General features: G+C 35.1%; 1 protein-coding gene across 1 annotated transcript; it reads right to left on the bottom strand.

Annotated features, from left to right (window-relative positions):
• Positions 1-74,511: 74,511 nt before the first annotated feature.
• Positions 74,512-130,026, bottom strand: LOC149570392 (uncharacterized). Its single transcript, XM_089823038.1, has 2 exons — positions 129,216-130,026; positions 74,512-75,756 (listed from the first exon to the last, which is right to left on the bottom strand). Exons 1-2 carry the CDS (start codon positions 129,798-129,800, stop codon positions 74,857-74,859), a joined length of 1,485 nt encoding a protein of 494 aa, XP_089679164.1. The 5' UTR covers positions 129,801-130,026; the 3' UTR covers positions 74,512-74,856.
• Positions 130,027-144,179: the final 14,153 nt, after the last annotated feature.

The raw sequence follows: 144,179 nt of genomic DNA, 5'->3' as shown, positions 1-144,179 counted from the left end.
GCTTCCTAAGTCCATCAATGGCATGCTGGAACCTGCAAAACTGATCGAAAACTCCAAATATGCAAGTTGGTTGTCATATTTGAGATTGAAACCCCAGAGTAAAATCATTTTTGTCAAAACTTTTCTGATTCTCAAGATCATCCAAAGATGCAAGAGAAGAGCATACTTCATTTTTCAAAAAACTACAATAAAGCTTATTTCCCTCCCCCCCCCCCCCCCGAATCTCTCAAATAAGGAAACTAAAATCTACTCTTGCACATAGAAAAGCTCTGATACCATGTTAGAATTTGATAAGATTAATAACCCAGAAAACTAGTGCAAAGAGTAAATATCTAAACTATGAATGCAAATGATACAAAATCAAAATAGCTTCATAGAGTTAGTCTCCAAGAGAGTAATGCAAATGCTGGAAGCAAAATAGCATTAAGAGGATGCAAAAACAAGAGATACAAATACAAGCCAGGTAGCATGCTTATGTAGGCTAGGAAGAGGGAGGAGGTGGCAACACCAACCAATGAGGAGCAACCATCTATTGGACTAAAGATAGCAAGGTATCTTCCCAAGATAGCTAATGGATGCTCACATGTAGGAAGGTGACACCTCACAACCATTCACCTAATAAGACATGCTTTATTAACCTAAGCGAGATTATTAAAACTGTAGTAAAAACCTAGCAAAATAGGAAAAATAAAAAACTACACTAACACCACCTAAGGTAGTTATGGTTCAAGATGTTAGAAGATGTTACAATTGCAAGATTGGAGCCATAGGAAACATGGAGATGAGTGAACCCTATGAGAGATTTTGTGATAAAGGAGTTTTGAAAGAAGAGTATTAGATTGTTGAAAAGAAGGGTTTGATGTGTGCCCTAGAATTCCCTAAAGTTTTCAAAACTGAATAGATCATGATAGTACTTAGCAAGATACATGATGGAAGTTAATGGTTGGAGGATGGTCCAGTAAAAATCACAAAGAGAATTGTACATAGAGTGACAGGGTCCCCAACCCTAGATTGGCCAAAGACCCTTAGGAATGATTCTAAGGAAGCAATTAAAAAGAACACTGGTGCTAAGTGGAATAAGAGAGGAATGACAATAGAAACCATTCAAGACCCTCTTGTTAACTTTGATGTTAGAGTCATTGCACATAAGTTCTACCAATTCAATAGACTTAACAGTGTGCCTTGCATTACAGTAGATGTGGGTTACAAATTAGTGAAAAAGGATCATACTTATGATCTTGTAGAACTACAATTGTAGCAAATTAATGAGAACTTAGAAGCAATAAGGAGAACCAAGGGAGCCCAATGCAAGTTTGGTGCAATTTTGATTTGCATTTTCTTCTATGTATAGAATGAGTTTCCATCTTTTAGTAAAGTAATCTGGAAAGCAAATAGGTCTATCATAGCTCAAGTTAATGAATATATTGAACAAATGGGAGCTAATTTTGAGACCCTAATGACTAGCTATTTTGAAGATTTCAAGAAAACCATGAAGCAAAGGCTAAGAATACCAGTTTCATTAGTAGAGAAGCATGTAAATAATGTATATTTTCTTGTAGATATCGATTATTCTTATATACAAGCTGCCACACCAAGAGTTAGATGGCTAAGACCTCTTGGCTAATAAATAAATATAGATGAGACATCAATAGCTATAACTGCACTACTAGTTAAGGAAGTGGAAAAAAGTGCACCACATTTTAGAACCTATGATGTTGTGAGGTCAAAGGTGGATATGGAGATGAAGATTGCCTCAACACTAAAGAAGAAAGACAAACTTGTAAAGAAACTTAAAGACGAATTTAGTGAGGGCACTACAGAAGGAGAAGAAGAAGAAGGTGAAGAAGTAGAAGATGAAGAAGAAGAACAAGTTCAAGAAACACTTTCTTTGACCCAAGGCATGGGGGAGGATGCAGAGGAAGAGGAAGGTGTCGATCAAGAATCACCCAAGGCTGAACCAAAGAAAAGAAAGGCAAAGAAACAACCAATTGCATAACCAAAGGAAAAGAAGAAAGCAACAAAGCCAAGCCCAACCAAGCCAACTACAAGAGCTGACACCAGAGCAACAACACAAGTGGAAAATGAACAAGGGAAGCAAAAGGTCATAGAGAAAGGAGGGCCTATGGAACAAAATAAAAGAAGAAAATATGTTGCACCCCCAAAGTCAGGTGAAGAAAAGACAGAATTTGACAATGATCAATACAGATTGGTAAGACATTCTACCAAGTCTAAATTGGAAAATGTTTGTAATAACATTAGAGATAATGAAGACTTGACAAGTTTAAAAGCCATTTATTTTAATAAATTGTCAAGAGAAGAATAGAACATAGTGGAAGAGTCTATCTATACTATGATGGCTAAGTTCAAGACCACCCCACTTAAACTTGACAATTCTATGCCCAAGGAGCTAAGCTCCATTGTAGAGAATAAATGGCACTACTGCCTCAATATGGAAAAAGAAATAAGGGAGTCTACATTAGCTCATGTGATGCCAAATATTACTAAATGTCAAATAACTAAGGCTAGCAAGAAACATGGGAGTAAATTTGCACCCAAATACAGAGCCTTTAGTATTCTACAAAATCAAATTGAGGATGTTGTGTAGAAATCCACACAAATGTGGAAATTAATTTATGGGTTGACAATAGTACAAGAAGGGTAGGAAGATCCCTTTGAGGGAAGAAATGATGAGGAAGAATAGGAAAATTAAAAAGATGAACAAGAGGAGAAAGAAAAAGAAGAGGAAATAATGGAGGAGACACAGAAAGGTGAAGAGGCAATAGCTGAAGAGCAATAGCCAGAATAGAGTGTCCAAGACACCCAAATGCCACCAATAATTCATCCACATATAGAACCTATAGATACTATAATTGTAAAGGATGTTTGTAACACCTCATGTCAGAACATCAATCCATTAACTGTAGAGGATCTCAAAAATATTTTTCACCAAACCACATTGCAATCACAACTATGCACAAATCTTGTTTTGGTGCGTGTGGAAGAGTTGAAAAAAGTTGTAGTAGATATTAATAGGGAGAAGGTGAACACACAAGAACCATCTTCACAACCTCCCATAGCCAAAGAAGATCAACCAAAAGAGCAAGCAGAACAAGACACAACTTCTAAGGTTGATCCCATAGTAATAACAATAGTAACCGTTGAGGAGCCAGCAAAGGAACAAATAGGACAAGATGTTCCTATTGCACAAAGCCAAGGTGCACCTCCTCAAATCATCATCATTCATCAGGGCAGTAGAGAAGAAGATAAGGAAGAGGAGAAAATCCCTAAAGAAAAGGAGCAAGAGGCATATAGAAATTGGTAAACTTGCCTACTATGGGGACTCCTACCAAACAGTCGAGCACTGATGTAGTACCACTACAAATCTCAACACTAAGCTCAAGCTCCACCAAGGTAGCAAGGGTAATTCACTATGGAGACCTTGCACTTAGTGATGAGTAAATATTCATACCAAGTTATGACTCCAAGACAATGAACCTAGTGCAGATAAATGAAGTGCAAGAGGCACTAGAGAGAAGAAAGAAGCAAGACATACTCAAAAATGAGTATAGATAGAAGCAAGCATTAGTAGAAATTAAAGATATATTCCTAGATGCATTTAGCTTGCTTGTACCTAATGAAACAAAACCCATCATGAAGCAATTGTCCAATATAGTGGACTAGGTACAAAATGAAGACCTTGATACAAATGTTAAGTTATTAGAGTGGTCTGAAAAGAAATTTCAAATGAAAGTCAATGAGAAGATATCTAGTGAGATAGCACTTTCACAAGTGGAATTGGCCAAGAAGATTGAAAAATTGAAAACAATTTTTGAGAATATATTCTCATTGTACTCCAAATTGTGTGACTCATCATACTTCAAACAAGAAACTAGCCAAAGAATACTAAGCTTGGAAAAAAATCTTAAGATTTCTAGCAAAAAGCTACCCAAAGATCTAGCTCAAAGTGAGAAGCATTTTACAACAATGCTTCACACTCAGAAGGAGTTAGTTGTATTGACAGTAGAAGAGGGCAATATTAAGGCCAAATTGATACAGATTCAATCTGCTATTACCCCACATCTGGAAGTACTACATAAGGAAGTGACTTATGCAAAAAATGTTCTAAAGAACAATCCTAATCTTTCTACACTAGAAGGTCTAGTACATCTAGCAACAAAGACAGCCATCCAGCTCAAATCACTAGAAATTGCCTTAGACAATTGGAAAACTTCTCTGAAGATGATAATGGAGGTAAATAAAACATTTTAGGCTAAATATTCTATTCATTCTTAGACCCTTTGACATAAGTGTCAAAAAAGGGGGAGATAAACATTATGCATATAATAAGAATGAGGGAGATAATATATTCTTTGATGGAGGTAATAAAGTATACCCAAAGGGGAGATATAAAATTTTGAATTTTTGAGGAGAAATAAGGAGATACGGACAAAAAGATAAACTACAAGGGGATGTGTGAAAGGGGGAGCAAACACAGAGCATGAAAAAAAGGGGAAGTACAACCAAACTAGAAATAGGGTATACAAAGACAAGGCAAAGAGTATCAGACATATCAGCATGAGACAAATTTAGTACAAGAGATTTTGGATACATAAATGGCACAACAGCTCAGGGGGAGTTACAAACTTTTGAGGTATATAGTTTTCTACAAAATATTGAACAAGTTTTTGAAGTTTTGTACATATGTTGAATAGAATATGTATTATACTCATAGAGATAAGATCCATAATTTTTAGTCAAGTGTTTTTACCATCATGTCAAAGGGGAAGATTTTTGGTCTCAAATTGGTTTTGATAATTGAGTGTCAACACACTTAACCAATGCTCAAGATGATGCCAAGTATAATACAGATGTCGAGCCATAGTATGTGCCGAGCTAGAAATTCAACAGGTGTTGAATGAACTTCAAGTGTCGAGCAAATTTCAAGTGTTGAGTGATAAGTGAAATAGAGTCACTATAGGTGCCAAGAAAAGTATAGATGCCAAGAAAAATAGAATTACTATAGGACCTTAGTGAAATAGAATTCCTATATGTGCCAAGCATCAGCAACTAGCAAGTGTTGAGTAACACAGAATCAGCATAAGAGTTTGTGCCTTTACAAACTTAGATGTACACCATTTTTGAAGCTAACATAGGATGAATCTTGAAGGATCTTGAAGATAAGATTGAATATTTTGCATTACTTATGTAATTAGGATGCAGCCAATTAGAAAAATGGAGAAGGCATGCAACCAATAGGAAAAGTGAATGAATTGAGCAAGAAATGAAGAGTGAATATTGATCATAGATTCATACCTAACCTTAAGTTTTTGAAGCCTTTAAAAGGAGGATGAAACCCCATTATGTGTGCATGTATGAGAAGTGTATGGGTGAATTATAGTGAAGTTCAGAGGGGTGTAAAGACTTAGAGAAAGTAGAACAACATTGTAGCATTCAATTAATCAGAATAGAGTATCAAAATTTCAAAAAAAGACATATTAGGTCAAGCAAGGATCAGAATAGACAGAGCTGAACAAAGATTTGAAATTAGCAATTAAGGATTGCAAGTCATCAGGACAAGACTTTCTAATACTCTCTAGCCATTGTATTAGGAATGAAAATCCTATGAGAATAGGTTCGTTTAATAGCCATGTTGTAAGCCTTTAAACAATGTGTTAAGTCCTTTAATAGGGTAACATTCCAAGTGAGTGTTTGTAAATCCTTTAACTAGGTGACTTTTAACAGGGTGTAAAGTCTTTAACAGGATAGGCTTTTCACAGGGTAGATCATTGGAAGTGGTCAAACTTTGTAACCTTAAATAGTTACATATTGTTGCAGCGGTACATTGTGGGTGTCATCCCCACCCCATTTTTACCTTCTCATTTTGAAGGGTTTCTGGGTTACCAAATTCTTGTGTTATCTTTTTTCATGCATGTCTTTACTTTCATGTTTATTAGATAAATTAGATGCATGTGAATGATTTCAGCTAAAAGGTTTTAAAAGGTTAATGTTAGTTACTTCTAATTCACACCCCCCCCCCCCCCCCCTCGCTCTTAGAAGTAAATCTTCCCACTTGTAAATTCCAAGAAGTTTCTAATTTAAAAAGCTCATTTTAATTTATATAAATGATATGACTTCCTTCTCAAAGGAATAATTAGTTTCCTTTAATTAAAATCATTTAATGCTATTTCATGGACAACAAAATATGGTTGTCATATCACAAAGGAATAGTTCTAAGTTATAAAGAATTGTATTAAAATCCCTTTATGGAGGTTGATGAACATCTATGTATTTAGTGTCAATGTGTTACAAGCTAGAGTTTTCATTGCACCAAAATATTAACCTATTAATGCTTGATACAACCACTAGACTTATAGAATATAGGAGGAAATTAAGCCATGTCATGAATCCCAAAGAGGAAAGCTAGTGGTTAGTCCAACAATGTCCCCCTCAATGTTACCCAAGGAGATTCAAACATGTGACCAAGCTCTGATACCACTTGTTACAAGCTAGAGTTGTCATAGCACCAAATTATTGACTTGTTAATGCTTGATACAACCACTAGACCTATAGAACATAGAAGGTGGTTAAGCCATGACACAAATCTCAAAGGGGAAGGCTAGCGGTTAGTCCAACACAAAGTAGATTTGAAAATTTAAAATTTTACCAATTTAAATTGGAAGCACCCTAATTTAATGATGGTTTAGCACTCATTTAATGTGACTTCATGATTCATTTGCATTTCTCCCCTTTCCTCTTCTTTCTCTTAGGCAGACTAGGTAGGACCTAATAAATAATCTTTAAAGCTCCTAATTTATTGCATAAATTTTGAGGTAGGATATAACCACCTACATCCTCCCTTTCCTTCATCCAATCACTTAGAAATTATTTTCCACACTACAATGACTATATCTTGAGTTCTACACCTAATTTTTGGGATATAGGACCTAATCTCAAGGGTTTTGGGCCCTGGTTGGAAGGGATTCAATGTATTCCTACCCATTTATGGATGTATTACATTCCTTTTGTTCTAATAAATGATGTGATGCATCCCTTCCTAGGCCCTATATTAGGTCCACTTTCCTGGTCTTGTGTCTAGATTATTCTAGAGTACTAACTTCTAGGTGGGTTGGCCTCTAGGAGAAAGTAAATTTTGGACCCTTTATAAACCCATCTATTTTCTTTATTTTTTATAACATTTTCTTACAAGATCAATAATTCTCTCAACCTCTCAAGTTCTCAATCATTCTTCAAAAATTCAAGGCATTCAAGAAATCTCTCCATTGAAGATCAAGGATTCATGCATTCAAGCCATTGAAGTCCAGTTTATGCAAGATCTAGCATTCTCAACATTCAAAATCTCCCTTCATAAACTCAAGAATTTTGTTACATCTTAAAGTTTTATCCTTCCATCCATATCTTCAAGATCTAAATTAATTCGTAAGATGGATTTCAACTACATTCATTCATCAAGGCTTTGGTTTCTTTTTTAATTTCTTTCCTAAGGTTTTTGAAGTTGAGTCAAGGCTATTTCCTCTATGTACTTGATTACATTATGAATTAAAGAGTATATTCATATATTTACATTGATCCATGTTAGATATATTTCTACTACTTTCTAGCATTCTCTATTTTCTATCTCAATTCAAGGTTAATTCCTAAACTAGGGTTTTACTAAGGCACACCCCCACCCCCACCCCCCCCCCCCCCTACCCCCATAAAAAAAAAAAAAAAAAAAACCAAAAACCAAAAATCTTTTATTGTGTAAGTTTTGGATGTTGTGAAGGTGAGAAGGCTACAAATTTGGATACCCTCTTTTCATTTGTCTAAACTATGAAATTAAAATCAATTTTGGGTATAGTTGATCAAGGATGCAATGTTCCCCTACTTTAGGAGAAAGTCACCCCTATTAGATCATTGAACAACTTTTGGGTTTTTTTAGCTTAGAATAAGGGATTCATCCCTCTTAGGGATTATTTGATAGCCAAATTTTAGGTTTTTTTCTTGCAAGGTATAATATCTTCATTTTATCATCTTTTTTTCTTATATTTTAGTATAACATTGCATATCTACTTGCGTAAACCCTCTCAAGGTGGAGGTGAAAGGAAAGTAAATCCAATTAATTCATCATTTTGCATTAGGTTACGCATTGACACTTCCTTGTGTGTTAATCGAACCTATCTTAAGAGATGGATCTTGCTTTTCCCCCTTCCTTAGGTGTCAGGGTGGATTTATTCCATTCTCCCCCTATACATATTAGTGAACCCAATACAGTTACATCTTTTATTTCATTTTAAGTTCATATTGTGTGTTCATCTTTATTAAGTGATCCCTCCTTTTGAGTTTGATTGTTCTCTCTTTGTTACCTTACATCTTGCATTATGAAAAAACTTTGGTGTGTTTCTATATTTCTCAATATTCTTTTTCTTGTGTTTCTTTATAGTACTTATGATGTATATGATACTTCCATGCATTCCATTTTGTTTATGTCGCTTCATACTATCCTTTCTTATGTTATTATAAGATTAATAAATATATGTTTTTCTTCTTCCAAATTTATGGTTAAGTCTTTGTCTGGTTGGATTATTTCTTCTTATTATGTGAGAACCTTAGTTGATGATCCTCATAATCATCCTCCTAACCCTCCTAATCTTTTTGCTGTTAGATTGTGGTGACTGATCAGGAAAGTATTGTACATACTTCATAATTAGTTGGGTTCAGGGCATCGTCCCAAAAAAAAAAATTGGTACTATTCGCCAATCATTTTGGTACTATTCACCATTCGTAGATTTGCCACCAAAGTTATGGCTAATTATGGCCGACATGTTATAACCCTAAAGCAGTTCAATACTTGTATAAAAGGGTTTAGGGTTGGGTATTTTTCATTATGTTGTGATGTGAAATTGGTTCTTGTGACAGTATTGAATTGTAAGGGATTACGGATTGTAATTAGGTTGTAATCACTGGATTTTAATAAGATCAGACTTGTTGTTTGGTGGACGTAGCCCAGGGATTGGGTGAACCACATTAAATCTTGGTGCCTTGTGATCATTTCTGTGTGATCTATTATTTTCTGTTATTGGTTATATTTGCATTTTTATTTTTATTTTCCATGGTTTATCCTAACAAGTGGTATCAGAGCGAGGTTGTCTTTCAATTATCCTCTGTAGGAAAGTCTCACGGTTAAGTGGGAGTCTCACGGTTGAGTGGCAGCAATGGCAGATGAGGGTAAGCTGAGGGTTGATAGGTTTAAAGGTCAAAACTTCTAGTTATGGAAGATGCAAATGGAAGACTATCTATATCAGAAGGATTTATGGAAGCCGTTGGAAGGCAAAGCCAAGAATTAGGGAACTATGTTAGAGGTTGAATGGGATCATTTGGACAAAAAGGCACTCAGAAGCATTCGATTATGCTTGGCACCATCAGTGGCATTTAATATTACAAAAGCAAAGATGATAGAAGATTTGATGAAAACCCTAGCAACACTATATGAAAAGCCCTCCACTTCAAACAAGGTATTTCTCATGAAGCATTTATTTAATATGAAAATGGCAGAAGGTGGATATGTTGCAGATCATTTAAATGAGTTTAATACTTTTACTAGTCAGTTATCTTTTGTGGGTATCAATTTTGATGAAGAAATTAGGGCTCTCTTGATTTTGTGTTCTTTTCCTGAAAGCTGGAATGGCTTGGTAATGGCGGTGAGTAATTCTGTTCCTGGATCTAGTACCCTAAAATATGATGATATGATCGGTGTTGTTTTGAGTGAGGAAACTCATAGGAAATCCTTAGGTCGATCTACATCAGGAAGTTCTTTGAATGCACAAGGTAGGGGCAAAACAACTGAAAGAGGAAGTAACTCTAGAAATCATGGGAAATCAAGAGGAAAATCAAAGGGGAGGAGGTCTGAATCGAGAGGACCAAATGATTGTTGGTACTATAGGAAACTAGGGCACAAAAAGAAAGATTGCTGGAAATGAAAGAAAAATGGAGATAAATTAGATGGAGACAAGGAGGCAAATGTGGTAAGTAACAAATCTAAAGAGGATGCTTTGCTTCTGTCTTTAGAGAGTGTTGATGATTCATGGGTTTTAGATTTTGGTGCTTCATTTCATGCTACACCTCATAGAGGTTATTTCATTGATTATGTCCAAGGGGATTTTGGGCTTGTTTATTTGGGGGATAATGAACCCTGTCAAATTGTTGGAAAGGGAAAAATTAAGATTAAGTTGTAGAATGGGAATCATTGGCTACTACATGAGGTAAGACATGTTTCAAGGCTTAGTAGAAATTTAATTTCAGCTGGGCAACTCAGTGATGAGGGTTGTGTAGTCACTTTTAATGATAAAAATTGGAAGGTTTCAAAAGGTTCCCTTGTAGTAGCAAAAGGTGTGAAAGTAGGCACCTTATATCTTTGTATAGCTCATATTGTTCCTAGTACTTTGATTATTTCAGAGAAAAATGAATGTTTAGGAAAAATTGATGCAATTGAGTAGGGAGAACAAATAGCTATTGTAAATTTTGATACAGCGTTGTGGCACAACAGACTTGGGCACATGAGTGAGAAAGGTATGAAAGCACTTCATTCAAAGAAAGTTTTACCAAGTCTAAAATGTGTTAATATGGATTTCTGTGAAAGTTGTGTGTATGGAAAACAAAAGAGAGTGAGTTTTGTAAAGACTGGGAAGGAAAACAAAAAGGAGAAATTAGAGCTTGTGCATACAGATGTATGGGGACCAGCTCAGGTATCTTCCCTTGGTGGCTCTCATTATTATGTTACATTTATTGATGACACAACTAGAAAAGTATGGGTTTATTTCCTTAGATAGAAATCTGATGTATTTCAAACTTTTTAAAAATGGAAATGCTTGGTTGAAAATGAGACTGTTAAGAAATTAAAATGTCTTAGATCTGATAATGGTGGTGAGTATTTCAGTCATGAATTTGAAGATTATTGCTCCACTAATGATATTCATAGACAAAAAATTGTTCCAAGGACTCCACATGAAATTGGAGTGGCTGAACGCATGAACAAGACTATAATGGAGCGCGCAAGGAGCATGAGGTTGCATGTTGGGCTGCCCTTACACATGTGGGTGTAGGCTATCAATAATATAGTATATTTGATTAATAGAAGTCCCTCTACTCCTTTGGGTTGTGGTATTCTAGAGGAAGCATGGACTAGTAAGAAGGTGAGTTATTCTTTTCTCAAAACCTTCGGTTGTGAAGCTTTTGCTCATATAGACTCTGAAAATAGAACCAAGCTAGAAGCTAAATCAAAAAAATTTGTCTTTGTTGGATATGGCATTAATGAATTTGGTTATAGGCTTTGGGATTTTGAAAATCTTAAAATTGTTAGAAGTCAGGATGGCATATTCAATGAGAAAGTGTTGTACAAAGATCTATTGCAGCAACATGAAAAGAAAGAAGATGATTATGTAGTGATGGATGATACTCCAAAAGATGATGTTCCAGCCATTCCTCATGATGTTCAACAACTGCAACAACAAATACCACACACACCAGTGAATGTTAGATGGTCAATGAGGCAAATTAGACCTCCATAAAGATTTTCTCCCTCTTTGTATTCTATTTTACTTACTGATGCTGGTGAACCTAAAATTTATGATGAAGCTATGCAAGTGGATACTAAGATTCAGTGGGAGTCTACAATGAAAGATGAAATGGACTCTTTGTTATAGAATAAGACATGGGATCTATGCAAGTTGCCTGCAGGTAAAAAGGCTTTACAGAATAAGTGGGTTTACAGGTTGAAAGAAGAGGAAGGAGGTAAGAAAATATTTAAGGCTAGGTTATTTGTAAAAGGATTTGCACAAAAAAAGGGAATTGATTTTGATCAAATATTTTCTCCTGTTGTTAAAATGACTTCTATCCATACTATTTTAAGTCTTGTGGCTACTAAAGATTTGCATTTAGAGCAGTTGGATGTTAAAATAGCCTTTCTTCATGGTGATTTGGATGAAGAAATATATATGGCCTAGCCATGGGGATTTGAGGTGAAAGGTAAGGAGAACTTAGTGTGCAAATTGAAGAAAAGTTTATATGGCTTGAAGCAAGCACCTCGACAATGGTATCTAAAATTTGATAGGTTTATGCATGAGCATGGCCATAGTAGGTGTCATTTAGATTATTATGGTTATTTTAAGAGGTTGGATGATGATAGCTACATTATTTTATGTCTATATGTTGATGATATGCTTGTAGCTGGGTCTAACATGGATCATATTAAGGGGTTGAAATGCCATTTAGCACATGCATTTGCTATGAAGGATTTGGGGGTAGAAAAACAAATCCTTGGTATGAAGATTTGTAGAGATAGGGAGAACAGAACATTGACGCTATCTCAAGCTGATTATGTTGAGAAGGTGTTGTAACGTTTTTCTATGGAGAATGCTAAAGTTGTCAGCACACCTTTACCTGGTCATTTGAAATTGACTAAAGAGATGTGTCCCAAGACACAGGAAGAGGAGGATAAGATGTCCAAGGTACCCTATGCTTCAACTATAGGAAGCTTGATGTATGCTATGGTATGCACTAGGCCAGATATTGCACATGCAGTGGGAGTCATTAGCAGGTATATGAGTCATCCAGGATTTGAGCATTGGAATGCTATCAAGTGGATTCTCTGATATTTGAGAGGCACATCCAATAAGTGTTTACACTTTGGGGGCTCTATTACTGATTTACAGGGCTATGTTGACTCGGATTTTGTAGGGGATATTGATACCAGGCGGAGTACTACAGGTTATGTCTTTACTATTGGTGGAGCAGCTGTGAGCTGGGTTTCTAGGTTACAAAAGATTAATGCTCTATCCACTATAGAGGTAGAGTATGTTGTTGCTATAGAGGCAGCCAAGGAGATGATATGGCTTCAGTTCTTCTTGGAAGAATTGGAACATCCTCAGAAGGATAATTATTTGTTCATAGATAGTCAGAGTGCCATTCATCTTGCTAAGAATTTAGCTCTGCATTCTAAGACCAAACACATACAGTTGCGATACCATTTCATTCAGTCAGTTTTGGAGGATGGATAGCTAGAGCTAGAGAAGATACATACCAATGATAATCTAGCAGATATGTTGACAAAGGTTGTAACAAGGGAGAAGTTGAACTCCTCTTCAGCTTCGGTTGGTCTTTTAGACTGAACATAAATAAAAGAACAGTAGAGTCCAAGGTGGTTTGATCCAGTGGGAGCCCCATGTGGTTGTAGTATTGCTACAGGATCAGTCTCCAAGTGGGAGATTGTTGTTTAGTGTGGAGCCTGATCAGTCTCCAAGTGGGAGATTGTTAGATTGTGGTAACTGATTAGGAAAGTACTGTATATACTTCATAATTAGTGGGGTTTGAGGCATCGCCTCGAAAAAAAAAATTGGTACTATTTGCCAATCATTTTGGTACTATTCACTATTCGTAGATTTGCCACTAAAGTTATGGCTAATTATGGCCGACATGTTATAACCCTAAAGCAGTTTAATACTTGTATAAAAGGGTTTCGGGTTGGGTATTTTTCATTATGTTGTGATGCAAAATTGGATCTTGTGGCGGTATTGAGTTGTAAGGGATTACGAATTGTAATTAGGTTGTAATCACTAGATTGTAATAAGATTGAACTTGTTGTTTGGTGGATGTAGCCCAGGGATTGGGTGAACCACGTTAAATCTTGGTGCCTTGTGTTCATTTCTATGTGATCTATTATTTTATATTATTGGTTATATTTGCATGTAGTTTTTATTTATGTTCGTGGTCTATCCTAAAATTTCCTAACCTACTTAACCCTCCTTCTCCTTCTTCATCTCCTAGCACTTCTCAAATAGATCTTTTTGTTTTCTTTAACCCTTAAATTGTCTTTGACAAATCAAGCTCATAATCAATGGGAATGAATTGTTGCTTCAATTTAGCTATCATCCTATCACATTTAGTGATTTTATCCTTTCCTCTTTCATTCTACTCCAATTAAATATCCTACCACCAAATCTTTACATGACCCTTCAGTTTAGCCTTTGCAAATTTGACCATATATGAATCTTCAATATTTTCATACTTAAAGTATTCTTCTAATTCATTGATCCAATCAATCAATTCGTCTAGGTTAAGATTTTCCAAAAAAGTGGAAACCTCAAATTTAGATCTTTTTCCCATGTTGGAAATGAGCCTAAAAATAATTTCTTCTTATGGGTTAAGAACAACCTCTTATTCTTTCCAATTAGCTTCTCATCTTTAATCATTAGTCATCTCTTGTGGTAAGATTGATCCCTCTATACACTTTTTCTTCCAATGCTTGCATCTATCTTTGGAGGGGTATAAAACCCTTAGGACTAACACCTCTAGCTCTTCTACCACAATCTCTTTATGGTGGCATTTTTGTGCTTCTCTTGAAATCCCAATAAAAATTGTCTCACATTTGACGATTTGTCTACACAAGCAAGCCAAACCATGGCCATGGTACAAGTTGTTTCACATTCAATGATCTATCTACATACTTGGGAATTTCTTCTCTGATAAAACTTGATGAAGGGTGCTCCCCTTAACACCAAAAACACATAATAGAAACAAATAAGCAATTGTTGTCTAGTGTGGAGTTTGATCAGTCCCTAAGTGGGAGATTTTTAGTTTGGGGTGATTGATTAGGGAAGTACTATACATACTTCATAAATTCTTTGGGGTTCAGGGCATCACCCCAAAAAAATTGGCTACTATTCGCCAATTTATGGCTAATTATTTGCCAATTTGTGGCCAACAAGTTGTAACTAATTTAAACCCTAAAGCAGAAAAAATACTCATATAAAAGGGCTTAGGGTTAGGGATTTTTGAATAAGGTGTGATGTGAAAATTGCTTCTTGTGGTGGTATTGAGTTATTAGGGATTATAGATTGTAATGAGGTTGTAAGTAATGGATCATAATAATATTGGGATTGATGTTTGGTGGACGTAGCCCAGGGATTAGGTGAACCACATTAAATCTTGATTTCTTGTGTTCTCTTTTGTGCGATCTATTATTATTTTTATTGGTTATATTTACATGTAATTATTATTTATATATGTGGTTTTATCCTAACAAGTGGTATCAGAGCGAGGTTTTTTTTTAGTCATCCTCTATAGGAAAGTCTCACAGTTGAGCCAGATCTCACGATTGAGTGGAAGCAATGGTAGATGAGGGTAAGCTAAGGGTTGACAACTTTAATGGGAAAAAATTTTAGTTATGAAAAATGAAAATGGAGGACTATCTTTATCAGAAGGATTTATGAAAGTTGTTGGAAGGAAAAACTAAGAACTAGAGAACTATGATAGAGGAGGATTGAAATATTCTAGATAGAAAGGCACTTGGAAGAATTCAATTATGTTTGGCACCATCGATGATATTTAACATTACAAAAGTGAAGACTACAGAAGAGTTGATGAAAACCCTAGCAACATTGTATGAAAAGCCCTTCGCTTCAAATAAGGCATTTCTCATGAAGCATTTATTTAATATGAAGATGGAAGAAGGTGGATCTATTGTAGATCATTTAAATGAGTTTAATACTATTACTAGTCAGTTACCTATTGTGAGTATTAAATTTTATGAAGAAATTATGGCTCTCTTGATTTTGTATTCTTTGTCTAAAAGTTGGAATGGCTTGGTAATGGTTGTGAGTAATTCCATTTCTTGATCTAATACTTTTTGGTTTTTATTCACCAAATGGTTATTATTCACCAATTTATGGCTGATTATTCACCAATTTGTGGTTGACATGTTGTAACTAATTTTAACCCTAAAGTGGAAAAAATACTTGTATAAAAGGGCTTAAGGTTGGAGATTGTGTGATGTGAAAATTGCTTCTTGCAGTGGTATTGAGTTGTAAAGGATATGGATTGTAATTAGGTTTTAATTACTAGATCATATTAATATTAGACATGTTGTTTAGTGGACATAGCCTAGGGATTTGGTGAACCACATCAAATCTTGGTGTCTTTTTTTCTCTTCTATGTGATCTATTATTTTTTGTTATTGGTTATATTTGCATATAATTGTTATTTATGTCTGTGGTTTTATCCTAACAACAAAAATTTGCAAGAACAAAATATGGGCTTCTTAATATCTCCACAAATGTTGAACAACAAAATTCATAATTGTTACAATATGCAAACCCACTTGGGTGCCTTCCTTAAAATAATCTACAAGACAGAGCTGCAAATATCACCTAGAATTTCCCTAGACAACCTACAGGCCTTCCTTATATAGGCATTTTCCACCACCCAGGAAGTTTCTAGACACTAAGCCCTAACTCTTGAGGCTGACCACACCCATATATAAATTAATCTTATTACATAAAATTGGCTCAAGTCAATTTACAAATTACATTTTCAGATGGCCCACTTCTAGAGAGCATAACTAGCAAGCCATTGAACCAATTGGCTATTATAACCCCTTTTCAAAAATGGCATCTTTTTTTAACAATTTTTGTTTATGCAATTGTCCATCAGTCAAGGTTTGATCTTGTTTTAGATCCATATAGGCCTTCATCATTGAGCCTAAAGTTTGGATAGTCAAAATCCTTACCAAAAATCTGAAATAACTGTACTAATACATATGATATGACAATGAACTTCATCTGGAAGACTGATATATCTAAGATGAACTTCCACATATTAAATTAGAACAATTTGACCTCATAAGAGCAACTTACTAAAATTAGCAATCTTCCTAAATAAAAACTCTCCCCAATTAACAACTCTATACTCAAATAGCCCTTATTGAAAATACAAAACTAGAAAAATAGAAATATTTGTCTCTTGCAAGATTTCCCTTACACCTGGGATGCTCCTAAATTAGACACATTGGGTAATTTGAGAATTAACCATCTCACATCTTAGGTAGTCAAAGGAAAACTAAGATGGCCAACCTCCTCCCTTGCCAACCACTAATTTCATCCACATTAGTTTCATAACCTAAGGGTCTCAACCATCTCACCCTTGATGTAGTAGCTTGTACAAATGTATAATCAGCATCCACAAGAAAACATACATCATCATAGTGTTTCTCAACTAAGGATACTGGTATTCTCAATCTTTCCTTCATTGATTTCTTAAAGTCTTTAAAATAACTTGTCATTATATATTCAAAATTCTCTCCCAATTGCTCAATGTACTCACCAATTTGCACTACTACTAATCTATTGTTTTTCATCCTACTGTACCAAATGAGGGAAATATGTTTTTGCACATACAAGAATATACAAATCAATATTGAACCAAATTTTTACTGTGCACTCTTTGTTTTTTTTATTGCTCCAAGGTTCTCCATCAATTGTTGCAATTATAGCTCTGCTAGATCATATGTTTGATCTTTCTTTACAATTTTGTATGCCACATCTACAATTATATAGGGCACACTGTTCAATCTACTAGATTGTTAAAATTTGTGTAAAATTACCCTTACAAAAAAATTTATCAGAGGATCAATAATTGTATCAATTTTCATGTCTCTCTTGTTCCAGATAGCTTCATTATTCTTCTTAATCACTTCCTTAGAATCACTTCTCAGTGTCTTAGGCTGATCTAGGGTTGGCTAACTAGTAATCCTATGAATTATTCTCTTAGTAATTTTGATAGGTCCATTTTCTAGCCATAATGAACTGTCATGAATTTGGCTAAGCACTATCTTTATCCACCCTATCTTGAATACATTCAAAAATTCTAGGGCTCGTGTTAATCCCTTTCTCTCAACAAATTTGAATTCCTCTTTTCAAACACCATTGTCATAGAGTTTTTTGTATGCTTCCCTAATCTCCAGATCACCAATGCTTCCTATCTTATATTTATAGCATTTTCTTACATCTTGTACCATTATCACATTTGGTGAAATCATTGACAGTGCACCAAAAGGGTCTTGGTTATACGCAATATCAGGAATAGCTTTGACAATAGGTTGCTTGACCTCATTACTTACTAACTAAACATTCAAAACTTCCTTCCCTTCAACATTCTCTGAACTAGCTGCCATAATGTAAAGCTAGGGTTTACAAAATTTTAATTGCATAGCTTAGCTCTTGATAAATACCTTACATGATCTAACAAAATGGTGAAGAATCTCTACTCAAATCTTCTACAACTACTTGGAATGAATTTCTAGATCACCTTCTACTCTGCTTGCTCTTTCTTGAATTTGAAATGATGACAAATGAGCTAAAATTGATCAAATACCCTTTGAAAACCTTGCAATAAATGTTGATTACTTACACAACTGTAAGCTCGGCATCAACTTATTTTAGGCTCATTCAGCATCCATTGGCATTTCAATCACTCAACAACCACTACCAACTCGACATCAACAAACCAATATGTAAGCTTGGCATCTTCTAGCATTTCACTCGGCACACATAGGAAATATATCATGCTCAGCAAGAACATGAAAAACTTAAAGATTTATTTTGGATTAATAACATCTTGCATCTTTATACATGCTAATGTAATCTTTTTAGTGCTAAGTCATTTTGGAACTGATGTATGATATAACCTTTAAATATCAGTCCCACGTACCTCTTGATTACCTTGTTTGATGAGGTATGATCACCTGACCCATTAGGTGAAGTGATCCCTTCTCCATTTGATGTACTCCAATCATCTTTCTTTTTCCATGTCTTATTAATCTCATTTATGATGTGTTCAACATCTTCCTTGCCTTTGCCTTTATCAAATTCACAACTTGGTGCCTTTGACCTAGTTGGACAGTACCTACCGATGTGTTCAATCTTCAAATAGCTAAAACATGTGGTTTGGCTTAACCACCTTTGGTAGTTCCCTCTGAAGTGTGTCCTAATACAATTCTCAGGAATGTGTCCATATTCTTGACAATAATGATAGCTATATCTTGTATTATAATCCCAGTTATAAGAGTTTCCATTCTTCCTTACATTTGCTTGCATGTTATATGACCACATGGGTTTGGATCTACATTCAAAAGATCTATGTCCATACTTCTTACAATTGTAGCAATATCCTTCAAATCTTTGTGTATGCATGATCCTAGTTCTGCATGCATGTGCCTAATGACCTTGCTTGTTTCACTTATGGTAGTGAACCATGTTCTTAGGCTTGACATTCTAATTTATAGTCTTGCTCCTGCACATATTAGTAGTATGTCCTTTCTTACCACAATTATGACAAGTAGGTTTGGATTTCTTACCCTTTTTTTTCCTTTCTTCTACACTTTTGGATGATTCTCCTACTTCAGTGCTTGTGTACCCAGTCCAAATGTATCATTTTTTGATCTAGGGGATCTCAATAGTTGCTCAAAGTATTTGATGGCTTCATTTGGCTTGTTGAAACATTCAAAAAATTCCTTTTCTCTCTTTAGGTCACTCTACAATTGTTCATTTTGTAACTTCAATGTAGTTATCTCAATGTCCTTGACATTCAATTTGTATTTGGCATTCATCATTTCACTTAGAGTATCTAATTGCATGTTGGAAATCTTGGTTGGTTCTATTGATTTCTTTTTCAATCTATTAGCCAAAATTCTTTTGTCTTCTTCAATTATGGCTTTGTCTTCTAAGGCTTTCTTCTTTTGTTCAGTCACCTTACATAGCAATATAGCTTGTGATTCTTGTTCTAACTTGAGATTTCTAATTTCCTCAGCTTGGACTCTATTATTTTCCATTAGATTTGCAACTGCTGCATCAAATTCATTGGAGTCTCTATCTATAAATAGTTTATTAGTGTCTATCTCTTTGTATTGTGTTTCATTCTCCGTAATAGCAATTTCCTTCCTTCTCTTCAAATATTTTTTTAGTTCTTCTCTTGCTTCATCCAGTTGATGTAGAATGAGTTTTATTTCAATTTCTTGATTCTCAATAGCCTTTCCCAACTTCTAGGCTTCCATTTCAAGATCTTTCCTCAAAGCTACAAAGCTTCTCTTTTATAGAACAAGGCTCTAATACCAATTGTTGGAATTACAATAAGAAAGGTAAACTTATGGGGGGGTGAATCAGTAGTTTAAACTTGGATCCATAAAATTTTCACCACACATCCATCTCATACATTCAATGAATAAATTGAAATAACATGTGAAGCATATACATCTAAATCATGTAAACACATAAGCAATCATACACATATGACACTAGATATGATTACTCAGAAACCTTCCAAGTGAGAAGGTAAAATTAGCATGGGGATGACACCCACAAATCTTCACTAATACAGTAATAAAGTGTATCCAATGAAGGTTACAATGTTTTGACCATCAAACATGATCTACCCTGTGAAATTTTTTCCCTGTTAAAGGCTTACAAAGACTATTAAGTCTCACCTTGTTAGAGGATTTCAACACCCTATTAGAAGTGTACCTTGCTAAAGGACTTTAACTCACAATTAAGTAAGCACTCTGTTAAAAGATTTCATACAGCCTGTTAGGACTATTCTATTAAGAGATTTTGACTAAAATCACTTGATAGAATATCTCAACATTGATCCTGCAGTTAGCACTTGATTGCTTGATAACAAATCACCTCTAAAAAATTTCTTCTTGATCCTTCTTGATCAAATGTCTCTTTGTTGTATCCTTTTCTCTTTCCTCTATTCTTCTTTAATTAATTCTATAATGTACTTTCACTTCATAACGTCTAATCCACCACAAATATTCTATTTGCACATGCAAACTTCTCTCTTCACTTCTTTGTTCAACATAGAGAGTTTAGGGTTTTTTCCTCCTTAAGAAGACTCAATGACTTAGGGTTAGTTATGAATCTATGGTTGAGATTCATTCATTTTTCCAATTAATCCTTCTCATTTTTTCTAATTGGTTGCATGTAATTTCATAGGGAATCCAACTTGAGATTTTTCCTTATCTCCAAATTATCAAAATTCAATCTTAAGTTAGCTCAAAAATGGTTTACATAGTTTTTTGTGCCTTTACAAACAAATATGTCAAAACTATGTCACTCAGTATCTAAAGTCTCTGATGCTTGGCATACACTATTCTTACTGCTCGAACTTGATACTTGTATTACTTGGCACTTGAGTGACTTGGCATATGAATGGCTTGGCACTCACTGTGACTCAGCATGATCTATATATACATGTTGTGCTTAGCGTGTACTACTAGTTCGGCATGAACTAAGTAAATAACTTAAGTGTGTTGACACTCACTTGTCAAAACTAATCTAAGATCAATAGGCCTACCCAAAAACATATGACATATGGACATAATATCACATAGTACCTCATCCTGGCAGCTTCCAATCTTGAACTTCATCAGGCATTATTCAATGACCATGACCTTGGGGTCATCCTACACCCAGGCAATACAATATAGATGTGGATATTTCTATCTCTTGAGCTTTAACTTTGTGACCATCTTTTCTAAAACCAAATTTTCAATGCTTCCACCCTAAATAATCACATCAAAACACTTATCTTCACACTTGCACATAGTGTAAAAAAGATCTAATATTGATTAGGTTCATTCTCACTACTCCACAAGACTCTTCTATTAACTAGGACTTCTCTTTTGACATCTTCAAAATATGATGATTTCACATCTTCATTCACATGTGAAACTCTAGCCTGGCCTTTACTTTTCCTATAATCCATTCCTTGATATTAGGGGCATTCAAATGCCTTGTGTCCTTCTAACCCATAGTGGAAATAGGTTCCACAAAAACCTACTCTACCAGATCCTTTCCCTCTTACTCTTTAATCTCTATTGTGATTATCATAAAAATGATTTTAATTATTTTCCCTCTATCTCTAGCTTCTTTTTTTGGCCTCATCCTTCTTCTCATTATCATTTTAGCCTCTATAAGATCATCCACCAGATCTTCCAACCAAGCCTCTTTTGCTTTGTTGGCTCTCAAACAACTTGTTCATCTTCTCTTCTATTCTTAGGGTAAACTAGTACACCTTCTCAAGACCATTCATTTGAACTAGACTTATCTCCTCATAAATGGTTAACCTCAACTCATTAAAGCAATAGGAAACTTTCTCCTTTCCAGCTTCTACGTGGCATGTTTTGATGAGAACTTGGTAGAACTCTTTTGTGTACTCTTGAACAAATCTTCCCACTTGCTTAAACCATTGCATTTTCTTCAACAAATCAAGCTCATAATCAACAATAATGAATTATCACTTCAATTTTTCTATCATCCAATTTCATCTAGTGATTTTATCCTTTCATCTTTTGTTCTTCTCTAATAGAATCTTATACCACCAAATCTCCACATGACCCTTCAATTTAGCCTTCACAAGTCTAACCATATCTAGATCTTTAATATCTTAATACTCAAAATATTCTTCTAATTCATTGATCCAACCAATCAATTCCTCTAGGTTAAGATTTCTTGAAAATGTCAAAATCTCAAACTTAAGTATTTTCACAATCTTGGAAACAATGGCCCTAAAATTTCTTTCTTCTTTTGGGTTAAGAACTGCCTCTTCTTCTTCTTGATCAACTTCTCTTTCTCTTTCATCATCATTGTCATCTCTTATAGAAATATTTATCCCTCTACGCATTTGTTCTTCCAATTTTTGCATCTCTCTTTAAAGGGCTCTAAAACCCTTAGTTGCAACACCTTCATCTCTTCCATCACATTCCCTTTGTGGAGTCATTCTTGGGCTCCTATCCCTAGTGTAAACTGCCTCATAATCAATGATTTGTCTACACATGCAACCCAATCTACACACTCTGGAACTCCTTTTTTGACACCACTTGTTGAAGAGTACTCTCCTTAATACCATAAACACATAATAGAAACAAATAAATAACAACAATTTGTGAGAACAAAATATGGGCTTCTTATTATCTCCACAAATGTGAAATTACAATATGCAAACCCACATGGGTGTCTTCCTTACAATGATGTGCAAGATAGAGTTGTTGTTGGAAACTTACAATTGCAATGATTTCTATTTTTTCATTGATGTTAAATCTATTGATAAGACATATTGTTTCCTAATCTAAATTTCATGTCTATTTGATTGATGAAGAGGATTTGAGAAATTACTCATTAAAATAGCACCTAGAGAAAAGGTTGAGTTATGAAAAGGAAGCTACAATATAAATTTGATTATTTGGACTTTGATAAGACAAAGTGATTATTTATATCAAGAAAGTTAAGCTAAGCTAATTAATAGAGTAAATGGTTAAGGAATTTTGAGTGATGCTAGTGTCAACAAAGCCACAGTAAGTGTTGAGCAAATCTAGTGTTGACCGAGCACTAGTATTGACCAATAAAGCTAGTTGATGTTGAGCCAGAAAGAGTTATAGTGACTGAGTGTTAAGTTATGTTTGAGTGTTAAGTGATGACCACGTGTTAGAACTTAGTGATTTTTGAGTAACATTGTTGAAGATGAATTTGATGAAATCGTGATTCCCAGTTGACTCAATTGATTTCTTGGAAGATGTAAATTGTATTGAAGATAAGATTGATTATTTGGATCATTAAATTTAAGGTTATTAAATCCTCTAACCAAGTCACATTTAACAATGTGTATTTTAACAAGGTTTGCTCCTAATAGAGCTCACTTTGAAAGAGTGAAAAAGCGGTGACATGTTGCTGATGGTTTTTCCCAAATTGGGTTTCCACATTAAATCCTAGTGTCAAACTTGTGTTGAATGATTTATGTATTTTATATTTTATAGCCAAAAAAGCATGTTATGTTTGAGATAGTAATTTTATCATTATATTAGAGACCAAGCAATAGCAGAATAAGCCAAACGGTAAGGTTTTATGTTTAATTGTTCAAATGGTACTTAAGGACCTTGAGTAACTAATTCACACCCCCCTCTCAGTTATTCTAAACATTTATAATAGTTGTGACTATCACCAAGAACTTCTCTAGACAACCTATGGACTTTCCTTATATAGGCATTTTCCACCACCCACGAAGGTTCTAGACACCAAGCCCTAGCTCTTGAGGAAGACCAACCATATATTATTTTGTTTTACTACACTATTGCATAGAATCAGCTCAAGACAATTTACAAACTATATTTTTGGATGGCCCACTTTTGGAGACCCCTTTTTCATAAATAGAAACTTTTATTCTATAGTGGTTGATCACACAAGTGTCCATCAACCAAGTTTTGACATCACTTTGGAGCCATGTTGGCCTTCATCATTGAGCCTTAAGTTTGGATAGCCACACTTCATATCAAAAAATCTACAATAACTGCACTAATACATATGATATGAAAATGAAACTCATATGGAAGGCTACTATATCTAAGATGAACCTTCACATATGAAATTAGAACAATTTGAGCTCATAAAACTAACTTACTAAAATTAGCAAGCATCATAAATAATAACTCTGTGCTAGGATAGTCCTTATTGAAAATACAAAACTAGAAAAATAGAAACATTTTTGGGTGATGCATGATGTACCTTACACCCAAGATGTTCCTAGATCAATAATTCTATTTTCTAACACCCAAATAAGATGATAAATGTATTCAAAGTTGAACTAATCTAGTAATAACTATCACTAACTAGTTCTCTCCTTATTTTAAAAAGGTGACAGCTATGTTCTTATGATTAATGCTAAAATAAACAACTTCCAAAGTTTCTTTTAGCCTAAAAGCAATAAGGTAGGATTCAACTTGAAATCTTATAAAGGTATTTAATGCATCCAAAGCAAAGACACTTAAAATTAAAGATTGTAGAACATTTAATCAAGCTAAATCTCCCACATATTATAGCTAAAATAAGAATAGCTTCAATGCATTCATCTATTTATATCTTCTTACACAAAATGAATACATGCCAGTTGATCCACTAATGAAACAAGTATAATTTCAATATGATAAATACACTCAAGTTTTCCATTCTCTAGTGAAGCATGGTTCACCCAAAAGATCCTAAACATACTTTCCAATCACATATTTAAACAATACCGAGTAACAATTTCAAGAACTATTACTAATAACTTGTCCTTTTAAAATTAATAGAAAATAATGTCTTTTAAAATAAAAATCATGAAACTCTTGAAGATTTTTGAGATCTCATATCCTCTAGGATTTTGATATCTTTCAACTTAGCTGCTACAATTCCCTTTGCCAATTCATCTTCCCTTACTCTTCAAAAATACTTTGAGTACCTGCTGACATAGAACTTGATGGCTTCTAGTCGGGGAAAGTAGTAAATTTTTTTTTGGTCCTCCATCTAGTCAATTCTTTTTCTACATCTCTAACTTTGTCTGCAAACTTGAAAACTTTGAGCACTAAATGCAAGTTGTTGATTCAATCTGGCACCTCTATGTCTCTTTCTTGTACCTTTTCAATATTTTCAGATGGTACTTTGGTGTATTGTTTCTTCACCTCTTTCATCTAAATAAAATTTTCTTTAAAACTCATCAGTAAAGTCTATATATAGAGAATTAAAGTTGTTCTTTGTGTCAACCAAATGAGGGTTTATTTATTAATGGTTTGGTCAAGGCAACTGATAGAACCATTATATAGGGAAAGCTTCCATTGAGTAGAGTATAGATGTGAATACTTGATTCAATGGAATTATCTACTATTTTATCAATAGCTAATACTCTGGGATTTGATTCCAATATGCTCCTAAGATTCCTAGTAAAAACATACAATTTTCTCTAGTATTCTCTTGTTTCCTACAACTTTGGGACTAGAGCTTGCCATTTACTTTTAATTTTTGTGCATAGGTTTTGAAGATAAGTGTGGTGTGTTATGCCCTGTTATTACATCTATTCTATCAACTATGCCAAAGATTGTATCTTACCAATTCCATCCACGAATTAGTTGAAGAATTTTGTGTCATGGATGACTAGGGAAGGGGTGAAGGTTTCTCCTTTGAGAGAGCTTCTAAAAGAATTTTTCAACTCTTTATAAGGTTGAACTTGTTATAAATAGATAATACTAAGAGGGGGGTGAATCAGTATTCTACAAACTTTTACCCACAATTGAATATTGTTAATTACTTTATAACTTGCATATGAAAGTAAACCTACAATGCTAAATAGTAAATATAACCATACACAAAGAGAACTCATAACACCATTATCTATTAACTAGGGAAACCTTAGCTAAGGGAAAACCCCAGTAGGGATGATACCCACTAGATGATTCAATAAACAAAACAATCTTGTTAAGGATATTGACCCTACTAGGAGTCTATGAAGTACATATAGTATCTCAAGTCCTTGTTAGAGGACTAGGCCTTGTTAGAAGTCTCAACCCTATTAGGAGTTGCCTCAACCCTATTAGGAGTTGCTTCAACCCTATTAGGAGTTTCTAGATCAAATACAATGTGTGCAAGAAGAGCTCACTTCCCTTACATGCAATAAGCAATAGAGTTCTTCACAAGTATAGGTATACATACAATACTTTCTCACTACTAAAACTCGTACTTTCTTTGATCATACATCAGATCTCACATCACATAAGGTTCTCATATCTGTCAAGCTATCTTCACAATAGTTCACATGTCACACATCTTTCACATATACTTTGCATTATTTGCGCAAGATAAGATCTCTACTTATACCTCGCAAATTAACAAATCTCTACTCAGTCAGCCTTCATGTCTTCACACAATTGACATAATATAAAATCACTTATGGATTAATATCCACAATGTTGGCTCTTCATGACTTGGTAATTATTTTTTCACCAAAATAATTCCTTAAGTCATACAACTCATATTTTTGATATGTTGTGTTATGTCTTGTTAAATACTCGAATTGGTATTTTAACTGTAACTTGTGTCAGACTATCTGTACACATCTGTATATTGACTTGCATCATCATGAAATTGTAATAAAGCTATCCTCAACTACACATGAGCTAACTCAAAGTTTGTCATTTGAACACATCACATATGTCTCTATATTGCTAAAAATTGTCTAACACTTAGATAATTATCTATCTATAAATGCATAAATGAAATGTTGAATACATGTTCCATAAATGACAACTCTCTAGACATCTAACTAACCATATTGCCAAAAAAACCTATGCAAGATGCTCATGTACCTCATATTTTTTCTTCTTCAATACTTGGCCTTTCTCAGTCATTTCTTTAACATGAAAATTGGCATGATAGGCCTCACTATCCATGTTGGAAGGCCCTATATCAACACGTGAAATATTATAGTCAACCTATGTGACATCATTCATATTTGTACCTTTGATGGTATCACTTATCTCTAGGAAATGGTGCCATGTATTAGCATCTACAACCACCCTACAATTCCTCTTATCCCTTTTATGTTTCTTCAAACTCATAAATAGCAGGGCAACAATGTATACTTCACCACTACTTGAGGTGACCTTTTTCCTTTTCTTCTCTACTTCTTGAGTTAACAAGATAGGGAAGGTAAGACTAGCTCTGGTACTACCTACTCATGATGAAGATGGAAGGGTCATGGGAGTAGTGGGTGTATGAGAGGAAGAGTTCTCCATTATAGATGTTGTGGTAGTATCCTACACAATGTCATATCCCCTATTTTTGGACCCTAATTATTCAAATTAATTAAATGACATATAATAATAATAATTACCATATATTAATATATTCAATAGCTTGCCCACTTTTGCCAAAAAAATTACCATATAATAATAAAAATTACTATAGAATAAATATATAAATAATTTTTTTTAAAAATAAATTAATAATATATTATTGATGAATTATAGAATAATAATACATTATAAGGAAGATTTAGTAAAATAAATAATATAGTATTATTATAACATAAGTAATAGTGTAATAAAAAATAAAAGAACATATTAATAATAATGTTAATAAGTACTAACCAGGTTTATTAATAACAAATTTATTATTATTATTATATATATCAATAGTGTAATGATATATAATCAATACTATATTATAATGAATGATTATATGTATGAAGTAATATATCTAAGTAGTCTATTCTACATATAATAATGTAATATAACTATTTTATATTATATATTTTAATTAAATTATGTATATTAATCAAATCAAATACCCAACTAACTAAATGAATAGTTGTAAGCTTTCACCCATACACATATATTAGAGGAAAATGATGATACCAAGAGGCATTATCATATATTTTTGGTTCTTATTGGAATAACCAGAAATGGGTCATTACAAATGATATCAGAACAACTTTCCTACCATCCTATGTTGATCAACTTGCATGAAAACATATTAAAAGATGGATAAAAATGAGATAGTAAATAGAAATATGACTCTCTTCTTTAGAGAGTGTTGATTGTCCTTAACACTCAAATTTGACTCTGATCAATGAAATATGTAGCAACAAATAGAGGTGTCTGGTTCTATATGGTTGAAACAACCTTTGAATGCTCACCACCAAATGCTTAAGTAGGAATTTGAAGAATATGACTGAGGTGGTGATATGATACAATGAACGTCTATTACTACCGACACTTGGAAAGATAGTAGAGGATAGGCTCCTAGGGTTGTAGCAATAATGGGATGATGAAAATGGCCAATGAAGAAAACTTTTAGTGAAGACATTTTGTCACTTTTTAATAGATGCCAACAAATTGGCATTTCTAACTTAGAGATGTATCTAGCATTGATTGTATGGTGTGTTGTATTCATAGAAACTTTCTAAAGGAGAGTACTGATACATAATATTGGAGAAATAATACAACCCTACATGAACCAATTTGTTATTAGAGGAAAGTCATTGTACAAACTCAAATCTAATTATTCAAAGATTTATAGTAATAATAAATAATCACTCCCCATAGCACTAATATTATTCAAAAACCTACTTGCATGTTACTTACAATCACATAAAATAACCTCATCAAAGCTTATTTTTCTCATCTTCTCACAAAGGTAATAATGCTATGGATATGGCTTACACTTCTTACGCCAAAAGTCATTTTTGGAAATTTCACCCATCAAAGGAAACTTGAATGAGATAAATCAACATAAATATCAATTGTAATGGTGTTGCACTTCTAAACATTGAGTATGGTATGCACTTTGTATTAAAGAAGATTGTATAGGCTCCAATTCTAGACATAATCTTTTCTAATTGGAAATCATTGGATCACAATAGACATTCAGTGACTCATAATGAGACTGTGAGAAAAAGAAATGAACTAGGAAAATAGATAAGGTGATACTTAGCAAACAAGTCCCCATGTAAATTTATAATATAATAGGTAGGAAATAAATAACAAAAAATCAAGAGGAATCCTTCCTCAGTGGGTTTCATATTCCATAAATGAATGGTGGATCTACCATGTGAGAAGAATATTGGGGAAATTTCCAAACAATCATATTAGGCATATAGAAAGGGGAACATGTTAAAAACATAGAAATACCTCCTTGGTCAATGTGAACACCACATAAAGAGATAGGGAAAAGGAAGTATGTTGCTTCCTATGACCCCTTAATAAAACTATAATAAAGGATAAGGGTAGTCTTTTTTTAAGAAAAATGCTAAGTTGATTAGGTAAGAAAGGAACATCATCATAAGTTTAATGATTAGACAAAGAAGCCTTATATGAGACATTAAATATAAGGTATTTTTTTATTACACTAACAAACATTTTGGTTTATTATTTAAAAAAATAGTAATGGAATAAACACACATTTTGATTTCCATATGTGTGTGTGTGTGTGTGTGTGGCTATATATATATAATTGAGTCAATATTAGGAATAAAGTTTGTTTTCCCATAATAAAGACTTGATATTATAATCTATATATTATCACTATTGTTTAATCATGATGTAATATAATAATAATTAATACTACTAATTATTTGTATATAATTCTATAAGATCTTTTTATTAGTATGGAGTGGATAGGGAGTGTGCATAATAGGAGGAGTAAATTTCTCACATTAGGTCAAAAGAATCATAATATTGGAACCCCACATAGATTGTGTCCAAAATTGAGCAGCAATAAATCTACCAGCCACAATAGAACCAAACACATGTCAAGTTGGTAGGGGTGTACACAAGGGGAGGAGTAAATGGCTTATGTTGGGGCAAGAGAATCCCAATAAGAAAACCCCACATAGATCATGTCCAAACTCAAGCAACAGTAAATCTACCATCCACTACAAAATTAATTGCATATTAAGTGGGCAAGGAATGTGTACAAGGGGAGGATTAAATCACTAATGTTTGAGCAAAAGAATCTCGATATGGGAACTCCATGTAGATCATGTCGAAACTTGAGGAGCGGTAAATCTACCATCCACTACTAAACTAAACACATGTTGAGTGAGTAGGGAGAGTGCACAAGGGAGGAGTAAATTGATCATGTTGGGGCAAGAGAATCCTAATATGGGAGCTCCATGTAGATTTTTCCAAACTTGAGCAGTAGTAAATCTACCATCCACTACAAAAATTAAGCACATACCAAATGGGTAAGGAGTGTGCACAGGGGGAAAAGTACATTGCTTACATTGAGGCAAGAGAATCTCAATATGGAAACCCCATGTAGATCATGTCCAAACTCAAAAAAAAGTAAATATACCATCCACTATAGGATTAAGCACATACCAAGTGGGTAGGGAATGTATACGAGGATGGGATTAAATCACTCATTTGGGGCAAGAGAATCCCAATAATGATAAAGATATGAAGGATCCCAAGTAAATCATGTCCAAAATTGAGCAAAAATAAATTTACTATCTAATATAGAATTATGCATGTGAGAAAAAGGATGCAATGAAGGGGAAACTACTAGGGCACCCTATTGTACAACTAGGTAATAAATCTTGCTAAAAGACATATCTTCAAGAACTTTTGATTTCTAGATGGGGAAATGAGTGCAACATTTAAGGTCAAAGTTGGAAAAATATTTTTCTTACCCTTTTCTTATTTCAAATTGTAACAATAATATAATAAATCTTTAACAGATATTATGTGTCTACATAATGTCTGCTTCATGTCTTTGGGCATTAACATATTTTCTTCATGTCTTCTTTGTGTCTTCATGCATTTGTGTGTCAACCTCATGTTTGCATTATGTCTTCATGCATTAATTATTGTTATGCAAAGTCTAATTAGACTCAAAGATTAATTTATTCCTACTTCATTTAGTGTGGTTTCCCCCAAAAAAAATTTATAAAGGTTTGGGGGTAGTGCCCCTTGTAGGGTTATGGGGTGAAGCCTTAGGTGTGCTCCTTATCGCAATACAGGGCAAGGTTGAGGGGCAGTTCCCCCTAAAGCTCAAATGACTTTATTATTGTAAAATGTGTTGACTATTGTTTTTCTATTGGACAACTTATTCTAGCACTAATTTTGTAAGAGGGAAAAAATATTGTATAAAATGGCTTAAGGTTAGGAATCTTTGTAATATATGATTTAATAACTTCTTGTAGTGGTATTGAACCATAAGAGATTTTAGATAGTAATTTGATTGTAATCACTGGATAATAAGAATGTTGGACTCATTTTTGGTGGGCATAGCTATTAGAATATATAGTCCACCAATATAATTGAGACGGGGGGTGAATTATTTATCCAACTATTATCAAAATTATCAACCTTATTAAATTTTAACCAGATGAGCAATATAATTAGAAACCACAACTAGATACTCATGCACAATAACACCAGATATGTTAACTAGGGAAACCCTTGATCAGAGGGAAAAGTCTAGTGGGAATGATACCCACAAGATGATGTACTAATATAAATATTCCTTGTTAGAGGATGGACCTTATTAGGAGTCTATAAAAACATTCAATACATATCAATCCTAGTTAGGAAACTTTGAATCCCTGTTATGATATTCCAACCCTATTAGGAGTTGTAGAAGGAAGATGAACCCACTATCTAAATAGCTTCAAGGGCAAGACCAATGAACCCATTTTCTAAATGATCTATGTATTATTCCTTACAGAATAATAGAATTTATTTGTATTGCTCCTTCTTCTTTCTTTATCTTGTCAACCTAACTTTTGGTTCTTCTAATCTCGACACCAAATCAAAAAATTTGCATCCAATAATCCCTTGGATAACTTACTTGCATTTACCAAATACTTTGCTCTTGTTTGCACCTCCTTAAATTCTTCACATCTCACACACTTTCCTTTATACCAAGTCCTCAAAAATATTCCTTGAGTTGTCCTTGAGGCTTTCCCAATTAATTATAATAGGACCACAATTAGATAATTAATTATTTTGTAATTACAATAGCACTATCAACTCATAGTCTACACAACTTCTCACATGTGTGACTTTAGAACTTGCACACTTACTAACGTCATCATCAGAGTGTCTTCTGTCACTGTATAACTTTGCATATCCAGATGTTAGAAGATATAATACAATCATCAAAAATTATTTCATGAGTACTTTATTTCTATAGTGCTCTCTATAAATCACTTATAACTATAACTATTGTATGTCTTCAACTTACATTATGAAAACTTAACCTCATCATCAAAAAATAATGTGGAACATGTCCTTAACTTCATGTCACCTTTGTAGAACAAGATTTAGTATGCAAAGAACATTAACAAATAAAGTAAAAATTCACAAACCAAAAACTAAATTCACATATATGCTTAGACAAAGAAAGCAAACAAGAAGTGCAAACCTCACAAGAGAAAACACTCCATGCTTTCTGGATTCTGTAGATGTGTCCTTTTGCTGTGGATGTATGCTCAAGATGCTCAAAAGCTACTTCAATGGAGATGGGTAATGGAAAATTGGTAGCTTTGTGAGCTCTCAATTTGGCATTATAAGGGTAAGATTGATGGCTTTGGTTCTCAAAATAGCATGGTAACTCTAGCTCAAAGATTGTTGATGAAATGGCTTGGGATGGGATTCAATTTATAGGCTAAGGGGTAGAGGGATGGAGGGCTTAGATGCAAGGATGGATGAAGGCTTAAGGAGGGATAGGATGCACTCAAAGGAGAGCACATAGATTGTGCTTGTTTAGCACCAATGGGAAGGTGACACTTGTCACAAGGAGGATGAGTGTGAGAGGGTAGGGTAAAGGGTTGGTTAAAGGCATGATGAGTGGGGTTGAGTATGTAAGAGGGATGTAAGAGGAATGAGTGTGGAAGAGGGAAGAGTGTGGAAGATGGGTGTAAGAGTCATGAGTGGGCTTGTAAGAGTCTTTTATGTTTTGTAAGAGCACTCATGACTTAGTGGTTGGGTTTTTTGAGGGGAGACTTTGGTTTGGATTAGGAAAGTCTTAAACTTGTTTAGGGAATGTGACAACATTAGGGGGTGGATTAGGCTTGGGTTTAGGATTAGATTAGGGATGTTAGAGATGTGCAAGTGGATGGCATTAATGAGGGTGGGTGAGTTAGTGGATAAGCTTGGTTAGTATGGGTGGATGGGGTGGATTAGGCTAAATGGAGGATTAGAGATAGGTTAGGGGTTTTTGAATTTGAGGATTTCATTTATCAAATAGATTTATTTAATAAATGGAGATTTTTGGAATTAGATAGAAGAATAGGATTTAATTGATAAATAATAGATTATTTGATTTATCAATTAGGACTATAGATGATTAATTAAATTAATCAACTAGGGGATGACAAAGGATTAATTAAATAGAAATTTAATTAATAATGCCTTTTTAGATAACTAAATAGGATTACTAAAATAGTGTAATCAAATTTAGGTGTCTACAACCTTATCATCAAAACTTTATCCATACGACCATGATCTATGTTTGCTATTATGCTAGTCTTCATAGAATTACTAATATGTTGACATCAATGACAAACACAATCATGAATGCAACATGTCAATACTGCCACATGCTCTCCAATGCTTAGAATACTCCCCCAAAGGAACACCATCAGCATTCATGCTAAAAGTCTCCCCCTTTGGCATTGATGGAGACATAGATGAAAAACATCTAGGTTCCACAAATACAAAACAATACTTTGTTGATGCTTTTGCTCTCATCTTTCCAAATCCTCTTCATCAATCAAATCTAAAATCATCTAGAACACAACTCTATTCTACATCTTCTTAAGGATTGGCATCATTTGTTCACATACTAAACAACTCTCAGATTCTCCCCCATACATCATAACTCTTCATGTTGTAGATCTCCATAGAGATATGAATCTTTCTAAATATCCCTAATAAAGAATAAACATGTGCTCATTCACCTAGAGGATGTTTTTCATGTACATTTCTCCCCCACTGACATCAATGACAAAGGCCTCATTATTTCAATCAATTATTTCAAGCCTTCAACTAGCTCAAGTGTCCAAAGACATTGTTTAAGACCAATTGCCAAGAGTCCTTAATGACTCTACTTATCAAAGATACTCCCCCATTCAGGAAGCATTAGCATTCAATCCAGTCAAAAAATAGTCCTTTGTACCATTGGACTAATGTGATCTACGTATTATCTACTCAAAATTAGGCAAGGGCATAACCCCAAGCATACCTCTCAAGTACTCAATGTATCTTTAGGTAAGAGCTTAGCAAAGATATCTACAATCTAATCTTTAGTACTACCATACTCTAATTTAATCTCTTTCTCTGTTACCTTCTCTCTCAAAACATGATACTTAATAGATATATGCTTAGTCTTAGAATACAATATAGGACTCTTAGACATATTGTACTTGTAATATCACAATAAATGATAACAAGTTCTAAAAATTCTATCCCAATATCTTTCAACATCTGCTTCATCCACATAACTTGATTACAGTTATTTGTCGCTGCTACATATTATGCCTTAGTTGTACTCTACAAACTACAATCTTTTTTCTTTCTTAGCCAACAAACCAATCTTCCTCCAAGACATAATGCCCCACCACTGTTGTTTTTTTTGTCCACCATATGTGCATTTTGTATTCTTTTTTCTTCAAAGTCTAAACTATTTGGGTGTTGATTCTTGTTGTCATTTATATTTCATGGTATGGTGTAGATGTTAGTGGAGCATCAAATCATCACTGAGATAATGTTAGCGTTCAAGCATAGTTCTTGATCATTTTTATTAGTGATTTATGTTAATTCATGAAAAATGTGAAGTTTTTTGGTGCATTTGACATCAATAGCTTTCTCTTTAACTTTTAAGTTTGAATATATTTTATTGAAAAATAAAATACACTCATTGTACAAGGGAATTTCCCCTCTCAAACATAGAGGAAGGTTGTAGTTTGATAATGATCATTTGTAATCTCTCCAACTATTGGCATAGTTCTCACTATTCACCAGGTGAACAAGTGTTGATCTCGGATTGGTTTTGACTATTAAGTGTCAACACACTTAAGTCATTTACTTAGTTCATGTTGAACTAGTAATGTATGTTGAGTATAATATGTAAATACAAGACCATGCTGAGCTACAATGAGTGTTGAGTCTCTCATGAACCAAGTCACTCAAGTGTCGAGCAAATAGATCATGCCGAGTGATTCAAGTGCTGAGTGAACAATAGATGTCGAGTAGTTCAGGTGTTGAGCTAGAAGTAGAACTATAGTGTATTTTGAGCATCAGTGACTACATATGTCAAGTAACATAGATTGGACATATTTGTTTTTTATGGCGCAAACAACTATGTAAACCATTTTTTAGCTAACATAAGGTTAAATTTTAATTCTTTAGAGATAAGGATGAATCTACATGCACATTCCCTATGCAATTACATGTAGCAATTAGAAAAAAGGGAAGGTTTAAGTGGTAAAATGGATGAATCTTAGCCTTAGATTCATACCTAATCCTAAGCCACCTCAGTCTTCTTAAGGAGGATGAAGCCCTAAACTTTTTATGAGAGAGAGAAGAGGGTTGAGAGAATTATGAATGGGTGAATGATTAAATTGAAGGTGTGAACAAGATAGTTTATAGAGCATTCAAGGTGACTTAGTAGTGAGAGTGAATTACAGAATTAGTTAAGTGAAGAATAGACGATAGAGGATATAGCATTGTTACATCAAATCGTGAAAGGATCCATTAGAGACTGAATAGAGGTGATCTATTATTAGGCAAGCAAGTACCAACCACAAGATCTATGCTGAGACATTTTGATAGGTGATTTCAATTAAATCTCCTTAGCAGAGTGGTCCTAATAGGCCTTATCAAATCCTTTAATAGGGTGACATTCCAAATGAGTGATCAAAATTCCTTTAACCAGGCACACTTCTAATAGGGTGTTGAAATCTTATAACAAAGTGGGACTTAACAGTCTTTGTAGGCCTTTAATAGGGTAGGCCTTTCACAAGGTAGATCATGTTTCATGGTCAAACTATTGTAACCTTAATTGTCTACACTTTATTTCTACATTAGTGAAGATTTTTGGGTGTCATCCCCACCCCAGTTTTACCTTCTCAATTGCAGGGTTCTAGGTAATCATATCTATTGTCAAGTGTGTGTGTTTAATTGCTTACATCTTTAGATGCATTTACTTTACATGTTATTTTAGTATGTTAATGATGTATGAATGCTGAAAGTTTTATTGGTCCAAGTTTAAACTCCTGATTAACCCCCCCATCCCCCCTTAGAAGTTTACCTTTCCCACTTTTAATTCCAACAATTGGTATCAGAGCCAAGTTCTCAAAAGGAGAAGCTTTGCAACTTAGAGGAAAGATATTGAAATGGAAGTCTATAAATTAGGAAATACCATTGAGAACCAGGAGATTGAGATACATCTTATACTACATCAATTGAATGAAGCCAAAGATGCCTTGAAGAGAAGGAAAGAGATTGTTATAGCAAAAAATGACACACAATACAAAGAGATCAACACCACAAAGCTATTTTTAGATGGTAACTCTAGTGAATTTGATGTAGCAATTGTAGATCTAATGGAGAAGAATAGAGCACAAGCTGAAGAAATCAGAAATCTCAAGTTGGAGCAAGAATCACAAGCTATACAGCTATGTGAAGTGACTGAACAAAAGAAGAAATCCATAGAAGACAAGGCCATGATTGAAGAAGATAAAAGAATGCTGGAAAATAGATTGGAAGAGAAGTCAACAGAGCTATCCAGGATCTCAAACATGTAATTGGATACCTTGAGTCAAATGATAAATGCTCATCATGAGTTGATTGTCAAGGACATTGAGATAACTGCATTGAAGTTGCAGAATGAACAACTGCAAAATGACTTGAAAAGAGAAAAGGAATTTACTGAAAGTTTCAACAAGCCAAATGAAGCCATCAAGTACTTTGAGAAATTACTAAAATTCCCTAGATCTAAGAAAGATACATTAGGATTGGGCTACACAAGCACTGAAGAAGGAGAATCATCCAAAGCTACTAAGGAAAGGAACAACAAAGGTAAGAATTCCAAACCTACTTGTCATAATTGTGGAAAGAAAGTGCATACTGCTAATGTCTGCAGGAGAAAGAATACAAATTAGAATGTTAAGCCTAGGAACATGGTCTATTGTCATAAGTGCAATAAACAAGGTCATTAGGCACATGAATGCAGAACCAAAACCATGCATACACCAAAATTTGAAGGATATTGCTACAACTATCAAAAGTATGGACATAGAGCCTTTGAATGCAGATCCAAGTCAACATGGTCATCAAAAAAGCTAGCAAAGCTGAGAAGCTATGGAAACTCTTATAATTGGGATTAAAATACAAGATATAGTTACCACTATTGTCAAGAATACGAACATGTACCTAAGAATTATATTAGGACTCACTTCAGTGGTAACTAAAAAAGATGGTTGAGTCAAACCACATGCTTTAGTTTTTTGAAGACCGGTCATATTAGCAAGCATTGTCCAACTAGGTCCAAGGCACCAATTTGTGGATTTGATAAAGGCAAAGGTGAGATAAAATTTGAACATGTTAGGAATGAAATGAATAAGACATGGAAGAAGAAAGATGGTTTCACTATATCAAATGAAGAAGGGATCACTTCACCTAATGGGTCAAGTGGTCACACCTCATCAAACTAAGCAAAGAAGAGGTATGTGGGACTGATATTCAAAGTATTACATCATACATCAGTTCCAAAAGAAGTTAGTATTGAAAAGACTACATTAGCATGTATAAAGATGAAAGATGTTGTTGACAATTCAAGATTAAAATTTTAAGTTTTCATATTTTTGCCGAGCATGAAAAGTTTTCAATGGATGTTGAGTGAGATACTAGTCAATGCCAAGCTATCAGGCTAGCTAGTTGATGTTGAGTTTGTAGTAGCTGCAGAGTGATGGTAATACCTATAGATGTCAAGTGAGTTCAAAATCATGTTGATATTGGGTTTACAGTTGTACAAGCACTAAGAATTAATTACAAAGGTTTTTGAAGGGTATATGATCATTTTTTTCTCATTTATCATCATTTTGAATTCAAACAAGAGCTAAAGATGCAGAAGGAAATTCAGAAGTATGTTTGAAGTGACTACAAAGATCTCAACAATGATTTCACTCCCGTTCTTCGAATCTCAAAGGTATTTATTCACAAGTCAAGCTACGCAGTTTATAATGGTAGAAACCCTAGTTTATCATAATGGAATCAAGCTCAAGAAATGTAGAAGGAAAAGAAGTATTGAATGTGAAATTAGTCAATAATGAGGTAAAATAACCAAATTTCAAAGTAATTCTAGATGTTTCTTATAAACAAGACCCATTAGGTGCATTATCCAGGATTCCTCTGAAAGTTATTATGGTTCAAGATGTTAGAAAATGTTATAACTACAAGATAGGTGGAATTGGTGATATGTAGATAAGGGAAGCATACAATAGATTGTGCAAAAATTGTGTCTTAAAGGAAGAATTCAAAATCATAGAAAGGAAAGGTTTGACACATGCCATAGAATTCCCCACTATTTTCAAAACTGACTAAATAAGAATAGTACTAAGCAGAATTCATGATGGATCCTTATGGCTGGAAGGAGGACCAATAAAGATTTAAAAGAGAATAATTCATATGGTGACTGGTTTTCCAACCCTAGATCAGCCAAAGACTTTACAAAGTGACTCTAAAGAGGCAATAGAGAAGAATATAGGTGCCAAGTGGAATAAGTGTGGAATGACAATAGACACCATTACAGATCCACTAATAAACTTTGTAGTTAGGGTCATTTCTCACAAGTTTTATCAATCAAGAAAATTGAACAGCATACCCTGTGTTTTAGTGGATGTGGGATATAAAATTGTAAAGAAAGATCATACCTATGATCTAGCTAAACTTCAATTACAACAAATAATGGAGAACCTTGGAATAGTTAGGAAGACTAAGAGTGCTCAGTACAAATTTGGATCAATTCTAATTTGCATATTTTTCTATGTACAGAATACATTCCTATCTTTTAGTAAAATAGGATGGAAGACAAATAGGATAGTAGCTTCTCAGATAAATGAATACATTAAGCAGATGGGTGAGAATTTTGAAACTATCATCACAAGCTATTTTGAAGATTTTAAGAAGTCTATGAAGTAGAGGATGAGAATACATGTTTCCTTGGTTGAATAGTGTTACAATGACATATTTTTTCTTGTTGATATTGATTACACTTATGTATAGGTTGCCATACCCAGGGTAAGATGGCTAAGAACCTTAAGTTATGAGATTAATGTTGATGAAGCCTCAGCTACCATCACTACACTTCTTGCTGAAGAAGTTAATAAAATAGCCAAAATATTTGGAAATTATGATGTCATGTAGTCAAAAGTGGAAATTGAGTTGAAGATAGCTCCACACTGAAGAAGAAAGATAAATTGGTGAAGAAATTAAAGGCAAAATTTGGTGACGATGTTGAAGAAGCAGAAGAGGAAGGTGATGAAGAACATGAAGACGAAGAATAAGAACAAACTAAAGAACCTCTTGTGTTAACCCAAGGCATGGGTGAGGATAAAAAAGAAGAAGAAGAGGGTGCCGAGGAAGAGGAAGTTGAGGAAGCACCAATACATGTTGAGCCCAAAAAGAGAAAGGCCAAGGAATAGCCTATTGTCAAAGCTAAGAAGGTTGCAAAACCTAGTCCAATAAAGCCAACAGCACTAGCCACTAGAGCAAGCACTAGAGCCACCACACAAAAGGCCAAGGAGAAAAAAAAACAAATAGAACAAGGAGGGCAAGAGCAGAAGAACTAGAAAAGAAAGTATATCGCACAACCAGATTTAGATGAAGAAAGAACTAAATCAGATGATCAAGGAAAATTCAAAGTGGTAATTCATACACCACTTTCTAATCTTGAAAATATGTGTGAAAATATTAGAAATAATGTTGATTTGTCTAGTCTTAAGAATGTAAATTTTGATAATTTGGAAAAAAAAAGGAGAAAAATATAATAGAAGAAGCCCTATATACAATGATGTTCAAATTTAAGAATATGCCATTAGAATTTTCCAATTTAGTACCCAAGACATTGTATGATTTAGTTGAGCAAAAATGACACTATTGTTTAAATTTGGAAAAGAAAATAAGGGAGACTACGCTGGCCCAAGTAATACCAAAACTAACAAAAAGGAAAATTGCTAAGGCAAATAAGAAATATGGTGGAAGGGTCACACCAAAATATAAAGCCTTTAGCATTCTCCAAAATGATATTGAAAATGTTGTCAAGAAATCCACTCAAATGTGGAAATTAATTTATGGATTAACAACTATGAAGCAAGGAGAAAAGGACCCCTTTGAGGGTAAAGATGATGATAAAGAAGAGGATGGCAAAGAAGATAGCAAAGAAGAGAGAAATACAGAGGAGACTAAGAAGATGGACACTGACATGGCAATAGCTGACCAGCAACATGAGGAACAGAATGTGCAAGATACACAAATGTTGAGTACCAGTCCTCCTCATGACACAAGTGCACCTAAAGAAACTATAATTGTTAAGGATGTCTCTAATGCATTAGCTCAGAACATCAATCCATTAACTACAAAATATTTGAAAAAGATCTTAGACCAATCTATATTGCAAGCTCAACTTTCTACTAAATCCAATTTTGATCAGTGTAGAACTTCAAAAAGTAGTAATAGAAGTTACAAGGGATAAGGTGAATACACAAGAACCACCTTCTGTCATCCCTACTATTACTAGTGATCAGCCTTTGATTCCAACAATAGACACATCAATTAAGGTTGACACAAGTATCAAAGAAGACACAGTTGAGTAGGGGCAGACTGCCAGAGAAGAAGAAAAGGAGATAGCAATAGAGAAAAAAGGACAAATAGATACATATGTACCTATAGTACAGAAACAAGGTGTAACTAATGTCATTGTCATTGATCAGGATAAGCCTAAAGAAGGTGAACAAACACCAAAGCTAAAGGAGCAGGAGGTCATTCAAGCATTGGTAACTTTACCAACATAAGGCTCCTCACCTACAAAACTTCTTCAGAAGCCAAGCCTAGAAGCAATACCCCTACAAATCTCAGTGCTAGGCACAAGCTCTTCTAAAGTTGAAAAGGTAATTCATTATGGTGATATCACTTTATATGAAGAGATCATGATTCCAAAATTTTATTATGACACAATGACAATTGGTCAAATATGAATTTTACAACAAGCATTAGAGAAGAAGAAACATCAAGAAATGCTTAGAAAGGAGTACAAACAAAAGAAAGCATTACAAGAAATTAAAGACATCTTTTTAGATGCATTTAGCTTTCCTACTCCTAAAGAAACCAAACCACTTCTAGAATAATTGTCATATATTATGGAGAAGGTTAATAATGAAGACCTAGATACAAATGCCAAACTTTTGGAATGATCTAAAAGAAAGTTCCAAGGAAAAGTGAAGGAGAAGATATATGGTGATATAACACTGACACAAGTTTCTTTGGCAAATAAGGTTGAGGATGTGAAGAAGGTACTTGAGAATATTTTCTCATTATACACCAAATTGTATGATCCCACACACTTCACCAAAGACACTAGACATAGAATACTAAGCCTGGAGAGGAATCTAAGCATATCAAGTACATAGCTACCTAAGAACTCAGCTTAGAGTGAGAAGCATTTCCATACGTTACTTATATCACAGACTCAACTAGCTATGTTAAAAGAAAAAGAGGCTAATATAAGAGCCAAATTGACACAAATTTAGGCCTCTCTCACCGCACACATGGAAATACTCCACAAAGTATTAGGCTATGCATAAACTTTGTTGAATAAAGATCCCAATCTTTCAACACTAGATGGCCTAGTACACCTTGCAGCTAAACTCACCATCCAAGTGAAGTCATTAGATGTTGCATGTGACAATTGGGATGTAGCTCTAAAAATAATCATGGAAGTCCATATATCATTTTTGGAAAAATACACTATAAGTGTATAGACCCTTTGACATAAGTGTCAAAAAGGGGGAGATAAATAAGAAAGGGGGAGACACATTAAAAGGGGGAGAGATGCATAAAGAAAATGAGAAAGCATGAACAAAGGGGGAGTAATTAGAACTCCAAGTGATATACAATTTTGATAAATACAATGCAGAGATAGAAACAAAGTAGAGCATATATCAGCTAAAGAGTATAAGTGCATTGAAGACAAAGAGTATCAATCAACATATACCTACTCAAAATGGAGAATAGATTTTGGATATAGAACAGACACATTAACTCAAAGGGAGTCATCCATTTTGAGGTATATAGGCTATTGCAAATTTTTGAAAATTTTGAAGTTTTGTATATAAGTCGAGTCATGGATATGTTATACTTGAGAAGATCAGACCATTTCTATTTATTCAATTGTTTTTGACACTCATGTCAAAGGGGCAGATTGTTGATCTCAAATTGGTTTTGATAAATGAGTGTCAACACACTTAAGTGATTTACTTACTTCATACCAAACTAGTAATGCACAACGAGTATAATATGTAAAAACAAGACCATGCCGAGTTGCAATGAGTGTTGAGTCAGTCATGTGCCAAGAAGATAGACTATACCGAGTGATTCAAGTATCGAGTGAACAGTAGATTTCAAACAGTTCAAGTGTCGAGCCACAAGTAGAATTATAGTGTATGTCAAGCATCAATGACTACATATGTCGAGTAACACAGATTGGAAATATTTGTTTGTTATGGCACAAACAACTATGTAAACCTTTTTTTAGCTGACATAAGGTCAAATTTTAATTCTTTAGAGATAAGGACAAATCTACATGCACACTCCCTATACAATTACATGTAGCCAATCAGAAAAAGGGAAGGTTTAAGTGGCAAAATGGATGAATCTCAGTCATAGATTCATACCTAACCCTAAGCCACCTCAATCTTCTTAAGGAGGATGAAGCCCTAAACTTTTTATGAGAGAGAGAGAAGAGAGTTGAGAGCATTATGAAGGGGTGAATGATTGAATTGAAGGTGTGAACAAGATAGTTTGCAAAGCATTCAAGGTGACTTAGCAGTAAGAGCGAATTGCAGAATCAGTTAAGTGAAGAATAGAGTATAGAGGATACAACATTGTTACATCATATTTTGAAAGGATTCATTAGAGACTGAATAGAGGTGATGTGTTATCAAGAAAGAAAGTGCCAACCACAAAATCTATGCTGAGACATTTTGACAGGTGATTTTAGTTAAATCTCCTAAGCATAATGGTCCTAATAGGCCTTATCAAATCCTTTAATAGGGTGAGTGAGTGATTAGAAGTCCTTCAACTAGGCACACTTCTAACAAGGTGTTGAAATCCTCTAACAAGGTGGGACTTAACAATCTTTCTAAGCCTTTAACAGGGAAAGCCTTTCATAGGGAAAATCATGTTTCATGGTCAAACTATTGTAACCTTAATTGGGTACACTTTATTGTTGTAGTAGTGAAGATGTTTGGGTGTCATCCCCACCCCAGTTTTACCTTCTCATTTGGAGGGTCTAGGTAATCATATTTGGTGTCAAGTGTGTGTGTTTAATTTCTTACATGTTTAGATGCATTTACTTTACATATTGTTTTAGTATGTTAATGATGTATGAATGGTGAAAGTTTTATGAGTCCAAGTTTAAACTCCTAATTCACACCCCCCCCCCCCCCCCCCACCTCAAAAGTTTACCTTTCCCACTTGTAATTCCAACAACAAGGTCATCTCTTAAAGTTAATTTTATAGTGACAAAATTTTGTACCAATATATTTTTGACAACTTTACTAAGGAATCAAATGAGAAAGACTAATTAGTCACCTGTAATGATGCAAGATGGTATTACTGCAAGAGAATGTGTTTCTGGTTCTACAATAGAATCATGTCTTCCAGGACACACAAGAAGGCATTATTTCAAAATTGAACACTCTAGCCTAGAGTTGTAGATGAAGTACTCAACAATACTATCAGGTGAATCAAATTCTAGAAGAAGAGGAAAAATTCAAGGAAATCTTGCGAAGATTTCTTGTTGGTCAAAATGTTGTGTTTGTTGAAAGAATAGTTGTTATTCCAAGAAGAAACAAGCAAAATCTTGGTCACATCCAAGATCAAGTCAACAATAATCAATAACATGGTTGATAAAAGGTACCTTCCCTTGAATGAAGGTTAGCAACTCTATTTAGAAGATTAAATATTGGTGACTATATATGAGGTTCAAATTCAAAATTTGGTTTGGTATAAAGGGAAAGTTGAAAGTGAGAGTGATAGTGACAATCATGGTGCATATTATGCATGCCAAAAGAAGAAAGTTCCTAGTGAACACATATAGATAGATTTCTTAAAGGATTTCTATGGCAGAAGGAAGCTAGATCCCAAAATGGTTAATCCCCACTTACTTCAAATTTTGCAAAAGATTGAAGAAGAAGATGGAAAGGATTATGGTTTTCTTTTTCATAATCAAGAATTCTTTTTGGAAAAAGGTTCAACATATAAAGATAAAGAAGGCCTTGCTGAAAAATGTGTTTCATCTAAATCAGCAATGAAGAATGATAAAAATATCTCTCGTGTACCTATGTCTCAAAAAAATCATATTTTCATCAATCCTAAGCAATGTAGCCTCTTGAAGAGTTTCTATGGTGGGTGGAAACTAGATCTAGATAAGATTCATCCATCTTTGCTCTAGATTTTGCAAAATATAGATGAAGATGATGGTAAAGATAATTTGTTTTTTCTCTCAAAAGCCCAAATCATTTTCAAAAAGAAGTTCAACATGTGATTATAAGGAAGAATTGGATCATAAAAATTATTCATGTGTCAATGATGGATAATGCTGGTCAAAAAAGTTTTCTAACACTTGCACCTGTTTCTCATCAAAATCATACTTCCATTGATCCCAATCAGGATGAGTTTTTAAAAAGCTTCTATGGTAATGCACACCTGGATCCTGACAAAGTACATCCTTGTTTACTCCAAACACTACAAGAACTTGAGAAAGAAGACTCATGCAAGAATTATTTTGTTGGTAACAGGACATCTCCCAATCCAAATGTTAGAAAGGACTCATCTAAATATTCATGCATGAAATAAGAAATGGATTCTATGTCTAATCAAGGAGATGGTCAAGAAATTGAGTCTATAGGAGAAGAAAGGTTTACTAATGTATCAAGGAATCACTGTGAAAATTTCAAAATCCAAGAGAAAGTGTTCAATCATCTCAATCCTAATGAGAAATAAAAAGAAATATCAAAACCTCAAGAAACTACACAACATATGATTGAAGAAAAGGGAAATGTGGATCAAAGTGAGTTTCATACTACTTTGATTCCTACTTGGTACCTCAATGCTTCAGATGATGACTTCCTACGTGGAGAAGATCTTCTTGTTCATCCTTCCATGATCATTCAAGGTGATGAATCTATTGACAACATCAATACTTTAGATGTTATGGCACTAACTGAAACCACTACCATTGATGGAGATAAAGGCACCAATGAACCTCTACAAATATCTACTTTCCATGTGGAAATAGAGACCTTCACATTTGATGACATTGATGAACTTGTGATTAAAAGATCGGTTGATGAAAAAGCTAAAAGTCATCTTAAAGGAGAAGAAAATGAATCATCTAGCCTTCATTCTTTATCATGCATGCAACAAGAATATCAACCTTTCACATTTCATGAAAGATGTCTTGAAGAAGGATCAATGATTCAAAAAGACATAGATAGCATTAAACATATTGAAAATGAAAGCTATATGGATATGATGAAAAGTTCCTCTGGTCCAATACAACTACAATTAAAATCCTATGGATCATTCAAAGGTCAAATAAATCCTCTTTTTGATCATTCTCATCAAATAGGAAATCATATGTCAAAGAGATCCTATAAGAAGAATATTTGTGATAAAAGAAGTAATGAGTTAGCAAGGATTTCATGGAGGAATCTAATGAAGGAAAATTTTACAATTTTTTTGTCCCAATTTTGTGGTCAAAATATTTGGATGATAATTTCCTCTATGGATGAAGTGTTTACTTTAATCCTTTTTTTTTTTTAAACAAAGGCACTTCTATTGATGCTTCTCAAATGGGTGTTCAAGGTAAAGGTTCAATGGCTATAGCTCTACAGGTTGCTTCACATCACAGATTGTATGAGGCAATCCAATATGAAGTATGGTATTTTCTAGTCTTAACCATCAAAAGACCCTTCAAATAAATAAATTTTATATTAATGGGATGAAACTTGAAATTATGGCTACCATGTGGAAGATGGTGTCAATGGAACTCAGAAGTGCCTAAAAATTAAAGATGATCTTTTGGAAGGCGAGGAAGAAGAAATGAATCATGAGAAGTTTCAATCTAACATGGATATACATCTAGGTTGGAATAATTTTACAGAAGATTGATCCATAACCGTGCCCATGGAAAAGGGAGAGTACCTTGTGTCAAAAATGAGTTTAGGAGTTCATGATGAAAAATCACTAGAAAATCAAGTAGACAGCTTGCCAAGTAGAGGAGAAGATCAGAGATGCATTCAAAAACTTGAGAATTTAATTCTACAATTCCTTCAAAGATGAAATCATTGATGACATAAGACAGGAAGAAGGTTAGATCCTAAAGTTAGAGATTTTTAATGAGGCACGGTTATTTGGATATATTCACTTGTCCAAAGCAATGGATCATGTTAGGAATCAAAAATTCAGAATCCAAGGAGCAAACCTACATTTGAGTTCATGAGTACTGGGAAGTTTTTGCCTATTAAGTCACCATGGCATATAATTTTCCCAATCAGTCAATGGGTTTGCATGATTCATTTGGAGCTAGAGATATTAGAGGTAGGGATTTCCTGCCATGTACATATGTTAGGAGTTTTCGTTGGACCTTTCCCTCCCTTTTGTTTGGCTTGTATTCCCAATTTTGGCATGGTTGGTCCCTTTTCATGTAATTATCACCTTTTTGGGTGACTCTATAGCCCTTGTGATAAAGCCCTACTCTTTCTTAATTTTGGGTTCATTTAGCATCCTACATAGTCCTTGTCCCCAAATAGAGCTAGTTGTTACCCAAATATTTTACTATGAGAGTTAGTTAAATTAACTCTAGAGAGAGAGAGGGAGAGATTAATTCCCAACTATTCAAAACTACCTCTCTCTACAAACTTTTCTCTCTCCTCATACTCAAATCTCTCTCACTACATACTTTTCTCTCTCCCTGTACTAAAACCACCTTTCTCTATGTACTAGAACTACTCTCTCTACGTACTATAACTCTTTTCCCTAATAATAACTCAAAATTTGGAACACAAACTCCAACTTTTAAGCAACGACCTATTGGGAATAAAAGGTAATAAAAGAGATGGCAGAGATATGGAAAAGATATGTTGTCATTGAATTCAAAGGGACAAGTTTTGGCGAGCCTAGTTTGATAATACAAGGAATATGTGTACAATTCATGCCAAACCAAATCTTATCTTGCTAAGTTGGGATGCTTTGAAATTGGCATCCACACTATTGTCTATGTGAGACTAGACTTCACATTGTTTCACAAGATATCACGGCAATGTTGAGGAACATATGAGTGTCATTGTGTGTTGATAAAAACCTAGCTACAGATTATAAAACCATAGAAAGAAAAGTTTGGATATGGTGTGTTGTCATCACATTGAAAGCCATGAAATACCTATCTTCATAAATGTATTGGAAGCTAGGTACATGAATTATATAAGCTGAGAATAGTAACAAGTAGTACAAATAATGTTCCAAGGAGGCATGGCATCTATTTGACATAATTCCTTCCAAATGTGTGTGATCTATTTGGTTCATTCCTTACATCCTCTCTCCAACCAAGGTACTCCTCCAATGGCATATCTATAAATGATGGAATCCATGTTGTGCTATGACATAGGAGATAAGAGTTCAGGCAGGAAGGAGACAAATCAATGAAATATTATCACACTTCATAATGGACATGCATATGCAAGGGTGTGTTCAAGAATGTGCAAGTCACTAATGTAGAAAGTGATCACTTGAAATAGTAAATCATTGCCAAGTGATAAATTAAGCCACTAGTATGAGATCATTTCCAAGTTGATATGTATCATAGGTTGTTGTGAATAGACCATAGGAATCACCAAGTAGTGGTTGTGGGTATGGGCGTATGATATATATATATATATATATATATATAGTGGCTATGAAGTGTTTGACACAATACTCCAACTTCAAACTACAACATTGATGGTCTTTTCTCATCATCCATCCAATTCTTCCAACCTGCATGCAAAGGAGAGTAAGCTAGTGAAGATATGTGCATGTGAATTGAAACCATGGACATGACATGTGAACTATTTGGTAATTTCATCTTCCATCCTGCGAGCATAGGAGATCAATATAGTCAAGGTGTATGAATTGAAAACCATAGTCAAGGCACATAATTTATCTCACTAGCTTCTCTTCACTTTCTAATGCAGGAAAAGAAGGTCAAAGCACATGAGTTGTTTGATAAAAGGCCTGTGCAATGGAAGTCAATGTGGAGATTTTGAATTTGTAGAAGATAGGTGAAACACAACTCTGACCTTCAGCCTGTGTACTCAAAGATCAAAGACATCATATGCTACAAACAATGTCTCTCAACAAAGAGTGGTTTGGAAGGAATGTGTAGGCATAAAGTGCCACTAGTTTGGCAAGATACTAACCTTCCAGATTTTCACAATCCATGTTGAGAATCCTTCTTTCCACATAGATATCAACAGAGCATGCTAGCCTCCAAACTAAGATAAATCACATGAGTTGTTTGATAGAATGCCACCAACTTGGAGCATGAAAACATGGACATTATGCATTATTTGTTTGACAAAATTCCTAAAAGCATTGGAGTGATGAATAGTGAATTCAAACCATTATCTTGTTACAAAAAGGAAAGACATATGAAAAGGAGACTTCAAGATTCTCCTCTTTCAGTACATTGAATATTTGGTGAAGAAAGTTAGATACATGGTATGACTCAAATTTTGGTGGGCCACATATAAATTAAAAAAAATTTGAAGTTTGGCATCACAGGAGAAATCATATCTACAGTTGCTTGATGGGTTGTTCATGTAGTGTGTGTTGTAAAGAGGAATAGATGAAGACAATCGACATGTTGGGCAATCATATGAGGTAAAAATATGATAGGGAAAATGTCAAACCCAGTATGCTTGAGTTATTGGTTTATAAACTCTAACCATAAGAATGAGTTTTGAATGAGGAATAAAGCTTGAGAAAGTATAAGCATACATAGTAAGGATCAAAAAGAAAGCTCTACAATGGGTCACAACTTATGCTTAGAAATAAGATTGTTTTGAAATCTCAGCCTACTAGAAAGATTCAAAGTAGAAAGGTTCCTTTGAAAGTCATCTTTACTGGTAAAGTGATGGCAAAATGTTGATATAATTTGGTCATAGAAAGTGCAGAATTCCAAAGGCATTTGAAGAAATTGGAGGAAAGATTGGCTAGTAGATCGTGAAATATAAATATCAAAGGTCTCATTATGCTTCCATCTCTCACTATGTACTAAAACCTTTTCTCTCTCCATGTACTAAAGTTTTCCCTCTCCTCGTACTAAAACTTTTATCTCTCTGTGTAATAAAATTTACTCTCTTTCTATCAACCTTAAATTTTTGAGAGTTAAGGTTAGAAAGTTAGAGTTTGAGAGTTAAGGTTAGAAAGTTAGAGATTGAGAGTTAGGGTTGTAAAAGTTTGATTTGGTTACAAACTACCTTTAGAGTAGTCCAAACTCTAACTTTTTTAGTAGTTACAAACTAGAAAGGTTGGTTATTCTAGAATAGCTATAAATTTGTGAATCTCAATGTAATAGGGGAATTTTTGGAATTAGGAATAAGGGAAAACTTATGTTTTTGATGATAAGACAATTATTGGAAAGTATGTATAGAGTTTGTCTTTGTAATCAAGTTTCTTCTAGTGTTCTTAGTGCAAGGAAATAAAAGAACGTGCATTTTGTATTCTCTTTTCTTCATATTCTAAATTGTTTAGGTGTTGATTCTTTTTGTAATTAATATTTCATGATATGATGTAGATGTTAGTGAACCATTGAATCATCACTAAGCTAATGTTAGCCTTCAAGCGTAGTTCTTGATCATTCTTATTAGCAATTTATGTTAATTCAAGAAAGTTGTGAAATTGTTTGGTGCATTCAATGTCAGTATCTTTCTCTTTAACCTTTAAGTTTGAATACATTTTATTGAAAAATAAAATACACCCATCATACAAGGGATCTGCCCCTCTCAAACGTAGAGGAAGGTTGTAATATGATAGTGACCTTTTACAATCTCTCCAACTATTGGCATAGTTGTCACTATTCACAAGGCGAACAAGGTCATCTCTTAAAAGGAATTTTATAGTGAAAATTTTGTTTACCAAAAATTCCATAGTCAGATGTTCCCTTCAAATATATAAATATCCTCTTTACTGACGCATAATGATACTCTTTAAGATTAGCTTGAAATCTAGCTACAATACTAACTGCATTTTCTATATATGGTCTAGTGTAAGTTAGATATTGCAAACCTCCAATCATGGATCTATACTTTTTCTACTCAACTATAGGTGCCTCATCTTTTCTAGATAACTCGTGACCAGTTATCATTGGTGTACCAATAGGCTTACAACTTTCCATGCCAAATCTCTTCAACAAGTCCTTCAAATACTTTTTCTTGTGAAATTAAAATGCCATCATTATTTTGCATAATCTACAAACCTAGAAATAATTTCATCTCTCCTATCATGCTCATTTCAAACTCATTTTTCATTTCTTTAGCAAACTTATCACTTGCTTCATCATTTCCTCCAAAAATTATGCCATCAAAGAAATATGACTATTATCATCAATCCATTCTCAATTTCTTTCAAGTATAAATTACTATATGTCATACCTTTAGAAAATCCAAACTTTGCCAAATTCTTGTCCAACCTTGCATACCAGGTTCTAGGTGCTTGCTTTAGACCATATAGAGCTTTCTTTAATCTGCATACCATATTGTTCTCTTATGCTAGAGGGAAACCTCTAGGTTGTTCAATGTATATCTCTTCTTCAAGTTCTCCATTTAGAAAGGTTGATTTAACATTCATCTGATACACTTTGAACTTCTCATTTTTTGCATAAGCTAAGAAAAATTTTAATGCTTCCATTATGGCTATAGGGCCATATGTCTCCTCATAATCTATTCCTTCTTGATGTGAATATCCTTTTCATAAAATTCTAGCCTTGTTTCTTACAACTTTGCTTTGTTCATTCATCTTGTTTCTAAATGCCCATTTTGTTCCAATAACATTCTTTTCTTTAGGTCTTAGAAATAATTCCCATGTCATTCCTCACAATCTAATCCAATTCTTCCTTCATTGCTTGATTCCAATAATCAACTTTACATTATTCATTTGTACTCTTAGGTTCAACTTGAGGAATCAAACATAGTTCCTCATCGACTACATTTCTTGTCATCACTCATTTGTCTTTGCTACCAATTATCTACTCTGGAGGGTGATTATTTTTCATGTTCATGTTAGAGGTAGGAGTTTTTATCTCAACTCTTTTCTCTTCTCTTAGTTCATATCTTAGTTCTCCACTTTGCTCAACAATTTTCATATCATTCTACAAATCATTGTTAATCTCAAAGAAAACCTCTACATTTTGTCTACAACTCAAGTATTTTCTTCTTCTTCATCAGAATTGTAATCCATCATCTTTTTCTTAATTCCAAACTTTTCATCAGCTTTTACATTTGCACATTCAACTATTTTTTTTGTTCTATGATTAAAACATTTTTAGGCCTTTGCTTTTTAATAAATAACCAAAAAATATACATTCATTGCTTATTGGATTAAACTTACCAACATAATCATCTCTTTTATGTAACACTTACTTCCAAAGATTATGAAATACTTTACTGAAAGTAAATTCACAAACCATAATTCATAAGGGTTCTTATTCATACCTTTTCTACTATGTACTTTGTTCATGGTGTACACTATTGTATTGATTGCTTCTCTTCAAAATGTCTTGGATACATCATTCTCAAACATCATTGTTCTTGCTTCCTATGATACTAATTTATTTCTTTTTTCTATTGTCACATTCTTCTCAAGGGTCTTGGGTGAAGATAATTGTCTCCTAATTCCATTCTCTTCACAAAACATGTTAAATTCTCTAGACGTAAGCTCTGCTCCTCTATTTGATCTCAAACATTTTATCTTAACACCAGATTCATTCTCAGCTCTATTTTTAAATATTTTAAACTTCTCAAATCCTTTAGATTTCTCTTTAAGAAATGTTTCCCATATCATTCTAGTGAAATCATCAACAAAAATCATTAAATACCTTTCTTCATAGAATCCTCTTGTCCTGGTAGGGCCACTCAAATCTATGTGAGCAATCTCCAGCTTCTTTGTAGTAGTGAACTTCTTGTTGGGAAATGATACTTTCTTCTATTTAGCCATGATACATTCTTTGCAAACAATATTAGTAGGATTTATTATCTTAGGAAAATTGCTAACTACAAATGTGCTACTAACCTTCACAATGTTATCAAAATTTAAATGAAAAAGACTTTTATGCCATAACCAATTGTTATCCACTTCAGCAACCAAACATGTCATCTTAGTGGGATTCAACTGAAATAAATTACCTCTGGATCTTGTACCTATTCTAGTCAACTTACCATCTTTATCTTTGATAATGCAAGTCTTTTTAGTGAATTGCAATTGATAACCTTTATCCACCAATTACCCAACACTCAAAAAGTTATGCTTTAAACAATCAACAAAGTAAACATCATTAATGTTAGTCTTTCCATCAAGAGTAATAGATCCTATACATGTAATGTAATAGGTTGCATTGTTATCAACTCTAACAATACCTCCATCATGATTCCTAAATTTAACAAACTTCTTCATATTACCAGTCATGTGATGTGAGCATCCACTATCTATTATCCAATCAAATTTATTTTCAACTTGAGAAAATAGAGCTTTTTCCTCTCTAATTTTTGTGTCAAGATCATCTTTGATGGCTACAAATCCTAGCTCATCATCATCTTCATTAACATACAAACAATTTCTAGGTATTCTAGGATTAAACTTTCCCTTATACTTTTTCTCTCTTTTAGGACATTTAGATGCATAATGACCAAATTCATTACAATTCTAGAAATTAAATATGTTCTTACCATCTAGTTCTGTTCTTACAAGAAGGGCTATACCTTCTTCAATATTTCTATCTTCATCAGTTCTTGTTCTATTGTTGCTAAAAAAATCTTTATGAGTGTTTGCACTTGTAGACAAACATGGCCAAACACTAAAGGTACCGAAAGTTGTCTCCACTCTTGTCAATTCTATAGATTGTCTTAAACCTACTTCTATTTCTTCCAATCTTTCAAGCAAAGTTTCCCTGGTGAACTTATCAGTACATGGTATCAAATGTTCAATCATGTGTGCTACTTGCTTGAATGGTTGTGTTAAAGTTTTCAAGATCTTCCACACAACCTCATCTTCTTCCTTGGTTCCACCATATGAATTGATTCTTGCAACACTCTCAAATATCCTACCAACATAGCTTATTACATATTCATCTTCCATCATTTTAGTATCTTGAAATAAACATATCCAATTCTACAATCTTATCATTTTTGTATGTGTATCACCTTCAAAAGTAGATTCTAAAGATTTCCAAATTTTATGAGATGTATCTAGTGCCTTTTCCTGACTATATTCATTCTTAGGAAGAGTTGATAGTAAGGTTTTACTGGCTCTCATATTGCACATGAACATATATCTTTCTGTTTCACTGCATTCTTCAAGCTTGGCTTCTTCCACAATCTTCTTGTTGTCTTTTTTCAAGAGCCAATAACCTAGACCAATACACAGAAAATGAGTCTTCATTTTCTCCTTACAACTATCATAGCTAACCCCATAAAACTTAGGACTATCCTTTCTGAAATGACTCGCCATGGATCTCCCAAAGTTATTAAGCTTTCTCATCAAGGACCTAAAGCTCTGATACCAATTGTTAAAATAAATATTATACCAATATAACTAAGAGGAGGGTGAATCATTTATCCAACTATTATCACAATTATCAACCTTATTAAATCTTAACCATATGAGAAATATAATCAGAAACCACAACAAGATACTTATGCATAATAACACTAGATATCTTAACTAGGGAAACCTTTGATCAAGGAGAAAACCCTAGTGGGGATGGTACCTACAAGATGATGTACTAATATAAATATTTATTGTTAGAGGATGGACCCTGTTAGGATTCCATGAAAGCATTCACTACATATTAGTCCCTGTTAGGAGACTTTGAATCCATGTTAGGAGAATTCAACCCTATTATGAGTTGTAGAAGGCAGACGGACCCACGATCCAAATGATCTCTATATTATTCCTTGTAGAATAATATAATTGAACTATACTACTCCTTCCTCTTTCTCTATCCTATCAACCAAATATATGCTTCTTTTAATCTAGATACTATATCACAAAATTCACATCCAATAATTCCTTGGATTGCTTACTCACATTTACCAACTACTCTAGTCTTATTTGCACTTTCTTAAACACTTTGCATCTCACACACTTTACAAAAAAGGAAACATTTTCCTTTATACCAAGTCCTCAAAAAAATTCTTTGAGTCAGCCTTGAGGATTTCCCAATTAATTATAATAGGACCACAATAAGATAATTAATTATTTCTTAATTACAATAGCATTGTTGACTCATAGTCTACACAACTTCTCACACGTGCAACTTCAAAATTTGCACACTTACTGACATCATCATCAGATTATCTTCTGTCACTATATGACTTCATATATCTAGATTATATCTATGTTAGAAGCTATAATACAATCATCAAAAATTGTTTCACAAGTACTTTGTTTCTACATTGCTCTCTATAAATCACTTGTAACTTTCATATGTCTTTGACTTACATTACACAAACTTAACCTCATCATCACAACACAATGTGGAACATGTCCTTAACTTCACATCACCCAATCATCAAAACTTTGTCCATATGACTATGATATTTGTTTGTTATTATGCGAGTCTTCACATAAATACTGTTATATTGACATCAATGACAAACACAGTCATGAATGTAATATGTCAATACTGCCACATGCTCTCCAATGCTTAGGATACTCCCCAAAGGAATGCCATTAGCATTCATGCTAATAATAGCCCATAGATTTGGTGAACCATGTTAAATCTTTGTGTCTTGTATTTTCTTTTGTGTGGTTTATTATTTTCTGATATTGGATATATTTGAATGTAATTATTATTTTTGACACTTTTGTTGGTTTTCTAGGATCGTTGCAAATGTACTAAGCATTGCATGTTTGGTATGTATTTTCCAATTGGCAGCGATCACTTATTTGTATTGATATTATGTCAAGAGGAGACATGTCCCTTCATGGGACATGTCTATTCATTAAAATAATAACATATATATATATATATATATATATATATATATATATATATATATATATATATATATATATGAGATATTATTTAATTAGTATGTATGTATATATATTATCTCTCATGCATATATATATGCATTTAGTCTCATAGTTTTATCTGGCTAAAGCTACCAAACATCAACACTCCCTCTTAACTAGAGAGGATAAACACAAGACAGACATTACACCATTGGTAATATTAGGAATGATTTTTTTTAAGGATATCTTTAATCAAAACATATCCACCATTTTGATATCAAGAGTATTGGTCTCATAAAATATAGACATTTGATAATCACCAGTTACTCAATAAGGTTTGATATCACCTCTAATATCATGAGTATTAGTTTCCTAGAATACATGATATTCACCAATTACTCAAAAATATTTATATCACATCTGATATCATGAGCATTGGTCTCCCAGAATATCAACGATATTCACCAAATACTCTTTGAGTAATGGCCTTCCAAAATGTTGAGATGCAGGAAATCACCAAGTACTATGAGTAATGTCCTTCTAGAACATCAAGTCATGTGATATTCACCAAGTACTCTGTGAGTAATGGACTTCAAGAACATCAAGTCATGTGATATTCACCAAGTACTCTGTGTAATGACCATCTAGAATACTAATTTGTATAATATTCACCATGTACTCAAAAATATTAATAAAGTATGTGCACACGAATTCTCATCGTGCTTACCATATAAACATCCACCATGCAAAGTACAATCTATCATGATGTGCATAGACATTGTAACATATCCATCATAATAGAAAATTTAGTTATTGTGATATCATCACCTTTCAATAACTTCTGCAAATACAAGTGACATCATTTGGAAGTTGTCACTTCCTAATGATGTACACAAGGGGTAGGCCCATTAAAATCACATAGTCACGAGGTATATCCATGAATCACAATCCTCTTGACTGCTACAATTTATTAATCATTGGAGAATCCATCTCAACAAGGTTTACTCCCTCTAAATCAATATGACCAAGATCACCGAAGGTTGACTAAATCTTATTTTTTAATCTACTCCTTATCTTTCAAGGTTGTCTCTAATGAAATGTCACACTCTCTCTGAATCTCAATCTCCCTCTTCTTGCAATAACATTCTCGGAGGAAAAGATCAAGGCACATAGCTCTTATAGTATGTATAGAAATATAAATAATGAGTAAATAAATATAATAGTCACTATTAATAAATACTTGTCTCATATGCATCAAATCATAAAATGTCTCCATATACGTCAAATGTCTGATACTTACCTAGACATATGCAAGTTATCTCAATTTTTGAACATCTCATTCTACTATTATACAATTATATAAATATGCTTCTACATATAAAAATATTATATGATTTTCATAAAGTAAAAGTTAAAATAAAAAAAATTGAATCTTTATGAGCCTCATTGCCCATTACCTTAATCTCAACACATAAATGTATGTTATGTAACTTGTTGATCTCATATTCATTAACATGAACACTTCTTTCCTTGTACCAACAATTATATCTTCCACATGTCTCTCTTACATAGCTATCAGTTAACGTCACATTATCAGTCTGATATGACCCTTTTTTTAATACATATTAGTGGTCCCTTCATTTACATGTTGCTAACTTTAGATAGTGATGGTGGTGATTATTTAGAGTGGGGAATACTCCTATTTGTTTTCCCTTTTAAATTTTCTTTCTACACCACTGATTAAGGGGGTATTCTTCTAGGTTAAATGTATCCATTATATGTCCCACATCAATGGCATCCATGTGGCATAGTTTTTAAGGTAGATACTTTTCTAATCCCTTTTCCATATTTGAGGACCATATCAATTACATATTTCCATTGTAGTTTCATAGCCATCAATTAAAGGGTTGATCCAATAAGGGTTGCCCTCTTTTTCTTTTTCTTTTTAAACTAATTATCATCCTATGATGATATTTTACCATATAAGTTGTCATTGATCTATGTGTATGTTTGTACAATTGATCTAAAATATTTGTTAGTCAAGGAAATGATGGTTTGTACAAGTTCAAACATACAAGGTCCTCCATATCTTCATAATCTATGGGCGGTAAGTTATCTTTTAAGAGAATCCATGATGGGCAACCTAAAATAGCTTTCCATAACTTTCAATGGTTTCATATTCAAATATAGTTCAATAGTTCAGTTTTTGAACGTACATACTATGAGGGCAACTTGAAGGTCGTACAAGTTTACCAAAAATTAAATTGCCTCATTATATATAGTCTAAAAGTTGTAGGATTTCATAACAATAATGAAGATATGCTCAATTTAAATGATATTCTTTAGTGTTTGGACTCAGACGTTTCCCTTAGCATTGAAGGTATATCCTCTGCTCATTAATCAATGCATATTTTTTATTGCTCCTTAATCACCATGAATTTGACTTCAACTTGGAGATTGTGAACTTATTTACAATAAGTTCAATGTATTTATCATTAATTAATCAAAATACCTTTGTCTTTCAATACTCAAGTCATTTCTCTATATTGGTATGACCGATTCTTTGCACTCATTGTCAAGGGGGTATCATCTTCCTTATTTAATCAAGCCCCATAATTAGGCCTTCCACATGGCATATATTCTTCATTACTCTCTCTCGTGGCAACCAAGGATCTAAGGTGGTGCCACACAGGCACCCTACTTAGATCTAGTAAGTGGATTGACTCTTCCACATCGAGGTGTACACAACAAGCTCAATCAACAGACCCATCTCAGGTGACACTAATACTATAGACCCACTATGGATCCATGGAAGCACTAGCATATTGAACATAGAGGCCTCAAATATTGTAATCCAACTCCTTGCAAGATGCTCAATAGTTACACACTGAATGTGACATGAATACAAGTCCCATTGTATTGCACATTGATGGAAACATTAGTTTTTTCTTAGGCAACGTCAATCCAGATCTGATGTAGGTTTTTCTCCACAATGGAACTGACTTAGAAAAATTGGTGATAATACCACAGTCACATTTAGTATTGATTTTGACCTCGAGTAGCAGAGATTCGATCTGTCAAGCATGCACACCAAAGGCCTAAGCCTTCTTTCAGTACCAATATGTTTCAAGCTCTAAGGTGATGATCCATGTTACAAGCTCCCCTTCGATACGAATTCTTTAGGTGCTCTAACATGTGGGTAGTTGTCTCCCACACATGCACACATAAAGCTCCACGTAGTCTTGGCCATGCAATTAGCTCCAGCATCAGATGTTACTTTCCCACATATGAAGGACCTTCCTTACATGTGCAACCTTGTTTTGATACCATGTTGGTTTTTCGGATCACTACAAATGTATTAAGCACTGCATGTCCGGTATGTGTTTCCCAATTGGCAACAATCACTTATTTATATTGATATTATATCAAAAGGAGATATGTCCCTTCATGGGAGAGTCTATTCATTAAAATAATAACAACATATCTCATATATATAATTTATTATTAGCTGATAGGCTATTTTATGTGGGAATGGACTCCCACTAGATTCTTCATGTCTCACACCGCAATTTAATTTCATGGCACCGGGAAAAAGGGTGTGCTCCACTTCCTCAAATTTCTATTCCCTTTGCCACACTCAAATTTAATTTGTATGCTAATACATCAATGCTTGTAAAAATATATATGATTTTACACATAAGAGTTTGGTTTTCATCCATACAAATATGATCTTTGTGCATAAAATTATCATCTTTATGTAACAAAATATGGTTTTTATATGTCAAAGAATCAACAGACACTCAAATTTCACCGTGCAGGTCAATTACACCATGAAATTATTCCTTAATGGAAAGGGACCCTGAGTTTGTCTTTACCCAACAATGGCAAAAACAGTGGTGATCATAATCAATAATTCAGGCCTTAAAGTTTTGTTGGTGTCTGTGATTTTCAATTGAACAACCATTCATGTCTTTATTAATGCCCAATTTTGTTGATTTTAAACGACTGATTTCATGAGTTGTGTATTTTTTTTTGTTGGAAAGCTAGAAGAAATCATGTTATTCCTGCTTAAAGAAATATACTTGCTTGTACAATTAGAAAGTGGTAATCATGTAGTAGGTGCCTCTCATAGAGAGACAACCATGAGAACATTTTTCATGGCTGATTTTTATATTGGTTATTTACGTTTACTATTTTTCACTTCCAAATTATATATGTTTGTCTATTGTTGTAGAAATTTTTGCACTCAATGGCTCTTGTTTTAATGAAAAAATATAATAATAAAATGTTTGAAAGTGCTCTAAAATAAATTAACTTGTTTAATTTTTGAGTTCTATCTACTATTCTAAGTATGCTCACAGTCACAAACTCAGCTGTACAATTAAATTGTATGCCCTATAATATATTATTCTATACTATTATATTATATGCTCTATTATATATTTTTCAACATATATCTACTATTGGCTCAACCATTGCACCTCGTATATATACATATACATACATGCATACATACATACATATATTTTCACTTAGTTTCATGGCTATCATATATATGTTAGAATGATTAGAATAACTAAGAGAGGGTGAATCAATTATCCTCTAGTCTAGATGTACCAATTTCAACTTTTGACAACTTCAAACAACTAAATCCAATTCATTAAATAGCTCGATCCATATAGCAACTTATCAACAATTTAACATTTTGTTTAGTATATGTATCAATTGTTAGGAAAATAAACAACTGTAAAAATAGCATGCACAAAATAACATTCACACAAGTAAATGACACTAGGATTTAACGTGGAAACCTAATTTGGAAAAAATTGCCAAGTAATATGCTACCAATTTTTCACTCTTCTGAAGTGAGCTTGGTTAAGAATGGACCTTGTTAAAAGTTATACAATGCATTGTTAAATATGACCCTATTAAAGAATTTAATCACCCTAGTAGGAGTGACCTTCTTAGAGGACTTTTAAACATTCCATTAGTGTTAGGAACCTGTGTGTTCCTTCTGTTTATTTTGTTAGAGTAGTGTTGTTGGACGCATATGCTTTGTAAGTCGTCCCGTGAGTATATTTTATTATCCCACATGCATAGGTAGTATTACTTTTCTAGATCGTACCCAGTATATAAGAATAGGTTGAGGCCCTTGATGGGCACGGACGAATTTATTGTATTGAGCTTGCTCAAAGGAGGTTACCCCCTCGAAGTGGCCTGCGATCAGTAGATTCATTCTGAGTTCTGCTATCACTTTGTATTCTGTTATTTCGAGCATTCTCACGATTTGCTATAAGGAGGTTCTTCACATCTGGTATTAGAGCACTCTCTTGGGCTCGCTGGGTGGAAATTACATCAAATTTTTTTTCTGTCGTGGCCTTCAGGTTCCTCTCACTTCTAATATCTCTTGTTATTGCAATAACTCTTTTCAGTTGTTCTGTCTGTGAGTGAATTTTTCTAAGTCGACTGTTCAAAAAAAAAAAAAAAAAAGAGTAAAAATTTTTCTGTTTTTTCGTCGTAGCTTCCTTGTTTGCTTTCTGTTTCTGCTCATACTTCCGCAGAACGTCTGCAATATCATTTCGCATACTTCTGTCCTTGGCGACCCAACCCCAAATTTTACATATCAAAGCCCTAAATCCCTCATTTATCTAATTTTAGGGTTTGCCCTATCTTTTTCACCTCTCATCCAATCGCCACCAAACTGAGCCACAAGATTCAATTCCTCATTTTGCTCCCTTATCCCTCTTGGACTGTTCGCCTCATTTCGCCTCCCTACCCTTGAAACCCTCATTTTTCTTTTTCCCTTGTCCCCAGATAGTCTCCCACCAACCGTCGAACACCCATTTCCTATATGAGTTTTACCCAAATCCAAGTTTGCCGTAACTAAAAAAGTTTTTGTTTCTCATCTTCTACCCATTTCAAAAAAAAAAAAAAAAAAAAAAAACCTTGTTTTATGGTTGTTACGCGTACAGGAGCAAAAATCATGGAAGAGGAAATTGCATCCCTCAAAACCAAACTTCAAGATCTGGATGACAAAATTCTGGGTCTTAACTTTCAGCAGTCAGCCATGAGCCGAAACCATTCAGGAGATACTGGGTCCTCTTCTGGCAATTTCCGTGGACCAAAGCTTGATTTTCCACGCTTCGATGGTTCTGATCCGACTGGATGGATCTATAGGGCAGAGCAGTATTTCAGCTTGCATAATACTTTGGATAACCACAAAGTCTCCCTTGCATCTTTTCATTTGGAACATGAAGCTCTTCAATGGTTCCGTTGGTACATCAAGGCTAATGTAGCCCCAACGTGGAGCGAATTGTGCACCCTCATTTTGGAGCGCTTTGGCCCTAGTTCCTTTGATGATTTCACAGGAGCACTCACTAAACTGCGTCAAATAGGCACTGTAAGAGAATACCAGACAGAGTTTGAAAAATTAGCTAATTACACAGAGGGCTTGTCTGATGAATTCTTCCGTAGTTGTTTTGTCAGTGGTCTGAAGGATGCACTTCGCTCAGAAGTCAAAATGTTTCGACCTACTACAATGATGGAAGCCCTTGGGTTGGCTAAGTTAGCGGAAGACAAGATTAGTGCTCTACAACGCTCCAGATCTAATTTTGTTCCATTCAGAAATACAGGTTCTCACAACCCTCCTGTCATACCAGCTCCCAGAACTACTCTGATCAAGCACTTGTCTAAAACAGAGATGCGAGTCAGGCGAGACAAAGGGCTTTGTTATAATTGTGATGAGAAATGGTCTCGGGGCCATAGATGTGTTCAGCAAAAGCTCTATCTCTTGGATGTGGATTCTCCACCGGAACTGGAAGAATATGTAGATGCTCAGGAAACAGTGGATGATGAGGTTGAGCCTCACCAGCCTGAACCTCCTTCACCAGAAGCTCCACCAGAGATATCTGTCCATGCTTTGGCAGGAGTCACTACTCCACAAACCATGCGGGTCCAGGGTTTCTTCAAGAAGATCCCTCTTACTATACTCATTGATTCTGGTAGCACTCATAACTTCATTGATCCACGAATAGCCAAACAGGCTGATTGCTTTATCCATCCCTGCTCTAGCTTTGAAGTCATGATTGCCAATGGGGGCACTTTACCTTGTAAAGGGAAATGTCGCAATGTGCGTCTCTCTATTGGAGATTATAACATGCGCTCTGACATGTTTGCCTTACCCTTAGGTGGTTGTGATGTGGTTTTGGGTGCCCAATGGTTACGCACTCTTGGCCCCATTCTCTGGGATTTTGCTGAACTTTGGATGCAGTTTTCAGCCGAGGGGCACCAACACACTTTGAAAGGCTTACAACCAGGGTCTCTCAGCATCATCAGTTCACACCGTATGGAAAAACTTCTTAAGAAGAATTCACATGGTGTCATCGCTCAGCTCCATTCCATTCAGATGCAGCCATCAGCAGTCTCTAGCACTCCTGCCGATCTCCAACACATTTTGGACAAGTATTCTGGTATATTTGCTGAACCTGTGGGATTACCTCCTTCTCGTCCAGAGGACCACCGTATTCAGCTCCTTCCTGGCAGTGTTCCGCCCAACATCAGGCCCTACCGCTACCCATTTCATCAGAAGACCGAAATCGAAATACTTGTCCGTGACTTACTGAAGCAAGGTATTATTCGCCCTAGTACCAGTTCCTTTTCTTCTCCAGTTTTGCTTGTTCGCAAAAAAGATGGGTCATGGCGACTCTGCATTGATTTCCGAGCACTTAATCATCTCACTATAAAGGACAAGTTTCCCATTCCAGTTGTTGATGAACTTCTTGATGAACTTCATGGGGCTCATTTTTTCTCCAAGTTAGATCTTCGTTCTGGGTATCATCAAATTCGGGTTAATGAGGAGGAAATACCTAAAACTGCCTTCCGCACACATGATGGTCACTATGAATTTTTAGTCATGCCCTTTGGCCTCACAAATGCTCCTTCAACATTTCAGGCAGTGATGAATAACATATTTCGACCATACCTCCGGAAATTCATTCTGGTCTTCTTTGATGATATCCTCATATATAGCAAAACTTGGGCTGAGCATCTCCATCATCTGGAGCTTGTCTTGCAACTTCTCTCTGATCATCAACTCTGTGCAAAACTATCTAAATGTGTGTTTGGCCAGGAGGAAGTGGAGTATCTCGGGCATATTGTTGCACACCATGGAGTGCGGGTGGATCCTACAAAAATAGATGCCATGAAAACTTGGCCGCATCCTAAAACTCTCAAGAGCCTTCGGGGTTTTTTGGGGTTGACTGGCTACTACTGCAAGTTTGTCAAAGATTACGGGAAAATTGCAGCACCATTGACAGCTCTGTTAAAAAAGGATGCCTTCTCCTGGACCCCTGTTGCTGAGACTGCATTTGAACAACTGAAACAGGCTATGTGCAGTACACCTGTTCTCGCGATGCCAGATTTTTCCAAACCCTTCACTATTGAGAGTGATGCTTGCGGCAATGGATTGGGTGCTGTTCTCCTGCAAGATGACCATCCTATTGCGTTCACTAGCAAAGCCCTCTCTGGTAAGAATCTAGCCCTCTCTACTTATGAAAAAGAAATGATGGCTATTTTGCATGCTGTACAGAAGTGGCGGCCATACCTCTTAGGGAGTCATTTTTGCATCAGAACCGATCACCAAAGTCTGAAATACTTCCTGGAACAACGGGTATCCTCTCCTACACAACAGAAATGGGTCAGCAAACTCATGGGGTATGATTATGAGATCACCTACAAGAAGGGTAAGGAGAATATTGTGGTAGATGCTCTTTCTCGCACATTTGATAATCAAGCTTCCCTTTCCGCTATTTCTATGCCCATTCCCAATTGGTTAGCGTCTGTTCAGCAGGGCTATGACAGTGACTCTTCTTTATCTCAAATCATTCACCAGCTAGCCAATAATCCTTCTGCTATACCACATTACTCTTGGGATGGTGCTTCTCTTCGATACAAGGGTCGGCTAGTGCTTCCTCAGAACCCAGCTCTACATCAGGCTATTTTTTATGAACTCCATGCTTCTCCTTCAGCAGGGCACTCAGGCTTCCTCAAAACTTATGAGCGAGCAAGGAGAAACTTCTTTTGGAAAGGGATGAAACAGACGATTCAACAGATGGTGGCTGAATGTGATACTTGCCAACGCCACAAGGGTGAAACGACCCTCCTTCCTGGCTTGCTCGAACCATTTCCCATCCCTACACGGATTTGGACTGATATTTCTATGGATTTCATTGAAGGGCTTCCTAAATCCGGTGGCAAGACAGTGATCTTGGTTGTGGTTGATCGTCTCTCGAAATATAGTCATTTTTGTGCCCTCAGCCACCCCTATACTGCCTCCTCTGTTGCACAAATCTTCATGGACCAGATATTTCGTCTTCATGGACTCCCTTCTTCCATTGTCTCTGATCGTGATGCAACTTTTACCAGTCATTTTTGGACTGAACTGTTTCAGAAAACTGGCACCAAACTGAAGATGAGTTCGGGCTATCACCCACAAACTGATGGTCAAACTGAAATTGTCAATAAATGCTTGGAAACTTATCTTCGTTGCTTCACTTCCGAACAGCAACATCAGTGGGCCAAGTGGCTTCCTTTAGCTGAATGGTGGTACAATACCTCTTACCACACTGCCTCTAAAATGACTCCATATGAAGCAGTCTATGGTCAGGCACCTCCAGTGCTCCTTCCCTACACTCCCAACAGCTCACCAGTCCAGGCAGTTGACATAGTTCTCCGCAGCAGGGATCAGATTCTTCGTACCTTACAGGATAATCTTCACATGGCCCGTAATCGGATGAAACAGCAAGCAGATCAACACCGTTCTGAGCGCTCATTTCAAGTTGGGGATATGGTTTTTCTTCGTCTACAGCCATACAAACAATCCTCCCTAAAGCTGAAAGGGCGTCATAAGCTGGCCCCAAAATTTTATGGGCCTTATAAGGTTCTGCAGAAGATTGGTTCAGTTGCTTATAAACTGGAACTTCCTCCTTCTTCCCACATTCATCCAGTCTTTCATGTTTCTTGTCTAAAGAAAGTTCTGGGTACCACTGTCAGAGCACAAACTACTCTCCCTGAAATGGATACGGAAGGATCCATTATCCTGGAGCCGGTGGCAATCATTGACCAGCGCACTCGCCAGCTTCGCTCTCGCTCCATCTCTGAGGTCTTGATTCAGTGGCATGGCATGCAACCAGAGGATGCTACCTGGGAACCCCTTCTTCAGATTCAACAACAATTTCCACACCTTAAGCTTTGAGGACAAAGCTTTTTTCTAAGGGAGAGGGGATGTTAGGAACCTGTGTGTTCCTTCTGTTTATTTTGTTAGAGTAGTGTTGTTGGACGCATATGCTTTGTAAGTCGTCCCGTGAGTATATTTTATTATCCCACATGCATAGGTAGTATTACTTTTCTAGATCGTACCCAGTATATAAGAATAGGTTGAGGCCCTTGATGGGCACGGACGAATTTATTGTATTGAGCTTGCTCAAAGGAGGTTACCCCCTCGAAGTGGCCTGCGATCAGTAGATTCATTCTGAGTTCTGCTATCACTTTGTATTCTGTTATTTCGAGCATTCTCACGATATTGCTATAAGGAGGTTCTTCACAATTAGAATGTCACCTTGATTAAAGGATTTACAAAATCAATGTTAGGTCAACCTTAATTAAAGGATTTTGGACTGATACAATGGTTAGAATGTAACAATAGGTTTGATTTGTGAAGTACATCTCACTTTAAAAATTCAGATCTTCATTCGCTTATCTGTTGGTTTATTGATTGGTCTTCATTAACATCTCCATCACTGATCTTCTTGGCATCTCCTCAAGTAATCACACTTCACAAACTCTTCACACTTCACCTATGTTGTTCTCCTCTTCATAGCTTCTCCTTAAGATTGCCAATATAAGGAACCAACATTACAAATCATTCATGATGCTTCCTTAAATAGGTAATTTTAAGCTTTTTTTGTTTAAACACCATCATCAATCTTAGGGTTAGGTCAAATTCATTGAATTCTTCAATCTTTTTGTTATCATTCTTCTAGGAACTTCTGCTCAAATCTTTGCCTTTGATCATGTAACAAACTCTTACCGTGCATTAAATATGCCAACTCATCAATCGTTATCTTCCACACGCTTTGACTAACTCAAAATTTCCAACTATGTCGGCCTCAAAATCAAATCTTTCTCAAACTATAACTTCTTTGTCACTCGGCAATCATTGTGTTCTTCAGCTCGGTCATCAATGTATAACTTGGTACACACTATACTTTCTCACTTGTCATCAACATGCTCGCTTGACTAATACTATGCTTGATCGCAACTACACTTCTTCATACAATTTCTCGACAATTTTGAAGTGTTTTGTTGGGCTTCTACTTAAGTTACTTAATCTTCTGTTTCACTTCCTTCATTGACCTTGCAATACTGATACTCGATCAAGCTTATCCTTATGACTTGTTTCAACTCTTAGCTTCATCCAGTTGTCTTCTACACTTCATGTATTGATTGAACAATACATTATCTTGTCAAGGACTAACTTATCAAGTGCCCATTGTATTTCCATGATACTTAGCACACATGTCAACTTAACCTTTCACTAGGTCATCTCATGATCACTTCTTTTCAAATCCTCTTCATCAATCAAATGATATGGCATTCTACACTGTTAGTAGATGTCTCTCTAGTAGGTTTGACACTCTGTCTTACTAATAAGTTTGACATCAATGACAACATAACAATTGCTCCAATTGTAGTTTCCAACAATCTCCCTCTTTGGCATTGATGACAACACCTACACCTCATATACATCACTTACTGTACTGGTTACCGTGCAATCCAAAAAGCTTCAACACTATATATTGTATGCTCCCTTTGTGTTTGACTTCTCTATTTCTCAGTTTCATTCTGATTCTCATTCAATCAACCTTAGGATGCTCCCTCTATCAATTTAGTACATACATTGTTGTATAGCAATCTCAACATATGTCAACCTCTTTAACAATAATCATTCTCTCTGATCTTCTCATACTCATCTCCCTCTTTATATTCATCCTTGTATGGAAACTCACTTGTACACTTCTCCCTCTTTATCTAATAATTCATACATTCTCTCCCTCTTTGACAACAATGCCAAACACATACCATACACATACATCTTCATGTCACTGCTCTAATTGATACAATAATATCATCTTTGCATAAACTTCTTGTAGCTTCTTCTAATCATAGTTTAGTGTCTTCCATTTCACACCTTTAGGCAACTCCTAAAGTGTGACTTCCTGCATCAATATTCATGGTATTGTGATTCTTACAGATTGATGCAATGTAGCATCTCTACTTAGTTTACTTCAAGAGCATCCTTGGATAGTGCTTTAGTGAATATGCCAGCTAATTGTTCCTTTGTGTTCTCATATTCCAATCTCACTTCTTTCTCTTGTACTAACTCTCTCAAGTAATGATACTTGATCTCAATATGTTTAGTCTTTGTATGCATCACAGGGTTCTTTGATATATTTATAGCACTTCTATCATCAGAATAAGTTACAAAACGTTCAATGATTTATTCATTCATGTCTTTCAACAATTGTTTGATACATACAATGTTTGAACAATTTAGTGTTATAGCAACAATTTAGTGTTATAGCAACATATTAAGCCTTTGTTGTAGATTATGAAATATAGTTTCACTTCTTACTTGTCCACGAAATCAATCTTCTACCCAAGAAGAAAGCTCCTCCACTTGTACTCTTTCTACCATCAACATTTCCTACCCAATCAACATCTGTATAAACCTTCAGTTCAAATTTGTCACTTCTTGTATAGCATAAGCCATGGTCTTATGTTCTTTTCAGGTATATCAATATCCTTTTTACTATCATCATATGATTCTCTCTAGGATTAGCTGAGAATCTAACAACAATTCCTACATCTAATGCAATGTTAGGTTTGCTATGTACAACATATTGTAGTTTCTCAATCATAGACCTATACAATGTTTGATTCACCTCAGCGGAATCATCATTCTTTAAAAATTTGCGTACAATCATCATTGATGTTTCAACGGGTCTTGAATCTTCCATACCAAAGGTCTTCAAGGTTTCTTAATATTTTCTTAATATACTTTGATTTTGTGATGAAAGTACATTTGTTCATCTGATAAGTTTGTAAACCAACAAAGAATTTAATCCCTCCAAACATTGACATTTCAAACTCTTTTTACATATGATCAGCAAATGATTTGCTTAATGAATCATTTCCTCCAAATATGATGTCATCAACAAAGATTTCAGCTAGCAATATCTTGTTTTTAGCTTCACTTTTCAGATAAAAGTTGTTATTGTCATTAGTTCTTGCAAAACCAATCTTCACCAAATAATTGTGTAACATTTCATATCATTCTCTAAGGGCTTGCTTTAATCCATATAAAGTTGTGAAACTTACATACCATATTCCTTTTGTTTGGATCAACAAATCTTTTAGGTTGTTCAATGTAGACTTCTTCCTCCAAAAATCCATTCACAATTGTAGATTTTACATCCATTTGGTACACTTTGAATCCTTTATAAGCAGCATATGCAAGCAAAGTCTTCACTCCTCCTAACCTTGCAATAGGGCAAAAGTTTCACCATAGTCAATCTATTCCTCTTGTGCATATCCCTTACAAACCAATCTTGCCTTGTTTCTTGTGACTTCACCTTTCTCATTCAACTTGTTTCTGAACACCTATTTAGTTCCAATCACATTTTTGTCTTTTGGTCTGGGTGCCAATGTCCATGTTTTTCTCTTCTCAATTTGCTCAATTTCTTCATTCATTGCCTTGATTAAATCTTCATTCACCAAAGCATCTTTTACAAATTTAGGTTCAAATTCACATAATATACATCTGTCATTTTTCGATCATCTTCTTTTCATGACTCATGAATCTTCATCTCCAATAATTTGATCTTGTGCATGATGTTTTTTCACATACTTTGCCAATATAGGTTCAAGTCTTGGTTCCTCTTGATGTTCTTCATTAGATTATGCATGTTCAGTATCTTCTATTGTCTCTGGCTGCAACGTGGCTTCCTCTATCTATTGTTCGACAATTACAGTCTGTGGCTTGTCTCCTATAGCCTAATGCTCAGCATAACTCTTTTGCAAAAACTTGGCAACCACCTTTTCTGGTTCAGGTAAGGTTGCTAGGTTCACCTTCATAGACATAGATAGACTTTTTATAATCTCTAGGTTGTTTCTTGCATTCTTCTTTATTTTTCTCTACATATTCATCAACTTTAGCATTTGCACTTTTCACAATTTTGTTAGTGTTAGAATTCAAACACTTATAAGCTTTGCTCTTAGTGCAATAACTTAGAAATATGCCTTCATCACTTTTAGCATCAAGTTGACCTTTTCTTGCATCTTCCAATATATAACATTTGCTTCCAAAGACAAATAATTCACATTTGTTGCATATCCATACCAGAGTTCAAAAGGTGTTTTGTTTGTTCCTTTCTTCACTTGAACTTGACTCAAATTATAGATTGTAGTGCTTACAGTCTCTCTCCAATACTTCTGTGAAACACCCTTCTCCATCATCAGTGTTTTTGCACAATTCATAATTGATCTATTCTTTCTTTCTTATATACCATTCTGGGATGGTGTCCTTGGTGCACTCATTTGTCTCTGAATTCCTTTGTCATTGCAAAATATATTTGAACTCATCCTAAATGAATTCACCACCTCTATCTAATCTCAGACATTTAGTCTTGTTTCTTTATTTCTCAACTGAAGCAAGATACCACTTTAAACATTTGAAATGCATCAGATTTTTCCTTAAGAAACAGCAGTCATCAATCTTGAAAAATCATCAACAAACAAAATAAAGTATTTATCACCATAATAGCACTCTATTCCAATAGGACCACATAAATCAGTATGAACCAACTCCAAATCTCATCAGAAGAAAATGTCTTGCTCTTGAAACTAGACTATCATTTTACCCATTTGATATTATTTGCACATCACTTTATTAGGTTTACTTAGTCTTCGTAACCCTCTTAACTCTTTTCATTTTAGTAATGCTTACCAAGTTATCAAAATTCACATGACATAGCCTCTTATGTCATAACCAAACATTTTCACATTGTGCAAATAGACAAGTATCTTCATATAGGTCCAATAGAACAAATTACCTTTTGTTTGCTCTCCACTTCCAACTAGTTCACCAGTTGCATCATAGATATTTGTCTTCTTATTCTAAAAATCAACTCTATAACCTATACTTATCAATTGTGTTACACTCAACAAGTTATATTTCAAACCATCAACCCAATATTTTCATTCAGTTTAATTGATCATTTACCTTTCACATAGCATGGTGCATCTTTAACAAACTTAACACTTCTTCCATTATAATGTTATAGCTTATCAAACTTACTTTTATCACCACTCAGATGATGTGAGCAACCACTATCAATTATTCATCTATCATTCTTACTCACGTGTGAGATCAATGCAATTTTCCCATTTTCATCAAAATCATATTTCATTGCAACATAAACAACTTATTCATCGTGATCATCACAATTAGTGTCAGAACCATCCTCTTCAACAATATAGCAAGACTTCTTACCTTTGTCATTTTAGTCTCGTCTTTGTTGGTCATGTAATCTCTCCTTCCTTTGTACTTTAAATGTTTCCTTTCATCCTTGTCATCTCTATCAAGGCATCTAGTTGCAATATGACCAACTTTGTTACATGTAAAACAAATAATATGAAGTTTACCTTTGTATTTGTCGTTTCCTCTAGGAAGTCTTCTTGCCAATAATGCTTCAAGTTCATCAAGGTCGTCGTCAAATCCATTGTCGCTTGCTATGTGTTTGCTTTTCATCTTTTTCTTAGATCCATCAAGGGTTGGTTAGGCTTTGAATGCAGATTCAACACTTGCAAGGGAGTAATTACCAAAATTTGATAATTCAAATGCAATAAGTCCACCAATCAGGCTATCCAATGTCAGATTATTACCAGGTGTACATCTCAGTTCTTGTATTGAAGATACTCTGATTGCATAGATTAGTATTGTCTAGTTTTTTACTGAGTGAATCACTTGTGGATCAATTCATTGCACCTTGTACAGTACATCATTTCCTTATATGTTCAGAGTAGTTAATTGATGCAAGTCAATACTATAATTTTCAAAAATATATATACATATATGTTGGCAAGCTTGACTACTTATCTTGTCTAGGTAATGGCAATCATTATCCCAGAAGGGACGGTCAAGTATGGTTTTATGGATGATCGTGACTGACTAAATACATCCTTGAATGCAATAAGCATGATTATCATTCAAAAATAGTCCTTGTGCAAGCGAACTAGAGGGATTCATTTGTAATAAAACTTTCAATTATTGAATTAAGAAAGATCGATTCACAAAAGCCAGTGTCCTAACCCCAAAAAAAAAAAACAATAGTTTTGTCCCATCTTGCCATAACCAGAATTCACTGAAGTCGAAAGCCTCGTGCTTAATTCACCTTTTATGTATACCATAAATCCCATATATAGATTTCATATTGCTATGTCGCGCTCGAGATCGTTTCCTCTGATCGTTCCATGAAGTCAAGGATACCATGAGACAAAATACTAGACCAACTGGAGCTGGCCACATGTCCCCTTTGCAGAGCTCATCAAAAATTGACTGCTCATCGTAAGTAAACCCCCATGAATTAGCTCGTCTCATGGCCGATCACCCCTCTAAATATACAGGACTAATTTTGTTGTAAAGTTGTGAAGGATTGAAACCAACGGTATCATCTGATTCCGGAATCAAGCATGTCCATCCAAGAAGTTTAGACATGACACATAATCAAAATAAAGCTTAGAAGGAACTCAAAATAAAAAATGAAAAACTTGAATCTAGTTTTTGGGCTAAGCTCGTTTGAGGTGTTAAAAGAATCTACTGCCTCGATGTGAAAATATATTTGTTTTCAGATAGAAACCCCACACATTAATAAGCATTTCAGTTTTAACAGAGGAAAATAGTAGAGATTGGTTCTATTAAAAACACGTGGCAAGCCCCCGAAAATTATATACAATCATTGGAAATAGCACGTCCTACATAATGTGCAATAAAAAGTTCCAAAGGTCATAGCTCAAGTTAATCACCTTACTTTTCACTATCAAATAGCCGTCACTACTAAATAAATCGATATAGAATCCCAATAACCTTGAGCTATTCAAAAGGCAGTACCGGATGCAAAAAGAGATGACCCTGGTAAATTAATCTAGTCTCTTGTAATTTAAATTGAGCTACAAACAACTAATATGTTGTACAAGCAGAATCTTTCTAAAACAAATGAACGGCATTTGGTGAGGATGAAAAACCAAGAACTGAATCAGATGACCCTGGTAAATTAATCTAGTCTCTTGTAATTTAAATTGAGCTACAAACAACTAATATGTCGTACAAGCAGAATCTTTCAAAAACAAATGAACTGCACTTAGTAAGGATAAAAAAACCAAGAAATGAATCAGAACCAACCAAGCAATGCAAGCAGTCTGGCCAAGTTGTATGAGATACATAGGCTAATAAGGAAATAGCATTATGATGAGGCCAGCTACACGGAAAAAAAATTAAAACAAAAGTTCTATATAACAAGCAGCTAACAAATGTCCAAATGGAGAAAGAATTACATCCTTGTGAAGATATTTCTCCCCGTACGTTGTATTTCCCTCTCAAAGCTAACAAATACATGATCCAAGTGGATAATTCAATACCAGATAATTAAACCAAGTGATATTGCTTCTGACTTCGACTTATTTTTCAGGTCAGAGATATACCATTTTGAATAGAATTGAAACCTGGGCATATTCCTATTTGACAATGCAGAGGGTCTAATACTCAAGGAGGCTATTTCAGTAAGGTCTAAAAAGTCTCTGGGGATATTTGGCAATGATGTGTGGTCTGGAAACCTATTGCAATTGATTGATAGTTACCAAGATTTAAAATTCCATGGTTCAAAATTCTCTCTCCTAAATACAACTTGGGGCCCTAAGACAGGCACAGGCTGAACCCAACATTCATATATTAATACCCTGTCTCAACCAGTAGACTACGATCCAGTAGACTTCTGCATCAGTGGTTATTCTAAAAGTCACAGAGATATGTAATATTACCTGGTTTTCAGAAACACTAAAATGTGACATGTATAATTGGTAGTGTAAGGGTAGAATTGATATGCTTTCCTCTTACCGCGACATGGTTGCTAACAGATGCTATCTTCTGACTACATAATGGCACTTAATTCCAACTATTTTCCTTGCAGAGACCAATAACAAGCACAGTTGCAAACTATTCCTTTAGGTCAACCAACAGGATATTTACATTATGTAATCCTCAATTTACTCTCCTTTATGGTGGTGGTTTTGACACCTGATACATTCTAAGTAGCAGCAGCTCACAAGTTTCCAGCAAAAGGGATGCATTATAATAATTCTGCAATATCAGGAGATAAGATATTGATTTCAATTACCAAAAGCATTTCTCTGCAATCAACGTGGCCAATCATCTGCTTCTGGTGTTTGGAGAAAAGCTACGATGCAAATAAGCAACTTCATAAAATAACTAGATGTAAAAGAAAATAGTACATACAAAAGCATTTCCCACAAAAAGACAAAATTTAGAAACAACTTTGCATGCTAGCATGATAATTAGGAGTTCAACAAAGATCTCAAGCACTAGAGTAACAACAATTTGCATTAACTATGGTGAAAAAGTATGTTGGAATATCCTATTCCTGAAAATTGATGTCCAAAAATTTCTTTTAAGTAAAACAAAATTATGGAATCTATTTTAAAAATATATATATGGAATCTATTAGAAACTCATAAAATTGATATTCTGAATCATAACCAACATGCCATGTTAGACAAGACATTCCCTTCAGATATAGTGAAGGTTAAATAGAGGCACCATTGCCTTTCAGAACTCAACCATTGTAAAATGATCCAATCAACCTGAAGGAATTCTAACGTCTGATACCTTGGGAAGCAAAAGTACAACATTTTTACTATTGAATCCGTTTGAGGCTCTGCAGCCTGCTCAGCTAACTAATGTTCATCACTGGCTGTTCTTGCCTACCAATCATCCTGAAGCATTCCCTTTCTTTCATATGATCCTTAACCACTGGTCAAATTTAGTCAGCCTTCTCATCTTCACCGTCTTCATCACCATCAGCTGTGCACTCATTGTCACTGTCACTACCTTGTGAGTCAGAACTTGCCTCTTCCTCTGTTGTGTTTCTTTGAGAATCAGCAATTGCCTCTTCCTTTATCTCATTACCTGCTGTGACAGCATTAGCCTCCTCAACTACCTTGTTACTTTGTGAGACAGCACTGGCCACCGCCTCTAACCTTTTGTGCTTTTTCCCAGCAAGATGTGAGTTAAAAACAATTTGGCTGTTACAAACTGTATGGCATAAGGTGCAAACCTTAAGCTCTGATATAGCAGTGCCTGCATCCAATAACCTTTGGCGTTTGGTATCTACATTATCTGCAGCTTTTGCTTTTTGTTTTCTTTTCCTCTGATTAGAAACAGATGCTTTGGCATCTGCTTCCCCTCCTTCATTTTGGTTCGTGTCTGGATGTTTCATCTCTCCTGTTACCGTCTGCTCCTGATCTGCTTGAGACTTGATATCAGACAAATCATTTTGCTTTGTTTTAGCACTTGTCTGGATACTAACCAAAGGAATATGCATGTTATTTTTATTATCTTTCTTCAGATTCTCGTCTATGATCCCTGTGCCTGGCTGCTGCACGTGCTTTTCATTTACTTTTTTTTGAAATGCCAGGAGCCCTTCCTTCATCTCTAATCGCCGTTTGTGCTTTCTTCCTTCACAGTGGGTCTCAAGAACTTCCTTTGAATTGCATTCAATCTCACAGATAGAACACCAACCAGGTCCTCCAGATCCACTGACAACAGGTTGACGGGGCTTTGGAGGCCCTGTCATGCTATTGTTTCTTCTAAAAGCTGGACCATGCTTGAACTGTGATCCCATTTTCTTTTTTGCAGTGCCCCTAAATCCAGAAGTCGGAACCTGAAATAAACTCCCAGAGGAACCAATATATAGTGAATTCATGTAGACTATTAATATCTTTTTGAAGTTCCTATATATAACTTACAGGCTACAGAGGAAAATGTGAACTTACTAATTGTAGTTATGCAAAAATTAAAATCCATGTCACAACTCCTATGCATTATCCCGAATAAAAAGTCAAACCTCAATTTATCTACAACTGACTCTGCACACTACAAGAAAATAAACGAAAATGGATCTTACTAAAAGCAAGAATGATTTTATAATCTCTTTTTTCAAGCTAGAGTGGCAATAATCGTCAAGGCAGGTTAACATACGAAAATACCATAATCAACACACTCAGTGTACTCCTAACTTGCATGTAATTACTTTTGCTACCCTTAAGGCTCCATTGCAGCATGTGCTATAGTAATGATCAAAAATTTTGAAGGAAAAATGATCATTATTTTGGAAGACAAAGTTGAGACCAAAGTAAAGCAGCCTAGCAAATAATTTAACTATATGTGATTTATGCATTAAAATAAGACCTATGCTCTTATGTAAATCACAGCTATTTACTACTCTGCATACTTTGAGAAAATTCACCTTAATTAACCTGCCATTTGTTACCTGGGTGCGCACCTATACCAGTTGCTCACTCATATGAGCAAAAATATTTTGGGGGAAAAATAGGCACACTAAAACTATAAAAAAAATTGTCAAAAGATGGGATATCTTAGGGATATTGAAATAAATAAATAAATGTGCAAAAAAGGAGAAAAATCTGTTATCATATCAATTTAAAGGCATTTTAATCGCATAGAGATCGAGTAAATGAAAGTAAATGCTTGGCCAATGGAACACAAAACGGTCTTAAACTGAAAACCCTATTGTAGTGTCATTATCCCTATTATCCCTAAACAACTTCATACTCACCTAGGCCTAGTTTTGTCATTTCTAGCCTTCCATGCTTGATCATATTTTAGTCTGCTCACACTGGCTCGAAAACTGGCATTCTTGTCACATTTTGGACCTCTGGCTCTTGACCCAGCTGAACTAGCAGGATAGGGTCACCTGGGGTGTGACCTTGACCATACAAAAAGGGCCCAAAATCAAATCATATAATGGCTACACTGCAGGAGCAGAAGATCATTCTTTGTGTCAGTCGGGTTCAAAAATTCGAATATGTTTCATGAAAAGAGTTATAATGGCAAAAATAACCCCCTCATTTGAGACATGATCGATCAATCAAGTCACACATTCACATATCCTCCACTCTCATTTACAAGTGATCAAGCATCATCAAGGCATCAAAATTTCAAATCTACGCATTGTGGCAACTTGGCAAGTTATAACAACCTCCATGCAAACATATTATCATAGTAAATTTCCTTGATGTCATGTTAATTCATCAACACTCGTAATCAAATTCAAAGAGTATTGTATCAACACTTGTAGTCGCATTCAAAGAGCATTGCATCAACAAGGTATAAGATTCAGATATTTCAATTCAGGTTTACCCTTTCCTACATAGCATGCTTTCATTTTTAGTTTATTTCAATTCAATTTCACGAATAATTCCAAAACCAGGGTTTGACCTACGCAAAACTACAATCCAACATTTTCCCTTCTTTTTTAGTGTAAGTGGTAGGATCTGAAGACACAAATTTGGAAGCAGATCGAGCAGACACAGACCTACAAATTGAACTCCTGCAAATCCAAAAAGTAGGGTCGAATTTGCTCCCAGTGAAATAAACCCAACCATTTCCAAACAAAATTTTATAGAGAAGTATTTGAGCAGCATCCTAATCACAGAAACACCAATTCTGCCTCCTCTTTCTAGATCCATCAATGAAATTTACATATCTGATTTCAGTAGCATCGTACATACTGAAAACCCTCGTTTTCTCACCTTTGGCCCCAGACTCAACATCAAACTTGCATATTTTCAGTCTCAATTTCAAAGCATTCACAAAGACTGCTTTCAGTATCAATTTCGAAGCATTCACAAAGACTGCTTTCAGTATCAATTTCAAATCATTCACAAAGACTGCTGGATCTGCCTTGTGCTCAATAGGTTGAGCCTTGTGGCTCCACTCTCCTTCAAAATAATTAAAGCAGAGATAGACCCAATTCTTAGTTTGTACACTATTCCCTACATTACACCTACATCAAAGAACAAAATGCTTGTTGAAGTCAAAATCGACTAAAAACTGTCAAAAATCATGATAACACAAGTTATGCCAGAAGGTTTGACTTCGTCGTCCATGAAGAATTCTTTACGAACAAATTAGTTTACTGACAAAATTCAGTAAAAATGAGATTAAATTTGAATATAATAACTATATCTTAAACTGAGTTAATGAATAGTTAAAATTTAAAAATCTAAAGAGTACTTGAAATTAAATATTAGAATTTAAAAATTAGTTATTAAATTCAGTATAACCAAGGTTGCACGGGTACGCGTACCCAGACCCCTGGTACACGTACCGGGTACTGGTACGCGTATCCCGTACCGGGTACGGACTAGGGCACGTTTCCTAAATCGTAAAACGCCACGTCAGCTTTTGAAAAGGCAGAGGCGGCACAATTTGTCGTGCTGGAAAGTTGAAATAAAATGTAACCTAAAACGCGGCGTTATATTAGCAAAACGCGGCATTAAAAACTCTCCATCCGCGAGCAGGTCAAAGACGAGGTTAAAGGTTGAACGCACATCGAAGACAAGGTTAAACGCAGGTCAAAGAAAGTCGGAAAACGGAAGGGCAGAGACGGTTTCGCGCATTTTTCTCAAACGCCACGCATTTTTCTCAGACGCCACGCATTTTTCAAACGCCACGCGAAGTTCAGACGCCACACAACGTTCAGAAACTCCACCCATTTTTCTGCAACTACAGACTCGGCGCTTGCACAGACAGGTATCCATTAAACAACTTCTTTCTGCTCGCATTTCCTTCGCATTTCCTTACCATCTTTTCTGCTCGCATTTACATTATTTTTCAACGTTTTTTAATTTTGTTTGAGTTTTAATTTTTAAACTTTTAATTTTTAAAGTTTTTAGTTTTAACTTTTAACAAAGTTTAATATTTTAATATTTTTATATATGATGGAACTACGTAACTTTAAAGTCTTAAAATAAATAAAATTAATAAATTAATAAATATTTTTAAATTTCAATATTTATACATTTTATAACTTTATTGAAATTCATTTTTAATTTTAAATGTTATTGTTTAACTTTAGTATTTATTTAATTTTTAATTTTTTATATAATTTAAAATTGATAAAATTTAATTAAAGTATTATTTTATTGATTTAATTAAATTAATTTATAGTTTAGCAGTTTACTATTTAGTATTTTGACTTGTAACAATACACGATCATCTTAAATTTAAAAAAAATTAAATTATAATATCAATATAGATTTTTAAAATTTTAAATAGACGTTTACAATTTAAATAATCATTTAAATTTTAAAGTGAAATTTATTTTAGCTATTAAATTTAAAATATAAAGCAATATAAAGCAACTTTAAGTCTTTAATTCTTTTTTATTTGCTATACAATATCTTCTCAACAGTTCGACACTAATTATTGAATTTTTTTAAAAAAATTTCCAGGTAGAATGTCAGGCGGAGGAAAGCAAGCGCTGTATCCTTTGTGGAAGTATGTTGATCGTGTTCGAGGGCCGAAGGGTTCAGGTGGATCAGCCGAGGTCACATGCAAGCTTTGCCCTTTGAAATGGAAAGGTTCTTACACGAGAGTGAAGGCTCACTTCCTTCACATATCTGGGGTAGGTGTTGATCCTTGTACAAATGAGGTGGAACGATATGATCTTATAAGGGAGCAAGAAAGGGCTGAAGGGAAAGTTGCTAAGAAGAGCTCTCATGCTTCAACAACAGGGCATGTACAGAGTCAACATGGAGATTCAGAAGTAGATGTCTCAACTACAGATGTAGCTCGCAAGAGACAACACATTGGCAGCTCAAATCCCATTGAAGAATTGTTTGATGTGATCGGTCGAGATGCTGTTGATGCAGCAATTGCAAGATTCTTTTATGCAAATGGAATTGCATTTAATGTTTCTCGCTCCCCTTTCTACACTGAGATGGTCCAAGCTATCCTTCATGCACCAACAGGGTATAAACCACCTGGATATGAAAAGCTTCGCACTACTTTACTTGATAAAGAGAAAAGTCGATTAGATGAACAAACTACACCACTGAAAAGAGTGTGGGTTACAGAGGGATGCAGTATTGTGATGGATGGGTGGACAGATGCTAGAAATCGTCCATTACTTAATATCATGGTAACATGCAGCAAAGGGCCTTATTTTTTGAAGGCAATAGACTGTTCAGGGCAAGAAAAAAATGCAGAATTTCTACACGCCCAGCTATGTGAGGGCATTGAGGATGTGGGGGCTACACATGTGGTCCAAGTTGTTACTGATGCTGCCCCTGTTTGTAAAGCAGCAGGTATGTTGGTGCAAAAAAAGTACAAGCATATATTTTGGACACCCTGTTGTGTGCATTCGTTGAATAATGCACTCAAAGACATTGGCAAGTTTCAATGGATTACAGATCTCATAGAGAAGGGGAGAAAAATACAAATGTTCATATGCAATCACCACCACACACAAGCCATCTATCGTAAATTTGCCAAGGTGGAGCTACTCAAACCTGCTGATACACGTTTTGCTTCTTACTTCATTCTTCTTGACCGCCTTTGTGAAGTCAAGGGAGCTTTGTGTTCCACAGTTGTTAGTGACGCATGGACAACTTGGAGACAATCTACTTCAGATACTGCTGTTGAGGTGCGAGGTATGATTCTTGATGAGCATTTTTGGGCTGATGTGAAATTTGTTGTGGAGTTTATTAAGCCCATATGTGAGCTGATCAGATATGCAGATTCAGATAAGGCATGTTTGGGAGAAATTTATGAAGCAATAGATTCCATGTGTGAAAAAGTGAAGACAATAACTGATATAAAAGACCCTTCTCTATATCCTTTGATAGAGGAGAAGTTACATGGAAGATGGAATAAGCTTAACACACCTCTTCATTGTGCTGCGTATGCTCTTAATCCTAAATGGCATGATATACAAGTGACTGGGAAGAGGGCTCCACATCAGGATAGAGAGGTAATGAAAGGATTTTGGGCTGCAATAAAAAAGATCTATGGCCGAGGTGAGGATGCTGCAGTTATAAGGAGTCAATGGAATAAGTTTTCACGTGGGAAAGGTAAGTTTGGTTCTGTGGAAGCTTTATATGATATGAAATTAAGGATAGACCCTATAGAGTGGTGGTGGAACCATGGAGGTGAAGCTCCTGAATTGCAATCATTTGCCATAAGATTGCTCTCACAAGTAGCTAGCTCTTCATCTTGTGAGAGAAATTGGAGTACTTATGGGTTCATCCATTCACTATTGAGAAACCGTTTGGGGTCAAAGAAAGCAGAGAAATTGGTGTACATTCACAGCTCACTTCGTCTCCTCTCTCGTCTAGATCCTGGATACAATGATGGCCCTTCATCAAAATGGGATCAAATCTCACCTGATGGAGAACTTGCTGCCCTTGTGGATGGAGAGGTTGAAGTAGATGGCCTTATTGACTTGCCTATTATTATTCTACCAGCAGAGGAACCTGAGCTCGAGAGTGATGACTATTTGGACAGCATCATAACTGAGGACCTTGATATGGATGATGAAGACATAGAAGACTAGAAAATAGATTAAGATGTCTGATTTTTGTTTTAGTTTTTTGTTTGCATATCAGCTTGCTGTTTATCAAGCTTATTTCGATATGTAATCAGTTTGAGACTTTGGTACAATGCTGATTAACAATAGATTATAATCTATAAAGTCATAAACTTTTTCTGATTTTCACTGTTTAAACTTTAAACTTTTAAGTTTAAACTAGAAGTTTATCATTTCTAATATCAATGTGTCCTATCTATATGATATTGATATATCATTATGAAGTTATTGTTCGTATTTAAAGTTTGTCTTCTCTGTTAAAACTTAAGTATCTTTATCATTATGAAGTTATTACTGTTATTGTGTGTATTTAAAGTTTGTCTTCTCTGTCAAGTATCTAGACTCTAAAGTTTAAAACTGATATTTTTTAAACCCTCCTGGACATGTACAGCCAGCTTATAGACTCATGAGACTCACCTCAGCATGTATGGCCTCTCTGATTTTCTCAGCCAGTATGGCAGCTTGTTCTTAATATCAATGTTGAGTGAGTACTTCTTCAAACAGCAGAGCAATTCCCAGACCCTTCAATCACAATCTTCAGCATACTATCACAGTTTCATATATTAAAATTTATAAGTTTAAACATTTTTGGATTTCTTGTTTTGGATGCTCAATGTCATGACTCATGACTGATATTTTGATTTTCAGATTTTCTATAAGATAATTATATATATATAAAATATTAAAATTAGACATACACAACGTACCCCCGTCCCCTGTTTTGAAAAATACCCGTACCCGTACCCGTACCCGTACCCGTTCCCGTTCCCGTACCCACGTACCCATGCAACCTTGAGTATAACTCAATAACTCATTAAAATCTAATAGGAGCCTAAACTAATAATTATTATACAAAAATTATCTCTCATTAAATAACTTATCAATGGCTCATACAATAATATAATAAAAAACTAAATTAAATAAGCATAAATTCATTACTAACTCGTGCACGTGTGCGTGATTCTTGAGATTAAATTTGAATATAATATTTATATTTTTAAAAGGTTGATAAATCGTTGAAATTTATAAATCTAAAGAGTACTTAAAATAAGATATTAGAATTTTAATATTAGTTATTGAAGTCACTAAAAATAAATAAATCATTAAAATCTAATAGGAACCTAAATTAATAATGATTATATAAAAAAATTCTCTCATTACAAAACTTATCAATGGCTCATACGAGAATATATAATAAAAACCTAAAATTAAATAAGCATAACTCCATGACTGTGCATGCACGTGCGTGTGTCATTTGGAAATCCTCTAACCAATTGATTCCCACCATGGAATCCTCTCTCCTTAGGATTTCCACCACATTAATCCTCCTAAGCTCAAAATTCGACCACCTTTGAAGGCACTCAAATCTGGTGTAAGGCATGAACTCAACATCATGAATAAAAAAATGGGATAAGTTTTGGTAATGGCACTTAAAGGAAAATCATGTTTGGTGGAAATCCTTTGGCTAGAGGATTCCCACCACCTTAATCATCTCAAACCCAAATTTCTCCCTTCTCATTCAAGTGTTCACAAGGTAAGTGGAGACAAAGTCTACAAAGCAATGATATGTTTTAAGTGAAAGAAGAGATGCCATGTCATGGTGGAAATCCTCTCTCCTTGGGATTTCCACCCCCTACCATCCCAACTTTGAATTTCCTCTCTTTCCCTTAAGCTTTATTAGTATCATACGAGATGAGTATAAAGTGGGTGGGCAGTTTAGAGAAGAGAGGAATTTTGACAACCAAAAAGCATGAGTGAGATGGATTTTTGTCATGGCAGAAATCTTCTAGGCTTCAGATTTTCATCCAAGGCCTTTTGTCCTCTCAGCCTCCCAAATCTGACAAGTCCAAAGAAAAAAAATGCTAGGTTGGCCCCTTAACTAGGGGAGTGATTTTAATAATAAATTTGTTTACTTTTCGGTCACAGAGTCGGCGCCAAAGGAATTTTGACAACCAAAAAGCATCATGAGTGAGATGGATTTTTGTCATGGCGGAAATCTTCTAGGCTTCAGATTTTCACCCAAGGCCCTTTGTCTTCTCAGCCTCCCAAATCTAACCAGTCCAAAGAAAAAAAAAATGCTACGTTGGCCCCTTAACTACAGGAGTGATTTTAATAATAAATTCGTTTATTTTTTAGTCACGTCGGCCCCCTTTCAGCTACTAATGGTGCCTATTAAGGAAAGGGAGATGGGGACATTTTAACATTAAACAAATTCAAATTCCTCTCTGCTCTCCAACAGTGAATTACAGTGACTTTCAACAGCAACCTAGTCCTAATAGTGGGCAGAAAAGCAGGTCTTCGGTAGCAGCAAATTCCTCCAGGATAGGCAGTGGGTTTGATTGACTATACCGTGACAGCGACTTCTCCAGTAAGGCTGCGATTTACATTGAGGTGCTGGGTTGATACAAAGGATGAACAGATCCAGTAGAGATTGGGAGATAAAATCTTAGGGAAGGCAACAATACTAAGCATGTAAGGCAGATTTATCGTCAAAATCGGATATAAGAAGGACGAGAGAATCAAATCTGGGTATATAATATCATGATATTTATTTATTTTTCCAGATTTTAATATTACCATTTGCAAAGAGAAAGATCTTAAACTTGAGAAAATCCACTTTGCCTCCTTATTTGATGTTAATGCAATGTAATTTCATGGAAACTTTCAAATTTTCCTTCATGTTTTCTTATGAGTCTTGGCAAACTTGATGCTTTTTCTACTTTGTCTTGCAAGGTGAATTCAAGAAGGAGAAGCTAGAGGGCAAGGTGATGATCAAGGCGTCAAAACTTCAAGCGGATGCTACAAGGGTATGGGTCAGGCCCAAGGACTCAAGTGAGAAGGAAGGATTCAGGTTCAAGATATCAAAACACAAATTCAGATTGAAATCAAGAGGAAACTCAGGAAAGCAGAGAAAATCCAGCAACACAAAGAATCTTCAAGAAGAATCAAGAATTGCATCAAGCTTACAAGTCCTAAGTACAGATTCAAGTCAAGATCATGAGGAAATTTCGAAGGGATTAAGGAGATTTCAGGGAAGCAATTTGACAATATATGCCACCACAATCATCCTCAAAGAGTTGAAAAGTTAATCGAAGTTACTTTTTAACAATCAAGCAAGAAATATTTGTAGTTTTAACAAACACCTTCTATAGGCCAAGACTCCAAGCACAGGATAAGGATGATGAGGTGGCAATTGGTTGTCTCCTCCAATCAGAAAAATTTTAATTTCAAGCACAATCAATCACAACATGCCAAGAGTCCTATTTTCTCATTAGCTATCAATATCTTTGTAATTTTCTTATTGGCCAATGAATTGGTGGCCTCGTGTAATTGGTTATAAGTTTGGCACCATCAATAGGGTTTGTAGGACTAAATCGTGGCCCTTATCTTGGATAGATATTGGTCCTTCATTGTAATAGGACTACTCTAAAAGGCCAAGCCCTTCTCAATTGTAATTCATGAGCTTAGGAGATTAGAGTAGAAGAGAGCTACTAGTAAGGAGATTAGAGTAGGAGAGAGTTAAGGGAGAGACTTGATGAAGTTGTTGCTATAATGCGTGTCAAAGTAAATGGTAATTCATTGTTGGTTTTTCATGGTGGATTGCTTAATATTGCTTTGAAGTGTTGCATGATTTCCATCTTTCACTTGGAGTAGATTCATTTTCATGGAAGTAGTTTGGTTGAATGGAAGTTGTTGTGGATGTTTATTTGCTTGACTCGAACAAATCGGGGCCACTAGCCTCTTGTTGATGGTAGGAGTGGTTTGTGTAATAAGTCAATGATTGAATACACTTAACTTCAATTGATGTTGAATCATTATTTTGCATCCAATTGATGGGATTGGAGAGGAGACAGATTTGAAAACCATTTGAGTGTTCCTTAGAAGCTTGCACTAGGTGGATGGAGTCGTTGGTGAGATTACATCTAATAGAGTCCAAGTCATCCATGATTCCTTGCTAATAGTAGAAGTTAGCAGGTTTAAGTTTGAGTTGAAGTGGAAAGGTTTAAAGATCAAAACAATATTTTCATTGCACATTGTAAAGCCAAATCTATAAGAGAGAGTTGATATCCATTGAATGAATAGCATGACGAATAACCAAGAGATCACATCAAAAGTCTTACTGAAGTTCATAATTAAGGAGTTGTTGATATTTTGTGTCACCCTTTAGCCCATCATAGATAACCGAGCAAAGACATCCTTCATGGGCCAAGTTCTGTTTGTTTTCGGCCAAAAAATGTTGTGTATGTTCAACATTATCGGGCGAGCAAAAACATAGCAGTTTGTCAAATGAGTTTGGCTTATCGTAGGAAGACTTCTTTGCTCATTCAACGTGCACATGCCAAAACTACAAGATGTTTTTTTTTTCACATGACTGCAAGTGATTGTGAGATGGAAAATTTTGGTGCAATGGTGCACATGCCGAGAATGTTGTGCATTTTCGTGCATTACAGGTGCTAGCATCGCATGAGTTTCAGCATTGTAGGAAGTCTTTTCTGCTAATTTGACATTTTTGTCCATTCAATGCAAATACAGGCTGAAATTGAATTGTATTTTCGTGCTCTTCGTGACATCACATGTCTTTTGTGCAGGAAGAGGTTTCATGTTATGATGGTGCATGGCCTAAAAAAGCTGTGTGTTTTCGTGCCTGTGTTTTTTCTGGTGATTGTGATACAACCCAACAGCTGAATATTTATTGTTGAACTGCATTTTTGGTTTCTACATGCAATGTAAATGTTTTTCCTTCCTATGTTGCCACTTGCAAAGGGTATGGACTTGATTTTCTTGATTGGGGGAGCATTTATTGGCCCATCTTCTATTACTTCATGAGCAGATTTACACAAAACCAGATTTTACTTAATTTTTTCTTGATTTACACTCTATAGTCTTAACTCTAGTTGGTGGAAGTTTAAACTCAATGATTGTAATTGAGTTATGCTTGATCTCTTTAAAGTGCAGCCTTGTATTTTCTCCAAATGATCTCTTTTTGCTGGTTCTTTTGCAGAATTCTGTTATGTAGATGTTTTTGCCTTATTCAATAGAAATTACTATGTTTTTCTATCTACTTTCGAGCTTGTGTAATCTTTTTGCCTTGTTTGTTTGGATGTATTTTTATCATCTGCAGCACTAAATGATTATGTTAATCTCATTCAGTAAAGCTATTAAGTGAACATCTGTGTTCCTTGCCTAATTGAATTGTTTTCTGACTTTCATCTTGTGCTGAAGCTGATAAACAGGAAGTAGTATAGTTTGTGAGTTCTTTTGAATTTAAGCGCAAATTATTGGAAGGAGTAGATCAAAATTCCATCTGGTGTATCACCTCCTTTTCTCTTTCAGCATTTTATTTCAGACTACTCATTTTTTCCTAAAAGTTTTAGTTTAGGTGCACCTTGATAGTAAGGAAGCCGGCCTTCTCCAGAGATTCAATCTCTCATTTCAAGTCCCACACTTGGAGATTGTTCCCATGTTACACAAGATTGCTTGAAGGTCATACTTCAAGTTTGGATGCAAACTATTTTGTCAATAGGAACCTTGAAGTCAGTTCATGACCTTCTTTTGCAAGCATAGCATGAGAGATGACCTTATATCAAAGGAGGATTGAGTGTTTGGCATTTTTCTTTGAAACATTGAATATTTGATTATGCATGTTGTAGTGGAACAAAACTGACATCAACAGAAATTGGCGCTCAAGGAGGGCAAACGAAGTTCATTTGTGGAAAATAGCAAGAATGAGCTTTCAATATTTGGGATAAAGGATCTCTTCAAAGTTGAAAATACTAAAAAAAGTAAAAAGTTGAAAATCAAAAATAAAAGTGATAAACAAGAAAATCCAAAAAACTGAAGGTTTTTCAATGGGCAAGCAGGTGGATGTTCTTCCAATTTGGCTGATTTGAACAAATAATAACACCCCTGTGAATTGACTCAGCTTGCAACATTAGTGCAGAGTATGATACATGACACCACCAAGCATAAGGAGATTCATTGTTTGGTGTTTCTTTTGAGGGTGGACTTGGGATTATGAGGAAGGATTTCTTTTTCACTAGTGTATGAGCTTGTGGTGCTTGTCAATTAAGAAGCAGAGTTCCTTGAGTTCAAAGAAGATATCAATGGGAAACCAAGAAGTGGAAATCAAGGAAATACTTGGCTTAGTATGCATAGCCTTTCATATTTGGAATTTACTTGCCCATATTGTCAAGATACCATTGACTTGATCAAATTTCAATGGGTTGGTATTAGGAGATATTTGTGAGGGTGGCAAGGATTCCTTCTAACTCACAAGTTGGATGTCAAATTAATGTGGTAGTCATCACTCAAGTTGGGAACCAAAGGTTAAAGCAAGAAATCAGTAGCATCAAGGAAACATGGCCAAGTATAACAACAATCATAATCAAGAGGAAAAACTTTTATGCATCACAACACAAGATGTTGAAAAGAAAATGAAGGACGCAATCAATTCCACCCAAGGAAGAGGAGACAAAGAAGACAACAACCAACATCATGAAGAACTAGAAGTTCACCACAAGTTTAAAGAAGTACTCCTTGGTGAACTTTCCCTCATGCTATAAAGCCGAATTCTTGAGGATAACTTGCAAGAAATTTCACATACCCTTAGAAAGGAGGACAATCAAGTCGATGGGTTGAACAAGGAATTACAAACTATCCCATGCTAATCTAAATATGAAGAACAATTTGATAGAGCAATACAAGACATCATTACCACCACCTTCTTTATCGGGGGTGCTAAAGAACATCATTAAAAAACATGAAACGAATCATTACAAGAGGCATTCCAAGACAAGCAAGTTACTACAAGTTGCATGATTCACGATCAACTGCAACCTCCAAAGACTCTACCACTTGAGATAAAATTTGATGATGATTTCATGAAGATGTCGGGTGATCTTCTAATCATAAGGATGTTATGCTTGATGAGCTTCTGCATAGAGATTGCAAGATGTTCCTAAAGAAAAATCTACATGCAATGTCATGGGTAGGATGATGAAGAACACTTTGGGCTAATGTCACAGTTGGATATTGCATTTGAACAACTTGGGAAGAAATTTGAAGGAGACCATGTGAAGGAATCCTTGACTTTCAAGGATGCAATTAGCAATGCACAAGGACAAACCACCTAAAGCAATATTTCAAAGGCTTGATCTCAAGAGAAATCCTTCCTTAACCATCAATGAGTTCGATGTTGACACCAAAGGGGGAATCTGCCACCAACTCGACCTCATAAAGTTGTAAATGATCAACAAGGATTTCAACATCAATTACCACTCGGACATGCCAAGTTATTTCTTTCCTTGCTTCTAACGTTGAAAATTTTGAAAGATATTATTTTGATTATGGAGGTCTTGGAAAGAAAACTTGCATTTGGATTGACTGTGGACCACATGAATTGCCTCAATTGTTGATCTTTTGTGATAATTTTCCTAAGTTTGAAAATAAAGTAATAAACTTTTTTCAAAGTATAAGGATAAAAATGCCAAATTGAGAACCCATAACCAAGCCTTGCTACTCTTGAGCATCTTGAGAAACCATGTTACATCAGGGGTATATATTAGTCAAGTTAGTGTCGTCCCTTTAGGAGTGTGTCCATAGAGTAGGTTTGTCTTTAACCACTTGGTTTGAGAGGGTTAGTGTGGGTTTTTTCCATTGGTTTGAATCGTTGTTTCCATGTCGAGCCAAGATGTTAATTTACCCCAAATCATTTGACTTCAGATTTGTTTGAGTGAATCGGTCAATTCTTTGGTTTGGTTTACTTTAGAGAGTCAGTTTGTACGTTTGCCTTGAGAGTCATTTGACCCGAAATCCTTCCTTAACCACCAATGAGTTCGATGTTGACACCAAAGGGGGAATTTGCCACCAACTCTACCTCATAAAGTTGTAAATGATCAACAAGGATTTCAACATCAATTACCACTCGAGACACGCCAAGTTATTTCTTTCCTTGCTTCTAATGTTGAAAATTTTGAAAGATATTATTTTGATTATGGAGGTCTTGGAAAGAAAACTTGCATTTGGATTGACTGTGGACCACATGAATTGCCTCAATTGTTGATCTTGCGTGATAATTTTCCTAAGTTTGAAAATGAAGTAATTAACTTTTTTCGAAGTATAAGGATAAAAATGCCAAATTGAGATCCCATAACCAAGCCTTGCTACTCTTGAGCATCTTGAGAAACCATGTTACATCAGGTGTATATATTAGTCAAGTTAGTGTCGTCCCTTTAGGAGTGTGTCCATCGAGTGGGTTTGTCTTTAACCACTTGGTTTGAGAGGGTTAGTGTGGGTTTTCTCCATTGGTTCGAATCGTTGTTTCTATGTCGAGCCAAGATGTCAATTTACCCCAAATCATTTGACTTGAGATTTGTTTGAGTGGATCAGTCAATTCTTTGGTTTGGTTTACTTTAAAGAGTTAGTATGTACGTTTTCCTTGAGTCATTTGACCCGAGTAGTTTAGTAGTTGTTTCCTTAGTTGTCTAGCCTCCTTTAGTTTAGTTGTCTGCTTAGTTTAGTTAGAGGGATTCAAATTTATGAGAAAGGATGGGTGTTTGAAAACACACTAGCATTTTTCCCAATGGATTTGTTTGGTATATTTCGTAGATATTTCTTTGTGAGGATTCCTTAAGTTGGAGATCGGACTCCTAATAATCTTATATTGCGAAAAGGATTTGTACTAGTTTGGATTGAATTCATTCGTTGGGTCTGAGGCATCCTAGTCCTCCAACTACAACACTTTACTCACACTTAATTGCTTCGAGTTCTTCAAGAATTCTTGAGGTGAAATTGGAATCAGTAAAAATCATACACCTTCTTTTAGTGCCACTATGGTTTTCCAAATCCTCTACGAGCTTCATTACTCGTAAGCCAAAGAAAAGAAGGAAAGAAAGAAATATCGAAAGAAAAAGAAAAAAAGAAAAATGAAACGGTTTGGCTCTACGTCTACAAGTATCTCTCCTAGTGCTACTAAATAAAGTCGCTAAAGGTAGAGCAATGTTTGTGGTTGACCACAATAATAATCTTGGCAAAGCTATGGACACTTGACTCATAGTGAGGCTCTATTATTATGATATTAGATAGTTTCTATTTGTTCTCTCTTCCGTCATTTTCTAATGGTCACTCTTTTTGTAACGTTTCCATAAACTCCTTTTGTTCATTATGGAAACTTTCTTTTTCGCTCTACAAGAATGTTTATATTTCCTCTCCTATTTGTTACAGAAACATTCTCATGTATCTTGTATATATAGATCCTTCATGACTTCGTTTAACAACATTATTTTACCATAATATGGTATTCGAACAAATTCATGGAATCTTAGGAAAAAATTATTTCTTTTTTAAAATTATTAGTTCAAAATTTTCGAAATATTTACTCGAGTATGATCAAAATTTGCAACTTTCTTTTCCTCCTCCAAACTCGACTACGGATATGGCATCCAATTTTTTTTGCAATTTTCTTTGTGCAAAATCACAAGTCATTAAAATCGCATTTTTTCTTCAAGATTGTGAGCATCTTCCTCTTGTTGCAAACACGTCTCTGACTTCTAGTCACGTTTTTCTTGTTTCTTATCAATGGCTTAAGCATTTTTTGGTCTTTCACAACCTTTTTCTATTTCACCCACAGTTTCTTTTTCTGCAAAAAAATTCAAGTTTTTTAATTCGACCAAGGTTTTTTTGAAAATTCTTGATGGATGAACAAATTTTTTGCTTATTCTTGATGTGTTTTGCAATTTCTACTAGGTTAGTCTCGCTTTTTTCTAGGTGCATCATTTTTCGTGCCTCAATTTTTGAGACAACAAAATCAAAATCTTACAGCAAATTCTATCTAGATTTTTGTTGCTCTTATTTGGGTGTCTTCAAATTTTTTGGGTCTTCCATCAATCTGCCTCGAAGTTTGTGTCGTCTCAATTTTTTCACGTTTTTCATTGAAAAACACGTGCAATGGCATCTCTCACTAGTCTTATGCTAGAATGCAGTCAAAGTGTCGACGGAAAGAACTACAACACTTGCAAGAAGAGAATGATGACAATCTTCGAGTACCGTCGCCTGGAGGTGCTTGTTTTGGGTATTGAGACTCTTCCTACCACAGTCGATGCTACTCAAGAGAAGTTTGATGAATGAATCCTGAAACGGTTATGTTTTCTAAGCTTTCAATTACAGATGATCAATTGCCTCAAGTGCCTCCCAACAATATAGCTGTAGAGATCTAGAAAACGCTAAAGGATCTCCACAAGACATCAGACAATAGCATAGCTTTCTTTTTGAAGAATCAACTATTCTCAATTATTATGGATCAGCACATGTCCTTATAGGAACATCTTCTAAAGATTAAGGACATCATATATTGGCTTGACGCCATTGGTCGTACAATGGAGGAAGAGGATATGGTGATCATTACTCTAAAAAGTCTACCACCATCCTATCAGCACTTTATTGAGATGCTCAACATTACATTAACTAATGTTGACCTGAAGTTCTCAGATCTATGCACCAAACTTCTCTGAACAAGCATTTTCAGCCCAAAAGGCTTATCTTAGTTCTGCTCCGTCTTAGAATACCCCCAAGAAGAAGAAGCGAATCCGATGCAACTATTGCCCCAAATTTGGTCATGTGATCCAAGAATGCAAGACTTGCATTGCTTTTGACCAGCAGAATCAGGGTGGATCCCAGACACAGGCTAGCATTGCAAAACATGCAAACCTCTCTGATCAACCCAGGGCTGCCTTTTACACTTTTTGAGGGCATACAAATTTATGTTTTTTGAAGATAGATTGACCATTGAGGAAGGGTATCACGATATTAGATAGATTCTATTTATTCTCTCTTCCATCTTTTTCTAATGATTACTTTTTTTGCAATGTTTCCATAAACTACTCCTATTCATTATGGAAAATTTCTTTTTCACTCTACAAGAATGTTTCTATTTCCTCTCTCTTGCTTGTTACAGAAACATTCTCTTGTATCTTGTATATATTTCCTCTCTTGCATGTTATAGAAACATTCTCTTGTATCTTGTATATATAGATCATTCATGATCTTTGTTTAGTAACAAATTCATGATTTTACCATAATTATATCCAAGATGCTTTTGGAGTAAGAATATCAAAATAGGTAAGTCCAATGGATCTGAGAAGCTTTCTAGGTTCTTGTCGAGCAAGAATGAATATGCTTGCACACACGTGTAATCTAGGATGAAGGAGCTCAGCCCAATTCATGATTTCTTCCATTTTGAGTGCATTTCCTATTTGATAAGTGGAAATGCAATCGATCAAAGGTTCTTAGTTCCAAACAAGTTTTAACCTTCAAATGTTCAGGAACATTATTTTTGGTGGGTGCCAGATGTAGTGGGGTTTTCACCATTATCCCATTGCAAGTACAGACCGTTCTATTTTATTTAGCAAGTAAGAGTTGTTGTCTTAGGCAGTTTTAGTTGGCAACATTTTCAAGTCTCCAAGTTCAAGAGTAAGTTGGAACAATTTTGGCCTATTGGGAAGTAGAATTTGTTTGGGGTTTGTACGAGGGTTTTGATATCCTTATGAGGTATTTTTGTAGTCCAAGTCCTAGTTGAAGAGTAGTGTTTTAGTCTAAGTGAAAAAGGTTTACATGCTTGGGAGTGGTGATGGATTTTGAGTCAAACTAGCAATTTTGCCCCTTCTTAGTGATGAGTTGCGCTTTAAAATGATGAAGGGAAGAAAAAATGATTATTTTCCTATGGATAAACTACTGAAAACATTTTTGATGGAAATCCTATGACCAAAGGATTTCCATTTCCAACATTCTCCTCAACGACTCAAAATTGATCCAAAACCATCCTAGGGCATGGCAACTTGAAAACGAATAGCATCAAGGGTTCAAGATGGCAAGTTTTAGGAGTCTAAGTGGCAAAATCATGTTTGGTGGAAATCCCCTAACCAGAGGATTCTCACCGTGGAAATCCCCTCTCAAGATTCTCATCACATTAGTCCTCCCAAGCTCAAAATTCCACCACCTTCCAAGGCACTCAAATATGGTCCAAGGCATGAACTCAACTTCATGAATAAAAATGGAGCAAGAAATTGCCAAGGACAGCTCGAAGTGGGATAAGTTCTAGTAATGGTATTTCAAGGAAATCATGTTTGTTGCAAACCCTCTCTCTAGAGAACTATCACCTTGGAAATCCCCCCAACTTCATGACTTTGCCTCCTTGGGATGGCTAAATTAGTGCAAAGCAAGTCATTTGACTTTGAGTGATCACAAGGTTGGGGGCAGTCTAAAAGCAATGATATGTTTTAAGTGAAAGAGGAGTTGCCAAGTCAAGGTGAGAAATCCTCTAACCAAAGTAGATTCCCACCGCACAAATCCTCTCCTTATAATTTTCATCCATACCCTCCCAACTTAGAATTTTCTGAATTTCCCTTAAACTTTATTATTCTTATACGATATGACAAAGTGAGTGGGAAAATTTGAGAATTGTACAAGAGGAATTTCGATGCCAAAAAACATGAGTGAGATGGACTTTTGTCATGGTGGAAATCCTCTAGGCTAACGATTTCCACCCAAGGCCTTTTGTCTTCTAAGCCTCCAAAATCCACCCAGTTCAAAGAGAAAAATATGCTAGTTCAGTCCCTTAACTAGGGGAGGGATTTTATTTATTAATTTGTTCATCTTTGAGCCAAGACAGCCCCCTTTCACCTATGAATAACACCTGTAAAGGAAGGGAAATTGGAAACATATTAACATCAAACATATTTGAATTCCTCTATGTTCTCCATCAACAAATCGTAGTGACTTTCAGTAGCAATCTAGTCCTAACACTTGTTGTAGCAGCGAATTCCTCCAAGATAGGGAGTGGGATCAACTAATCGTGATAGTGAATTCTTCTAGTAAAGTTGTGAGTCACAATGATGTGTTCGATTTGTTAGTATTTTCGGCATTTATGTCAATTGGAAAGTGATCAAGGTTAAACAGCTTGGAAAACAATTTTTAGTTGGTGTGTGATTTGCTTCTATGTTACGTGCTCACATTTATGTTGGCATCCCTTTGTGACCAGATCTTGCATAACTTTGTTAGTTGCCAACGTTGAATTTTATAGGATCGTTTCTACAAATGTAATAACACTACCTTCATATTGGTGTGTTTCAATGCAGATTTGAAAACTTATAAATGAGATAATAATAATATATTAACAATAATATAAATAACCATAAATATATAATACATATTATATATATTATATAATATATATATATAATATATTTACAATATATTATATATATAAGAATAAATGATGATTTACCATCAACACTGTATCTCATGATCGAATCCATCGAACTAAAGCTACAAATTTAACACCCCCTCTTAGCTAGGGAGGATTGTTATAGAACACATTTTGCCAGTGTAACGTGACTCGCGGCGAGTCACGCGAGTCAGTGAGCCGCGCTAACCTTGCCGAGTCATAATGACCTGTGACTCGTGAGTGGCGAGTCACGTGGCATGACTTGTGAGTCATAGAGTGACTCGCCTAACTCGGCAAAGCTTGACCCGGCCGCAGCAAGCAAAAAATCTGACTGTTAAAATTTTTTTTTTGTAACTTTTTTTAATGATTTTTTTTAATCTTTCTCACTCTTATAACCCTAAAAAGGCTCCCATAACACTCTATAGTGAAAAGAAGAAAGAGAGAGAGAGGTAACAGAGAAATAGAGTTTTCTTGTTTTGCAACCAGCTGAAAGGAAGAGGAGAAAAGCTTGCATTTGTGACATTGGAGCTTGCATTTAGATCATCAAGGAGTTTATAGGAGCTCTTCTCAACACTTCCCAAAGCATTTGAAAGAGGTAAAAGTTGATTGTTTAGATTTTGATGATTTTTATCTCTGTGCTTATGGGTTTTTTGCATGAATTTTTTTTGTTTGTTTATGCTTTTTTTTTTTACTTTAGATCTTCATAAAATACAATGCTGAAATGGTAATATTTGGTCTAAAATGTCTTATTGCAGCAACCTTTACATTTTTCCTTACTCATAATGGCTTCTGGAGGTAAAAAAAACCCAAGCTCTTTAAAGACAATAAAAAAGACGAGTGTTGGAAGTTCACCATAGACTTTCCAGGTGGAAAGAGAACTCAAACAAAATGCCTATTTTGCAAAACCATTAATAGTGGGGGGATAAATAGATTAAAATATCATATTGTTAGCATACGTGGTCATGATATTGAGCCTTGTGAAGCTGCAACTATTGAGGCTCAACATTTTTGTTATGTAGCCTTGGAAAAATATGAACAAGAAAAATAATTAAAAAGAAAACAATTAGAAGAGTTAACTTAGATTGGTTCTAGTTCCCTTCCATGCTCATCTGCAAATGTTTCTGAGTCAGTAGGCTGTGTTGGAGAAGGTTCTTCCCGTCCCCACTATCGTCCTAGTGCTTTTGTTGCTCCTTCTTCTTCTACATCTATTCCTTACACTTCTAGTGGGGCTACGGCTACTACCCCTTCTAGTAGTACTAGCTTTACCTTTCATCCTAGAGTCAGAAAATCTAGTAGGTTGGATAATTTTTTTGTACCACGTACCACTCCTGGTGCACAACCCTCACTTGAGAGCATGGGCTGGAATAGGGAGATACATGAAACTGGAGTAAGAGCAATTTGCAAGTTTTGGTTTTTTTACAACATTTCATTTATAGCAGCCAGGTACTTCAACTTCATTTATATTTGATTGTTTTACGTTTTAAGTTTTAAAATTTATATTCAATTTTATACTTTTAATTTGATGTTGAAAATTTGAAATATGCTAATTAAAATGTTTTTATAAATGTAACAGGACTCCTTATTGGCAGGGGATGGTTGATGCAGTTTCCATCTGTGGTGCGGGGTTCAAAGCCCCCACTGAAGATGAGTTGAGTGGCCCCCTCTTACTAGATATGGTTGAGGAGATGAAACTTGAGTTGGAGGACCATAAAAATATTTGGAGCCAAAAGGGGTGTACCATTATGACGAACGGATGGACAGATAGGAGGAATAGAACCCTCCTAAATTTTCTTATTTCTAGCGGAGGTAATTCATCATGCTCTACTTCTTGAAATCTAAAATTTAATGTATATTGTATACTATAATTGAATAACGAAAATTTCGTTTTATTGACTATTGATTCTTGAACGATAATTATTTTGTTTAATTTTCACTTTCAAGATCCACCATGTTTTTGAGGTCCATAGATGCTTCCTCACGTGTGAAAAATGCAAAATTCTTATGTGAGACTATTGAAGAGGTCATAAAGGAGGTGGGGGAAGAGAATGTTGTCCAAATGGTGACTGATAATGCAGCTAATTATGTTGCTGCAAGTAAAATTTTAACTTCTAACTTTCTAAGTTCTACTTCTAAAAAATTTGATTTAGTTTTTCGTTAAATTTTGGAAATTAAAAGTCTTTTAATACATCAAAAAATTTCATTGTTTACTAAATACTAACTAATTTAAAATTGCTGCAGGAAAACTTTTGATGGAGAGACACCCAAAAATCTTTTGGACTCCATGTGCGGCCCATTGCATCGACCTCATGTTAGAGGATATTAGCAAGCTTGTATGGGTAAAATCATGTGTTACCAAGGCCAAAAATCTTTGCAAGTTCATCTACAATCATGCCTTGGTCCTCAGCACTATGAGGCAATACACGAAGGGAAAGGAGTTGGCTCGTCCTAGTATCACAAGATTTGCCTCTAACTTTATCACACTAAAATCCTTGCTGACTTCAAGGTTACAGTTGAGGTGCATGTTTGTTGATCCAAAATGGAGTTCCTCCTGCTTTGCCACAACCCTGCAGGGATAGATGCAACAAAATGCATTTATGATGATGAAGGTTTTTGGGAGCCATGTTCGAAAATTGTGGAGGTAATTTAAATTTTAAATTTTAAAAGAAAAGTCTTAAAATTTTATAAATTAATTTATCTCATACATATTTTTGTTTTATTTTCATTGTGCAACTTTACAAAGTTTCATCATTCACTAAATTGTTTTTTTGTTTAATCGTTTTGTAGAGCACTGAGCCCCTTGTATCCCTCTTACGAGTTGCTGATGGCGAGAAGCCCTCTATGGGCTACATTTAGGAGGGCATGGATAGGGCCAAGGAGGCTATTAAGGCCAAATATGTAGGAGTTGAGGAAAAGTATGGCCCTATTTGGGACATAATTGATAAGAGATGGCAAAATCAGCTTCATAAGCCCATCCATGCAGCAGCCTATTACCTCAATCCGACATACCGCTTCCATGATGATTTCAAGGTGGATGAGGAGGTTCTTAGTGGCCTATACACAGTGATATCAAAGATGTCCCCTAATCCCACAGATATATTGCTTGAGATGGATGCCTATAATAATGCATCAGGAGCCATTTTTTCAAGTCAAATTTGCAAACAAAGTCGTATAAAATTGCAGCCAGGTAAAAATTGCAGCTTAAGCCTTATACAATCTAGTTTCTAAATTTCTAGCTTTAAGTTTAAACTTAAAATTCAAATTTTGAAATGAGACTAATACTTTTTTGTTTTCCTTTTTTCAAAATTCAGATAGATGGTGGCAAATGTTTGGGCCTTCAACCAAAAACCTTCAGCAAATCGCCATCCGCATTTTGAGCCAGCCAAGTAGCGCTTCTGGATGTGAGCGCAACTGGAGCATGTTCGAGCACATCCACTCGAAGAGGCATAACAGGTTGTCTGTGCAGAAAATGAATAGGCTAGTCTTTGTGCACTACAACCTGCGCATTAGGATCAGGGAGATTTTGGATAGTGACACCTCTCCGATTACTCTAGAGGAGGTTGATCCAAAGTCTGCGTGGATCACTAAGGCTACTGATCCTGTCTTTGATGATGAGGACCTATAGTGGCTTGACCAGGCAGATAGAGAGGGCCAGGATGAGGCTGTGGCTATGGCAGCAGAGGACCAAAGAGCTCCAATTGTTCCTAGTGGCACCTCACAGACATTGGTAGAGCCAAAGGCAGAGACTACAGTTGATCCTAGAGGCACTTCACAAGCTGATGCTATGGCTACTGAGACATTCAGGACCTACCTTACACGCCTTACTAAGAGGCATTATATAGATTATACTGAGCCTGAGGTTGAGGCTGAGGTTGGGGATGACGATGACGATGACGATGACGATAATGATGAGGACTCCGACTAGGAGCCATAGCTGTAGACTTATAGTCTTGTTTTAACTTTTTGTTTAACTTAATATATGATCAGAATTTGGAACATTTGAATTTGATGATGACTATTGAATCTTGATGTGTTGGATTTTATAATACATAATACATATACATTTTGATGGTTTGCATGGATTTATCATTTTATATATGATTCTATATTTTACACTTTTACTTTTGTAATATTTCCTTCAGGCTTCAGCTACTGTTAAAACTTTTAACTTTTAACTTTAATTACTAGTAATATAATATTTAGCAATTTACCTTTGTAGTATTGTACTTATGTAATCGATGTTTGACTTTTAAGTTTTAACTTTAAGTATGTGCATTATGATCAAATTATCTTCTATTTAATGATGTTATTGTGTCTTTATGCTTTATTCAATTATGGGTGCATGGAATGTTCTTTAAATCCTAAAAAATCTCAAAATTTTGAGGTTTTTTCACTTTGCCAAATCGCTGCCGAGTCACCGCCGAGCTGGGTCACGAGTCAAGTTACTCTTGCCGAGTCCGAGTCTCATTACTTGGCATTATGCTCTCAAGTATATGAAGAGATATCATCTCAGTATGAAATTCTTGAAATGGCGTATTTAAGGATATTAGCATATATCCATCAACTTGGATGTTATCTTTCAGTATAATCCGAAGTATGTTTCAACAAGAAATATCAATCATATGATATTCATCATACTTATATTCTTTTGGTATGTGCACTGGCATCAAATCCTTGATGTCTACCAAAAGAATATATTATATCCTAGTAGCATATGAGTTATCTAATTTGTGACACTTCGGGACAAAAACTTAATGAAGTTTATCAAATTACTATTAATCAACATGTCATGAACTCTATCATGACAAATATCATGATCTTCGGCACTCCGGGACAGCAAGTTAATGTAGTCTGATCATGATATGTTCGTTATCATGACTACTGGCACTCTAGGACGGCAACTTAATGTAATCTGTCATGATAACAAGTCAAGCTATTGATAAGATCGTCACCTTACAATAGCAATCCTCCAAATATAATCCACATATGCAAAATAGTAACCACCATGAACCAAGTCTGATGTGGAACAAGGGCTTTCACCTCAACTTCTCTCTCACATATATTACAAATAATTGCAATTAGAACTCCCTCATAGAGAAGATATCATTCACAAGGGATTACACCTCGAAAATCTCCCTCGGAACAATGATCCTGGGAAGTCAGGTCATGTAGTTACTCCCTTAGAGGCTCTCTTCACCCAAGGATGCCTGTCGAACTCCCTTTGAATCTGATATCAATCTTCCGACTTTCTGGTGATAAGTCGTTATTTCCTCATGACGTACACAATGGTAGGACAATCAAAGTTACAAACATGTATTCTAAGTATCAATCTTTTGAGCTCATACATTGCCTCTGAAAAACTGCCAAACTCCCTCTTAATATGGAAGGCTACTCATAATCTCAATCATCAAGGTGTTTGCTTAAAGAGCCTCACTTTATCCATCTTGATCATCAACCTCTTTGGAGCTACTATCATAAGATTGAGTTTGCACAATTTTGGTTAGCATGTGTACCAGCCTTCTTTTCTTGCAAGAACATCCTTAGACATAAAGGAGATGATCAAGGCAAATAACTCTTCTAGTATGTATAGAATTACAAATAGGAGAGAGACTATAATGAGAACATAAATATAAAAAATAAGAATACTTATCTGCCCATGAAGATCCATAGACATTAAATCAGAAATACCCTCCTTAAATTACGGAGGATGGAACATCTTCCTTCTAAAGATGGTTCAAGTGAGAATGGAACATTGATTATTATATTTCCCCCCACAATATGAAATTTTCACTCTTATGTTGTCAAACAATTTCGCATAATATTCAAGGTCCGCAAAAGAGTCTTGGCTCTCTAGAATACCCAATGTATGACTTGATGTTTGATTTTACTAAAGAGATCATTATTCCATTGTAAGGTTCCTTTAGTGACATCACTTTACAAATGCTATGTCACTCATGGAATGTCGATATCACTCGGGGAATACCTTATGTCCAATCTTTTTCCATGGTACCACATGGGATAGATGTTGCACGGTGGGATGGTTATTATCTATTTGCCGCTTTGATGGTCACATGGGGTTGTATCCCTTATAGATTACATCCAATTAATGGATCAATCACCCTTTGAAATAATTTTCTCCATTCGTTCAAGTGTGGCACCCATTGTAATTTCTATGTTTCATATGTGGTATCCACGTAGAGTGCAATGGGTGAGAGAGTTTAATTATTCCTTACCACCTTCAATTGTATTTGAGATGTGCCCGATAAGGGATCAACTTTCATAATTACTTCTCCTTTTACTTTGCTCATCTGGTGGGGCATTATTACTTGTTCTTCTCATATGTTTTTAGGTTGATGTTAACTGCTGACATGTGTCAAATGTATCTCGCTGGTAATTAGTGATTTGGGAGGCTTATATGCCCACCTCTTTGAATGTAAAGAAATAAATATATTTCCATCGCCTTGATTAGTGGGTCAAGCCAAATAGTGATTAATATATTTTTCTGCATTTTGTTCAGTGGTTGATTTATTGTTTATGCAGAGATGTTTTCGTTACATATATCCTACCTTATAATCGCTGCCAATACCTGCTGTGTTGGTTGCTGATGGCACATCAGTGCTTCGATGTTGGCAGATCATGTCTCCTTAAAATAATTGCAATGTGCACATCGTATTCCAGATCGTAGTCCATGTCACCGATGGGTCCTTCCTTTCCCACGTGGCACACAGACCTACTAAGGAGTTTCTAGTTTGAAACTTTGTTTCTTCCCTTATTTCGTGTATGATGTCACTGATCTAATATACCAATAATATATGTCTGAACTTATACTTTGTATGGATAAAATCCCAGCTTAAGTTTGTTCTATTGATCCTCTGCTTATTGAAGGATAAGTTTCCGTTCATAATACCTTTACATGACTACTCCGACAAATAATACTGTTAAGTATTAATGTGTCTTGTAATTACTTCATAGTTTGTGTCTCTTCACAACAAAAAATAGATGAACTGATTATCCTCATTATTGGTACACTAATTTCACCATCTCATACCACATCAATTAGGTATATCCATGACTACTTGTTCCCACTAAATCAATAGCTTGTTTAGAATGTAGTTGTTAGATTATTTACACATTTTTCCATTGATGCTTGATAAGTAACATACGACTTCTAATTATTCCTTCCTTTTTTATTAGAATGGTGAACCAATTGTCTCTCTAATCATCATATCACATAATTGTGTATTTCATCTTCAATACATGTCTTCTCATCGTGGTCCCTCTCATTGCATCATATTTAGCTTGTATGTGGCATCCATATGAAGAGCTCCGCAAAAAATCAATACTTGTTGAAGATATATCTACTTCTTAACTCGCTATTATACTGTGATATGGTGGTAACTTGGATTACTTGTATTAGAAATTATCACTGCTCTTTAGAATGACTCTCGCCCCATTCGGTGCCTCTTTTAGAGACTATCGTGCTCATCTCTGGCTGCTGATTGGATACTTCCCTCAAACACAATTTGCAAATGACATATGTGTAATAGCAACCTCTTATCACTCCCAAACACTTGTGCCCAGCCAGTTAATGAAGCTAGTAATTGTTGCAGGTTCTATTCACATAATCAGTCTTTAACTATTGTATGACCTTGGATGTTAATTGGGATTTCCAAACAGAATAGTCTTTATCCCACTGTAACAGTGATGAGTGTAATTACATGTACCAAGATGTTAAGAGATTTTCAAGACCGTTGATGAAAGGGATATGTGCTTTATGTTTCTGTCTGATCCTGATTATTTCAATACATAATATGTGTATCTTCATCTGATTCGATGCCATTAACGTTATTGATCACCATATATCTGTCTGTGTTGGATTAATTTTATCTGTTGTGGGTGTTTGTGTGTTTGTTTTACTTTCTATCTGACGATTCCTCTTTTTACACGGTATGGAATTCAATGCCTCCTGTTCTGACCGTTGCCAACATGAATGATCTCTGAGCAAAATGTATGTATTGCAAACTTTATGAAGTTTTATATTTACAATTTTGATTTCTTCAGGCTGGCAGGATGCCACCTAAGTCTTTTTGTTTTCTCTTATGAATTCTGATTGGGTAATTTCTTTACCTGCCATGTTTTTATTTCTCACTCCTGCTGCCTGTATAGGCTAGTGCTTACTCTATATTTCCTCTTTCTATTTTCTACATTTGCAGACTGACACTCTGATACCATGTTGAGTTTTATAGGATCGTTTTCTGCAAATGTAATAACACAACCTTCATATTGGTGTGTTTCAAATCTCATGAAAAGACATGTCTCTATGGTTAAACATCATTAGATAATAATAATATATTAACAATAATATAAATACCCACACACACACACACACACACACACATATATATAATATAAGATATATATATATATATATATATATATATATATATATATATATATATATATATTTTTTTTTTATTTTGGTCTAAATGATGATTTACCATCTACAATGTATCTCATGATCGAATCAATCCGACCAAAGCTACAAACTTAACAGCCAAGTGTCTTGTTGACAACTAGTAGGTGCTGCGCATGGTTTTCCTGTGCCAGTTATTTTCTTCTTGTCTCCATACTTCCAAATGTAATTTAAGCACTTCAGCTTGTAAGTGACAGGATGCTGGCAGTTCTTATTAGCATATTGCTCAATCTGTGGAATGCAGTGTGTGTGTTTATTCCAGACGACTTGTGGGTTAAAGTGTTATTAGTTATCATGAGATGCTAGAGTCTTCTTTGGACCTGTAAGGGTTTTGTTCGACTGACATTTGAGAAGTCATTATGGCAACACTGTCTATGATTGGTTTTAGCATCTTTGAATTTCAGTGCGCAGGAGCTACTCTGAAGTTGTAATGGCTTGTATCAGAATGCATCACTGGTCTCTATATTTCTTTCTACCCGTCAGTCATCTCTCTCTGGCCAGCATACTTGATTGGAACCGTTTTCTGTAGCATAGTTGTGGGTCGACAATTTCCTGGGAATGCAGGTGTTTCAATATAGATGCTAGAGTAACCAACGCCATGTCTTTAACAGGTTGATGATGACTATTCTCTGTTGTCCTGCAAGAATCCTTTTTTTTAGCCATATGTGTTTTTGCTGCATGAAGAGTGTGTGTTTATTGTGTGTCAAAACAATGGGAAGAACGGATGGTAAAATGTCTTCTTTTATGTGCAGAGACATTTTTTGGAGGTATGTATGAAGTATAAACAATTCTGGAAAAAAACACTTTTTAGCATAGACATATGCGATGTGGTCGTCTTATGCTTTGGAATTATTCTGGACACCTTCCAGCTATGTTGAGCAACCTGAGCTTACCTTGCTGTGATGCCATGATGACCACGCAGGCAGTCTGCAAGAAACCGATGTCAACCTTCATATTTAGCATTCGTTTTTTGTAGGGAAGACTGAATGGATAGCAAACAGGGAGGAATTTTTGGATGAAAAAGTAGTAATGGCATGGGAGTAGGATATCATTTTTTTGGAGTGTTGAAAAAGTGTGCAAGAGATTACAGTGTGCATTTTTTTGCTACGTGAGGTGCCGTATTTGGGGGAAATAGTAAAAACATCATCAAGCACAATATAGGATAATAGGTGTTATAAAGGTTTAGTGCATGGTGTGTTGGGATGGAAGCTTTTGAGAAGAAAGATAGAGACTAGATTTAAAAACTGAAGTTGAACGGCAGCGAGGAGTTTGGTAATGATCAGTTAGTGTTTTATTCAAAAGACCTGTATTAAAGCCTATTCATTTGTGTGAGTCATGCAGTTTATGAGTTCAGAATTTGAGAAGTAGGATTAAATAATTAAGAGACATAACAAAACCTGATGAAGATTCAAGGCATTAAGGAGGAGCAGCTTTTATTGTTTTATCAGAAACAGTCTCTGTGTCCTGTGTGTTCTTACCAAAGCCTTAGTAAAACTAGACCTCATGTTGGTTATAATTTTTGGCTCTTATTCTCTATTTGAGTTGAAGCTCACAACAGGTTGTTGCCTGTTTGTGAAAAGAGTTGTAGCTCACATTGTACCAGGTTGTAGCTCTTTTTCATTGGAGATTAGTGATACCATGGTTTTTACCCAAACGGGTTTCCACGAGACAAACATATATGTTCTTATTCTCTTTCATGTTTTTTTTTTCACTTGCATAAAGCATTGAATGTCTTAAAATTCTGATTCACCCCTTCTCCCTCCCAGTATTTTGTGCTTTTCAGGATTGATAAAAAGCGTGAACAGATCCAGTAGAATTTGGGAGATAAAATCCTAGGGAAGGCAATGATTTTAAGCATGTAAGGCAGATTTATCCTCAAAATCAGAGATAACGAGGATGGGAGAATCAAATATGGGTACATAATATCATGAAATTCATTTATTTTTCCAGATTTTAATATTTAAATTTGGAAAGAGAAAGATCTTAAACTTGAGATATAACAAGACCTCAAGACTTCAAGGTGATGATCAAGGTCTCCAAACTTCAAGCAGATACTACAAAGAGATGATTCAGATCTCAGGACTCAAATGAGAAGGAAGGATTCATATTCAAGATGTCAAAATCCAACCACACAGGGACATCTTCAAGAAGAATCAAGAATTACATCAAGCTTACAAGTCCTAAAGTACAAATTCAAGTGAAGACCATGAGGAATTTCAAAGGGATGGAGGCGGGAAGCACTTTGCAAGCATATGCCATCACCATCATCCTCAAAGAGTTGAAAAGCTAATCAAAAGTTACTTTCTAACAACTGACCAAGAAATATTTGTAATTTTAACAAACACCTTCTACAGGCCAAGACTCCAAGCACGGGATAAGGATGATGAGGTGGCAATTCATTGTCTCCTCCCATCAAAGGATTTCAAATTCAACCGCAGTCGATCACAACATGACAAGTGTCCAATTTTCTCATTGGCTATTAAAATCATTGTAATTTTCTTATTGGCCAATGAATTGGTGAGCTCATGTAATTGTTTATAAGTTTGGTAACCTTAATAAGGATTTGTAAGATTAAATCCTAGCCCTTGATCTTGGATCGATCTTGGCCCTTCGTTGTGATGGAACTACTATAAAATGCCAAGGCCTTCTCATTTGTAGTTCATAAGCCTAGGAAATTAGAGTAGGAGAGAGCTACTAGTGTATGACACTAGAATAGATGAGCTAAGAGAGAGACTTGATGAAGTTGTTGCTATAATGTGTGACAAAGTAATTGATAATGCATTGTTGATTTTTAATGGTGAATTACCTAATATGGCTTTGAAGAGTTGCATGTTTTTCTCAATCTTTCACTTGGAGTGGATTTTTTTTCATGTAGAAGTAGTTTAGTTAAATGAAAGTTGTTGCAGATGTTTATTTGCTTGACTCGAACAAATCCAGACCACTAGCCTTTTCCTAATGGTAGGAGTACCTTGTATGGTAAGTCGATGATTCAATACACTTAATTTCAATTCATGTTGAATCTTTAGTTTGCATCCATTTGATGGGATTGGGGAGGATATAATAATTTGACAAACCATTCAAGCGTTCCTTAGAAGCTTGCACTAGGCGGACAGAGTCGTTGGCAAAGTTACATCAAGTAGAGTCAAAGTCATCTATGATTCCTTCCATGCACTGTTATGAGAAGAAGTTAGCCAATTTAAGTTTGAGTTGAAGTGTTGGTTTGAAGATCGAAACTATATTTTCATTGCACATTGTAAAGCCAAATCCATAAGAGAGAGTTTATATCCATTGAATGAATAACGCAAGTTCCTTTGTGATAATCAGCATATTCCGTCATAAAACTGAGTGAAGTCCATGATTAAGAAGGAACCTTGAAGTCATTTCATGATCTTACTTTGCAAGCTTAACATGAGATATGACCTTATATCAAGAGAGGATTGAGTGTTTGGTGTTTCTTCTCCAAACATGGGTGCGTTTCGTTGCTGGAATTGTCAAATTCCAGTATTTGACAATTTTGGAAGTTTTAAATCCAGAAAATGGTTATAGTTGGAACTGTTTGGTTCAGATGGAACTCGTAAGGAGATGCATTTTCTGCGTTTGGCTCCATATTTCCAGAATTGGAATACCACCTAAATACTTGAATAAAAATCTGCACAAATCCTTCTTAGAGGGCAAGAATGAAATTAGATGACATTTCTAGAATATAGGCTACAATATCAGCTCCCCGTTCTTGAAGTTAAATGTACTTTAAGCTCAATATAGAGAAGTATGGGCTTAAATAATGGTAGATTTCGATTTTGAAAGAGCAAATGTTTGGAAGTGCGTAGAAAAAAACCATGAAGGAAACCTTTACACCGAGGTTTGACGGAATTTGATTTATTGAAACCCTAGTAACTGCGTAAAGATAGCAGATTTTATGGATGAAAGATTAGATTATGCTATTTTAGGTAGTAATTATTTGAAAAATTGTATCACAATTTGCTTTTATTGTATGTAGCAAAATTCAGAGTCCGCCATAGCAGAGTGATTGTAAAATATTTGAAATTTTCTATTTTTGATCTTCAATCAGTCTTTCCTAGTGATATCGGAGCTGCCCCTGTGCTCTGATCCAATTCCAACATCACTAAAAATTCACGAAATGATAAGACCACCGCTACCCAAGCATTGTGAATAGGACAGAATTGCAGAAGCAGAAAGATAAATTTTTGACATGAGTGCACTTTCTGTGATTTGTCTCACAATGTAGACTCTTTGCTTGCAGTCCATTCTATAATAATCCCTTCATCAGTAATCCAAGGCCTGTACTTTCGCAAATCCAACTCAGTTCTACTCAAGGCAATTTTAAAATCTGATTTACAAGAGCTACTCAAGTCTAGAAGAGTGCCATTAAAGTATTGATGTTCATTACACATTAAACTAGTCAATAATGGTCCATATGATACTTCAACAGTATTGCATGTTTTCCCCATGTCACATTTATGTATTCTCATATTCCATATTTGGCACTCCCAAACTGATCGTCGACACTCTCTTAGAAATTGCCCCACTGCTCCAATGGCAACCAAATGTGCTTCAAAAATGGTAGGACCACCGCTACCCACTACACAATTCAAAAAAACTTAAATCGCATGAAGGCTATAAAACCCCCCTGAAATCATCAAGATTCTCATCCCCTACAATTACAGAGCAATAGGTTTCTGTGATGGAAACGAAGATAAGCATGAGATTGTTGGGATACATTGCGCTCGCCATGGTGTCAATTTAGTAGTTTACTTAATTTACAGGAAGATTTCGGCCATCAATGAAGCTCCCACCTGGTAATCAAGCATGGCATGTAATTGGGCATCTACATCTTCTGAATACTCTGTGGCACTGGTCACTGGATCAACTCTCCCAGACGTACTGCTCACTCATGTACATTGAACTGGGTTCAGTCCCTTGCATCATTGAATCATCCATCAAAATTGCTTGAGAAATTTGGAGCGTTTTCTTATGTTCAAGGAAGTAGAGTATGCACAACAAAACCCATAATGTGGAAATGATAATGTGGATTTCAAAATATTATAAATTTTGCTTTATCTCAAGTCCCATTTAACTGGAATTGGAATTGATTTTCCAATTCCACCTATTTAGATGAAAGACTCAAAATGTTGGTTTTGAGGGTAAATGGGAATTAACAAATCCTTATTCCAGTTTCATGTTTTGAACACAAACATCAAAAATGTCAATTCTGGAATTTGACAATCCCAATTCCAGTCTAATTCCAAAAAAGAAATGGTCCCTATGCATGTTGTAGTGGAACAAAACTCACATCAACAAGGCCATGTTCTTCCAACCTCACAGAATGAGTGTCCAGTTCAAATTTAAGGTTTTAACATTACCAAAGGAAGAAACAAAATTTAGCAAGAAATAAGGGAAAAATGGCTGCACAGCCTGCAATTGAATTGGAATCGGTATGATGAATATAACATTCAAACATCTTTACCTAGATATGTGAATTCAAGGTTCTACGCCTGACTGATGACTGAGCAGAGCCTAACCAGACAATAAACTTGCAACTAGCTAGATATATTTAAACAAACTTTTGTTATTAACTTGTTTGAAAGAATTGATTTTAGTTAAGGAATAAAACCTTATTCTTCTTTTTTAAAATGAATCAATTTTGAAGTTTTGGACTCATATACCTAATTTTTCACCTTTCAGATTTCCAAGTACAGTAGGTATCATTGATAATCTTTTTTTAATGGAAACATTGGACTTTCCTTTAAGCAAAAGCTAGAGGAGTCAAAAATACCATGATGCACAGCTACAACCGAATCACAAACAATCACCAAGGAGATTATGAAAATCAAAAAGGTAGCTCAAGGTATGGATCAGCTGGACCTGCAAGTGGCAGATCTTCTTAAGAGCATGGCATGAGTGGCCTTTTGTTGTGCGGTCTCTGGTCTTTGTGTTCTTTTGTATCTATTACATGTCAACTCTTGACTGCTATCTTCTAATGGCTGGCTTTGTGTATCTTTGTTGGCCTGTCTTGTTTTGTTATGTTTTGTCTATGGGAGCTTAATCGATTAAATCTTTTGCTTAGTTTCAGGGCCCCTTCAAAACCTGTTTTACTTAAGCAAAAACCGAATCACAAACAATTGGCATAGATTTTCCATTTTAATCTACCAACTATACTTTTTTATGCCCCCAAAACAATGATGTTAGACAAAAATTACACAAGCAGTATTTAGACACACTAGAACAGGATAGAATAATCACGGCCGCAAACCTTTCTGAAGTTTCACCTGTTTGTTACTTCATTTTGTCTTGTTGGGATACTATCACTAAGCGCATGTCACCTGGGGTGTTAGGAATGGTAGACTGGCCTTGTTCTAGGAAGATTCCTAGAATGGTTTAATTGCTTTAAGAAATTTTACATACCTGGGTGAGTGCATCGGGTTTCGGAAGCTGAATTGGAACCCTCTATTCAAAACCGTGTGGAGCCCTCTTGCCACAAAAGGTAGTAGAAATTGGCAACGGAGATCTTTCCATCATTATCAGATTCTCCGATACCACATTGAAGCTCTTGAAAAGGAATTCAATAAGAGAAAAAACTTTAAATCTGACAAAGATGATTGTTTAAGATGGTGGAGACCTAAATTAGGCCTATACAATGGTAAAATCAGTAACGCTCTGGAAGAAGCAGTGAAGCTAGGAGAAGTTGGACAGTTCATATTTGCTGGGGCAATGGTGCTTTTCAAAAGCCTGACTTTTTGTATGGAAAGCTCTTCACAAGAGGATTTCAAATTTTTAACAGCTGATCATCTGTGGAAATCGAGAATTCCTGGTCCTTACAACATGTCTCATATGTAAACATGAGGAAGAATCTCCTGATCATTTTCTTCTCAACTGTCACTTTGCTGAAGCTTGTTGGCATTTGGCACGGACTAAATTGGGCTCGTATAATCCACAAGATGTTTCATGTGTAAACACGAGGAAGAATCTCTTAACCATTTTCTTCTCAACTGTCCCTTTTGCTAAAGCTTGTTGGCATTTGGCACAGGCTAAATTGGACTGGTATCATCCATGGCCACATGATATTGGAAATGATAAACTATTGACCTTTTCTTCATAAAATGGTGATCTTTGTTTGCATTTAGAATATCTGCCCTTTGATAAGAATATGGGAAATTTGGAAAGAAGCGAACATGAGAATTTTTCAGGAAATAGAGATGATATTTGACTTTTTCTATTTGGAATCAGCCATCAAAGAGATTGTGAATAAGCATTGAGAGCTTGATGCACTACAAGCGAATCCATTACTTGTTGGGATAATGATCTACTAAGATATTTTGAAAAATGGAATTTATATCGGATAGAAGATTTTTTGAAAAATGGAGAATATATCAGATACAAGCAAGAATAAAAACTATATAAAAGAGGTACAAAGTTTTTTTTTCTTTGAAATTCAAGGGCATTTTCAATAGAGATATAGAGGGTAGATAAAATAGTAAGTTTAGCCCACGAATTGTAGAAAATAGGATTTTGTTTTTTATATCAATATGATTATATTGTGTTGCACAAAGCATACTTCATGGTGCATAAATAATAACTAGATGTTACAATTGACAAATTATCAATTACAAAATATTTTGTACAAAGTCAAACTCTACTAAAGTTCCAAAATATCAAACGTTGCCAATGACTCTTGCTACTAGAAATGGAGCTATGCTAGAGGGCTGCAAATCCTGATGATGAAGCTCCTAGCTCATAACCTCTCCAAATTTGCTCAATTCACGAGCATCCAAGTTGGCCTCCAAAGATGTCAAAATCCTCAAGCTCAAGAAAGTCATCATAAAGATAATTTTCCTTTGCTGAGCAGACATCATTAATTACAAAACAGGAATTAACTGATTCATATTTGTGGTCCAATAGTACTAGCAATTTCCAGAACAATGTGAAGAAGAACAATATGAAAAGTGTGAAAGGGAAGTTATATGACAAAGGAAGCAATTGCAAAGTTCAACTTAATAGGTTTTGAATCAATTAGCTCATGATAGAGTGATAAAATATGCTTTTGAGACAATAACATATCTCAAAAGACCGTAAATGATATTGAAATGATCTCATTGATAACTCTAAGATTTGTAAAACAGTGAAGAGAATCAAATATTTTTCCATTGGAAGCAAGTATCAGCTAGTACCAACGAACATTTTCCTACTACTCAAGTACAATATTAACTATTATCCAAGTAAATCTTCCTTCATTTTGTGTATACATGGATGGAGTTAAAAACATTGAGGGACATTCCAGTCATGTTTGTTATTAGTGACATACACTTATTCAGATTGTAAGTTCATACCGAGCATATTGTACAGTTAACAGTGTTAACCAAGCATTTCAATTGCTACAGAGTCCTTTGGACAGATTTCAATTTACACCGAGCAATTACTACCATGGTGATAATCAGCAGTATAAATCGAGCATCTCAGTGTATGCCGAGTTTACCAGTGCAAACCGAGTTGTGCAGTGCTTACCGAGTTCACAGTTGATGTAATGTGAGTCTAGTGTTAACTAAGCTACTCAGTGTTAACCAAGTGACTCAGTTTATACCGAGCTCAAAGTGATAGCATTGACCGAGCTATGCAGTGTGAATCAAGTAATTTAGTTTATATGTCGAGTTTCACAGTATTCGTCGAGTCACCAGTGCAAACCGAGTTCACAATGTAGACCGAGTTTAAGACTACTTGGAAGTGATCAGTATGGACCAAGCTTCTACGTCTACGGAGTGCATGACGATGCCGAGCATTAACAGTGGATGCCAAGTATCAGAACCTCATTGAGTCAGTCTTCAGAACCCAAGTCTCTATACTTTGGCTGACTTTGTAATATTTGTGTAAACTTGTATTGTGGACGACTTTTTAATTGTGTAATTGGATTGGTTTTTATGGAATGTATTGTATTACATCCAAATCGTCAAAGAAAAGTAATGTAATCATCAAAGAAGAGCAAAAGAACGAATTACAAAGGCTACAGCAGTATAAGGAGCAACAAAGATTTATCTATCACAGCAAGGTGATTCGTACACTCAAAGGAATCTCATTCAACAAACCAAGTTGCAGATCAGAGATCAGCTACTACTTCATCCTAATAGGTGAGTCAGTCAAATCCTTTAACAAGGTAGACCTAACAATCTTATGTAAATCTCTTTACCGAGTGCATACTTCATTGAATGTTTGTAAATTCTTTTGCAAGGTGGACCTCGCAGTCCTTATTGCTCCTAATAGGGCAGATCATCAGAAGTGATCATTGTAAGCCTTAACAGGCCAACTTTATACTGCAATACTAAAGCTTGTGGGCATCATCCCCACCCCCGTTTTACTTTCTATTTGGAAGGTTTCTGGGTCACCAAAATGGTGTGTCAAAAGTGTTATGTATGCTTTAATGTTTTCAGTTTCTCGTGCATGCAGTTAGATCAGAATATACATGAAGGATTAATTGCTAATTAAGGATAAAGTTTTATTGATTACTGATTCACCCCTCCCCTCTCACTAACTTAGCCTATTATAATATTTCCAACAATTGGTATCAGAGCTTTCTGGTTGTCAGAGAAAAGTTTAATAGCTTGAGCAAAGATCAAAGGCATTGGAGATATTTAGACTTGACAAGGCTATTTACAATGAGAAGCTATATTTGGAATTGGCTATTGGACAACTCAAGAAAGCAAAAGAGCAACTCTCTCAATCCCTAAAAAGAAGAAAAGATCTTGCAATCCAGATGAATGATCCACTCTACATTAAAGAAAGAAATGAAGACATCCATTCAAGCAATTCAGATGAAGCTAATGAAGCAATCAAAGAACTATTGGAAAAGAATAGTACTCTTCAAGAAGAAGTAAGAAAACTAAGAAGAGAGAAAGAAATTCAGTCAATAAGATTGTGTGAAGTCATGGAAGAGAAAAACGGGATAGGAGAAGAGATAGAAGGAAAGAACAATGAAATTCAGCACCTGTCCCTTCAGCAAAAAGACTTCATTGATCAACTCACCAATGCAAATGAAGAAATCATGAATCTAAGATCAAAGAATGAAAGACTGCAAAATGCTCTAAACACTGAAAGGCAAACCAATGAAAGGATGATGAAATCCCAAGCAGCCATGAATTAGTTGAATGAGCAAAGTCATTACAGACAAAAAGGCAAAGCAGGAATTGGATATTCAGAAGAAGGTGAATCATCCAAGCAAGGAGCTCAAAGGAATCAAAAACCTACTTGCAGTCACTATGGCAAGATAGGTCATACATCAAACAAATGTCGGAGCAATGGGAAAGCAAAATTCAACGGAAAATGCTACAATTGTAATCAGCATGATCATATAGAGCAAATGAATGCAAAGAAAAATTTGAAGGCAAATGTCACAAATGTAAGAAACATGGGCACAAGTCATCAGAATGCAATACTAAGATATTGAATCCAGCAAAACAAATTGTAAAAGCTATATTTGGTTAGGACTATAACACTTAGTGCAGATGTCATTACTGTGGAGAACTTGGACACATTGGAATGAATTGTGAAAAACATCACTTGAGGAAAAGAGATAATACCAGAAGATGTTTCATTTGTACAAAACTTGGTCATCTTGCCAAGAACTGTATGAATATAGGAAGAATTGAAGATGAAAAGAAGGCAAAAGCTGATAACATCAGAAAGCAAATGAAACAACTGTGAGTTTCAAAGTCTATTGAAAATGCAAGTCCGAGCAATGATGATCAAGTCACTTAAGAATAGGGTGACTCCACCATTTCCACTTGATTTCTCAAACGAGAACTGGAACTAAGCTATTAAAGAAGACATCTAATATCAGTTCCAGTTGACAAGACGAAAGATCCATATCAGCATTCAAGATGCAAGGGGATCACCGAGTAAGAGGTACCAGTTACTATCGAGTTACCTTCCTTACCAAGCGAGGTCGGGTTACAGACTCTACCGAGCAAAGTCAGGAGTAACTAAGTCTTATGTGGTTACCGAATCATGAAAGACTCTACCGAATATTCAATGCAAGTAAACTGGATGACAATCTGTCAATTTGATCTAACATTCGTACTAGGCATTTATGGCAAAATTTGATAAAGGAGTAAAATCGAAGTCATTTCTCACCGTGAATTTTCTAGAGCTATTTGCACAGAGCGATCTTCAAAGCACTTGAGCGATTTGAGCGAACTGTTACCGAAAGTTTTCGTATTCTCTCACCCTACGAAGCGAAGATGGCGTCCAACAACAGCAAAGCAAAAAAAGGTTCAGATATGTTAGTCTGTGTTGTGGAATGGATGGCACCGGATTTCAAGCTTACTCCTGCAGTTGCGGAAACCCTAGATCCGAGTGGATCGCAATCTCAAATTCCACCAAAGGTACTCTTAATCAACAACATTCGTTCTCATATTAAATGTGCAATTCAAGATATTGGTACTTTGGAAATGGATAAAACCCTAGAGAAACTATGTGTTAATGGCATGTTGAAACAGGAACACCAACATCTCACATCTAAAGGTTTAACACATATGCCACAAGATTTTCAAATTAAGTGGATAAGATACATCCTCAGTCGTGTGCATAACAATCAGTTGTGGTTGGAGCAACCAATTCTGATAACAAAGAAGATGATCCACAGGATCACCGGTCTCCCCATGTTAACAAAAGCTAAAAAGACTAAAACCCTAGGTTGGGTTGAACTATAAAAGAAAACCCTAGCCGAGTGGGATGGAAGGGGAATGAAAATAAGCAGTGTGACCGACATGGAATTGAAGTTCGGTATTCATATCATTGCCCACAAGATATACAACTCTAGCAGGTTGAACAGTGTGTCATATGAAGCTATGGACTTGGCTTATAAGGTAGTCAAGAATAACCTTTCTCTTGACCTTGCCGAGTTACTGTTGAACCAGTTTAACAAAAACATGGAGAGCATCAAGACTTCCAAAAAAATCCATGTAAGTTCGGTTCACTCTTGACATGTTTATTTTTCTATGTTCAGAAATTCTTCCCATCAAAAGGTACTCTTGTTTGGAGAAAAGATGTACCAGTCCTTTATCAAATTAACGAATATATTGCTGAAATGGGAGAGAATTATGCAAGTATCATGGACAATTACTTCGATGCATTTAAGGAGAAAATGAATAACAGATTCCAGATTCCAAAGAAATTAGTTGAAGATTATAAAGATGTTGTTTGTTTCATGGTAGATAGTGACAAGGTGTATATTCAAGCAGTTAGGCCAAGAATCACATGGGTAAAACCTCTAGTATATGAGGTGAACATTGATAAAACTAAGGACATAATTGAGGCATTAATAAATGAGCCAGTTGATCCCAAGGCTGCTTACTTTGGCACTTGTGATGAGGCAACGGCCAGAATAGAACTGGAAATAAAGCTTCCTCAGGCAGTTAACAAGGGCAAGAAAAGGATTGCTAAACTAAAAACTAGTTCTACTCTTCTTTTAACTGAAGGAAAAGGTGAGGATGAAGAAGCAGAGGATGAAGAAAAGTCAAAGGAAGAAAAGCCACTGAAGAAGAAGGGTAAGATAATCATTACCAAACATGCCAAATCATCCACTGCTGTCTTCACCAGGAGATCTTCCAAAAAGAAAGCAGATAAAGGAGAAGACATAATTTTCAAGAGGTCTCCACCCACATTTGAGGAAAGAATGAAAGGAGTTGGAATCAGGTTTTGGCATCACAAACTTCAAAGCACTGAAATATGAGACCACGACTGCTGATGAGCAGAAGCAGATAGAAGATATATTGATATCCAAGATGGGTAAGTGGAAATACTCACCTGATCAGCTTGTTCAGCAGATTCCTAATGCTTTGATGGAAAAGATTAAACCAAGATGGGAGCATACTATGCAAACTACAAAAGATATATATGAACAAACCTTAAGGAAACTTATGCCAAATTTGGATGACAAGGAGGTAAAAGAATCTTTGAAGAAAAATGAAGAAAAGTTAACTTTAAGATTCAACACCTGTCTTATTCTATTGAAAGAAATTGAGCATGTTGTGAAGAATGCTACAAACACATGGAAGAATGTCTATCTTCTTCACAAATCGAGTGATTTTGTTGTTAGTGTATGTGATGATGATGATGATCAGGAGGAGAAAGATGAAGAGAAAAATGATGAAGAAGTGACCCATTTTGATAATGTAGATGATGAAGAGGAACAGGGGTAGGAAGCTATCGAGGAAGATACACAAGGTGTTGAGGAGACCGACCCAATTAAGATTGTTGCAACAATCATAGCCTCACTTCCTCATTCTCCAGGCAAAACATTGATAACATCAAGCCCGAAGACAGCTTCAGCGGGATTGATTGTGACCAGAACTGCAAGCACAAGCACTCAATCAATCTCTGCACTAGTCCAGCTCAGTACTTCACTGATACTAGTGCCAAGCACTTCATCTACCAAGTTGCAAACTCTTCCCTCTACATCAAGTATTCCTACTACTAGTATGAGTGTAGTATCCATTTTTGCAACAAGTCCTACCATTTCCACAATTGTTTCCATTCCTAGTACACAAGCAATAAGTGCAAGGACAATTGAGACCAAACCTCAACCGAGCACAAAAATTTTGGGTAAAGGCAAAGAAAAGGAAGAGAATATAGATCTTGATGAGGAGATTGTCATTCCTAAATGGGACATCTCAAATCTAAATCCTGATCAGATGCAAATTTTTGGTGAACTACTTCAAAAGAAAGCCAAGCAGCAAAGGTTAAGAGAGGAAAGAAACAAAGAGTTTAAGATCATTGAGGATGCTAAGAATATTTTAGCAAAGGCTCTAGGCATAAAGGTTGATACTTCTCAACCAATTTTGTATCAATTGGCAGGGGCAATCCAGAAATATAATGAAGATTTGGATGGAAAGGATAAATTATTGTAGAAAGCTGAGAAAAAGTTTAAGAATAAAGTTTTAGAACTTATTGCTCAACAAATTGCCATTCATCAAGTATAATTATCTACTATTTTAGGCTCTCTAGAGACTTCTTGCATTAATGTATCTTTACTTTTTTCTAAGCTATGTGATACATCAATTTTCACAAAAGAAATAAGAGATAAACTATCAAAAATTAATGAAGATCTAAAGGCAAGTGCACAGCAATTGCAGCTTGAGCTAGTTCAAGCTCTGCTCACTTCAATAAAATCAGATTTCTGACAGATATGCAGGCAGAATTGCTGAGAGACGAAGCAAGAATCAGATCTACTTTGATAGATATTCAAAAGATGATTCTCCCTAACATGGATGCACTACAGAAGCACATTGCACATTAAGAAACGCTCATCCATGACAATAACTTCTCCATTGCAGACCACATGATTGAATTGTCAGCAGAAGTGCAGATTGCATTGCACCCATGCAAGGTCTTGCAAGAGAATTTGGACAAGACTTTGGGGCTTATTTTGAGGGTACACTCAAATTTCTTGTCACATTTTGGCATTATCGTGTAAATATATATTGCATAAATCTTTGGCATTAATGTCAAAAAGGGGGAGAAACTATAAGAAGATATAAAGGGGGAGAAGATTGGATAAGATGTAAAAAGGAGAAAGGGGGAGAAAATTGAAACAAAATTGCAAATCGTAGAGAAAATGTATATTGTATGTATAGTATATTGTATGGGGGAGCATTACCATGTATAGAAATATATCTTTTACAAAACCAATTTTGAAATATCTCAAAAACAGTATACTCTACGGAGTTGAGACAAAAGGTGATGGATAAAGATGTTTTTGAACATTCTTGAATTCAGTTTTGACTGATAAATGTTTTTGTCACTAATGCCAAAGGGGGAGCTTGTTGACATTCTAGTCATGTTTGTTAATGACATACACTTATTCAGATTGTAAGTTCATACCGAGCATATTGTACAATTAACAGTGTTAACCAAGCATTTCAATGGCTACCAAGTCCTTTGGACAGATTCCAGTTTACACCGAGCATCTCAGCGTACGCTGAGTTTACCAGTGCAAACCAAGTTGTGCACTGCTTACCGAGTTCGCAATTGATGTAATGCGAATTTAGTGTTAACCGAGCTACTCACGGTTAACCAAGTGACTCAGTTTATACCGAGCTCGAAGTGATAGCATTGACCGAGCTATGCAGTGTAAATCATGTGATTCAGTTTATATGCCAAATTTCACAGTATTCGTCGAGTCACCAGTGCAGACCGAGTTCAAGACTACTTAGAAGTAATCAGTATGGACCGAGCTTCTACATCTACCAAGTGCATGATGATGTCGAGCGTTGACAGTGGATGTCGAGTATCAAAACCTCACCGAGTCAATCTTCAGAACTCAAGTCTCTACATTTTGACCGACTTTGTAATATTTGTGTAAACTTGTATTGTGGCCGACTTTGTAATTGTGTAATTGGATTGGTATATATGGAATGTATTGTATCACATCCAAATCATTGAAGAGAAGTAATGTAATCATCAAAGAAGAGCAGAAGAGCAACTTACAAAGGCTACAACAGTATAAGGAGCAGCAAAGATTTATCTATCACAGCAAGGTGATTTGTACCCTCAGAGGAATCTCATTCAGCAAACTAAGTTGCAGATCAGAGATCAGCTACTGCTTCATTCTAACAGGTGAATCAGTCAAATCCTTTAACAAGGTAGACTTAACAGTCTTATGCAAATCTCTTTACCGAGTGCATACTTCATTATATGTAAGTAAATCATTTTGCAAGGTGGACCTAGTAGTCCTTATTGCTCCTAACAGAGCAATTTATAAGAAGTGATCATTGTAAGCCTTAACAGGCCAACTTTATACTGCAGTACTAAAATTTGTGGGTATCATCCCCACCCCAGTTTTACTTTCTATTTGAAAGGTTTCTGGGTCACCAAAATTGTGTGTCAAAAGTGTTATGTATGCTTTAATATTTTCAGTTTCTCATGCATACAATTAGATCAGAATATATATGAAGGATTAATTGCTAATTAAGGATAAAGTTTTATTGGTTACTGATTCACCCCTCCACTCTCAGTAAGTTAACCTGTCATAATATTTCCAACAAGTATCAGCTAGTACCAACCAACATTTTCATGTTACTCAAGTACAATATTAACTATTATTCAAGTAAAATTTCCTTCATTTTGTGTATACATGGATGGAGTTAAAAACATTGAGGGACTTTGAGTTGAGATAGGACAGATTGTAGGTACAAGTTTCAATGAAAAATCAAAAGCACAAGGAGCATTCTCTTTCAATAAGATAGTTGTTTCTGAAATCTGTCCAGGTCATTAAAGGGAAAATATTTGATACCTGCTTTCGGAGGGATCAAGATAAGCCCATGAGACTATGGTAAGACTTCTCTAAAGGCATGTATCAGTTTTCCTATTACCTATCAGACATGCATGGAATGCTAACTATATGTCTAAACCATTCATGTACTACTATTGCACTCCTTATGGACCTTCTAAACCTCCATGTATGTTGCAGGCCTAAATGGAACGTAGTTCCCTAATGATTGCAGGGCATCTATTTGAACAGTAAGCTTCACCAATTGGCAACACATTAAGCCTGCAGAGCATATAGAGAATTTTAAAACAACCATAAAAATCGTCATTTTGATATAAAATATTGCTAGAGCTCATTTTTTTCAACACTACAAGCTGATTCTTATCTCTCTAATATAAGACATTTTGCTTATGGTTCCATAATGTCTATATACCATTATGTATGTCTGTATACTATTATGTATATACTTCTTCCCACTTGATTACACAATTGTCACTAGTACTACCCAATCCACTTGTCATTTAAACTCTATGGTCAATGGTCAATTGGAGCTCCAAGTTATTACACTTTGTTAGCATCTACAAAAGAAATTTATCTCACACTAGCCTTGATAATCTAAACCACCTTGATATTTATTGTTGACAGTTGAAATGTTAAAATTCTTTTGAATGGTCCGGATCACAAGAATTCCAAGAAAACAAAGCTCTTAAAGTTGATATCAAGCCAAAATAGTTTTATTTCAATTTGGTCTAGCTTTTTATATTTACTTTTGGCAAATGTTCTTATAAGGTTCAGATATGTTGAAAAAAATCAGATAGAGGCCTGCATTAGTATTTATTTTATTGAGTACCATTTCCCACTAAATCATGTCTTTGGATTATACATGTAAAACATTATTACAAACCTAAGGCAACTGACATTAGTGTAGAATACTAAGAAGAAGAAAAACACCTCTTACCGATCCATATTAATATATTTAACATCAAACATAGAAGTAGCAATCAAAGAAGAAAACAAAAAAGCATACCAATAAATGTGTCTATTTTAATGTCCTTGACATCTATTAGACATATACATCCATTCAAGATCGCCTGCCTGCGATTGGCCTCGGTAGCCAGATGAAATATGGGCCATGGCAGATCCTCAATGGTGAACCATGTCCCAGCAGCAAGAGAATAGTTCCCAGGTAAAAATTATAGAAAAAAACCCAATTTAATAGTTATCTCATGTGATTAGGATATCACAAGAAGTTGGTAGATAAAATGTGTTTTTCCAATGTGTTTTCTTCACAATTTTTTCGTAATTTGAAACTATAAAAACATCGAACATATTGAAAATCTTGGCTAATTAAATCAAAGATTTTTTGGACAAAAAAATCTCAGCTGAGGATTTTTATAAAATCGTAAATATCAGAATTTTTTGAATATTTAGGCTTCTTTGGCATAAACTTAATTTTGACTATGCCTCAAAAGGAAAGCCAGTTCTAGGGGCCGGCTGTGTGGTCAGAGATCGTGATAGATCAGTGAAAGAAATGGCTTTGGAAGGGCGTTAAGACTGGATCCAAATATGAAGCTGAGTCTCAAACCCTCTCCCTTGGCCTCCATTGTGCAATTGTACCAGTGTCAAAAGGATTCAAATTGAACATAATTCTTTAATCAGATAGCCTTAGTCGATGCAATTTGAAATAAAGGCTCCTTCAATTGTAAGACTAATAGCACTCTCGACCAACCAAATTTGGCCCCCCTCTTAGATGGGTTTGAAGACCATACAATTTCTCATAATTCAAGGAAATAAACACGAAAGCATATGATATTGCCAACTTCACTATCCCACATGACAAAAAGTTGTTTTAAGGCAAAGGATGCAAATTTTTCAGTAAGGTGGATGCCCAATCTTTTAAATGTTGCCTTGGTTAATTCATGGCAGACTCCGTCCAGTTAAGGTGGACTAGATATTGTTGTTGTTGGCCTAGTTTTTCACATCCAAAACAATTGTTGTATTTTACAGTGGAAACCCAGTTGACTTTTTGAAATTAGAGGGCATGTGTGTTAAGACTTGTTTGCCCTAGATAAAAACCTCAAATTTCATGGGACCCTTAATATTATTTGTGCCCTAGATTTCAAAAAAAAAATAGGGTTGCATTGGTCTATTTTAAAAATACGCAGGAAGCTTTTCACCTTAGAAAATCTTTATTTCAATTTTTTCCACGTTTATTTTTAAAAATACTTTCCCGAAAATCTTTCTTATTATTAAAATTTGTTTCAACTGTGGTCTTAAACATAGGTTGACTCGCCAATATTCCCTTGAAAGTGTTTTAACTTTGGTGTGGTCAACATTGTCAGACAGTTATCATCGAAAGATCAAAGGTAGGCGCTTTACCGCTTTGGGAAAATGAACAAACTTTACGGAATGTGGGGAAGCGCCTATGTGACATGTAGCATGGGTGATGTCATTTCCTTTACGAGCCGCAAAGCAGTTCAAAGTTGTTAGATTGATGCCAGGACACGATGGAGGTTTGGAGCTATTTCATTGGATAAAATTAGTAGCTTGGACTAAGGTAAAAAGGATTTGTTGCATCATCGATCATCGGAGGATCGACATCGATCATCGGAGGATCGACAGTGGGCGCTTTCCCGCAATATTGAAGTGAACCAACTTTGTGGAATGCGGGGAAGCACCTTGTTGACACATGTAATTGCTGAAGTCATTTCAATTATGGGCCGGTAAGTTGGAAGGGTGTCAGAATAGTCAGAAAAGTGCCAAAACACTTGGCAGGTTAACTCATTTTCATTGGATATTGTTGATGACTAGTTTTCAAATAAAGTGAGTCTTGTGGAACCATGATGATCAACGGTAAGCACTTTTCCGCTTTATGAAGATGCTCAAGTTTTAAAGAATGTGGGGAAGCACCTTAACAACATGTGGCCAAGTGGGGACAGTTGTTTAAAAAATTGCCAAGTAACGCTGAGGTGGAACACATGCCAAATGTTTTATGCTAGTTTGTTAAGCAGTTTGCATGTCTAATGAGTCGAAAGGTGACTGTGTAGTGGGCCCAAAATATTAAAAGCAAGTGCAATAATACCAAAGCTTTTTCGTGATCGTCAATCTTTGTAAGATTGACGATTGGCGCTTTCCCGCAATTCAAAATTGCTCGAACTTTAGTGAATGCGGGGAAGTGCCTTGGTGACGTGCGGCCAGTTTCAAAAACGGGTAACGCAGTCATTCGGTTTTAAAGCTAAGTCGTTCGATTTATAAAGAACAACAATTGAATTTTAAAATTCGTGGCACGACATAAAATATGACTGTTGAGGCATTAATTCTTATCAATGCTATTTCGTGTGAGGCTAATTTTGCAATAAGGATTCCAATTTTTCATTATTGAACATTAAAGCTGCAGAATTCTCACAGAGCGAAGATATTTAGAGCTAAAGGTGCATTTTCTAAGACTTTCGAGCTGCTGCTAACAAATTTTAGAGAGATAAATAGGAAAATCGGGTAAGTGTCTAGATTTCTAGATAACTGAGAAAACACATTCACAGTAAGATAATTGTTCAAAATGCTTCCACGAAGGGATTTTACAAGGAAAGTAGATTACCTAAAAAGGGTTGTGCATGATGATTTTTTAGAGCAAATGCCACAATCCATAAACGAACTTTCTAAGGGGAACAAATTCATACCGTTACTGATCAATGAGGGTTTCTATGACAAAGCGAACTGGTTAAGAGATGTTGAAGCATCTGTTAGGGTTTAGAGCTTTTTCGTAAATGGTTTGCAGAAAGAAGACTTGACACTCCTTTGAATAATCTATGGGAATTTGACATTGGCAAGTTAATTATCCCAGGAGTTTTCTTCGATGATGACTTACTTGCAGTAATGTCAAAGAAGTATGATCCCATAACTAGGATAGTGAAGAATCATGCTAGCAATAATCTTTTTAGGGTTTCACCAAAATTGATCAAGCAGGTTTTTAAATTAAATCCTAACAATGCAATGCATGAGAAAATAGACATAAAATATATGCAGGCTAGATATGATACACTGAGGGTATATTTGAGGGGAGGACCACGACAAGAACATTTTGTCAAGATAGGACAATTACCCTTGGTTACACCAAATACCCGAGAACCATTGTTGAGAAAAAAATTCAATCCTAGGGCACAAGCATTGTATTTCTCTCTCCGCAAGATATTTGGAATGGATGAACAAGATCACATCCTAGGTTCTATTGTTTTCATCATTGCTCAAACCCTTCAGTATGGTACGAGTTCTATTTTCGATTTTGCTACTGTCTTGGCAAAACAAATTCATAATGGATTAATGGGCATTGCAAAGGCTAAAGTTGATAAGCCTTTCTGTTGGTACTCCATGTCAATGTACATATGTTTGTATAAGAGTTACTTTTTACTCTAAAGAAATCAAGTTGGAATTCGAAAGAGATGGAGAGAAGCTCCCTGTCTAGTTGTGAAGTGCAGACATGACATGGGTGGTGACTGATGCAAGCTTTGTCGGATTTGATAGGTACTTTGCCTCCAGGCTCAGAATGTTACTAATTGGGGATAGCCCTAGGATACCTCAATCACTATTTGAACTGATCAGACCAAAGGATCATGCCAAAGGATTGATGGTAAGTCACAACTAGGGAGATATCATCCCATATGCAATGTCCACTGTGTTCAGCATTTATGGATTTCTTGGAAAACCACATGTGTTACCCTATCAAGCGCCTTTGAAGGTGAGAATTGCTGAGCTTTTGTGGCAGATAAGATCAATGGAAGAAAGAGAATTGCTGGGAAAATCCCAGGGTACTTTCTTTCCCCAAATTACTATTGTGTATAATTTTGTTTTTGTCAAGAAGGGATGGAGGCACTTGGAAAAGTTTCTGGACAAGAATCAAATGGCTCAATCGCATTCTTGTTTTATAGACCCAAAGGGATTTTCTAAGTCATTCAGAGAAAGAACAAAAGCCAAAGCCTAGAAGCACCTTGTATATTTTCCTGAGGACATGGTTAGGAATAAGTTTTCATTGCAAAAACAAAAAGTTAGAAAAGAAAAGTGGAAGGTATATAGCAAGGTTTTTGATTTCATAAATGCTTTTGAGTCAGACTATGATCCCCTTGCTGATAGAAAATACTAGGGTGCAAAAATAGATATGTTGATGGATAGTTTTGTTGGGTTCATGCAAACTTTAAATGAGGAGGAAATTTTGACCAAAACATATCCAAGCAAGGCCACTGAGGTGGAAAATAGATTGGCTAACAGATTAATTATAAACCCAGGGTAGTATACATTACAAAGAAAGGTTGGGTATACAGTGGCAAAGAGTGTAGAGCCTGTACCTCTTTACAAAAGACGACATTCTGAAAGCCCACCTGTTGCACCTGCTCCCAAGAAATAGAAATTGGAGCAAGGATCTTCTTCTAAGATTGAAGAGTATTCTTCTACCCAAACTCCTCTCAGAATAGATGATGAATTATCTCTAAGAGAACAAATGAAACAAATGGGAGGAGAAAAGAATATTATTATAACTACTGTAGATATAGAAGAGGGGAGTGCCTGAGGAATCTCCTATGCCAACATTAGCTCTCACAATGGGAGACTTCAAAGGCAAAAAAATAGATCCTATAGTTGCACAGGCATCTAAGAAATTTATTGATGATGAGAGTTGTGTGAAATCAAGAGCATTTGCTCAATTTTTTGTGGAGGAAAAGTATAAGCAATTTTGAGGAGAAGTGCAAAAAGCTTAAAATAGAGCAACCTGGCAAGCAGGACTCTGAAATCAAGGATGAGGTCAAAGCCAATTTTATTGAGGAATTTGCCCAAATAACTCCTGAAGGGGGTAGGCACATGTTGAGGGATTTTGGAGTTTTATTGTTATCAGAATGGGATATAGCTAATGCTATGATTTTTGACACAGTAAGGAAATCAAATGACACCCAATTTAGAACTGAGGAGGAAGTCCTACAAGCCCATAAGGGGTTAAAATACAGTAATGACCATCAAGCTTTGGTAATGTGGTCTATCCAAAAAAGAGACAAAGGTAGAATGCAAGAAATCTCAAATTCTGAGCACACAGGCAGCCTCATGGTTTATAGGGTAGATGAGGTAGACAGTGATAAAGCTGCCAGGATGACTAGAGAAATGGTAGACTTTGGAACGGCAGTGACTGCCAAGGACAAGAACAAATTCTTGGAATTAAATGATAAATTTGAAAAGCTGCTTGAGGCATATGAAGAAAGAGGAAACAAAATACATCAGATGGAAAAGGTGGTTACTCAAATGGAGAAACAATTAGGGAAGAGGAAAGTAGGAGAAGAATCTGGTCAGCTAAGAATCACTTATCCTCCTCGCCCTCCAATTGAACCTTTCAAATCAACTCCCCTTATAGAAATCCCAAATGCCCCACAGAGACCCCAATTTTATACGGCTGAAGAGTTTGATGAAGAAAAAAGCAAATTATGGACCCTGCATGTGGAATTAGATATTCAATATGAGGATAAGTTGAGAGATACAATTATGTATCTGGTGGATAGAATTAATTGGCCTACTTTCTATGAACATTTGGCAAAAATTGATGAATATATGGAATGAGCTAAAAAATAATGATGTCATTTTAAAGCCAATTGTTAAAAAGTGGAACAGTAGGGACCATGATATCACTATTTTATGTTTCTCAGTCATTAGTCTATCTTATGAGCACATAGAAAAAACTTATGACATGACTAATTACCTCTTTGATTTTGATGATAAGAGAGTTACACTGCAAAGGAGAATCATAAATTATTTCTCAAAATATCTTAGTGAGAATTTTGAGTTCTTTCCTCATGCACTCAGGGATGTGGATAAAATAAAGGACAATGAAGAATGGGCAAAAGAATTGGATGATTTGATATGTGTTAGATTCAATAAGGTCATAAGTGAAAAAGGCCATATATGGTTTGCTACAACGGTTGAAGAGATTGCAAAGGTGCAAATACTTTTTATTTCTATTAAAGGGGACTTTGATGAGATTGGAAAGCAAGGAAAGGAAGTCCTAAAGAAGCAGAAAGAAGTTTTGAACTTCAACTGGCCAGATAACACACTCTTTAACAAGTGGATGGCAGATTTTGTTCAGACTGATCAGTTGTTATCTGAGGAAAGTGATGAAGATGAGATGGATCAAGATGAATTGCAAATAATAGATGCAGCACAACAACAAAAAAGATCAGCCAGTTGCAATAACAGAGGTAGTTGAACAAACTGATGATTTGGCAATAAAAGAATCAAGTATAATTGTTGGCTTGTCAATGTATGATGACCTGGATGGAGAACCACGAGTTAAAATCAATTTTCAAATATTAGAACATGGCCCACCACAAGTAAATCAAATGGTCACACAGTTTGAGGAACGAAAATTGCGCCTAGGTCAATCATTAAGTGAAACTCCTCAGCAACAAGAAGCCGCAGCAGAAGTGGTCCCACAAAAAGAAGATTCATCATGTAAACGTTCAGTTACACAAAATTTTGTCTAATTATGACAGTTACCTTTTATATGAAATATCTTCCCATCTTAAGGACAGTTGTCATTATTCTCTAGGCCTGAAGCTTGTTGCAGCTCATCCTATATAAATGAAATCCCAAGGCTAGAGAAGGGGTCCGAACTTTTATGTAATTTTTTAAGTATTATGCTATGCTTACATTCGGTCCAATTTTCTTGATGTTAATTTTGTGATATATATCTATGCAAATCTGAGAATACATTAATATTAAAGGATCCTGTTGTCTTGTCCTGAATTGTTCTGGGTTTTACATTAATATTGTGTGATTTTCAATGAAAATTAATACAAAGGAGAGTTACACCCATATTTGTTGTCTCTGAACCTTGCCTCCATTGTTATTAGCTAGTTATCTTGAGATTGTGTGAGTAATGCTAATTCAATTTAATGTAACTAGGATAGGTTGTATATCAGTTTGCTATTGCTTTTAATTCAAAGAATTAAGTAAATGCTTCAGTAAGGTGATAGGATTCCAGTCAGTAAGAAGGTTATGCATAAGAATGAGATTTAGGGTAAATTGCTGATAATATTGATTGTAATGCAATTGATTAGATCAAAGTGGCTGGGTAGACTTTGAATGCCAATGGATGAGGCACTGATCATTTATTTAGTTTGCATGTGAAGATATCATTTATAGCTGGTCAGTACTTGTTTGCATTTACTCTCTGTATGTTGTAGTACACTGCTGTAGTTCAGAATTATCTGTGAATCTGAGAAGAATTGTGACCAAATATCTGCTATATAGTGAGCAAAATGAAATATGAAGATTATTTTATATCAAGTTTTAAGCCCTTTTATCCCTCAGGTGCACCTGCCTTGGTGCTGCAGAACCTAAAGAGTAGAAAATCCATGTGATTTTGTTGAAGTTGGGTTCAGATCTGAAGATTTCGTAGTTGAGCATAGGACTTAGCTAACCATTAAACTAAGTTGCTCTTCATTATCCTGGTATCAAGTGTTTTGTTGGTTGGTAGTTCTGAAACACCAACAGCTGCATTTCACTGTCCAGAGCTCAGAGTTTAGTTGGTCATGGTTCCAGTTGTGACAGTGCCTTGTTGCTTTGCTTGCTACTCTCCCCAGTGAAGAAGGGTTGCAGATTCAGTACAGTTTTCTTTTATGGTTTTTGTTTTGTATGTTAGGTCTTATGGCAATTTTTTTTTAAGGTTTTGAAAGTTTTTCCATGCTGTTTGTAAACTCCTTCACTGACTGTTGTATCAGCCATCTCTGAAGGAATGTATTGTAAAAATGTTCTATTTTCTAGCCGATACAAAGGGTATGGCCTCCTCGGGACAATTTTCACGTAGCAAAAATAAACTGCTGCCACAAGCTAATACATGAAATCTTTGGAGATGATTAATAAAAGCTTTGAGAATTAATTTTAAAACTCAATATCGATATAAACATCTTTCTAAAGAAGATGCACTTGTTAAAAGTCAACTTGTCTTATATGATGGACGCCCTCAAATAGTACCCTAAGACGAATGCATATTTCCAGTCCATACAACTCTCAGCCTCAGATCACCTACTGCACTTTTTCCCTTTTGTCTGTCCTGCTGGCTAAAAAATTGCTAATATGCCCAAACGTCTTTGATACTCTAGCATTAAACCCCATGGCACTAGCTTGATTCAATTTTCATAAAACAATGGCACCCGCCAGATCCCCTACATACTTTATTTCTTTGCTTTCCTACTGGCAATATGCATTGCAGATGATGTTCAATATGATTTATTTATTTTCATTCGAACCCATACCCCATAAATTGGATGAACACAGCTTAGTTCACCTTTCACATCGCCCACAGAATTATTCTTTTGTTATATTAATAATAGTATTCTCATCTGATAAGACATAAACCCTACCATATAACCCATTGACGACAGCAAAGTTCAAATTCAGAAGATTCTGGGCTAAGAGTTGCCAGAAGTCTGTCATTTCCTTTTTTATTTTCTCTTTTCTGCTGCGGTTATACAAGCACAACCTAGGATCCAGTTCCCGAGCTGCAATACAGCATCTTATTGCTCTGGCTACTGTCAGAGAAGTCGTACTGTAACAATTACAGAATACATTCTAGCCTAACAGATGATCTACTGTAATAACGGTCAGACGCATTGCAAGCGCAAAAATAATGGAGTCCAGACTTATCCCACACCAATATAAATACTCCCTATAACTTACCCAAAATTAACACAACAGATATTGAAAAGATGAAACTACAAGTTTGGGAAATGGGCATATACCTGTGATTTTGAAAATGGCAAGGCTGTACCCCGTTTGGGCAAAGACAGAAGAGAGGGCCTAAATTCAGAACCGGCTGAAAAGGGGAAAGAAGACTGCTGCTGCTGTAGAACACTGCTGCTACTGCTACTCCCGTTGCGGTACCAAGGGGTATGCCCTTCCTGCGGAACATATTGTTCCACGGGAGGGTACCGCGGAGGCGGAATAGAACCAGGGGCCAAGCGAGGATAAAGAGACGAATCCCGCCCGTAGGAAGTTAGGTCAGAGTGCAACAAGCCCCCCGCCCTCGCAAGATCAGCCTGCGCTGAGCCATAACTGCCTTGAGCAGCGAGACCCATATGACCCGGCTGTTGATGGTGATAATGATAGGCTGGCACATGATCGTGGGTAGTTTTATCTTGTTGGGCATTCCTGTCGAGAGCATATGATGACCCTGGAGGTACCGTTCCATCTGAAGGCAATGCATAGGAAGCTCCCGGTGGGTACAGATGGTGCTGCTGATGCGAGGCTTCAAGGGATTCAAGGGTATAGAACCCCTGAGCTCCTCGTAGACCATAGCCGCCAACATTCCCCTGCTTCATATCCATTCACCTTTCTAAAAAAACAATAAAAACAGGATAGGGTTTCACTTGCAATTTATATCCAGCAGAGCAAAACAAATTGCAAACCCAGTGGGTTTGTTAGCTTAGCAATGACTAGGTTACGACTGAGAAAAGGCAATGGACCTTCATTTTATTCCTCGCAAAAATGCTGTGTGCCTCCATGATTTCAACATTTTTTTAGCTTTCAGTTTTCTTGGGTCATTCCAAGAATGGTCAGTGATAATGATAAATGTAATTTGAGCATTTCGGATAGTTTGTGGTTGTTTGCGTACATTTTTCAAGAAGGAATACTAATGCATTCATGTCAATAGGACATTAACACAACTCAATCAAATCAAAGTATTTAAAAGATTATATGAAATTTCAAATGCTAATATCTTTTTCTAATTTTTCATTATTTTATAAATCACATTTCCATTCTAGTGATCTATACTATTTTTGGTGGGGGAGAAAATTAATTTCCTCCAATAAAAAATACAAATATTTTCTAACAACTTCATCTTGCATTAATGAATGTATTAATTAAAATTTTATCTTTTCCACATTTGTGACAAGTTGATAAGATTTTATTTTTTCAATCATTTTATCTTCCACCTCATACAACATGTCTAATCAATATTAATTATCACAATCTATTAAATATTTTAATTTTTTATTTTAAATATATTCATTATTAGTTTTACATTGATGTTTATTTTTGACTATTTGATATAACTTGTTCTTAAAATTTCATATAATGCATAAGTTTAGATTATACTCCTATACCTATATATATATATATAACTAATAAATATGTCTTTTTAATATAATTTCAATATGTTATATCTTTATATTTGAATTTCTATTTTTTTTTTAACTTTGTTTTTTTAATAAAAGTAGTTAAAGTTTACTATTATTTTACTTTTATAAAAATGAATTAAACAATATTATTTTTTAATTATATTTTACAATAGTGTTTGTAATATGTATAATTGATAAGTGTTACAATTTATAAATTATTTCATTGATTATTATTAATATTTTTATTTAAACAATTTATCATTTAGTTTAAATACATTTAAAACTTAAATATATATTTTAATATTAAATTAATGATTATATTTTATATCAAAAAAAATACTAAAGAAACAACCACAAAAAAAGAAATAATTCAATTCTAAAAAATATATAAATTATTATTAAGTTTTTATAAACTATGTATTAAAATTAAATAGTTATATTTTATTTCTTATTTATTACATCATATTTATTCATCAACATCAAATTTATATGTATTAAATCTATTTATTATTTACAAATGTACATATTAAATTATATAGATATTATTTCATAATTAAAAATTACTTAATTTTATGAAAAAATTGGAAATACAAAATATTAAATAGTAAATCTTTTCTAATTGTGTAAAATTAAACAATTAGTTCTACTTATAAAATATTTTTATATTTCAATACATTTTATTTTTTCTTATAGAAATGTGAGTTTTAATATAAAAATTAAATTTTTAATTTCATTAATTAAAATATAATATATTTTAATTTTTTATTATAACCATGATTTTATTTTGACTATTTGTTTTATTAAGAAAAATAATTATCTTTAATTCTCTCTCTTTCGCACACACAACTTATGTTGGTATCACTATCTTACTATTTTATCTCTCTTCCTCTTCCTCCTCTATATTATCTATCTTTTTTTTCCCCCTCTGCATATATGTTTATGTTGTTATTGTTTTATACTGCTATTTATCTCTATCTGTATCTCTATCCTAGTTTTTGTCCAGTGCTAATGATTAAAAATATGAGCCATCCTATCAAATCACAAGTGCATTTCTAGGACGAGAATTCAACAACAAAATATGAGCAATCCTATCAGATCACAAGTGCATTTCTAGGCAAAAATTAATGCATTCACAATGTTAATTTAGATTCTCACTTATCTACACCTCTACAACCATTATGCATTAGGCAGGAACTATGACGCATCGTGTCTCTTGTTTTAACGAATGCCCATGTGATCATGTGCTACAATATGGGAATATTAAAAGGTTTTAGCTTCTAGATTGGTTATATATTATAATACTAATGATTCCACCTTAATATTAAGGTGTAAATATTAAGGTGGAATGGTGATGCTAATAGAAAGATATATCCACATAATATATTGAAGGACAGGAAGAAAATTTTATGAAATATTAATTTAATGGGAGAGGAAAATCAACTTAAATCTGATAAGGCACATTAATCACTTGTTAGTCCTTGTCTATATAGGAACTAATGTTTTATTAGCTCCCCCCAAATTAATTTGTGCAACCTAACAAAATTTAAGTTCTAAAATTTTGACAAATTTTATTTTTAAATTAATTTCTATTAATTAATTTTATTTTTAAATTAATTTTTTTTCTCAAGGTTTAAACTATTTTCCCACTAAAAAAAAAGAAAAATATGAAAGGACATCATTAATTGCATTAAAGAAAATGTGGACACATGTTACTTATGTTTATGACACTCATTTCGTACATTAAAAGAAGTAATAAATCAAGATTGATTCATAGGATAATTTTTTGAAAAAACAAGTACACAAGTGATTTGTTTCATATGAAAAAGACATGACAATGTATTTGTTGATGGAAAAAGGAGCATGCATATGATTTCCATTTACACTGGTTCAAGTAAAATAAAATAATTTGGTTGTCTTTAGTCTTTTTCCGTAGTAAGATCTGGCATGAAACATGAGCACAGCATCCTTATATTTTATATTTTAAGTGGAAACAATTACATTATATTATTGGTATATTATAGAGAATGAAATTATGTTTAGTAATTATTTTTTTAACAATTTAGCAAATTATAATTACTTTATTTTTAATTCTTTTTAAAATAGAACTTTAATAAACTATAATTATTATATTTTTTATTAGTTTTATATATATATATATATATATATATATATGTAAATATAATGGTAAAAAATATTATTTTTAAATTAGTAAATTTCAGTGTTAATTATTTCTATTATTAAGATTTTAAAAAAAAAATTAATAGGTAAATGAAAGTTAACTTTTTCAATTGTAAAAAATAGCAAAAGAAATCAATTTATCTAATTAACAAAAGTAAAATTAAAATTAAAATTTCTTCATATTTCTTTAGTGCATCAAATTTTTATTAAAAAAATTAATATAATTTATTTAATAAAATATTATATTAATTAAGTCGATAGGCTTATATGTGGGAGTTTTGCTCCTGGATTTTACAATTTCTTATCGGGAAGCCCTAGTCGAAAAAATGTAATCTTAATTAGAAAAAAAATGCAATTATTTTATACTTCTTTCTAATTATTTTCATTTTTTTTAATTTTCTTTTATTTATGTAACACATAAACTAAATAAATTATTTGTTTTTTTCTATTTTTCCCCTCCTTTGAAGATTTGTTGTATCAAAATATTTCCTTTTAACTTGTTTTTTCCTTCTTCATGCATAACCTTTTTAGGTTGTGATGTATTTAAATTTCTCTTCTACTATGAATTTATTTAGGTCAGTGGTCAAGCAACAATTCAAGATGGTGATTACAAGATGCAAGATGAAGATTGCATGAATAAAGGAATAAATTTTACAATTTTATTATTTATTTGTGTTATGTTTCAAGGTTTTTCATTGTGCATTCCTCTATGAGCACTCCTTTCATTGACTTTTAATATTTAGCTCAAATCCATGTTTCTTATAATATAATTAATCTATCAAATATATGGTTAGATTCAAGTAACCAAACAATGGAAAGATACGAGATCAAAACTCTATCATATATTTTTTAGTATCCTACAATTCTCTTGATGCTAAGGATTGCATGCATAAATTCTAGAGGAAATGTCAAGCATTGCAATTTAATTATGAATATTATGTGGGGATTTCTTTTGTATACATTCATATGGACCTAATAATATTAATATGCTTTTTTTTTTTTAAATCAGTTTAAATTTTGTTTATTATAGAAAAAGAAAACAAAATGTATGTAATAAAAATGTATTTTTCTCCTATTTGTATATGTTGACATTGTTGAGGTGTAATGATTTCTAGACTAGAATGAAAAAAAATTGGAGATATCCATATCTTTTTGAATTTTATGTTTATGTCTTTTAAAATATTAGAGGTATTCATTTGAGTTATATAGTTTAATAATTATTTTCAATGATAAAGAAAGTTCTTCAAAGAAAATATAGGAAAATTGTACTATACTAATTGACATTATTAGCTAATATATTTTGAAATCTAAAACTTTCAATATAGGATTTGATAATTTTACAAGCTAAATATCAAAAGATTTATTAATAGATTGTAAATAAAAATGAAAACAAATGAAGAAAATATAAAGCAATGGTTAAAATAGAAAATCTATTTATAAAAAAAATTATATTCTTAATTGAAAATTGTATAGAACTTGTAATGAGGACACCTTAAATGTTAAATAGAGGAAGAGGACTTTATTTTTCATTAATCTATATTTAATGAAAAAGCTTTAATATTATAATTTTCTATTTGTTTAATTATAAATTAAAAAATCAATTTATTTGAAAACTAATCTATGTTGCATTTAAAAATTAAAAGAATACAACTTTACTTAATAGAATTTGAAAGAAAGAATAATAGAATAGCAATGTTCCTTTAAAAAAATTAAAATACATTTATAAATATATTTCATAGTTAAAATATAGAAACATTCTATTGTGATCAAGATTTCAATTTTGAAAAGAATACTAGTTCTAACTTGTGAACATCTGCTCTGCGAATATGCCGATAGCGAAAATTCCAATCCTTCATTCAGGCCCAAATCGAGGACAGAGGGACAGAAGGAGACACCCTAGGAACTCTCACGCGATCGAAATAACTAGGCAAGGATGCTCTCCAGCGTACCAAAGCAAGACTCATTATAGAAAATTTGGAACTATAGATGCAAGGTTCGAAATCCCTACGACCAACAGATTTAGGGCACTGGATAAATCAATAGTGGCAGCAATTAACTTGAGTCAGGAAGAAGGGCTTCCAGTAGCCAAAACCAATACGGAAGCCCCCTCTGATTGCAAAGATCAACATGGAAGTCACCCACAATTGCCTATTTTTACGGTAGATAAACTTGATAAACAGATCAAAGTTTTTAATATGACGAAGTATTTTTATCCAAACCCATCCATATCCGAAATTGTACAAAGTAATGTTGTATCTTATCCTGGCCTTTCATTGCCGAATTTGATATGAAACCAGCTTCCCCTTCATCTTATATACCTCCTCACAAATGGCATACCCAGAATCCCCAATCATCCATCCGCAAGTATTCTCCCGAAACTCTGCGGTCAAACCCCCTTGATAAACCTATTCACATCACCATCAAAGATATCGATAATTCTTGGTCCGAATGTCAATCGAAAGGGATCTTTGCAATTTGGACTGGTCCTCCCAAAGATATCCATCCCCTAATGGATTGGCTATCGGGTAACTGCCAGGAACAGGTAAGTATTTTCCACCATGATGAAAACACTTTGTTTTTAAAATGTGAAGAAGAATCGATTAAAAATGAATTTATTGTTGTCTTTGAATGTTTCTTTAAAGGTTTTTGTGTAAAATTTTTAGAATGGCTTCCAAATTTCCATATAGATAAGGTGGATTGCATGATTCCGTTATGGTTCTCCATGGTATCTCTCCCTCCGGAGCTATGTGATGTTGACATTATTATTGAGATAGGCTCTGCAATAGGTAAATTTATTGCTATTGACGCTTCCTTTTTTAGTTGCAACAGTGTAAAAATTCTCATTAATTTGTATATCAATCACCCTTCAGAGTTTCAAAAGAAAATTATTACCAAGAAAGCCTCCTATGTTATAAGCTTTCAAGCTTATAAAGGGAAAATCATTGATATTTTGAAATCTGATAGTAAGCATAGTAACAACGCTGAGGTCCTTCCCCTCAACACGGACTTCAGGAACAATTTTCCAAAGCTAAGTTCTAAGATCGTCAGCAGAAACAAAAATCAAGAAAAACAAATCAAACATCCAGATCTACATATCGTTCAAGCTCCTCAGACAGGGCAGAGGAATTCATTGAAAAGTATAATTTCAAATAAGACAGTAAGCTCACCAATAGCCTCAAAAGAGGATTCAACAAAGGATATAAGGGTAATGAAGAAGGGTGTTTCCCCTAAAAACAACAAGAAATTTAAGGAAACAGGAACTCGAAGAAAGAAATGCAAGACTAATAAAAGTGGATTTGATGGTTTAAAGAAACAGTTTTCAAGCGTCATAAGGAATTGTAACAAAGAAATGGAAGAGCCAACTGGTAAACAACACAAGGATTATAAGAGAACTATAGCCACAGAAAGAAAAGATTGTTAATAGGGAAAGATCCATGATCCTCAACAAATAGATGATCCAGAAGATTTCCAAGAAGATCAAGTAGAAGAGATAGAAAACTGCATGCTATTCACTTCGTGCAGGGATAGCAATATTCAAGAACCTCAAAAGGATGTAAGTTCACCAAAACCTAATCAGCCAAGGATTGAGGATAGCATGCCAGAGAATCCCAAAGAAAAAAATAAGTTTCGGCAAACTCCAGCAGCAACCTACAGCTCTCCATTCACTCTTAACAACAGACTTCAGGATCAAGATAAAGACAGTGACAAAGAAGCTAGGTTAACAATCAAAGAATTTCAGGAATTCTTGAACAAGGAAAATTTCTTAGATACATATAACATCGCACTAGATATATCAGAGGAAGAAGGGGAGAAGATTAATCAGCTCACTGATGAATTAGTCCTAGCTTTCAGCCCTGAAGATTGTGACAATACTACAGCAGAGCAGAAGGAAGAGCTTATTCAACAAATTTTACAATTAGGTGGTGAGGATTACACTCATGCAGATCTTAGAAGAGATATAATAGATATTCAAATGGAAGACTTGGCAACAGAATTCGTCAGTCACAAGAGTCTACCTAAACAGATTCTAACAGAAGTCGAACCAAAAGAGCAGGATCAGTCCATAACAGGAAAAAAGGATACAACTCAGATTGCGGAAGTAAACCTGGATCAGCTAGGTATATACATGTTCCAAGAAGGACCTAAATCACCAAATTGTGGCAGAATAAAGGGTAAAAGAGGCAGAAAATCTCTAAAATTTCTTCAAGAAGCAGAAGGCCTGAGCAAAGAACAACAGAAGATTGATAAGATTTTCCACAATGGGAAGGGGAAGCACCTTCCCGGTCAGGTATGAAGATCACTACTTGGAATGCTAGGGGTCTCAACGCCCCTAGCAAAAAAAGGTTATTAAAACATAACCTAAAAAGTTTTAACTCAGATATTGTTCTTATTCAAGAATCTAAATTAAAGTCTGTAGAAATAGATAAGTTTACCAAGATGCTTGGAGTTTGGCGGTCTACGTTTCAGGAATCTTCAGGGGCATCAGGGGGACTGGGAATCCTCTGGGACCCCAGGAAGGTTAGTTTTGGCATCCTTAATAGTTCCAATAATTGGATCAGCGGTAAAGTACAAAGCTTAAAATCAAAACTTAATTTCATTATCATTAATGTGTATGGTCCGGTTAGTAATATTGATAAAAAACTAGTATGGGAAGAAATTGGTCAACTCTTGCATAGTCATAATAACGAATTGTTTTTATTAGGAGACTTTAATACCATCCTTAACCTCAACGAAAAGGTAGGTGGTATTCAGATGCTATCGCAAGCTTCTAAAACATTTAAAGAATGGTGTATCGATCATAACCTATTTGACACTCCTACCAATAATGGCATATATACATGGAACAATAGAAGAAAAGACTTTTCTTACATAGCAGAGAAACTCGATAGATTTTTGCTTAAAGGGGATCTTGATTCCTACAACCTTAATTTTCATTCTTCTATTCTACCTACTGCAGGATCAGATCATTTTTTGGTTAGATTTGAATTCATAGAGCCCCTTAGACCGGTCAGAAACCCATTCAAATGTGAGAAGATGTGGTTCCTAGATCCTAATTTTCTCGATAACATAAAATCTTGGTGGGACCAAGAGAGCTTCACAGGGTCTAAAATGTTCATCTTCGTTAACAAATTAAAAATGCTTAAGGAACATATCCTAAGATGGAATAAAGAACAGTTTAACAACATTTTCAAAGTAAAATTGGATATAGAAAACCAACTCAAAGAACTTAACTCGGAAGTGATTAGAAAAGGTATGGATAATAAGAGTTTTCTCCTGGAAAAAGAATTGTTAGCCAAACAAGAAAATATTCTAACCAAAGAAGAGATATTCTGGAGACAAAAATCGAGAGAAAGATGGCTGGCAGAAGGTGACCGCAATACTAAATTCTTTCATAACTCAACCATTTACAACAGAGCAAAGAACAGAATCACAAGTGTCAAAAATAAGCAAGGAATTTCAACTGAAAAGCCAGGAGAAATTGTGGACATCTTAGTTAATCACTTCAAAAACTTACTAAATAACCAGAATGGCTCAAGCTATAGAACACAAACTAGCCTTCTGAAAGTCATCCCTAAAGTTGTTGATCAGCAGGATAACATTGATCTGAACAAACCTATCACCTTAGAAGAAGTTAAGAATGTGGTTTTCAACATGAATCCGGATAAATCTCTAGGTCCTGATGGATTCCAGGCTTTCTTTTTCCAAAAATGTTGGGATATCATAGGTGTTGACCTTTGGAAAGCAATCGAAGCTTCCAGAAATGGAGGCTCTCTCCTGGCTGAAATTAACTACTCCTTCATTGCATTGATCCCTAAGAAGTCTGATCCGGATTCCCCAGGAGATTATAGACCAATAGCTTTGTGCAATACTATCTATAAAATCTTTTCCAAGATTATAGCAAACTGACTCAAAAAGATCCTCCCTAAGATTATCTCGGAGGAACAAACTGGTTTTATGCTGGGTAGATCCATTCTAGATGGCATCATCACCATTCAAGAAACGATTCACTCTGCACAAATAAACAAAGAAGCCAGTATACTTATGAAACTAGATATCCAAAAAGCATATGATATGGTGGACTGGAGGTTCTTATGTAAAACATTAGAGGCATTTGGGTTCTCACATCAGTGGATTAACCTAATTTTTAAATTTATTTCTACTCCTAAAATTTCAGTTCTCATTAACGAAACTCCAGAAGGTTTTTTCGACATATCTAGAGGAATTAGACAAGGGGACCCCCTATCCCCCTCACTATTTATTATTATGGCGGAAGCCTTTGGAAGAGCTGTTCAGGATGCATATAACAGATAGCAGATCTCAGGTATCACAGTCTCCAAAAATTTATCTAATATAACCCATCAACAGTTTGCTGATGATACTATATTGCCCAGGAAAAGTACGACTATTGAAGCTCAATCACTCAAAAGCATTATTAACCTGTATATGGAAGCCTCGGGTCAGAAAGTCAACGATCACAAATCTGAAATTTTCTTTATAAACACAAAGAAAGAAGTAGCGGAGCAAATTTGCCGGATCATGGGTTATAAGAAAGGAACCTTCCCCTACAAATATCTTGGTATTGTTTTAGAGAAAGGTGCTAAATCGAGTAAAGTGTGGGATGATACCCTAGTAAAACTATATTCCAAGCTAGATACATGGAAAGATAAATGGCTAACTAAGGCAGGCAAATGCACCAAGATTAGGGTAGTCCTGTTAGCCATTCCTACTTACCCGCTTTCTTGTCTCCCTCTTTCTAAGAAGAATCTTAAGAAATTTGAGTCCAAGATGAGGAAATTACTTTGGAACGATAGGGATGGAGACAATAAGTGGGCTCTCATCAAGTGGGAGCATATTTGTAAACCCAAAGAACTTGGGGGTCTAGGGGTCAAAAACCTTCAATGGCAAAATAAAGCTTTGGGAGCAAAACTTATCTGGCGTCTCTACAAAGAATATAATCGAAAATGGGCTAAGATACTCTATAATAAATATCTCATCCCAAAGGATCCGCTTTCAATTTTTAGAATTGTCTCTCCTCCCAAAGGGTCAGAATGTTGGAACTTCATGATAAGATGTCGTAGTCCGGTTCATAAATTTCTAACATGGGATGTAGGTTCGGGTGATGAAGCCCTGTTCTGGGAGAACTCCTGGGATGGTAAACCACCTCTCGCTATCCAACTCAATGACTCGACCCTCCAAAATAAATTAAAAACCCTCTGGGGCAATAGAGTTAAAGATTACAAAATTCTGGTAGAATCAGAAGGCTCACCAAAATGGTCTTGGAAATCGATCAAAGGGTTGGGTTTTGAAGATGATATTTCTGAAAGCTTTGATAAGCTATTGGAAGGTAGAAATATCAAACAAACAAACAAAGAGGATACCTTAATTTGGGCTGTTGCCAATGATGGACAATACACTGTCAGTAGTGGTTATAGGGCTATTGTCAAAGCGAAACAACCAGAGTTTGTGGACATCCCATCACAACTATGTTGGGATCCCTCTTGTCTACCTAAAGCCAGATTTTTTCTTTGGCTAGCTATCCAAAAGAGGATCCTAGCTATGGATAGACTATACATGCTTGGATTTCAGGGTCCCTTCAGGTGTACCCTTTGCCGTTGTAATTATGAAAATGATGACCATCTTTTGTTTAAATGTTCCTTCTCTCAAAGTTGCTGGGAATGGATTAGGTGGATGCTAGGCTGGTCTACACCTCTTCTGAATTCCTTGGCTGACTTGCTTTTTGGCTGGCCTACGGATATGGTCAAGGGAGTCTATAGTAAGCTTTGGAACATTTCCCCTTCCATCATTATTTGGGAAATCTGGAAGGAGAGGAATCGACGTATTTTCCAAAACTTGGAACTCAATCCGATAAAACTTATTGTCAAAATTGAAGCTAGTATAGTAGAATTGGTCAACTCCCACTTAAGTAATTCAAGACTAGAGGAAGGTTCCTTTTCAGATTGGGATGGCCTCGTGAAGAAGCGATGGTCAAAGTTGATTAACCCCCCCCCCTTACCTACATTAAGAAAAGTATAGAGGCTAGGAAAATCTGCAAATGGGAGCCTCCACCGATTGGATGGGTCAAGCTGAATTTTGATGGAGTTGCGCGTGGTAACCCAAGTATAGCTGGGATTGGATACATCATTAACAATGAGGCAGGAACTTGGATAGCCAAAAAAGCTATGCCTATCCAACCCACCTCAAATAATATAGCAGAATTGGAGGCTCTTCACCAAGGGATTCAGTTATGCCTTAAGCTCAATTTACCCAAAGTTATCATTGAAGGCGACTCTCAAATTATCTTAAATGCTATTAGGAAAAGATCAACCCCCAACTGGATCCTAAATTCGTATCTAGAAGATATTCTCCTTGTATTGGATAAGTTGGAAGAGTATAGGATTTGTCACATTTATAGGGAAGGTAATCATCTGGCAGATCAACTAGCTAATTTAGGAGCAGATGGAGTCGATTCCCTGCTCGTTAATAAGGAATACTCAAACGAGAACTAATAGTTGTCTTAACAGAAGTGTATATTTTAAGTCTCTATAGTTAATTTATGCCAATCAATAGTACTTAGCTTTCCCCTTCTTTAGTGACTGCAATAAAGAACCTTTTCAGTCATCCCCCGCTTTACTATTTTTAATATCTTGGGTAACCTATCTTGGTATCACGAGTATGTGAAGTATAGTCTCAATGATTTAGGTACCCTTGTCATCATTGTTGTGTAAGCCGTAGCATGCTGGCAGATTGCAATCTTGTATTATGATCTCCCCTTAAGCGAAGATACTGTGTTAAGTACGTTGCATAGGTAAGCTTCAGCTTTTTCATTAAAAGGCTTAAGAGAGTGTATAGCTTATGATCTCATCTAGAAGTTTCCCCTCGATTATTTATAGGAAATATTGCCAGTTATTCCCATCCCCAATTTCCCAGTGTAATCATGGAATCCAACATTCACCTATTTCATGCCTCTGAGAATCGGACTATGGCCTTTTGTGGGTCGGTAAAACTAGAAAGGTGGAACCGTCTCTTAAATTCGATGGATGACATGACGCGCTTTGCTATTTGCAGAGCTCTAGGAGAGGGAGTGTTCGATTATCAATATACCTGGAGGACCAATGGTGACATTATCGGGTCCTTCATCAGATGTTTGATAAGAGCTAAAATAGAGGCAAACGACATAGTCAGTCTCTGTCGTAATCTGTTTGTCCCATCATCGAGAAAGGGTCTGGAAAAAATAGTATTCAGCATTGATGATAAGTTTAGGATACCCCTCCCTGAAAGATACATGAGTCTTCCTGTAGGGCACCCGGACCTTATCACAGCTCCTCATCACCAGTCTCTGTTTATCCGGGAAAACCTTGCCTTCTATAAAGAATGGCCAAAAATGGAGGCAAGCTTACATTTTCTTCTACGTTGGCGAGGGATCATCATAGAGGAAAATAAAGACTGGCTCCTCAACTACCTTCACTGTTTCAACGCTTATATCAAGTCGGGGGTGTCTTTTGACAATCTGAATGATCTGGAATTCATCACTCCAAATTTAGAGAAATCAAGTAGGATGAAACACGAGTACATATTTCCTTTGAATTTCCAAGTCGAGCATCCAAACGACATGGCGGATGTGATTATGGTGTTTTGGAAGGAAGGAAGGGGTCAGGCTAGATAGGTGCTAGCTTCTAGTTAATTAGTATATTTTAGAAATCCTTAATGTTAATTTTGGTAGCGATTTTGATACTACGCATAATATAGCCTAGATGCTTGTCCTTCGGAATTAGCCATTAGTATATAGTCTGTAAATCAGCATTGTAATAGTATATATGTTGGTATGTAAGTGATGATTAACAATCTGCTATAAACTGGAGTGACAACATACAATGAAATATATATAAAAGGTTATAAGTACTAAGCATTGTGTATTTCATGCTCTGCTATGTTCTATACTCTCATCTTAGTTGACTAAAATTCTACTCCTTTCTTCGGAGGAGGCTTGTGATAAAGGTTTATATATGTGGTCGCTCTAAGCCCAATTTACTCTGGTTCATTTTGTTATTACTTTTACAGCACCTATATATGAGAGATCTCTAAGATTAGAATTAATCATATGAAACTCTCAGACTTTTAAACTCTAGGCTCATTAAAATTCATAAGTAACCGATATAGATAAAGTGTTAGCATGCGAAAACTACAATAAGGATATAATAAATCTGGCGGTGGCTCAAGTAAGAAATTTCTCAGCATAGGTAATTGATAATTACATTGCTTTCATGGATACCCAACAACTCCCAATTTTAGTAAATTTCTCAAGTTAAGAAAATCAGGTGAAATCTCAGTGATTGGTAATCTATGTAATCCAGGTTTAATAGGGATAAGACACCTTTACCCTAATTAAGACTAATGAAATAAAAGCGGGTGGATTTAGCACGATTGTTTTGTTTGATAATCCCTTTTCTCCATCTTTATGAATACTGATTCCATCAGTTACTTCCGGAGGATATCATTAAAGAGGTTCTTTGTCTCTATTATTGATTAAGTTATGATTTGCAATTATGGGATAAGTTATGTCTAAAAAGTGGAATCTTGGCTCAGGCCTCCTTTCTCCCTCTTCACATTGCTTAATAATAAGGAGGATATCCTATTAAATAAATGGCGTTATTTTATTTTTAGATTACAACATTATGGTCATTTTGTATGTTGCTAAGATAATACCTAACTAATAGTATAGAGCGTTGCACTTCTGGCTCATTTTTTTCTTGAGTTTCTTTATTAGTTAGCTAGTGTTTTAAACTTGTTATTTAGCTAATTTGGTTGCTAGGTGTTTAGCCCTCTTCTAATACATTACTAACCTTAGCTTGAAGTGTATAGTATTTTTAGATGGTTGAATGTAGGCAGGAAATATGGGAGATTGTAAACCTTTTATGATTCGCCATCCTAGCACCATTGGACAGAGACAAAGGAATTTTGTAAAGTGTAATTACCAGGTATGTAACCCAGGTATAAATGTAACAGTAGGTAATCTATTTCACTGGGGTATGCCCCTTTAAAATTGTAATAATATAGGACAAATTGTCCCAGGCAAGACTGGAGGTTTTCTTCTCCGTTCTTTCCTACCAGTGCCCGTTTGAACAGAGATATGTTGGTGTAATGCCTTTATTTTATAATATAGATCAAGGCTTTGGCCGTTTACCGATAAAAAAAAAAAAAAAGATTTCAATTTTGAATTTTTAATAAAAATATTTTTAGAAAATAACATAGATTTTAGTTAAAATTTAGAAAGATTTTATTGAAATAAAAAAATATATTTTAAAATTAAGTTTAGAAAGGTGATGATTCATTTTATCTTTTTTAAAATGGAATCAAGTTTAATTTTAAGAATATTTTTTACTTACATGTCAAAAAGAAAAATAGAAT

Source organism: Cupressus sempervirens, chromosome 3, assembly GCF_028749045.1.
Source record: "Cupressus sempervirens isolate cs-2001-9-10 chromosome 3, ASM2874904v1, whole genome shotgun sequence".
Classification (NCBI taxonomy): Eukaryota; Viridiplantae; Streptophyta; class Pinopsida; order Cupressales; family Cupressaceae; genus Cupressus; species Cupressus sempervirens.
Note: the sequence above shows the minus strand (reverse complement) of the source record. Positions and strands in the feature narration are given on the sequence as shown.

Bases quoted from the DNA above. Each gene is read 5' to 3' on its own strand.
- LOC149570392 (XM_089823038.1), bottom strand. From the start codon at position 129,800: ATGGATATGAAGCAGGGGAATGTTGGCGGCTATGGTCTACGAGGAGCT. The intron at 75,757-129,215 runs GTATATGCCCAT...AGTTTATTTCAG, and splicing joins TGCCATTTTCAAAATCACAG to GTTCCGACTTCTGGATTTAG.